This window comes from Furipterus horrens, unplaced genomic scaffold (genome assembly GCF_987537825.1).
Source record: "Furipterus horrens unplaced genomic scaffold, mFurHor1.1.pri manual_scaffold_10, whole genome shotgun sequence".
Taxonomy (NCBI): Eukaryota; Metazoa; Chordata; class Mammalia; order Chiroptera; family Furipteridae; genus Furipterus; species Furipterus horrens.
Genome location: NW_028327180.1, coordinates 99,516,836 through 99,655,552, shown reverse-complemented (window position 1 = coordinate 99,655,552; position 138,717 = coordinate 99,516,836). Strand labels below are relative to the sequence as shown.

General features: G+C 54.2%; 5 protein-coding genes across 5 annotated transcripts; 2 read left to right on the top strand and 3 right to left on the bottom strand.

Annotated features, from left to right (window-relative positions):
• Positions 1-20,775: 20,775 nt before the first annotated feature.
• Positions 20,776-33,115, bottom strand: TMEM130 (transmembrane protein 130). The gene is made up of 8 exons (XM_090289864.1): positions 32,813-33,115; positions 27,176-27,481; positions 25,747-25,906; positions 24,906-25,072; positions 24,594-24,678; positions 23,324-23,526; positions 21,450-21,562; positions 20,776-20,993 (listed from the first exon to the last, which is right to left on the bottom strand). Exons 1-8 carry the CDS (start codon positions 32,895-32,897, stop codon positions 20,844-20,846), a joined length of 1,269 nt encoding a protein of 422 aa, XP_090145990.1. The 5' UTR covers positions 32,898-33,115; the 3' UTR covers positions 20,776-20,843.
• Positions 33,116-38,040: 4,925 nt separating this feature from the next.
• ARL10 (ARF like GTPase 10) lies at positions 38,041-45,637 on the bottom strand. Its single transcript, XM_090288604.1, has 4 exons — positions 45,387-45,637; positions 44,636-44,837; positions 41,591-41,766; positions 38,041-39,997 (listed from the first exon to the last, which is right to left on the bottom strand). Exons 1-4 carry the CDS (start codon positions 45,567-45,569, stop codon positions 39,824-39,826), a joined length of 735 nt encoding a protein of 244 aa, XP_090144730.1. The 5' UTR covers positions 45,570-45,637; the 3' UTR covers positions 38,041-39,823.
• A 4,529-nt stretch (positions 45,638-50,166) lies between these two features.
• On the top strand, positions 50,167-60,036 carry KIAA1191 (KIAA1191 ortholog). Its single transcript, XM_090288603.1, has 7 exons — positions 50,167-50,283; positions 52,861-53,039; positions 55,520-55,646; positions 57,570-57,694; positions 59,193-59,299; positions 59,471-59,613; positions 59,707-60,036. The coding sequence occupies exons 1-7, from the start codon at positions 50,256-50,258 to the stop codon at positions 59,913-59,915; spliced, it is 918 nt and encodes a 305-aa protein (XP_090144729.1). The 5' UTR covers positions 50,167-50,255; the 3' UTR covers positions 59,916-60,036.
• Positions 60,037-61,197: 1,161 nt separating this feature from the next.
• On the bottom strand, positions 61,198-95,527 carry SIMC1 (SUMO interacting motifs containing 1). The gene is made up of 11 exons (XM_090288602.1): positions 95,345-95,527; positions 83,731-84,775; positions 83,276-83,688; positions 80,176-80,408; positions 79,340-79,409; positions 72,979-73,133; positions 69,010-69,162; positions 67,052-67,180; positions 65,383-65,539; positions 65,179-65,263; positions 61,198-61,878 (listed from the first exon to the last, which is right to left on the bottom strand). Exons 1-11 carry the CDS (start codon positions 95,471-95,473, stop codon positions 61,616-61,618), a joined length of 2,832 nt encoding a protein of 943 aa, XP_090144728.1. The 5' UTR covers positions 95,474-95,527; the 3' UTR covers positions 61,198-61,615.
• Positions 95,528-103,664: 8,137 nt separating this feature from the next.
• Positions 103,665-111,825, top strand: THOC3 (THO complex subunit 3). Its single transcript, XM_090289861.1, has 6 exons — positions 103,665-103,991; positions 104,503-104,659; positions 106,095-106,299; positions 107,733-107,894; positions 108,194-108,294; positions 111,551-111,825. Exons 1-6 carry the CDS (start codon positions 103,725-103,727, stop codon positions 111,712-111,714), a joined length of 1,056 nt encoding a protein of 351 aa, XP_090145987.1. The 5' UTR covers positions 103,665-103,724; the 3' UTR covers positions 111,715-111,825.
• The last annotated feature ends 26,892 nt before the right edge of the window (positions 111,826-138,717 follow it).

Below are 138,717 nucleotides of genomic sequence, written 5' to 3'. Positions count from 1 at the left end.
GGAAACCACCAGAAGGTAGGGGTGCGGCCCGGCTGGCACCCTGATCTTGGACTTCTAGCCCCCAGAGCTGAGATGATACATTCTGGCATTTCAGCCTCGTGGCCTGTGGTGTGATTAAGAGCGGCCCTGGGAAACTTAGTACAGTGGGAGCGTCTGTCACGCCGCCCCCAGCTGCGCTGGCCAGGTGCTGATCTGGGGTCCCCTCCCTGAATCGCGAACCCCACGCCTGCCCGTGAACCTGCCACGCTCTCCAGCGGGGTGATTTTCCTGCGGGAACCTTCCTTCTGCCTCCCCTTCAACCCTGTGAGCTACCAGGACCCTCCTTGTAAGGAGGGCGTCTTACCTCCTAATGTGGGGTGGTTACTCTGTCAAAATTGTTTGCTGTTGCTGGCAATGAAACGTTCCTGAATGCCAGAGCCCCAGAGCTACCCCTCGTAATGTAAGGCGAGTCTCCAGGCAGGGAGGGGGTGGAACCTCTCTGTGCTTCGGGGTTGCTCAGCATGGAACATCCTCCCTCTGGCCCCACCGCACACGCTACCAGCGGACCTAGACCATATGTGTGCGCTGGGGACGCTACAGTGAGGAAGGCAGCAGGAGAGGGGGTGCAGGAAGCAGCTTCCGTACAGCGGGGTGAGCGTCCTGTCAGGAAGTAGGGAAGCTTGCCCGGGGACACCGCAGCAGTCCGTCTGGGGTCCGCCGCTCAGGCGTGCCCCCCCGGGGCCACAGCAGCCTGGAACAGATGACGGCATGGACATTCAGCTCGTCCTGAGCACCAGCCCAGAATCCAGGGCTGAGGGCCGAAGGGGAAAGCGAGAGGGTCTTCTTGCTCCTCCTGCAGGGACTGTGTCTCCCCTCTGGCCCTCTCCCCAGCCCTCCCCCAGCCTCTCCCCTCCAGGTCTATCCAGGTCTGGGTTTTGGCAGGCCGAAATGCCCACGCACAGCGGTGCTCAGAGCAGACACTGCCCAGCCCCCTCGCAGACAGGCTCACGGGGCGGGAGTGAAGTCCACACTGCAGACCTGGCTCATCAAGCCCTCCTCTGGGCTCCCCTTCAGCCTTGGAGTCCGGGCCCCCAGGGGAGAGAAGGAGCCTGGGCCCCTGCGTGACTCTGTGGATCAGAGCACCCACGCAACTCACGTCAGCCTGTGGCATGAGCGAGAATAAACCTTTATGGTGGAAAGTCACTGCGATGCAGGTGCCTCTCGGGGAAGGGGGGCTTGGCTGGGAGGAGGCAGCTGGATCAAGGGCTTCCCATCAAGCAGAGGCCTCGGTCAAGGATGGAGAGGAAGGGGTCGGCAGCTGCTCCCTTATGTGGGCACTGGAAAACTCCCAGAACTCCTGGGCGCCCCAGCAGGGGTGGGGGTCCCACAGGTCGCGGCTGGGACAGAGGCATTCGGCAGAGCACAGCAAGGCAGAGGCATGGTCTGGCCTGCTCCTAGGTTTTGGTCCCCGTCCCAGGCTCCCCCTGCAGCCTGACCTCCCTGCTGAGGTTGTCCAGGCAAGAGGGGTGGGCCTCCCGGGCACCGCGTTCCAGGCTGGACCCCCGGACAGAGAGGGACAGGAGAGCTGCCCCGCCTCAGCATCCCGTCCCCTTTGGCTGTGAGCGCAGCTGGATGCGGTCTGGCTGGCTGTCACAGCCGTCATCTGCCCTGGCAACAAGCCAAGGAAGGCTGATACGCGAGTGCCATTGCCATGGAAACCATGAGTCAGGGCCACGCTCGGCAGAGCCAAACATGCCAGCGGCTCTCGGGGCTTCTTGCCTGCCAGCGGGAAAGGAGACACCTGGCACAAGGCAAGGCATCTCCTTGGGACTCATTAACAGGGTGGAGAGGGGTGATAGGGAAGGGTGGGTGAGGGAGCAGCGGGGAGGGAAGGAGAAGGGGGGAAGGACGGCGGAGGAGCAGTGCAGCCTAGGGACCAGCTTAGGCGGCCAGGCTCAGACCACGAGGGCCGCGGGGTCTCCCTCCTGCCAAGTAGCCAAATATGTCACTTCCTGGAAACACTAGAGGCCGAACTCCCAGGGGCCAGTGCTCCGGGTGGGGCCCCGCACGGCCGGCCTTTTGGCAGTGATGGGGAGAAGGGGAGGCTCTGGATCACGAGGTTCAGCCTGAGAGGCGCCCCAGAGCAGCTGCTCATTTCCTGGGGTGCAGGGAGGATCATGCAGTGGGTCCACGTGGGAGCCAGGAGGACAAGGGAAGGAGCACCCTTCCGAGCCCAGAGGCCTCTTCCCGCTCGCCACCATCTGGTGCACAAGGCAGGAGCCCTACACATGTCCTGGGCCCAGCGGGGGACAGCCCCACCCCCCAGGTCTGCCCCGGGCCCCCAAATTGTGCGGGCGAGTCAGCTGTCGGCCTCACAGCACATGGCCGGCCCAGGCCAACCTTGTCCCACATCCTGCAGGGTTCCCTTCTGTCCCGTGGTCCGGAGCCCGACCCGTCTGAGCATACACAGAGCCCACCCCAGGGCGTCTGCAGACCCGCACGCCCATAGGTGAGCTGTAGGGGAGGGCTCACCCTGGGTGGCGTTTCCCTCCTGTCCTTCCTGCCGAGGGCAGATGAGAGAGGGGCTGCAGGGTTTGAAAGAGGGAGAGCTGGGCTTTGAACCAAGGCCTTGGCAATTCCAGAACAGCATGGCCAGCCACTCTGCCGCTGAGCCCGGGCCGGGTGGCCGGGCCCCCTGCGAGTGCCACGCCCCTGACGTGGGGGAGGCTGCTGGAGGCTGTGCAGCCCCGCTGTGCGCAGGTCTGTGGGCACCCTGTGGGCAGAGTGGCCGAATGCCAGGGGGTTAACCCTCTGTCCTGAGCCTCAGAGTGGGGGAGGGGCGAGGGCAGTGGGAACTTCGGGGTGCTCCGACCCCTCCTGCAGGTTTGCTGGACAAGCAACAAAAAGTTTAAGTGACACAGTCGCACGGCCGGGAAGGAAAGCCGGGCTTCAGGGGCTGCGTCCGGGGACAGGGCCGGTTCCCCTTGCCCGTGAGCCGAAGGCCCAGACCGGAAGTCGCAACGTCGTCCTTAGAGCCGCTGTGTTCTCGCGAACCCCCCTTCCCCACCTCGTGCGCGTCCCGGCCAGACTGAGCGGCACTGTTGTCTCTCTGCGGATGCGGCGGGCGCGCAGGAAGAGCGCCTCCGAGATGAGATTACATCTCATACATGTTTAATGTACTGTTCTCGCCATTTAAAATGCGGCTCCGTTAAAATAGCAGGGAGGGGAAAACGGACGCTCAGGGCGCGGCGTGCGGAGAATAGATCACTAGTGAAATGAATAATATATTAACAGAGTAATGATGGTGCTCCTCATATTAATCGTATACATCACAGGATTCTCAGGCTGTCAGAGAAGTTTGTTTAAAAAAAAGAAAAAGGCGACTTCGAGTTTTCCAGACCGAGAAGCTGGAGGCCCCCGGGGCGTGGCGGCTGCATCGGTTATGAAACAGGTTTTCTGGACAAGCCAACAAGGCTGCCGGGGACCTGGGACTTCCCTGAGGTCGCAGTGATGTTGTAGGCAGGCTGCACCTCAGTACCAGCCTGCGTCCCTTACCAGCCACCTGTTGGCCCCAGGGTACGAGAAGAACGGTGACACGCGGTCCCCTGCCCCGTAGCCGGCGAGGCAGGAATGTATAGAGACTCCCGCAACGTGACACAGGCCGGGACAGAGGCTGCCCACGAAGTGCAGACAGCAGGCAGTAGGCCCCCACTGCAGACTGTGTCGGATGAGCGTCTGGTGCGTTGCTCTTTGCTTCCTGGCGCTCTAGCAAGAGAGAGGCGAAGTGCTAGAGACCAGGCACGATGGGCCAGGTGCGGGTGGGAGGGGCTTTTGGGCGGTCCACGCCGCCTGTATGCGAAGTTTCCACGCAAGACGGAGCACGGAGAACCCAGTCCTCAGAAAACATAAGCCAGGGTCAGGATTCATAGCGTTCGCCCTGGGGAAGAAATAAAGGTGAGGAACCGCCCCCAGCAGGACAAATTAGAAGTCAGGCGAGAACATCCCAGAAAAACTCCTCCCCACAACCTTGCAAACGCTCGCCCTCAGGACCCGGCCACCCGTGTTCCAGTTGCAGCCCCGTGGGGACCACCAGGGCCTGAGGTGGCCGTGCTGATGTCTGATTGTTCAGAGCATGGAGAAGAAAGGCCCCCCCACACCACCCCACCCCCGCCGCTCATGCGCGGAGCAGAAATCCTGGAGCGGACAGGGAGCCCTGGCCCCACCAGCTGTGATGCAGGCCCCATGTACTCAGCCGCAGCCACCCACGGGGGCCCTGGCCCAGCACCCCCAAGGCCTTACCTGCGCTTCTGCTCACAGCTGGTGGTCAGGTGCCAGGCGCGTTTTCCCGCTCGGGAGATGGGAGAAAGGAGGACCAGACGGTCAGGGATGTGCCCAAGGGGACACAGCTGCTGGGTCACCAGATCGTTGGCTGTTGAGCGCATCCTGACCATTCCTGGCCCGTCGGTGTTGGGCCCTGCCTGGTGACCAGACAGTGGGGTGTAAGCAGATGCAGAAGAGGACAGACTCAGTGCGCCGCCTGATGGGACCAGCCCCGGCCACGTCTGCCGGGCCAGGAGGGACGGCTGCCCAGGGAGCTGTGGCCCTGTCAGCCTGAGCCCAGGAACGGACACACAGCGAGCGGACTGTGCCCCACCTGCAGCCTGGAGCAGGGCGTCCTGCGAACTCTGGCTCCGGGCGCACAGCGGACCTGCAGGTTCCGGAGCAGGAGCATGAGCACGTACCACTGGGAGCCACCGGGCTCTGGGCTGGTTTACTGCACAGCGCTGCTGTGGCATTTTCGGGACAGGCCTCAAAACCCAGGCTCATCTCCGGTGGGCTCAACAACCTCCCATGGGGCCTGGCGAGAGGGGGGAGGCAGCTCACAAAAACCCACCAGCTCTTCCCAGCTTGGTCCCCTCCCACCGAAAGGTCTGACAAATCGTCTTTCTGCACAGAAGCCCCCCCTCCTGGCATGTCCTCCCCATGGCCACAGCCGGTACAGGGTCCTCACCATCAACACCTGAATCAAGTCTCCGGTCCAAGCCCCCTTCCCCACCAGGCCTTCGGAGGCCAGCAGCCAGGCGCAGCCATCAATACAGGAGTGTTGATTGGTGTGTCTGAGCTCTGGTAGGATCCGCAGCTCTGTGCACCGCCTCCCATCGTCCCCATGATCACTCCATGAAGTGTATCCAATTGCTTCCAGCCCCAGTGTTTGGAGTAGGACGGTGAGGCTCAGAGCAGTCAAGCAACCGGCCCAAAGTCACACAGCGGGTAAATGCCAAGGCTGCTTCTCCCACCCAAACGGGCCCAACTCCACACGAAGTGCTAGTCAACCCCCCCCCCTGTTGGCCCAACAGTTCCTCCCAAACAGCCAGACCTCCACTGCGGGACAGGGGGTAGGTCACCGAGCGCCATCCAGGGATCAGCCTCCGTTGCTCCGCCCGGGAGGTCAGCCCTCGGCAGCCCCGGCTGACGGCAGAGCAGGGCAAGCATGCTGAGTCAGGCCGGGGGCGAGGCTGGGCCAGGCGAGAACGTGAGCGGGTCCTGCAGGTGCCGGTGCTGAGCCTGCTGGCTGGGGACTCGGGGGCAGCGCGGCCCACCCACTCCTGAGCCACCCACCGTCCTAACAGCCCCCAGACGCCCTCTCGTCTGAGGTCGCCGGCAGGGCGTTGCTGCTGTGTCCTTGAACACAGTGTCCCCGGGTGTGCACAGCGGTGACGAGCCAGAGCCTACGGCTGCAGTCTTGCCTCCCACAGCCCCCACCTCCCAGGGTGGTGCTGGGAGGGTGCACAGGGCAGTCGCATGGGGGGCGGGGGGTTTATCCCCAGACCTGCCTCTGAGCAGATGCCTGGGGTGGGGCTCTGAGGTCCAGCCCTCGCCCTCTTGCCTTGCTGTGTCCTTCAGGCCTGCACCTTCCTTTCCAGGACAGTCTCCTCCAGGTGCCCGTCAAAGAGCATGGGGCCCAGTGGGGAACACAGGAGAAACTCAGGGCAAGCTTGTCAGACAGGATCAGCTCACCCAGACGCAGACTTGCTCCTGCCTCGCCCTCGGGGGGCCTGCGCCCCACTCCTCCTTGCTTGGTCGTCAACAGAAGCTGCTGTGGGTGCATAGCTGGGTCTCTGCTCAGGACGGGCTGGTCACAGGCACATGGGACAGCCTAGGCTGGGTCTCAGCTGGGAGAACCTTGCTCCAGGATGGGCCCAAAGGAATGAAGAAGGAGGGGGAGTGCTATCCTAGTCTCATAAATGGTACTCAGTTCTCAGCTGCTGCTGGACCCATTAAAAACCTAATTTCCACTCACGTATAACTTTATTGGGCTCCTCTGAGCTATTCATCAGACAGACCTGCTGGGAAAAGGGTAGATGGGGCTTTGCGACAATGTCTTCTGGTGGTAAGTGCGTCTGTGTGGATGGCTCTGCACGCAGATCTGCCTACAATGGGAACAAGCCTCCTCCAGCTGGCTGGGCCGATCGAGGTTACTGGTGAGATGCTGGGAGACCAGCTGTCCAGCCACCCAGCCCTGTGCATGGGCCTCGGGGTCTGCAGCGGGTCCCTGTCACATCTCTGGGAGCCGGGGTAAAATTTTCCATCCCGGGAAGCTACCAGCTGACTCTCTCGCGGCGCCCCCGCCCCCGGTCCCAGCTGCCCTGCCCTTCAGCCACGCGCCGGAGCCAATGTGTATTTTTGGAAACTGGTCCCTGGGTAGAGCCTGGAGAGTCTGGATAAGGGGTGGACAGGCCGCTGGAAAACTGTGACAGGTGGCCCGTGGGGCACAGGACTTGGCAGGTCGTGAAGAATGTGGAGGGAACAGAGGCGGGGCAGACTCGGGCAGAAGAGCTTCCGAGCGCCCAGCCCTGGAGGAGGGAGCAGCAGATCTCTGCCTTGGATCACAGTCCTCTGTGAGGCTGCGTGAAAACGGGGATCAGCGTGAGTCCCCCAGCTTTGCCATTCAACGGCCTGGAGCATGTTCCATAGCCTCTCTGGACCTTGGTCTCCTCATCTGGGACATGGAGGTCACCCGACACCCCCATGCTGCTGGGTCATGGTCAGGGTTAAAGCAGACGAACAGCACAAAGCATTTAGCACCCGGCCTGGCTCCTACAAGCCAGAGCTCACGTCAGTGTTAGTATTATTGTCCCAGTTGCACCCCTGGTGACACATGGCAGTAAGGGTGGCAGTTGCCTGTGGTCCTGATCCGAGCTCAGCTGAGGTGCAGAGCAGGGGTGTCAACTCTTCCAACTTTCTTCCGGACCCGAGAGGCTCCCGAGCACCTGTTGACCAGACACGCGGAGGGTGTGTTCCAGCCCCGCTGGGGGCGGGGCTTCATGTTTGTCTGCCCGTCCTGGGAAGAACGTCCAGACCACTAGCTGCTGTGGACCACACTTGCGATGTCACTAAAGAGATCAGAGGGAGACCCCACACAGCTGGAGACAATGTCCTGTGGGCTGTCGTGTGGGTTAAATGACTCGAATCAAAGAACCCGTGCGTGTGTATGTTATTTAGAACGTTTTCTTTGGGGTTGTGGCTGCCATCATGGAACAAAAGGGCAGCCAGCCTCCTTCCCAAGGGCAGACCCTGGCTATTCATGGGTGCTCCCCACATTGGTGGGGGTTACAGAAAGGGGTGAAACCCCAGGTGCTCCCTGCTCACCTCCTGAGCCCCCCTGCCTCCTCTCACACCCGACTGCAGGATGGGTGTTTCCAGCGTGAGAGGGCCTGGGTGACCCCTCCCACTCCCTCGTCCCCTGCTGCCCGCTGCGGTCCCCTTGTTGCGGTACAGAGAGTCCGAGGGAGCGGGTCGGGGATGCGGAGCAGGACCGGGAGCCTTGGGGGCTTGGGGCAGGCCCTGGGCATCATCAGCACAGGTTTTAATCAATGTAGGTTTTAATGGGCAGGGACTAGACAGTGAGGAGACAGGACAGAATTGACAGCAGTAATCCAGGGCGGATGGTGAGGACCTGGGCCAGGCGAGGAGCAGTAGAAGTGGGAAGAAGCAAGCAGATTCTGGATAAACCACACAGGTTGCCAAAGTGGTTGATGGACAAATAAATGTAGTATTTGAAAAAGAGAGCGCGGTCCAGGGCGATGCCAAGGTTTGGCCTGAAACCCCGGAGGGCAGAGTTGCCATCAGCTGAGGCGGGAAGGGTGGGAGGAGCAGTGTGTGGGGGCCCAAGCTGAAAAGAAACTAGAGGTTCACCCAAGTCCATTGGGAGCCCAGCTCAGGGGACAGGAAGAGGAGTGGCAGGCAGGGAGGCGGAGGTGGGAGATCCATGGGCCCTGCCCATCGCCCCTCTGCCTGCCGAGTGCCCCTTTTCAGGGAAGGCTGCCCAGCGCAGCCCCACAGGAAGGCCAGGGCCTCCCCGTCCTGCAGAAACCCTCGGGCAGCCTTCAGCCGGCTCCTCCTCACTGCCTGCAAATAGCACGGCCCGGAGCTTCTCAGATGGCCTCCCCTGAAAGGCTCTGTTGATGCCTGGCCTCGCTCCGCTCTTCTTGACGGGTGCCCTGTGCCCCGGCTCAGCCCCTCTCAGCCCTGAGCCTGCTTGGTCATTCTGCCCGAAGGTACAGCTGTCCTTGTAAAGATTCAGAATCTCTCCCCTTAAGAAACCAAGTATCTCCATCTGCCTGCTGGTGCCCCCCCCCCCCCCATCTCTCCCTCCTCATGCTCAGCATGGGGCTGGAGCTCTTTATAATTCATCAAAAAGGTCACACATAATGAGCTCAGCTCCTACTCTGCAGCAGGGGCTGTCAGCTCACCTTAGGGACACCACACCCCGGACAAGGTCCCTTAGATCTCGGCATCCTGAGGCTGGGGATGAATCACCTGTGAGTCAGGTGTCAGACTGAGCCAGTACTGCCTCCTCTTCCGGGGGACCGGCTGTGTGCGAGGGGTGCGAGGGGGCCGGGCTGGGGCGTTGAAAGATGCCATCTCACACAAGCCTCCTGACAGTGCTGGAAGGCAGGCACCCACAGACCCAACCTGCTGATGTGAAAACTGAGGCCCCCAGAGGTTTAGTATCTCCTCCCAAATCTTTCTGTGGGTGTCTACTAAAGAATCAACCTCAGCCAGAGAGATCTGGCCTTTGTCCTCGGCTCCTGGGAGATGACCTCTTAGCCCTTGGAATGTCCTGCCTGATAAGTGACTTTGTTTACCTGGGGCCTTGCCAGAAAGTCTTACATTGTGCTTAAGGTGGGGACCTTGGGCCATGTCATATCAACCTGACCTCCAGAGGGGCTGGGGGCTGGGGTTGACCATGTGGGCAATCAGCCATGTCTGTCATGGAGCTCCGGTGACGACCCTGGACACCCAGGCTCAGGGGACTTTCCTGACAAGCAGTACCCTGCGTCTTGCCACATGTCACTGCCAGGAGATGGTAGTGCTGTCTGTGGCTCCACTGGGAGGGGACAGCTGGAAGCTCTGCACGGGGACCCCTCCTGGGCTCGGCCCCATGGGTCTCTGCCCTGGGCTGACCTTAGTCTGTCTCCTTTGCTGCCATAAACCACGTCCGTGAGTGTGACACCTGTGCGTGGGCTCTGTGAGTCCTCTGGCTAACTACTGAACCTGAAGATGGTCTTGGGGATCCTCAGGTTGGCAATTGGTGTCAGAAATGACAGTGAACTCTGCCATTGGGGTCAGAGGTGAGGACTTGTCCCTGTCCCCTAATCAGTATCCTAGAGGGAGGTAACACGTTTCTGTCATTTTAAGCCTACAGCGTGTCGGGGTTCAGGCCTCAGCACCTCTGCCACTCACAGGTAGGAGTTTGTGGTCATTTCAAGGCCGGCCTGGGAAACCAATCAGGTCGTCTCCCGTCTGGAGGCATTTCTGCAGCAGAAGCTCTCTCCAGGATCAATTCCTCAAGAAAGGCCCCGCTCCAGGGGGGTCCAGACTTTCTCCGGCCAATAGTGACTGGCCTTTATTGTCATTCATTCGCTCAGCCCCTGTGAGGACCGCAAGAACATGCCTGGCAGCCCCCGACAGCCGCCGTCGGCAACCCACGGGTGCATTTGCCCCGAAGGAGGTTCCCTGTGTACCGGGACACTGCCCGAAGCTCACCCCTCCCGCGGACTGCGCCCAGCCGACCGGCCCGAAGCAGACTCATGGCTGGGCGCTCCGGACTCCGGGGCCATCTGTGGCCTGAAGGTTCCCCAGGAGGTTCAGTTCCTTCCAGAGACTCGGAGGGAAGAGCTATCCCATCAACCCCTCTGCCCCAGATTCCGGGGGGCGGGGGGGCTGCGGGGGTCTCTGCTGTTCCTTGGCTTCCGGCCGCTTTGCTCCGATCTCTCCTCCATGGTCACACGGCCGTTTTCCCTGTACATCTCTGGGTCCTCTCTTCTTCTAACAGGACATCAGTCACTGGATGTAGGGTCTGAGGTTTTTTGCCTGTGCCCAGGACACTCCCCTCGACCCCGCTTCCCTGCCCCCCAGGAGGGGCTCCGGCCCAGCCATTCCTGCCGGAGAGAGAAACGAGGCCGTTTGCTTCCAGCGTGCACGTACCCAGGAGGCTGTCATGTTCATGAAAATCCATGTCTGCAAGGCTCTTCCTCTCCCTGCCTCTCCGACACCCGAAATAAATGAAAGCGAGACATTCCTGGCAGGGTCTGCGGAGGAACTCCACGGCAGGAATGGAAATTGGCTGCGGCATCCAAGAAATCCTTGAATGGAAAGGGATTTCCAGGACAACACACCTCTAGGAACAGAAAGTGTCGGTGGCAAAGCTGGGGGCGTTGGAGGAGGGAAACCTGCCGCCGAGGGTGTCTGTGCGCGTCTGCTGATGGGCTCGCTGCGTGCACACCTGCGCAGGTGTGGTAGCCGCACAGGTGTGTGTGCATTCGGGTGAGTGTGGGGACTGACACCGCTGAAGTCACAGCGAAGGCTTTCTTCTGCTGTCTGCCTGTTGGCCAGCCTCTCCCCTCACCCCCGCGCCCACCAGCCCGCTGGAGTCACCGTGTCCTCTCACACTTCCACAAAGTCGGGCTTGGCCCCAGTCCAGGGCCTGGGAGGGACGCCAGCCTCGTGTCACTCCCTGGGGATCCTCTGCAGGCTGACGTGGCTGCAGGCCTGCCTGGCACCGAGTTCCGGCTTTTGCTGAATCCTCCATCTGTCCAGCGACGCGTCGCCCTGTGCCAGCCATCCCTTCCCCAGGTGCCACCCTCCCAGAGCTTCGGGGGCTCGCTGTGTGGGTGGCATTTTCCCGGCTCCATCACAGCCTCTGACGGCTTTAAACTGAAACAAGGCCACCTGGCCCAAGGCGGGCCATGGCCAGTTCTGCCTCTGGGAGCTGTCCTGGCCAAGGGGACCTCCCCTGCCCCTGTCCAGACCTGCCGAGGCTCCTCTGCCACCAGAATGGCCCATCTGGGGTTTGCTAAACAAAGACAGCCCCCCCTCACCCCACCCCACAGGAATTCTGCCAGGCCTTTAAGCTCGGGGCACGACTGACTGGGCCCTCTCCGGGCCCCGCTTGGGGGCCCCTCCCAGCCCTTCTCAAGGAAGTCCGTCGTTTGGTCTTTCTGGAAGCTCGGCCTGGAGAGGCCCGCCGGGGCATGCTCTGACCTTGAGCTTCAGCGCTGAGGTTCCAGGAGTGTGCGGGTGCTGGGCAACCTGACCTGAAGCCCTTCACCGTCCGAGGGAAACAGACCAGAGACAGCGTCCGCTTGCCCAAGCCCGGCCCTGACCTAGTCCCAGAGAATGGGGAGCCCGGGTCTCCCGCCCCTCTTGGCCTGAGAAGGGAAGGCGTGCGTTTTATAAGAGAAGGACCGTGCTTAACCACCAAGCAAATATCGTTCTAATAGTAGAATGCAAGCGGTGTGAATCGCCATTCAGTCCTGCATATTCCTTCCTTCCTTCACTGAATGTTATAGTGACGCTCGCCATACCCCAGTCCCAGGGCACTGGGCACCGAGTGACAAACCGAGTGGGTGTGGTGTGTGCCCTCATGGAGCGCGCCGTCTGCCTGGAAGGAAGCTGGAGCGTTTCATTGTGACAAACATGTCATTACTGGATGGAGAACAAAGGAGGGTGGTGGGGACCACGGTGGGGCTTGGGGAGCAGCAGCCTAGCAGTGAACTGATGTTTGCCCCTCGGCCCAGGGGAAGCAGCCGGCAGGGCCACACATCGCTTTTCACCTTCAATCAATGAAAATGAAAGAGAATCAAACATGCTCGGCACCAAAGCCACCCTGCCCTGGACAGCGCAAGGGCAGGACGCAGAGGACGTTCGTCACCTTGGGAAGCTCAGTCAGCCTGGCCGGACGCCAAGCCGTGTGCCGCGGCGTGGCAGCCATCAGCCACACGTGGCTGCCGAGCACTAGAAATGTGGTTGGTGCCGCCAAGGAACTGAATTGCAAATTAATTTTAGTTAAACGTTAAAAACGGATCTTTAATTCAGTCACTGGAAGGCTTTTCATCGTATCTGGAACCACACGAGTATGTGAATCTATTTTTCCAACTGTACATTTTATGAAATCTAAGTGCAGAGCGAGCGAAAATATGCTGCAGGAGGAAAATCCGTGCGGCAGATGGCGAAGGCGCGGCGTGAAGATGCGACGTGCGTCATCTCGTTACAGACCTCCCATCGCTTACATGTGCAGTGACAATAGTTTGTGGGACTGCGTTAAAGATATCATTACCATAATGTGGCCCGTTTCTCTTCATTTGTTACATGTGAACATTAGGACATTTTAAATGACATCCAGGGCTTGAATGGTTTTCTATGGGACAGCGTAGGACTAGGACTTAGAGGGGGCGGGGGAGGGATGGGCAGGGATCTGAGGGGTATATGTAGTGGGCAAGAGGGGGCTCAGTACAGAGTTTGATCTTGTTCCTGAATAATGGGGAGCCACAGCAGGTGTCCGAGCAGAGCAAGGACAGGGTCAGGTGTGTATGCGGGGGAAGGGTCCCTCTGGCGGCTTTGGGGAGAATGGGGCAGCGGGACCCTGGTCGGAAGGCCATGGTCATCGAGTTCACCGGACATGCTAGAGGCTTTGGTTAGCATGGCGGCTGCAGGGACACAGATAAGCTGGCTGTCTCCCCTTTGAGGGGCCAGTGTGGGTGTTTCACCCAAAACTTCTGCTTTTTCTCTCGTCAGCCACCCCCAGCTGTAGGGAGGACTGGAAAGTCCTTTTAACTGTGCTCCTGGTGGTCCAGAATGAAATGGGGACCACCTGCCTCAGGGACATGGGAAAGACAAAGGCTGGGTGAGCAACCAGCCCCCTGCATTGAGAGGACATGGGGGGGAAAAGACAGAAGCCTGGAGCAGAGCAAGGGGTCTGCGGGTTTCCGGAAGGACAGGCCGCCGCCCCGGCCCCAAGGCTGCTGAGCGCCAGGCCAGGTGAGAGCTGAACGCTGCAGGCAGCAGGCGGTGCCTGACAAATATTTACAGGAACACGAGGGCTTAGCCATGTGGACATGACCGATAACCTTGGGAAGAGCATTTCAGAGCTGCTGTGGGCCCGAAGCCAGGCTGCACGGAGCAGTGGGATGGGGGGGGAGGTGCGACCTGAGCGGGCGCACTTTCCAGAAGTTTGGGGGTGTGTGGGGGTGGGGCAGGCATGCAGGGGGGCTTTGGTGGCGGGGGTGGGGGGGTGGGGGATGTTCCCTTCGGCCCTGAGTCCCAGGACCCAGCATCATCATTATTATCTCCAACAGACAGATGGGAAGATTAAGGCTTCCAGAGCCGGAGCAACGACCCAGGTTTCCAGGGGCCCCGAGATGGGAGCAGGAGCAAGCCCTGGCCCCTTCCGCTGCCCACAGCCAGCGGCTCCACCGCCCTCCCCGCCCTGGCCCTCTCCCACCCCCTTCCCAGCACCCTGTTTGTCTTTAATGAGCCGGCTCTTTAATAATCGCAGTCGGCCTTTTATGAACTAAACAAACCAAAGCTGCAGGATTTTTTTTCTTTTTTAACAAAAGAACTCATTGAATAAACAATGGGTTTTTCTGGAACTATTTTTAAAGATGGAGCTGCAGGCCAGGCTGTGAGGAAAATCACAGAGAGCAGTCTCCTGAAGGTCACCCAGCACGAAGGGGACATCCAGAGCTGGTGGGCACCTCACGGGCCCCATGGGATGCACCCCAACAGGAGACAGAGGTTCTGGGTGCAACCTCTAAAACCCAGCTCCATCTTGCCCTGGGGCATCCAGGGTGGCATTTGCTCACAGCAGGGTGCCCTCCATCCTCCACAGCATCCCTAGCCTGGTCGCTCTGTGATCCGTAAGCCCCGGTCCCCTTGTCCGGGACCCTGCTGGCTTCTGCCACAGCCTGGGCTGCACGCTTTCCAAAAGGAGATGTCCTAGCTGGGCCCACCCCTCCCCGGCTCCACACATTTCTTCCCCTCCTGGCCCCCACTTCCGATGCCCAGAGATGACTCTTGATCAGCTTACTGCCACCCTGGACCCCGCCCCCACGGACACAGCTGCCTGTATTTAGGACGTATTCACCTACCCAGCAACCAAGAGTGCAGACCTGGTCCCTGTCCTCCAGGAACTCCAAGGCGGGGCCGGTGTCCTGGGAATATCCCCTCACCCAGTTCCCAACCACCTTCAAGGCGTTATCTGGGGGAAACTGGAGCTCAGAGGTCAGTGACTGCCTGTGACCGAGTGGGGACTCACACCTGGGGCTCTTTCTGCCTCTGCAGTTCCAGCCTTCCTTACACAGTGCAGGAGCTCCCTGTCCCACTAGAGATGTCTGGTTCAGGGAACTTGGAAGGTACTGGAAGTTCGTGTGAAGACATGCCTGGGAGGTGCAGTCCGCCGGATTTTTCATCAGCCCCAGTGAGGAAGGGTCACGCTAGCTTTGTGTGTCAGTAACCCAGCCCGTCTGGGCTTCCGTGTCCTCGGCTGTAGATGGGGTTGGCGATAGTACTGATAGCAGTGATGGTTAACATTTACTGGGTTCTAACTGTGGGGCACATCCCTAGGGGTACAGGGAAAGTGACACGTGCCCCAGGTCACAAAGCTTGTGAGGAGCCAAGCCCAGGCAGCCCTGCCTGGCTTACCTGGCTTACCTGGCAGGCTGTTGGGAGGATTCAGGAGTCGGGGAGACAGGGCTTGAACCCCCACTGCCGGCTCTCAACCGCGCTTTTGGGCTTCCCAGCTCCCATTCTTGGAGCCTGGGCGCCTCCTGGTGGTCAGGGCAGCCCCTGCAGTTCAGCTTCCATCCTCCTGGTCCCGCCCAGGACAGGTGGGCTGCTCCTGGGCCCTGAGGAGCAGGAGCCAGGACCCCAGAGCAGAGCCACGTGGGAGCCAACCAGCCAGGGAGTCAACTCCTAAAGTGCCACCCACCCCCGCTCTGTAGCCGTGGGCAAGCTGCATGGGCAGGAGAAGTCACTGAGCAATGAATCTGTTTTGTTTCTGCTGCATTTTCCCTTCCTGATTCCAAGAAGAGGACAGGCAGGCCTCCCTGTTCCTTTGCCTCCTGGTCTCTCTGTATCAGGTGATCATCATTTTCTGAGTCTTTGGGTGAGTGTTAAGGGGATGGCTCTGGGACAGCTGAGCTTGTCTGTGTTACTAGGAATCACCTGGTATTGTCTGCTTGGCAGCTGTGAACCCTGCCCAGAACCTAAGGCAGGTGGCCAGGCTTCTGGTATCATCTGCTCTGACCTTCTGAAACTTATATTGAGTCATTGGCAACCATCTCCACGTTGCTCTTTCAAGAGCATCAAATATGAACAAATCTGGACTCAGTAAGAGAGATTTTATTCAACAAGATTCTGGAAAAGAGGGCAGGAACTCTGGCAAGAGGGAGAACGTCCTAACCACCAGGTCTGCAAGCTTCTCGAGAGCAGCAGGCGCGGGAGGCTCTCCTCTATGGAAAGGCAACAGCGCGTGTCGCAGGAACCAGGGACGGGCAGTGGGTAAGAGGGTGTCACGAGGAGACAGATGAGCAGAGAGTGTTTCACCCCAAGGCCAACTTGTTCCAAATGGTCTGTCTGCTGGCCCCCCTGAGGGTGCAAGCTCGGGGGTCTGGAGGAAGAGGAGAAGCTTAACCCAAATTTGGTTAACAAGCGCTCTGTCCCCAATGACCACTGGAGACAAGCATTTCAGGTAACCATCTGTGAAAAGGAACGGGGACTTGCAATCAGCCCTTTTCTAGAATAAAAAGGTTCTTTTGAACCGTGTTTTCCAGGGGCATGGGGCCCCAGGTAACTCTGTTCTCCTGAGTGGGTGGAATCTGAAAATAGCAAGAATGTTCATGGTGTCTGAAGTGAGGTAGAAGTATAAGTAGACCACAGGTATTGACCTTTCTGGGAGAAGTGTGTACGTCACCGCAGGTAGAGCTGGCGGTGGTGGCCGTGATAAGGCACCTGCTGGGATATTTGCTGCTGTCTTTGCCCCCTGGTGCTCAGAATTCAAGAGCGTCTCCTAGCCTGGGGAAGCCTCGTGGCTTTCGGCCAGGAAAGCTGAACGCTCACCGCTGTGGTCTGGGCCGGAGTCAGGACTCTTGGCCTTTCCCGCACCAGGTCCCATGCTGGGCACTGGCCAGATTCCCGGCATGTTTTCCAGGCAGAACACGAAGGAGACGCTCCAGAGCAGCCTGAGCAACTGCCCTGACAGCTGGTGGCTGTTTCTGTGACTCTTGGCTCGATGTCAGTCACCCACCGGGTGGGAAGCCCCGAGGGCCAGACCTTGCTTTGTCGGTGGCTGCAACCCCAGCACTTGGCACAGTGACATTTGCTGAATGAAGGGTGAGCCCTGAGGGCAATGGGGGTGTGATCAGACCCTGTGGGTCCTGGCGAAGGGTGACTCCTCTTTGCACAGGGTGGGAGGTATACGTGGGAGTGGCTTCAATGCCAAACTGAGTCTGGACGTGGTGCTAAAGGTGATGGGGAGGTGCCGAGGGCTTTGAGAAGGAGAGTGAGCCGGTCCGACATCTGTTCAGGGTCACAGGCTGTGGTTTCTGTTTGAGAGAAGATGCAGCACCTGTCCCACCCGCATCCCACAGCAGCCTCCTCCAGGGTCCGGCTAGGGATGGCCCAGTGCCCAGCCAGATGCTCGCTGGGGACCTGGGAGTGAGGGGGCTGGTCTGAAACTACAGCCAGAATGGGCGCCTCTGAGTCTGGAAGGGGGGCCAGGCCCCCCAGTCTCCGCTCTGCGGCTGGGTTCCCCCCAGAAGAGCTTTTAGCGCCCCCTGCTGCCCGTTCCCGGAAGCACAGCCTTCCGCCCTCCCCTCCCCCACCGCCTGTTTGCTGAGCACAGTCTCCAAAATACTGACTCAGCACATGGCTCTCATGACTGCAAGGTGCCCAAGATGCTTGCCATCCACGTACTCTCTGTCCCTCTTCAGCGCCCACTGCTACCTCTGGGTAAGAGACTGCAGGGAGCATGGCTGGGCGGGGCTGCCACCTGCTGGTCACTGGGCACTGCAGGCAGGCGGCCTGTCGGGGGCCAGCGTCAGGTGTGCTGGACCAGATGCCCCGCCAGGAGCCCTGGGCCAGACGCCCCGCCAGGTGCGCTGGGCCAGATGCCCCGCCAGGTGCGCTGGATCAGATGTCCTGCCAGGTGCGCTGGGCCAGATGCCCTGGGGAGCAGCCTTTAGGGCCCCCGGGAGGACCCCTTCCTCTGGCCGGAAGAAAACAGACTCCCCAGTCGCCCCAGTTGGCCTCTAGGGAACAGCTACAGGGGCCTGGTAGCCTTTGGGGCACTGTAAGCCCCTCTCTAGTCGAACCAAGCCTTCAGGATAATGTTTTTAAAAGCGTAATGTAACATAATAGGGTCACAAAGGAAACCAATTATACTGAAATACGGATATCAAAGCGGCGATTCCAATATATCTGCTCAGTGAGCCGAGATTCCGCAGCAGGTAAACAGCAACAGTAATTTTGAAGACGCCATCAGCACAGATGATAGTGGGAGCAATTGGCAGCAATCAGAGTGTGATGTGGAAACGCTGGTGGTTTACCAGGGACAGAGTCGCAGCGGCTGCAAATGCCACCACCGGTCTTCGTACGTACAGTAGAAGAAAATGCCACGATGTCACTAAAAAGTTGCCGATTCTCCCATCCAAGTTTGTGAATTCTTCCCATGGACCCCTTGAGGGTTGGGCACCTCAGGTTAAGATCCCCTGGCCCTGACCCTGCCTGCTGACCCCAGCTTGCTTCTTCGGGCCCTGGCACACCCTCCACACCCAGCTGCCTCCCCACCCCCACGGGACCCTCTTATTCCCCCCCCCCCCCCAATGTGGACCAAGGCACCCTCCTCAGAAACCAGCCCGTGACTTCCTGCTCTGGTGATGCACAGGCATCAGAACTGCTCCAGGTCCTCCAGGAAGGGAAGAACAGCCCCACCCTGACAACAGCCCCTCTCTCCATGGTACAGGCAGGAAGACCTCTGTGTCCTGTCACCTGGACATTACCACACGACCCAGCCAGAGCTTCTAGGCCATTTGTCCTTCTGGACAATCTGGGCAAACATTGAGTCCTTTCTTTAGAATCTTTTTTTTCCCTCTCTTAAATTCTACACATGACATAGCGAAGACGTGAGTTATTCTTGGCAGAGGGGAACATTTTCTCACCCTCCGTCCCTTGATATTTAATGAGCACCTACTATGTGCCAGGCATTGTTCTAAGGGCTGAAACTAGAAATAATAGAGAGCAAAGGCCCTTCTTCTCAGCATTTTTAGTCTATGGACGGAGACAGGAGCAATAAATGAACTAGTAGAAGTAATGGTGTGTGAGAAGGTGATCAGTGCCTTTAGGAGTGGAGGGTGGGGGGTCCGGACAGAGGGAGTGCTGGGTCAGCCTCACTGAGCAGGTGACATCCAAGCAGAGGTGAAGAAGGGAGCCCCATCTCAACAAAATGAGTCGTAATGTCTTTGCTGATGAAGGGTCTTGCCTTCCATTTGTAAAACCTGCAACATTTGTGAGGTGCAGTCAAGCGGGGTGCAATAAAGCAATGAGTACCTGTCCAAGTCTGCCCCATGCCTCTGCCAGCTCTGGTGGCTGACAGCTGGCTGTCGCCTGGGGGAGTCGGGGTCAGAGGAAGGCTGCATGTGGCAGCGTCCGTCCCACGTGCCACCAACACTGAAGTCCTAGAAAGTTCCCTAAACTGCTTTGTTCATTCTCAGGAGGGTTTCCCAGAGTGGTACAGCGTGGGGCAGAGGCAGGGTGCATTCCCACACATGTCCTGCCTAGGTCACACCCACTGGGTGCTGGGTGCTGCGGGTGGTGGAAGAGAAAAACCCAAACCTCTTACAGAAGAAAAAGAGCTTAGGAAGGGTGCAGACCCACAGGTTTCGAGTCAAAGCGGGGTCCTGGGACCAGCAGCATCAGCGCGACTCTGGTTAGGAATGCAGGCTCTCGGGCCCCACCCCAGCTGTCCTGTGTGAGAACGTGCCATTGAACAAGAGGTCCCGTGATTTTCATGTGTGTCCACGTTTCAGAAGCCCTGCTGGAGACTGGGGGTTCTCACACTTCCAGGTGCACGGAACCCCGAGGGCTGGTGGGAACACAGGTGCAGCCCCCTCCACGGGTGCTGAGTCAGGTGTGGGGCAGGCAGGGCCCAAGGCTCTGCATTTTCAGCAAGTGCCCAGGCCTGGCCCATGTTCGCTCTCTGATCTAGTGTCAGACTTGGCTGCAAGACGCCTTCCTCAGGCCCTCGTCAGCGTCGGACTGGGCCGTGATGTGGCTGGAACAGCAGGTTGAGACTCGCTGCCCGAGTCCTGGGGCTCCGCCCTGTTCACTGCACCGGAGAACGCGCCAGGGACATCCTGCTGCGGCTGGGAGCCACTGAAACACCCGCGCGTGGGCAGGCGCTTGGCTACATGCAGAGCACACAGACTTTATTCAGCAGTTACGGCAGGACGTCACGAGAATGGGCTGCACAAAGTCTGAGAGCACACGATCACAGCCACTCAGGCCGGGCCCCCAGCCTGCCCCCACCAGAGAGGTCCGGGCTGCTCCCAGCACCCATGCACGGTTAGCTGGGACCTAACTGTCTCCTCTGCACCCATGCCCCCTCCACCTGCTCTGCCTGCCCCAGCCAGGGGCCGCAGGGGAGAGGGCCGGGCTTGGTTCCCCTGCCTCTTCCTTCTCAAGGCCTCCTGGGGGCAGTGGGGCACCTTCCACTCCCCAAGGTCCCCAGTCCCCATGAGCCTGCTCCTCTTTTGCTTCAAGGCCTTTTCCTCAGTGGGAGTGAACATGGTCTCAGTAAAAACAGGTGCTATTTATAGAGCACTATGCACTTACCAAGTATTAGCCCCGCTCCCACCCCGCCCCAGCAAGCAGACAGGGAACAAGGTGTCCTTAGGATGGGACCAGGTAGCCACAGGGACAGTGCACAAAGGGACAGACCAGGCCCAGGAGCTATGGGGGCCCAGTGGAGAAGGTCAGATTTTATCTTAGTTCTAATTCAGGGTACGCCCCAGCAACGGGCAGAACTGATACAGTGAAAACCATCTGAGATGTGTGTGACACACGTGTCTCCATGCGTGACCCTTCGCGATGCGTCCCTAACCGTTTGTGACCTTCCTCCCGGCTCTCTGACCTGGGCAGCGCTGCCCGGGCGAGGAAAGGTCAAACCCCAGGTAGACAGCAGATGTGCCAACAGGGGAGGGGAGGGGAGGGGAGGGGTGGGCTCACCTGGAGAGGGAGGGACCGTGTCAGAGTGTGGAGTCCCCCCACTTGGGGCCTCTTCAAAGGCGAATGGGGGTTGGGGGAGCTGACTGAGGGGGCTTGTGGCAGTGGCTGGGCTGTACAGAGGGACAGATGGCTGGGCGGTGGGACTGAGGGGGCTTGTGGCAATGGCTGGGCTGTACAGACGGATGGCTGGCCGGGGCGGATGGCCCCGCCCAGGTGGGCCCTCCTGTGGGGTGTCACGCGCCACCTTGCCCAAAGTGTCGAGGTGGCAGTTGGTTCAAGCTGAGCCGCGGGGCTGGCGCTCACACCGTGTAAGTCTTGACGGGCTTGTAGAGGGGCGGCAGCAGCCCGCGGTGCTCACGGACGACCTCCAGGTACTCAGACGGGGTCTCCAGCAGGAAGGGCCCACAGCACATCTGGCGGAACATGGCCCCAGTGGGCGGCTCCGGGTCCTTGTCAGACACGGGGGGAGAGTCAAAATCAGCCACCTATGCTGCACAAAACCCCGCTGGCCAGTCGCCCGCCCCCGGGAGCCCCGTAAGGTGGCCGTACAGCTTAGCTGCCTGGTGGCGGCGCGCACTAAAGCACCTTCCTGGTACCACGCGGCACAGCGCGGCGCCCTGGGCTTTTCTGCTCCCTGGGGCTCCCTCTTTCAGTCGCCCTCTCCCTTACCAGCTCATGGGCACAGCTGCCAGGCAAGGGGCGGGCACAGAAGGCAAGTCAAACAGAAGAAGCCATCCCAGCCATTCTCCCTGGTGTGTGGATGGCTCTCGGGTGCCTCGGCCCCAGCCCCAGGGCCTTGCGCTCGGATCCAGACCCCTGGCAAGCCCCCTGGCCTGGCCGCCCAGCCCTCTCCATCCCCATCCTCTCGGGGCCCAGGGGTCTGCCCCCCCTTCCGGAGCACCCACGTCCACCATGTCCTTCTGGTGAGTGGCGCTCCTCAGGGTCATGTACATGATGAAGGCCAGCATCATGGTGATAAGCGTGGCGCAGGGCAAAGCGAAGACGGCCGGCTGGATGCCTGTGGGGGAGAAAGGGCGAGGTCACGGGCCTGCGTGTTCGTGCCGAATGCCAGCTCTCCGGAGGTCGCGGTGGGGGTGGGGGGAGAGAACCCCACCAGAGCTTTTCCCTGTGTACAGGCCTCCCACTTGGGCGGCTTCTGAAGGCAAAGCTAGGATTTCACGAAGACCAAGTTGGCGAGCGCAAGGGTTTTAGAATAAATACGTCCACAAGTGTTGATAGTGACTTCCAACGGGTGTAGCCGAGGTCCCCACCCTGAGTGCGGGCTGGACTTAGGGACGTGCTCCTAGTTAACAGCATGTGACAGGGGTGACGGCATAGGACTTCCACGTCGAGGCCAGGAAAGACATCGCAGCTTGCTCCTTGCTCTCTCTCGGGTGACTTGCGCTGGGGAAGGGACGCCGTGCTGAGAGGGCACCCAAGCCCCCCTGTGACCTCTGCTGCAGCTCTTTGCCCCCTGGCAGCTCTGGGACCTCTCACTGGTCCTATTGTCAGGAAGCCACAGGGTGGAGCGGGAAGAGCCCAGGGTCTAAAGGTGGGTGGTCCTGGGTTCAAATCCCGGCTCTGACCAGGCTACCGGAGGCTAATGCTGACCCCAGAGCCTGCCGCGGGGATGCGACCAGGTGAGGCGTGGACATGACAGGTGCATGGCAGGTGACTAGCAGGTGTGTGTCCCCTCCACTCTCAGCCAGCTCAGCCCTTTTCCCTGGTGCCCACACATCAGAATCTGCCTGTCCCTCAAGGTCAGCCAGGGCCTGAAGTGAAGTGCAGCCTCCGTTCAAGGGCTCATAGGGACTGGGGACTGGAGGGGACGGCGCCAACCTTGGGGACAGGGCCACTGGGAGGGCGCTCCCTTTGGTACTATACAGGGGGCATCTGAAAGGCCACCCCAGAGAGTTTTTGGATGCAGCTTTCTATTCTACGTAAGGAGGCACTTTTCTTGGATCCAGAAGCGTCCCCTTGGAAACAAAGGGGCAAACCTAACGCGGCCACCAGCTACGGTGACTGTGAGCCAGCGGCTGGGGCTGGTTGGCCTCGGAGAAGAGGGTCCCAGGAGAACACGCCGGGCATCCCTATGCCCGAGAGGGACTGCACTGCGCACTTTCTGAGCCGCTCACACTCCCTGGGACCCCCCGCAGCCCTGGGAATCCCATAGTCACCCAGGGGCTGCTGGTCTGAGGGGTGGCAACCGTGCCGTGGGGGACAGAGGCCCTGCACTGTGTGAGGGAGACAAGGATTAATAGGGGTGCATTGTGATCACGGTGGCTCATTCCATGTGGGAGTGTTTGTGTGGGGACTTGTGTGGCATTGGTAACATGGAAGGGACATTGATGGCAATGGTGGTGGCAGCAAGAGAGCAGAGACGCTGGGGCGGCGCGGCGGTGGTGGCCTCGGCTCGTGGGGCTGGCAGAAGGGGTGTCACTGAGAAGGCCACGGGTGTAGGACCCCAGACTCTCCGCGGGTTCTGGGTGGTGCCGGGAGGACTGTCACCAGTGCGTGTGGGTGTGGCAGCAGCCGTGCCGGTCCGCGTGGCTGGTGGCGGCAGGTCAGCTGCTGTTGCTGAGGGGGTGGTGCTGGTGACATCTGGTCGGAGAAGGGGATGGGCTGTCGGTCAGTGGTGTCGGGTGGGGTCAGTAGGGTTAGTGATGATTCTAGTGCTGGTGGCTTGGGTGCTGGTGGCTGGGGCGGAGGGCCTGGTGGCGGGATTGGCTGGTGTCTGCTGTCTGCGTGGCTCTGAAGCAGACGGGGACGCGTCACTTACTGGAGGGCCACACCTGGACCCTGTGGTACTGATGTGTCTTGCTGATGACATTCTCAGCCCGGATGCTGAAGCAGTAGTCCCCAGGGTCCCTGAAGATGTGGGTCAAGTTGTATGCTGTGCTAGCCACTGACACCGGGTGACACTCCCCTTCCTCCAGCGGCAGGCACTCGGGCTTGAGGCGCCAGCACACAGTCAGCGGGGGGCTGCGGGGAGATGGGGGCGCACGTCAGACGTGGCTCAGCGAGGAGTGTGAGCATGAACCACGCCCGAGAAAGGCCAAGTGGCCACGAACTTCAGTGCCCTTCCCAGGACAGAACACCCAGCTGTCCTGGCCGCCACTGCACACCTTCCAGACTGGGGCAGAGAACAAGATGCAGAGGTGGGCCCAGACCCTGAGGGGACCGCAAGGCAGGGAGACAGACAGAGCCACACACAGACTGCGGGCTGCCCGATGACACACGCAGCGTGCTGGGCAAGCCTCCTGAGGGGGGTGGCAGCTGAGGAGGATCGGAAGGGGCACCTCAGCTTGCGATGCATTTAGAGGGGACACGGGCGTTCCGCGTCATCTGCCTGCCACAGCACAGGCTCAGGGCCGCCCGAGGAACGCCCCGTGGGATTCCCATCTCACACAGGGCCAGGCTCACGTGACATTCATATTCCTCGGTCTGGTCTGCCAGGCCTGCGAGGCCTCCCAGCCCCTCTCCGAGCATGAAGCGCCCACCTCCAAAGCCCCTGAAAGCTTAGAAGCCACTCCTTCCTCGGCCACTCTGCCCAGGCTCCGTCCCGCCCTGCTCCCCCTGGGTGCGTCCCCGTGGTGGGGGCGGGCGGGTGGTCGTCCCGTGCGAGGCCTTGCAGGGCTGGGCTGTGCTGCTGACCTCTGCCGCTCTGTCTGCCCTCACAGGGCACACCCCGGCCTCCCTGCAGCTCGTCGCCTATGACAGACTCAGCTTCATGCCATTCTTGCCGAGCGCCGGGCCACGTCCTACCCAAGAGGGCTTGCTGTCCAGAGGGCTGAAGAGCAGGCCCAGGTCACAGGAATGCCCCCTCGCTTGCCTTGATGCCCCGAAAGACCCGGGCCCCCTCCCCCGGACCCTGAGAACGGAGCTGTGCTCAGAGCGCTCCCACAGCAGACAAGGGGCTAGGAGGCATCGTTCTTCCAGGAGCCCCCAGATGCGGGGCTCCTCGGGGTCAGGAGCAGGCTCGGGGTCACCTGAGGGAGCAAGCAGGCAGGGCTATAGGCCACACACAGCGCACTCCGGGGTTCTCTTACCTCCCCAGGAAGTTCAAGGTCACTGTCATCTTTTGGAAGGTCTGAATGTGGGTCGGCCCCAAGACCTGGATGCCTCCAAGAGTTTCTGAAAGTCAGAGGACCCCATTAAACCTGGAGGCTAAGGACAGACGTCTCAGGACTCTCAGGGCCCGGGCTGTGGGACTACCCCCCGCACCAAAGCCAGGGGGCCGATGGGCTCCGGTGTTTCCTCCCTGTGCGACAGACAGACCCAGTCCGCTGCGCCCCTGACCAGAGGCCGATGTGGCCAGGTAACGAGAAGCACTCAACCGGCACCAGGACCCGGAGACCCACCCTGCAGCTTCAGCGAGGTGGAGAAGTCCCCCGTCTTCTGCACGACGCCTTCCCCGGCACCCCGTATCGTCTGTTCCCACTCCGCCACCACTCTGAGCTTCACGGTGAAGGTCCCGATGATGGAGTAGTTATAACAGACCACAGGGTGTTCAGTAACCATCTGGGTGCTGCCAAGGACAGGGAGGAGACAGATGACAGAAGAGACTCACGGGACTTCTTAGAGTCAAGGGGGGCTGTGCAGCGACACGCCCTGGCTACCAGTTCCTCGGGACCAAGCCTGCCATCCCAGCGGCAGCTCCCAAGTCTCGGCGTCCCTCGGGGCCAGACACTCCTCCGCTCAAAGAGGGTGCGTCGGAGCTCAGGGGCCACCAGCCAGCTCCTCAGGCTCATCAAAGGCTCAGTGACCTGTCACCACCCCCTGCCACCCCGTGGCACTTACAGGCTCAGCAGGTGGGACCAGAGGGGCTCAAGTGGGCGAGGGGTCTCCACTGCGTGACCTTGGGGTGTCTGTGAGCTGCCTGACGCCTGCAGTCTGGCTTGTGTGGAGAGGAGGAGGACAGAGGAACAAAGCCGGAGCAGGTGCCTCCAAAGTCAAACGGAGAAAAACCCTTCCCACCGTGACCTTCCCTAAAGGGCCGGCTGGTGCACCAGTGCTCTCTGCCAGGCTGCAGGCTCACCGCCGTCCCCATACCCCCCAAGCTTAGCGCAGAGCAGGCGCTCCAGGAATGTGTGGGGTGAGAGTGAGTGGGTGAAAGGGGGACAGCGCAGAGTGCCCCGCCTGGGAGGTCGGGGCCGTGGCCGCGCGCCGAGGCTTTGGGGCACTGTGGGGGCGAGGACGTACCCGTCTCCGAAGTCCCAGCTGTAGAGAAACGAGGCGGTCTTGAAGAAGTTGCTCGGGTCATGGAGGAGGAAGGAGACCGTAAGGACGGTCTTGGTAAGATAGGAGCTGGGCCAGGGCAGGGACGTGTTCTGGGTGACAGTGAGGTTCCCCACAACAGACTCTGGGGGAGAGAGACCAAGGGAGGGAAGGTCCACCAAGGTGTCCGGAGGGCGGAGCCAGGGGTGACGACAGGTGCCCGCAGGCAGAGCAGCCTCTCCCCTGCCTGACCTTCCGGCTGCCAGAGCCAGGGGGACGGGGAGAGGGGAGCCTGCAGGTCACTGTCCGCAGAGGCACGTGGCCCCAAAGGGATTGCGCCCGCTGTGCGGATACTGTGGGAGACCCACGCACGTGGGACAGGCATAGCCTCACACCTGCGCCCCTTCCGCCAGGGTCCGGGGCTTTCTGACACACAAGATGCCCAGAAGCAGAAGGAGATGCCCAGGCTTTGAAAGAAACTTCTGGGAGATATTTCAAAGGATTCGATGAGCCTTTAAAACAACGTGATCAGTTCTACGGACCCCATCTCCACCCCCAACATGCTGGGCTGGGTGGGGACCTCCGTCTGTGTCCTTCGCTAAAAAAAACGGAAGAGCTGGTATTTTTTCACCACAGAAGCGGAGAGTAAGGCCTGCCCGTCAGGCTCATGTGGAAAACGCTGCCAAGTACAACGAAAAGAAAAGAAACGTCCTATCACTCAAATACAACCGTTGACACTTTTGAAGAACTACAAAGTGTCGGAGTGTGTGTGTGTCTGTTTATCAAACACAGTTAATCAACTGGTTATAAAACTTGTCTTGCTTTTTAAAACTTTACAAGCATGAGTGTTCTCCTAGGACACGACAACGTCTATGAAAAAGGTCATTATTATTCATTATACAAATTACATCCATACACTTAATTGTTCCCCTTATGGTTGCAGACCGAGCTTGTTTATATTTTCTTCTGCTGTTACAAACGCCACTGCAACGGACACCTTTGCGCATGAGGCGTTACCCGAATGGAGGTTTATTTCCTGAAGACGAACTCTTATTTAAGAGACTGTGAACTCCAAGAGAGCAGGGACTTCTCAGAAGGAGAGAGGGGGCGGGGGAGAAAGAGAGAATGAGGATTGGATGGGCCGGAGAGTAAAACAATTGATACCTATCGATCAGCCCCGCTCCGATGGGCTATATTAGTTTATACCCCCAGGTGCGATATGTACTCTCAGTGACCATTTCAGCACAACCCTGTGGCAGAGGGGGTCACTATTTTCTGATCCTTTGTTAACTCAACGGATAACCGAGAAGGAACCAAGGGTCTAATTTGCGTGTCTGTGATTGCTCTTTGGGCTGGATGGTTTTCTCTGCACCCAGAGCCTGAAGGCAGGTGCACAGACAGGAGAGGCCCTCACCTGTGATGGAGAGGACCAGGAGGCTCCTCGCCATGGGCTGGCACGTCCAGCAGTCGGCGGCCGTGACCCAGACAGCGACGGGGAAGTCCCCAGGCGCGGTCCCCACAGCACGGACAGTGGAGCTGAAGGCCTCATCTGTCTTCCCCGTGAGCACCAGCGGGGCGTGGATCCAGTGGAAACGGTAGAAGTGGGTGTCGGCGGGCAGGACCAGGCTGCCGTTGTCCCTGGGCACCAGGCTCGCCGTGAGGGTCACCTCCGCCCCCGTGGTGGCAGGACTATCAGTGAGCAGGCGAAGTTCATACAGGCCTAGGAGCCCAAAAACAGACACTGCGTTTCAGGAGGGGATGTGGCAAGGAGCCCACCGCTACCCTCTGAGCTGGCTTCTGTTATTCTGTTTCATAGGGGGGAAACTGAGGCCCAGGCAGCTCAAGTGACTTGCCCAAGAGGCATATGGCCAGTTCATCGTTGTGCTGGGAGTCAAACCCAGGCCCAGCCGACTCCGACTCCCACGCCCTTCCCAGTGTCCTCGATTTATGTCACAAAGCCTGTGCATGGCGTGGGGCTGGCCTGCCTGGACTTAATCTCAGCTCTGATGGATGACTGTCCACCCGTGTCTCAGGAGGAACCGCGGCCGCCACTGCTGAGACGCCTTGACTTGTGAAGGTCCACTCTGATCTGAGCCAAGCCCCTTCCTTCTCTCTTGGTCTGAGTTTACACTTATAATGTGAGAGGTTCTAGATCTGGCCCTGCCCAGCGTGGCAGCCACCAGCCACCTGTGACCGAGGGTCACCACGTCGGACAGGAGGGACACAGAATATCTTCATTATCACAGAAGGTTCCGTCAGGCGGTGTTGTGCTCTGTGACCTCCGGCGTTCCTGCCGGGGCCAACGCTGGAACTTTGTGATTCCAGCTGGGCCGACTCCTCGGGGAACTTGACCTGAAATACCGGGGGTGCCGCTCTTACAGGGAACCCCGGCATTAGTCTTACAGGTTGCTAGTGGTGCACGGGGCCTTCAGCATATGAAAGGGAGGCATTTCAAATGGTGCTCCCCCCCCACCCCCGCAACCACCACATTGAAGGTAAGACTAGCTGCCACCCAAAAATAAAGTACAAAACAAAAAATAAAAATATTGTCTTAAAGCCCCAGCCAGTGTGGCTCAGTCGGGGTGCTAAGGAAGGCAGCCAACGGATGTTTCTCTCTCACGCGTGTTTCTTCCCCTCCCCTTCCCCCTCTCCTTCCCCTCGCTCTAAAATCAAAAGCAAAAATAAAATTGCCCTGACCAGCATGGCTCAGTGGGCGGGGCATCGTCCCGCAAAGGAAAAGGTGGCCGGTTCGATTCCCAGTCAGGGCACACGCCTGGGTTGCAGGTCTGGTCCCCAGCTGGGGCACGTTTGAAAGACAACTGACCGATGTTTCTCTCCCTCTCTTTCTCCTTCCCATCCCCTCTCTCTAAAAATAAATAAAATTTAAAGTACATATTTTATTAAAATTAAAATAATAAATAATAACTATTGTTACCAGATTTGGGCATTTTTTACCTTTTTTATTTTTTTACTCACTTGAGGACATCTTTTTTTTTTTTTTCTTTGCTTTTAAAGAGATAGAAAGAGGAAGAGAAAGAAACAATGATACAAAAGAGAAGCACAGAAGGTTGCCTCCTGTACATGCCCATACTGGGCTTCACATGTGCTCAGGCCAGGGAATGACCCCGCAACTCAGGTACGTGCCCTGACCGGGAATCGAACCCATGACCTTCAGTTACAGGCTGATGCTCCAACCACTAAGCCACACCGGCCAGGGCTCCTACTATTTCTTTTTTAAACCATGCTCTTCTGGGATTATACAGTCTATTGCTTTTTTCGATTCTGAATCATAAGCATTTTCCTAAGTCATTATTCTTCAGGTCATTATTCTGCTTTAGATAGCTGCATATTTTATCATATAAACAAGGTAAAATTTTTTGAATAAGGCTTGTTTCCATCATAAAATTCATACATAGGCATAAAGAATATAAAAGGTGTCCTATTATCCTACCTCCAAAGACAAATGTTGCTATCATGTTGCCATCTTCAGGTCTCTTTTTCATGCATAAAAACTTTTAATTTAGTTCTAATAACACTCTGCACAATTTTGAGTTATTTTATTTTCACAGGATAACGTATCAAATGTGTGTCCCTATCAAGAACACGACGGCTCGCTTGGTAACTGTTTCCTGTGATTTGTAACCTTCCTCTGCAGGTGAGATTCCTGAAGGGCCCGAGGTGCACCTGCTGCAGCGCACACCTGCGTGGGAGGGGGCGGCTGCCAGCTCGGGTCACTCTTCCCCGACTTCCCGGCCCCAGGCGCCCCCTCCAGGGCCTTCAAGTGCCTCCTAAATGCTAATGGAACCTGGTAACAGACCTACTCCCTGGGCGCTGCACCTGCTCTGAACAATTAATCAAAGTTAAGGACTCAACTTTAATTAACACTATAAATCCCATTCCTCAATTGCACTAGCCACATTTCAAGGGTTTAAGAGCCTTAAGTAGTTATTAACTATCCTTCTGGACAGCTTAGCTCCAGAACATTTCCTGGTATTGTTCTAGACCCTCTGGATTTCTCTCCTCCCCAAAACCTACCCTTCCCTTCACTCAGCACTCTTAGTTGGGGTCAGAGGATCCAACTGCCCCCAGACTCAATACCCAGGCCTCTGCCACCCTAGCTCCTCTTCTCTAGGGACGCTCACCTCCTCTGCATCACTGCTAACATCACTTAAGCCCTGTCTGGCCCTTGGCCTCCAGCCCTGCCCCACTCTGGGCCACCTCTCACAACAGGCTCCTTGCACAGGTTAAGCAGGTAACCCGATCCCTGCCAGTCTCAGGGTGAAGTGCAGATGCACATCTTGGCACACCCACGCTGTAGCTGGCCACTGTGACTCATGCAGCCCCCTCCATGCTGACCTTCCCAGCCTCAGGGCCTTTGCACATGCTTTCCCTGCTGCCCTTCTCCACCTATCTCTGCTCGGATATACTGTCTTCTGGGAGGCCTTTCCTGAACCCCTCACCTCCTTGGTGCTCTCTCCACAGCCTAAGCACACAGTTGTCCCTGCCCCACGTTGGGATAATGATTTTCTCATGTTCCCCACGGCACTGCAAGCTCTTTTGGGCAGCAGGCATCTCCATTCCCCTATGCCGAGCAAAGTGCTTAGCACATAGCAGGTGTTCAACACTGCTGCCACCGAGTGGCACCTGCAGAGAAGGGTCTGGCAGAGGGACCACCCCACCAAAGGTGTGGGACCCAGAAGTGCAGACGTGCTTCCTACCCTCAGGGAGCTCATGAGAGGCCTGCGGGACTCAGCAAAACTGGGAGGTGAGTGGGTGTGTCCTCAACTGTCCCCATTCGGCTTGTGGTAATGCCGCCTGTCCCCACTGCTGTGGCCTTTCCCCTCGCCCATGTCCCAGATGGGTTTCCCGATGCTGTGCAGAAGCTTCCCCAACAAGATAAGGTGTGTGTTTTACACTGAGGGACTGAGCCCGCTGAGCCCCCCGGGGTCACGCTACTGCCTGTGGCCACAGCGCAGATCAGCCCCACGAGGCTGAGTGCTATCCTCTCTCCCTCTGCTGGGAGGTGGCGTTAGGCCAGGCTGCACAGAAAAAAGTGCTCTGATAGGAGGCCACAACCTCCCTTCTCCCTCTTGCTCCTGCCCACCCCCAGGCAAGGGCCAGAGTGGGGCTGGCAGGTGGGGGGCACACTTGGCTGGCCACGTGGTAACGGCCACCTAGCATCTGCAGAGAGATGGGCGCATGTCAGCACAACGCGGATCTGTTGCCGGGGGACTGGGACCAGGAGGGGCTGCAGGCAGGCTCCGCTGGAAGGAGGGGTGTGGGGGGAGGGGGGCTGTGGCCGCAGCAGGTGTTATGGCAGATGCTGGCACAGCTCCTGGCAGACCCCTACCTGTCCAGACACAAGAAGCCTCCAAGGGCCCTTTTGCTTAAGCATTTTTTAAAGCAGTTGTTTCAGTTCCTGGGGGAAGCTGTCCCTCTTCCTGAGGGCCCTGGGAAGTGTCCAGGACATTCAGGCTGAAAGGGACCACGAAGGCTTTGCCACATGCGGCTCAAGGAACCCAGCCCGGGTCCCGTTACCCTACCCGTCCAGATCCATCTTTCTAAGTTTGAGAGCCCAAGTGACAGAGCAGTCAAGGCAGGGCGTAGGGGACACCACAGGGATGCCGCAGAGCCAGGGGCCAAAGTAAAAAGTGACATGACAACGGCCACGAAGCTGGACCCCCGGAGCAGCCCTGCAGCACAGCGTGTGGGGCCCTGAACATTCTAGAAAGTGGCTATAGCCGTCTTTGCACACTGCACATGTAGTCAGCCCCGAACCCTCCCCGGGGTGCCCCTGAAGTCTGGGTAATACAAACTGGAGTTAATGGTTCAGGACGGAACTTCTGACCTCAACCCCTGGGGTAGGAAGCAGGCCGTTCAGGATGACCCAGACCCAGGGAGGCGGCAAGGGCGTCTGAGCCTTTATTTCTCTCCTATGGGTGTCGCCCAGTCCCATTCCCAGCGCTTTTGACCATATCGTGGGTGTAATAGGCCAGGCTGGGAACCACACGTGACTTTTAAAGAATTCACTTTTTTTTTTTTTTTTTTTTTTGGTAATTTAGGCCACGGTGATCATTTCTGGACAGAGAAACCTAATGGACAAGAGACTCCGTTTCTACATGCATCTCTGGAGGTGGGCACGATTCCTGATCAAGCACAATCCCCACAAAATTCTCTTATTTCATCCCTGAGATACAAGCCCTCATCTTACCTTGTGGCTTTTACTACACAAAACTGCCCTCCTCTCTCTCCCATTCTTTTAAGGTGGGGAGCAGGTGGGGGAAATGAAATCGCTGGATAATATTTAACACACACCCCCTATTAGCTGTCCTCGTCCCAACTGTTCCCCAACAACTCTCCAATCTGGGTCCTTTTTTTGTCGCCAAAACGAGGCAGAAAAGTTGGTGCTGGCTTTCCAGAAATGGGGCAGTGGGGATGGTAGAATCGTAACCAGCAACTCGGGGTGGGACCCTGTGGTCCCTGCTCAGGGTCCATTTTGGAAATCATTCCCAGAGAGGAAATGGCAGACTGGCCTTCTGGGCTTTAGAATCGCATCCTCCCCGAAGCCAACACAAACGGGTTGGAAAGGCTTTCCAGATACAGCGACGTTTTAGAGCAAAAAAAGCTGTTCCGCGGGCGATCTGGCCACTCTCCGTGGGGGGCTGCGGCGTGATGACCAACCCCGCACACACCTGGTCTCCACGCACTGTCCGCCCCACCCCCATCAGCTGCGAGGTCCCTAAGAATCGGGATGAATTCTCGGGCTACCGCGCGCCCGGTTCCCAGGGCAGGGCCGACCTATAGATGGCAGCAGGAACCAAGGGGCGCGGGGAGCCCCCCTCAAGGGGCGAGGTGATTTCTGGGGACAGCGGTGAAGGGAGAGTAGAGGGCCTCGCGGCGGTGTCCCCTCCGCAGCGCGGTGCAGGGACTCCGGGAAGGTGGGAGGTGCGCGCAGGCGGCACGGCGCCAGCTCCACAGCCCAGGCTCCCGGCGAGGCCCCGGGTGCGCTGGGGCTTTGGGAGGGAGACGGCCCGCGGGCGCAGCGCCTTACCTGCGGCCACCACAGCTGGGGCCAAGGGCAGGAGGCAGGGGAGCCAGAGGATGCGGCTGACACGCGGCCAGATGGCTGGGGCCATGGCGGCTCCGGGAGCAGCAGGAGCTCCAAAGAACGTGGCTCGACTCGGCGGCGCCGGCCGCTCCTCTGGACGAAAGGAGCGGGCTGTGCGGGGAGATGCGCGCTCGGCACTCGCTCTTCCTAGCTCTGGGACACGGGGTTGCCACGCGCCGCCGCCTCTTACAGACAGCCGCACAGACCCCAGCCCACGTCAGCTGCTCAGCGCCTCCTCCCTGCGCCCCTTCCTCCCCTCCCCGCACCCTCCTCTTCTCCTCGGTCTTCCCCTCCGCTCCCCGGGCCGCGCTCCTCCAATCTGCTCCCCCTCCCGCGCCCCTCTCTCCCCACGTTTCTCCAGTTTGCGCCCTCTCCCCACACCCGCCTCACAGCCTCTGACTCAGCGTCCCCAGGGGCGCGCAGCACTGCCAAGTCTCGGGCAGGCCCCCTTGGGTTCCTCAGGTGCCTTCTCCGCTCATGACGCACACGGCTTAGAGGTGCATTTCTTGGTTCGAACAACGAAGCACCTACTGTGTGCCAGGCTCTGGACAACCGGCCTGGAAACACCTTCTTTTCCTCTAGAGAGAGGGGCTTGAGCGCAGGGATTGATGTTATTCCTCAGTTTACCCTCTCTGTGCCTGCTGTAAAAAAAATGTTCAGCCTTCCCCAACTTTGGACCTCCTACTTTTGGGGTTTGGTGGGTGGTGGTAGGAGCGGAGAGAACTTGGCTTGCAAGTGGGCCACTTCTTCCCCGGGGAGGGGGTGTTTTGGCCCATTTTATTTCTCCTAGGGAAGAAATAACTGGCACTAAATACATCCACTCACACTCCCAGCACTTCATTGTTGGAAACATGAAACGAGCAAGGAGCATGTTTCCTGAAAGGAGAGCTGGTGTTGCATTAATGCAAGATGTGAAATGCACCACCTGTCTGGGAAGGGATCACAGAAATTTTGGCGAGTTAACGCTGATGCGGAGTGGGGGTCGGAACTGTCAGGAACGGGCCGGACGTGGACCCAGGTCCTGGAATTCGTAGAGGTCCGCACTTTCAAGCTCTGTCCCCTAACATGGTCACCATGGGTTACAGGAACAGCTCACTATTCAGCTCCTTCCATAGATGGAGTCTGTAGGCGAGGCAATGACGGGGGTTGGGGGCGAGCGCCTGCGATGGTTTAAACGGTGTCTTAGGAGTCAGGGGTCCGAAAGACGCCGTGTCCCAGGCAACCGGAGAAAAATAGGGACGCTAAGCTCCGCCTTCCGATGAAGTCTTGAAAGACGCGAGGAAAGGAAAAAAAAAAAAAAAAACTTTATGAACGTTGTACGCAGGCGCAACTTCGCATTGCATCCTGGGAGTTGTAGTATTAGCACGGTATTGCTGCGGGAAGGACTACATTTCCCAAAAAGCCTGCCAAGCCATGCGCGCACCTACACGGGGTTTTAGGAGAGGGGCGGGGAGTTGAGTTACCTGCGCGGCGGTCCGCCGGCCGCCCAAGGCCAAGAGGAAGAAGTTCGGCTACAGTGTTAACCGGAAGCGTCTGGACCGGACTGCTCGCCGGCAGGCTGCCCCGGGGATCGAGGGGCGAGGGGGCGGGGCCCAGGCGGCCACGGGCCTCGGCCGGGACGGGGGCGAGGTGGCAATTCCTCTTCTCCCGTTCTTTGCCGGTTGCTCCCGCATCCGACCTGCCTGCGACCATGCTCATTAAGGCCATAGAAACAATATTAAAACAGAGGAGTAATTCTGCGGGAAGACGAATACTCTGGAACTCTCCGCTCATCCTTCCTCTTACCTGAGATTTCTAACAGTTCTGATTTGAATGGCCAGACGTTTGATACAGAATTCCTTGAGGTCCCGTCGTATCTCAGTGATTCTCGTAAGAATTACTGCCCTGGCTTGCATTTATAGAATTAAATACTTACTGCAGTCAAAGCTAATTTTTTCCTGTAAGCAGTTTTAGCACTTAACCCCAGATAAGAGTTGACCACCTTGTTTCTGAGCTATTTTTCTTCCTTCATAGATGAGAAATTGGGGCTGTCTGCCTAGCTATTTTAGAAGCAGAGCCATTACTGGCTCCACAGCTTGGCTTTTTCCCTCCAGTGGAACAGAGAAGTGCCTGGGTCCAGCCTTAGGCCCCGTTTCTCATTCGTTTAGACCTTCCCATTTCATGCATCAGTGTAACACTTCAAGAAGAGGGGTTCTCAGTTTTAGAGCTGGAAGGGAGGAGCCCTGTCCCTTCATTTCTGTCCCCAGGACCTGGCACTAAGAAAAGATGACATGTATGCTGCCTGCCTCTTACCCATCTGCACCCGCGTCCCCACCTATACCAACAGCTTTTGAGGTGTGGAATGTGAACCTCCTGGACGGGAAGTGGCTTGCCCATCTTCAGCAGAGCTAGGATTTGAACCTTTGCCTATCCAGCCCTCAAGGGGCTCTTCTCTCTTCTTCAGCTATGGCCCAGGATGAGAATTACTTTCAAGATACTCTGAAACAGATTCGGAATAAGATCAACATCTATAAGCATTTTCACCCAGCGGAGTGGCAAGCCTTCGCTGACTTTCTGCGGAAGAATAAGGTGGAGGTTGAGCGCCTGGTTTACACCTGGCCCAGGCCAAAGCCGCCTCCCGGACCCAAGAAGCTGGAGCCAGCGTTTAAGGCAAGGAGGGGTGCGTGGCTGCGGATGAGACCGGCCCGCCCCCATTCCCAGGGCCAGGCCTGCCGGACTTGGCTGACACGAGGAAGTGGTGCGTGTTCCACAGCAGGATCACAGGCAGGGTGTGGGTGAGCACTGGGCTTTTCTTAGTCTTGAACACTTCACCGTCAGCTATTAACACAAAACTTCTCCTCTTCCTAAGGGTTCCCCTACAAGCACCTGAAACGTCTCTTCTCACTGCTTTGGAAATGGCTTAGTGTTCTTACATAGATCACTTCACACAAAACGCTGTAAGGTGTGTGGTTTTATCCTCATCTTACAGGTAAGGAAACTGAGGCTTGAGGGGCACTGGGGTTTGGGGGATTGAAGTCAAGTCTCTCCAACAGCTAAGTCTAGGCTTTCGCTTGCTGTCCTCCACCTTGGCCCCTTGAAGGCAGCCCACCCGGCCCACCGTCTGGGCAGGCTGGTGGTCCCAGCCTAACCGGCCACAAGGTACGGCTAGTGCGGCCCTCGGGCGCTAGTCTGCAGCAGAGGTCCAGATGGCCTTCCGAATTTGGCTTGACTGTTGTCCTTCACATCCCAGATTCAGGCCGTTGACTAGGCTGGCCCAACCTTGTTTCTCTCCCCAGTTCAGGTGCCAATTCCCTTGCCCCCAGGCCATGCTAAGTGCCCTACAGCCTCCACGCCCCGGACTTCCTGTTAGCAATACCTGTCAGTCATAACTGCCTTCTGATCTGCTCCACGTCCCCTACTAGGTGGGGGCAGTGCAGGGGCCTGGCCTGGAAATGCCCACGGAGTGGCCTTCATTCTGACCTCGGCATGGAGGGTGGCAGGTGACGCCCTTGCTCCCACTCACGCACCTGGCTGACGCGGCCAGAGCCAAGGCGCGGGAGAAGGGTCTGGACACCCCCCAGGAGGCACTGAGACCAAAGCTGATGTTCGTGAACCACCCCACCCCCATGTGGGCAGAAGGGCCCGGGGCCTGGGCCTTGCTGTGGACACCTCAGATCACAGGGAGTGTCCCGGAACCACCCGCCGTAGCTGCCCCTCACTGGGACGAAGAGTGCCCACCACGCAGTCCTCAAAATCAGAATTCAACTGAAAGCGCTGTGGGCATTTATTGTGCAGTAGCCGGGGCCCTGCGGGGTGGGGTTAGCCGGGCGGGGGCGGGGCGGCGAGGCCCCTCTGCCTCCAGCTCTTTGACGGAAGCCTCCCCTTGTCCCTGGCGGGCCCATCTCCCGGCGGCAGGGCCCAGAGGCTGGGGTTCCCCGTCTCCGAGCTGCGCGGCAGCAGGCATGAGGGGCACCACGCTCGGCCGTCCTGGCTCCGAGGTCCGGGGTCCCGGGCAGCGGCACAGGCGCGTTTCTGCAGCTGGTGTGAATGCCTGAGTGGCTGCCAAACTGGCGTCGGAACAAAATGTTTTTCAAAGGCAAGTGGAAACGTTTTGTGGGGAATCTGGTGTTTCCTTCAGGCAGATAGGCCAGAATTAGCAGATTTCCATCAGCACCGCTGCGAGGACCGGGGCTGTGAAGGCTGACCCCAGCCCCTCCCCGTCTTGCCCTGGTTCCACTGCGCTGGCAGGGTCTGAGCACCGAGACACGCCCGAGGCTTGTCGGGTTGGCACGTCAGTCCTAGGTGGTGGTCCCGGCAACCTCAAAAGCCCTGCCCAGACAATTCATATGTCCTGGCTCTGGGCCAGGTTGGCATCTCTTCAAAGGGATGGCAACGGGTCAGAGAACATAACATCAGAAGCCTCGATTTCTTTTAAATAACTTAAGGACAGATGCCCCCGGGCCAGGGGAAGTGATCCAGGCACAAGTTCACAGGCAAGCAGAAGCAGAGGCCTCCCTCCCACACGAGGAGTGGGCCCTGCCTTCCTCTGCCATCTTACATACGGGCTGGGAGCTGTAGAGTCGGGGCAGCGGTGGGAACACAGGGTGACCCAGGCTAGCTCAGCAGCCTCGCTTTGAGGTGAACAGGTCCAGGTAATGCCTGGTTCCCAAAAGCAGTTACCTGGGCCCCCGGAAACAATGTCACACTCAGAAGCCACCGGTCGGAGCACCACAAGGCCAGGCAGCCAGCTGTTCTTAAGGCCGCTGTCCTTCTCTGCCCAGTGAGGTCCTGGAACCCGGAGCAGATGGGCTGACACTCTGCTGGGAGGACGGGCCAGCGTCCCCATCGGGAGCAGAGCTGTCAGCCGGGACGTGCTGAGGCAGGACGTCTGTATTCCGTGCAAGCACGAGGGGCCCGTGTGGCCTTGCAGCGCCCTCAGCAGTGAGTGTCTTCAGGTGCCACTGGGACCCATCAGTTCTCAGTGGGCTTTAAAAGTAGCTCAGCTGCATGTAGTTGAACTCTATTCCAGTTCACTTCCCCCTACTGGGGACTTTAAAAATTGTACTACACAGTGACAACAGACCAAAGGCAGATCTTAAGGAGGAGAAAAGGGTCCCCTCACCAATGCTGGTTCCTAAGGTAACTTGCAAGCACTGGAAACCAGGAAACCAGGTGGCGGGGGGTGGGGGGGTTCACAGGACACAGAAGTGGGGTTTCTCAGCCTTCCAACAGCAGAGTGAATAGCTGTCAGAAGAGTTTTAAAGGTTACACTAAAACCCAAGTCGTTCCTCAATTATTTAAAGGAAGAGCAGACAAGCCCCTTCTTAATGCATGAAGTTAGTCACAATTTCAAAGGCAGGGACTCTGGAAGCCCCGCAGCACCAGGGCAGAGGGGCTCGGTTCTCCCCCCACCTCCCCGCTCACACCAGCCACAGAGCCGAGGCAGAGGAAACGTGGGATGAAGCAAAGGCACAGAACCTCGGCTCCCAGTTAAGCAGCAAACTGAGGTGGGCGTCTGCTCTAGAAAGTCCGTTGTGGCTGTTGATTCATCAGCAGCGCCAACAAACAAGAGGCTCCTTTCAGAATGGCCTGCTCGAAAGGGAAGTGTCGATGCAGAGACAGGACGGCCCTGACCCCGGCTGGTCCCTGGGGGTGGGGGCGGGTGTCACGGAACGTGGGCTGGAGAGGACGCCAGGGATTCCATCCAGTGTGGCTGGGGCTGGGGCTGCGGCATCGGCAGTCTAGCAACGCTAAGCCATGGGCCCCAACTACCCCGTTGGCTGGTCTGCTAAGTCCCATTTCTTTCACTTGGGATTTCCATGATTGAACTTTCCTTTCCCAGAGCCATTTGTTACCCACAGAAGCGGTGTGACGTTCTGACGGAGTTACAGTGACGTATGTGAAGGGCGAGGGGAGCCACAGCTTTGTAGGGTTTTGACACAGGTAGCTTATCACTTTGTCATTCATGACTCTAGCGGTTTTCCTCTAAGATCTGCATTTTTCATGGTAATCACCTGGTGTTTTGATTACAGCACCTAGAAACAGACTAAATCTCTGGCTGTTCCTTTATAAATAAATAAGTAACCATGATGATGCAGTTCTAGGCCAACATCCGGTGCCCAGCTCTGGCGGACGGTTCGGCCTTCGTCCCGTCTGGGAGCGGGGACTCCTTTCTCCCCTACTTATGTAAACACCGGCACTGGCAGTTAACACAGGAGCGGCGGCTTCTGTCTCCAGATACGGGGGGGAGGGGAAGGGCTTTCAGTTTTCTGATTAGGGGTGAACACCACTTACTACAGTCCTGAGAGGCTGGTGGGCCAGGCCTTGGCTTGGGGAAGTAGGGAGGTTTCAGATCCTTGCTAGGATCTCTAGGTTTGTCCTCGCGCTTCTTACCTCCGTGGCTGGGAAATGCACCTTCCAGTTTGAAAAAAACCACAGAAATCACCTTCCTTTCAAATGAGGTCCTCAGGGCCAGAGGAAGAGACTGGTCAAGGCCAGGAGCCAGCTGGGCGGAGCTGGGGCTGGAAGACACTTGGAACCGAGAGCCAGCGGTCGCTGCGTCCTGCTGGAACTGCCTGTGTGCCTGTGGCGTGAAGCTGCCGGGAGCGCGCAGTCTAGGCCGGGAGCACTTCTGACACTTCTCACAGTCCTCAGCCACCGGGACCTGCAGGCAGGGGAGCACTGGGCCCACCGGGCAGCCCCGTGCAGGTCAGGAGGCGCCTTCACTGGTGGAAGCTGGACCCGCTTCCAGCCTGGGCACAGCCACTCTGCGCCGCGCTGTGCCCCCCGCCCCCACATACGCAGCCCCACGGCCACCTCACCAGGCACAGTTCTCGGCCTCGCCTGGGCCCTCAGGAGGGCAAGGAGGGAAGGGACCGGCTGCCACGTGGCTCCTACCCCAGGCCCAGACTGGTGATGACGGCAGAGTGGCAGAACCGGGGCTCCCGGGCTGGCGGGCGAGCAGGGGGTGCCAGCCTAGGAGAGGAGCTCCAAGAGCAGCCTCCAGATGTGCACGGTGCCGGGGTCTTCGAAGCCGGGCCCCACAGGGGCGACGCTGGCCCCCAAGAGGAAGACCTCCCGCTGGCTGTGGACGGCCTGCAGACCCAGCTCCTGCTGCAGCTCCGCCACGCTCATGGCCTCGCTCAGGTCCTGTGGAACAGCCGACAGTGTCCCCAACACCCAGCCTCGTCGTCCGGGAGGGAGACCCGAGCCACCTTGGGGAACCCCGGGCCCGACTTCCCAGAAGTGGCCTCTGGGCCCCTGGGCCTAAACTTTCCTCCTTTCTTTCCTCTGGACTCATCTCTTTCCATCCCACCATCAGCCACTGGGGCTAGAAGGAGCCCTTAGGTCATTCTCTCATACCTGGCAGAGCCATGGGCTCAGGGAAGGGGAAGTCACTTAGTCAAGGAAGCAGTGGTAAGGGGCAGAGCCAGGCTTCTAACTCAGGCTGCTGTGATACCCAGGCTTAAGGCCCATAGAGGGATCCTCGCTCAGTTTCCTCAGCTCAGCCGGAAATTTACAGCGGGGCCACTTCCAGACACGGGCCTTCCTCCCGCCTCCTAGACACCGGCTGAGGGAAGGGAGAGGCTCCAACACCCAGCTGGCAGGGTCCGTTTTAATTTCAGCCCTGGTCTAGGATTAAAATTATTCTTCTGGGGGCAATTCGTAGAATGCTGGGCAGTGTTGTCTCCTGTAGGTTCAAAATTGCTACAAAGTATAGTTCATATGTAAGATGATGATGTAACTCACTGTCCAAACTGGGGTGCTTCTGAGACTCAAAGTGGGCACTCTTAATTATGCTACAATAACAGGTGTAAATGACGACTGTCCTAGGCAGACCAGGACATACGGTCACCTACTTATGAATTCTAAGTCCCGATAGGCAGGGGGACTCTGAGGTCAAAGACGTAAGCCTCTCTCCAACCAGGCTGGAAACACGCCCCATGACTCTCAAGGACATGGGCACAGACCACAGGAGGGACTCCAGGACTCCGTACTATGGCGGTTCCACCTGGTATTGAGAGTGGCACTTGAGGTGCGTGATGTCTCTGGCACCCAGGAGAGGTATAGTATAGTGTAGTACCAGAAGCTCTGAGGACGGTCTGAGTTCAAGGCCCGCCTTTGCCACATACCAGCTGTACCTCTGAGCACTCGGGGACAGCAGCAAGGGTTACAGTGGGGTTTCTGTAGGCCATGATTGTCATGCTTAGCACTGTGCCTGCCCCACGGTGAGCAAGCACACGATAAAATCTAGTTGTCATTATATTCATTCTGTTCATTTCCCCTCACTTCTCCGCTTTAGCTCTTTGATCTAGAGCCAGAAGTCACAGGACACAGCAGAGTACCAAAGGCGCAGATATTGGAGTTAGATATGTATCCCAATTCCACTGTTTCCAAGGTGTACATCCTTGGGGAGATTACAAAACTCCTCTGAGCTTCAGATTCCCTGTCTGTAACATGAGACTAGTATTCTAGACCTTAGAGGGTCCATAGAAGCATATGAAATGTCATTCAAAATCACACCTGGCCTCTGGTGGATACTGAATCATTATTCTCGTATCTCCAGGATGGCGGGGAGGCAAAAGGGCCGGCAGACAGGATGGGGGTATGGGGTGCGGGAAGAGCACAGGCAGAAGGGGGGGCCAGATCTCCACCAAGTGCTCCATGCTGTGGACCGGGCCTGAGCCCCTCTCCAGGGCACCCGCCCCTGCCCGGGTACCTGTGATCAAGTCTGGCCCTCACCTGCTTGTTGGCCACGACGACGACAGGAAGGTCAGGGTCCTTGTCCAGCAGCTTGTGCAGCTCCTGCCGGGCCCAGGGCAGCCGCAGCCGGTCGGCCGAGTCCACCATGAACACCAGCACGTCCACCTCATTCACAAACTCCTTCCAGTAAAAGCGCAGGTTCCGGCTGCCACCAACTAGAGAGAGGCCAGGGGCGAGCTCAGAGCCTTCCTGGCCCCTCCCTACTCTGCGTCCAGCCTCCCAAGGCTTCAGTAACCGGGAACAAGGAGACCCCAGGCTCCGGAGCCGATCAGGCCTGGGTTGAGCTCTCGCTGGCAGCTGGGTCTCCCCGGCAAGTTGATACCCTCAAACATCGGTCTCTGCCCTGAACTGACCTAACAGCAAAACCCAAAGGTACATATGCAACGCTCTCTTCTGAGGGCTGGCGTACGGCAGGAGCCCAGGAGCAGGCCTTCCTCCTGGGCTGTGCGTCCCCACGCGTCTTCGGCAGCTGCGGTCAGAAGCCAGGACTCCTCGCCCTGCCCATGCCCAACACTCTCCCTTCAGTCTCGCCACTTTCTTCCCTGGAAACGCCACCCTCAATCCTACCACGTGGCTGCCCACAGACACCCCCAACATGGGTTGCCTTCCTGTCCCTCTGCACAGGCAATGGTCACCCTGCATCCTAGTGCTTCTGGTTATACTGCTAACCCTTGTGGACTCTAAGCTCTTTGAAAGTGAGAGCCCTTTACCTCTGGATCCCCCCAAAGCCCTCAGCACAATGCCTGGCACACAGCAGGCACTCAACAAGTATTTACTGGGTGCTTACTAGGTGCCAAGCGCTGACCTGGGTGCTGGAGATACAGAGGTGAGCCAGGCAGGCAGGGGCTCCCTCCGCCCTCAGGACACACACCGCAGGGACGCGGCCACACACTTCAGGAAGGAGGGACATAAAGCGGTGTGGGTGGCTGGGGGGGTGCATTGCTTAGGGGGTCTACGAAGGCCTCCGCAAGCAGGCTGCCTGTGAGCAGTCTGGGACGAGGAGACGGAACGAGCCGTGGAAGAGGCGGGGAGAAGGGCAGGCTGGACAGAGGGCGGCCATGCCTATCAAGGCTGGCCAGGGCTGAGCCCCACAGGGCCCGTCCAGTCACGGTGACGCAGTGGGGAGCCCCTTCAGGGTTTTTAGTGTCAGTGGGCTGACACTGGGGACAGAGGTGGAAGCAGGAAGACCAGCACGGAGGCTGTGACAGGACCGAGAGATGGCCGTGGCTGGGAGCGAGCAGGCAGTGGCGGAGGTGGGGAGAAGCGGACAGACCAGAGCCGCGGCAGGGGCGGGCAGAGCTGACAGGACCAGCTCATGGAATGGATATGGGGGTGGGGGAGGGGAGAGGCATCAGAGCCCCACAGCCCATCCTCAGCTGCGAGTCGGGCCCGACATGGTAGGAAACCCCAGCAAAGGGAGTGCTGTGGGAGGGCAGAGCCCCGGGGCCTGGGTCCAGGCCAAGTGACCCCTGGAGGGCTGCACTGTTACAAAGCAGACTCTCGGGTACCATGAAAACACCACAACCGCCCTCCCAGGGCTGGAGACGGGGGCACCCTCTTCCCGACAGAGTGGGCCTCCAGTGCAGAACCCCCCACCTGACCTTTCTGTGTTCCTGGCACAAAAGCGTGCTGACAAGACCGAATCGCAGGTGACTGCCAATGTTTGCCATATTCGGGGAGGAAAGATGTGGCCAGATCAGACCAATAGGCAGGGGCCTGCAGTCCGAGGGACTGGGCGCAGTCAGGCCGACAGGCAGGCCCTCTGGGTCCAACCCCCTAACTAGCAGCTAACCAAACCCACCCCGTCTTCGTGGTCTGAGTTCTTGGGCAGGAAGTATACCTGTCCCCCAACAAGTCTGTGGCTGGACGCAGGTGGCCAAGGACTGCCGCCCTCTCAGTTCCCTCTGCCACCCTCTCCCAGGGTCCCATGAAGCTTAACACCCAGGGCAGGGGGCTGTTCGGACCCTCTCCGACTGCTCGCTCAACAAGTTCTCCCAGGCACCTGCTTGGGGCTGGGCCCTCGGGGCCAGAGCTGGGTCAGACCCGTCTGGGTCCCAGAGGCCTCGTCAGGCACACACTGCAGCACAAGTGGAGCCCAGAGGAGCAGCCCTGCACCCAGCCCGGGGGTCGCATGAGGCTTCACAAGGAGGCCATGTTTGAGGTACATCTCGGATGAACAGTTTTAGTCTGTTGAGGGCAAATGGGCTTGCTAGGCTGAGGGGACAGTGCTTGACAAGGGCAGAAGACGAGAGAAAACTGCAGGCACCCTTCCGAAACAAGCAACGGGGCATGGTGCTTAACACCAGGAGTCAGACAGCTGCGGGGCCTCGAGGCTCCCCATGTATCAATGAGGGTGATCACTGTTTCCATTGCATGGAGTCGTTGGGAGGGTTTTATTAAAAACCATCATGCGCCACATTAATGACATTTCAAGTCAATATCATACCACGTGTATGGCAGTGGTCCCGTAAGATGATAATGGAGCTGGAAAATCCCCATCCCTGGGGACATCACAGTGCCATGTGTTACCACCGCCTACAGCAACCAGCACAGTAACGTGCTGCACAGGCTGGCAGCCCGGGGCCCACAGGCTACACCCCGCAGCCTGGCTGTGTACCACCTAGGTGCGTGTAAATGCACTCTGATATTCACACGAAGATAAGATCACCTGATGATGCATTTCCTAGAGGGTATCCCTGTCCTTACGTGACGGGCACAGGGCTGTGATACCTGCCTAGTGAATGGCATACAGGAAACCAGCTGTTAGTGTCTGTGCTGGGCATGGGGGCTTCGGCTGGAGAACCACGCTGGGGCGTCCTGCTCATGAAGGGAGCCCACGTCAGAATACAGGGTTGTTTTGTATCCTGAGCCCCAGAAGCTCAGGAAGGGTTTCATAGGGGGTCATGTTCTGTTTGGATATGCATTTTGGAGCCATCCCCAGGCAGAGAGCTCTGGCTTGGATCCAAGTCAGGTGATGGGGAGGCGGTTCTGCGTGCGGGGCGGGGGTGGGGGCGTTCTGCTCACTCTCAAGCAGGTCCACCTCGAAGTCCTTGGTGGGCAGCCGCACGGAGTTGAAGCCCCAGGTGGGAACGTGGCCTTCCAGCGGTGGCTTCCCGGAGAGCGCGCGCAGGAACGTGCTCTTCCCGGAGCCATCCAGCCCCAGCACCAGCACCTCGCGCTGCTCCAGCTCCTCCAGCGCCGGCTCTTCGTCCTCCTCGTCCTCGGGCTGCGGGGCACAGGTCGGGCTGCGGCCTCACCCTCCCGCCTTGCCCTTCCCGAGGGCAGACCGAGGGCAGACCCAAGGCACCTAGGCGCCCATCCCCGCCCTCCATCTGTGCGGCGCAGGCAGGCATGACCTGGGGCCACGGGGCCAGCGCGCCTCTGGAGTCCTGCGTCCCCAGCCTCGTTCTGCAGGCTTGCCCTTGAGTGAGCTCGGGCGGGCGCCTCCTGCCCACACCCCGGGGCCGCAGGACCACGCAGCCGGGAGCCACGCGCCCACCGAGAGGGCGGAGGGCCGCTCCCGACATCCCCCGGGCCGCGCTCCGAGCGCACAGCGCAGGCGCCGGCTGCACCGGGAGCGGCCCCCACGCCCCTCGCTAGGAAGCCGGAGTCCGGCGGCTGCGGCGGGCCCCCCACCCCACGCCAAACGCCCACCCGTTCCTCGGTGCCGGGGCTCAGGACGGTCCGGCTGCCCACCCGGGACCTGCGGGCGACAGCTCCACGCCCTGCACCCAGGCGCCTTCGTCGCTTGCGCCGACCCCGGCCCGACACTCACGTCCCACTCGTCCCACTCGGGGAGACGGACCGGCTCCACGCCCCACCAGGCCTCGCTGCGGTCCCAGCGCCGCTGCCGTCCGCGGCCGAAGTAGGCCTTCCAGAGGATGAAGAGCACCGAGCCGAGCACGGCCGCGGCGCCGCCCAGCGCCAGCACCAGGGGGCTCAGCGGCCGCGGCGCCATCAGGCCGGGTGCGGGGCGCGGGCGCACACGCGGAACCAGCCGGCGGGCCGAAGATGGCCCCGCTGCGACTGCTGCAGCCGCGCCCACCGGACCCCCACCCCTCCACCCCACTCCCACACTACAAGCCCCACAATGCACCGCCGCTGTCGGTGCGGGAGCGAGGGCTCGGGCTGGAGCGCAGGGACCTCCCGCCCCCCTTGGCAGGCGTGGCGCGAGCAGCTGTGCCTGGACGGGACCGGAGACGGCGATATCGGTGAAATCTACCGGGTCCTTGCCGTGCGCCAAGGGGGAGCTCGTGGATGTTCTCGGTTACCCCGTAAGACGGTGTCTCGCAGGAGGGCAAACCGAGGCCCCGGTCGCACCGTAGTGCGCCGGGACAGCCCGCGTTCAAACCTGAGCGCCGCTCCAGACCTCAGGGAGGAAACGGCGACGGTGACTTGTCTAATTGGTGATTGGGACTTTTTTTAGGTGCACTCAGGTGCACACTGGGGATTTACTTCAAGGCAAGAGAAATAACTCCCACATTGTTTTCAAATGCCCTCTTTATGAAAATTACTTATTGTCATAAACGAAGTTGACATAATTATCTGTTGTGCAGACATAACTGATTTTGATTATGCAGTTTTAAAAAAAAATTTGAGCCCATTATTTAAGTATTCAGAGACCATTTTTGGGCTCCCTGAAAAGCCCGTAGACGTTACATTCTGAGGTCCTGGGGGCTGGGACTTCATGTGAATTTTGGGGGACACAACCCGGCCCAACGCAGTCACAAACCGCGTCCCTGCGCATCCCGAACACCCAGCACAGTGCCTGACCAAAAGTGAGACCCTAGGACACGCTTCTGTCTAATCAACTGCTCCACACTAGCTGCGTGACGTTGGCCTGGTTCCTCTGTCCTCTGCGCCTTCGTTGCAGCATCTGTAATATCAAGTTGGATAGATTGGTTTCCAAGGACAGTCTTAGAGTTGACCCTAGAGCCCAGCATCTTTCATCTCTTCAGTGAGATCTTTCTTCCCGCCTCACCACTAGAGGGAGATGTTGCTTCCGTTATTTCTTCCTTCTGATTGTGCTTTCAATCTGCTGCCCCAGGGACCTAAACCGTGGAGAAGCCGAGGCCAAGGGCCGCCAGTAGCTATATGATCAGGTAGATAGATACCGCGCCCTGGGTCTGAATTTTAACTCTGCTGCTTCCTGGCTGAGGTACCTTTGCCAAGGTCCCCTTGAGAGTGTTAGTTTCCTCTGCTGCCCAGTAGACGATGGAAATGAACATTCCTGAGCGCTGCTAGGTGGAAAGCTTCATCTAGGATAATGAAAAAGGGGGCAGGCTTCCAAGTGAAGCTCCCAGAGCTGCAAATGCCCCTCTTGCTGCCTTCCCAGTGGCCAAGTTCTTGTCGGCCGATGGGTCATGAGAACACTGGCAGCTCTGTGTAGGGAATGGGCCTTTCTGAGGGCTTGACCTGCCCAGAGGGGGCAGATGTCCACAAGAAGGCAGGTGCCCCTCCCCCCATGAAGTAGACTGCAAGGTATGGGGCATCCAGGGTGGATGCAAGAGAGATCCCAGTCAATTCTAATTTTTGAGGCTCCACGTTTATTAGAAGTATGAAATGCCCAAGGAACTGCAGACAGACAATTCAGGGCCAAAGGCATTTAGAAAATTAGTGTCCTGGTAAGTGCATGTTATAAACTACATAAAAAGGCAACCAGATTCTCTGGTCAGCTGCACTCAGGGCCCCTTGACTGGTGTCTGCGCCCAGAAAAGAACCATACAGTCAGACCTCAAAGAAGAACTTCCCAAAGAGGCTGCTGCCCTTGGGGAAGTGGGGTAGTTGTGCATAGACCTAGAGTCAGGCTTGGCTAAGAACCAAAACCAGAGTCAGAAACAAAGCGCAGAAGAGGGGTGGAGGGGAACCTCTGTCGCCACAAGAGATGCACCCCAGGAGCTGGGAAAGACTGCCTGAACCCAAACAGCTCAGATGGTGCCCTTCTCGGGCCTTGTGGATCAGCCATGGCTGACTCCTCCTCTTCAAGCAACCTAGTTGCAAAAGGCTTTGAAGGCTTTAGATGAATAAGATCCCAAACTAAAATATATATATATATATGTACACACACACAATACCCATTTAAAGAAGAAAACCCCATAAGACTGTGAAGGTTCAGTTAATGGTTAGTATGCTCTTTGTGGAAAACAGTTTTCTCACATGGCTCCTATCGGCCTTGATCACGCTGTAGCTTCAGACAGCAGTACCACAAAAGTCAGGGATAAAGTTATTTTAGTCAGCGAGTCCGTAACTTCCAGGGAAGGCTGCAGTGTGGGGGGAGGTTGGGAGGGCTAAGAACAAGGCGATCCTGTCCTCTGGCTTACATAAGGGTGCAAAGTGCTGTTTCTTCCCCTTCTAACTGAGGTGTGATGTGCACTTTGTCTTTCTGATGGAGGAGGGCAAGGTGTCTGCTTCCACACAGGGTAAAAAATTATGGCATCTAGGATTTTAAAGGTTTCAAGTTGACGAAGTGATGCTTTTAACACACATACGCACAAATCCCACCGCAGTGCAGTTGCGCTATTCATAAGCTAGGTATAGACGCGCTCAGGCGCGGTGGCCTGGTAAAGGCACTGGAGTTTCAAGTTGCCTGGACAAAGTCTGTCCTGCCAGGAGACCTGGCAAGTGTCCGATGCTGAAATTTAAATGTGAGATCCACTCCCCAGCCCCGCCCCCGCCCTCCTCAGATGAACCTGGATGGCAAGCTCGAGACGTGGGGCAGTAACCTGTTGCTTTATCATATCTGTAAACCCTGTGGGGGGAAAAATAAGTCTTCCTTCAGGGCGTGACATCTCGGCTGGCATCTCTTCAAGCGTCGCTTTTGTTGGCGTAAAAGGGAAATAATGTTCGGACCACCTCGTCTAGGGGAGGCAGACGAAGTGTGCCCCCTGTTTCGGTTCTACTACTAGTATGAACCCTAACACAGCTCTTCCTGGAAGAGGGCCCCTGCTCATTTCTCCTCTTACTAGAAGAGCAGCAGAGGCCTTGGGGGCGGGGCGTCTTTCCGATCGTGGACTACAACTCCCAGCATGCCATGAGCGCCTTCCCGCACAGTCTCGCGTGACGTGGGCGGCTCCGGAGGCTTTATCACCGAGGCCGCTGAGCCCCCGGGCAGGTTACGCTCTCTGGTCGGTCTACGAACGTCCTAGGGTCGCGCTGACACAACGCCGGTCACGCCATGGCTTGGGTCCCCACTGCGCCGCGACCCTTCGGGAGACGTGGGCCCTCGGAACCTCTTTAGTGCCGGAGCTCGGGCTGCAGGCAGCTCCGCGGCGGCGGACCCGGTAAGGAGGCGGGCCGGGCCGGCCTGGCCCTCCAGGGGCCACATCCTCCGCTCGCCCAGCGGGGCGCGCTCCGGGCCCCTCCACCCAGGCTCCGGCCTGAGTCCTGCCCCTTCCCCAGGCTCCGGGGTCCCGCAGGGGGCCCCCGCTCCTCGCCCCGTCCGCTCACCTCGTCGGCCTCCTCCCTGCCCCGCCCTCGGGGAACCTGCGGCTGGCGCCGGGCCCCGACGCTAATCTCCCTAGTCCTTCGCTGCGCGCCGGTGGCGGAGGGGGTCGGGTCCGAGCCGGCCTTTCAGAGCCTGGTGACGCGCCCTGTGCCCCGAAGCTTGAGCTCTGCGGGGAGGCCCGGGGCCGGGAAGGGAATGCACCCGGATGGCAGTGCGCCCCGACCCGGAGGCTGGCCGACCGCGGGTCCCTGCGATGCGCCCTCCTGCGGGACGAGCTGGTGTGCCCTCTGAGCTCCATTAGAATGGAGGGGCCGTGGAGCCGGTTGAAAAGCAATTAACTCCGCTTTCTCGGGGCTTTGTTTGAACTCCCGTTAGATGAGGTTGAAGCTACCCAACCTGCAGATGGGCCACTTATCTGGGCCCCGGGACAAATCACTCATCTCCGGATCTTTAGTTTTATTTTCTTTTTTAAATCGGGGATAAATAATGCCTGCTTTGTAGGGTTCCTGCAAGGGTTAAAACACAAGCTAAGTGCCGTATAAAACCCTTGTAAACAGCCAGCGTTACCAAAAAATGCATTTACCCTCTAGCGACCCAGCCCCTTGCCGCGGGTCAGGTTATTTGGACCCTGAGCCCTAACTTACTCTAAAAAGTGGAAAACAAACGAACTGCTCATCCCTCTTGCAAGGCCAGGGGACACAGGAATGTGAGGGAGGCTGTGTGCAGACCCTGACCTGCTGTGCCATGCTGGTTGATGGTTTTCAGAACCTCTGGGATGGACGGACTCTTCCCGGGCAGCTTAGCTAATGGGCAGCAGCTGAACAACGTTCCTCATTAACATCTACCTGTCGGCGTAATCGTCGGGACATTTCACTCCGGTAAGGTGACCTTTGCACCAGGTCTGATGTCCTCGTCATAGCCCAGGTGTTAAGATCAGCTGCAGGTGTGGTGAGACCTTTGCTATTCTCTCTCCTTTTTTTTTTTTTGGCGTCCCCTGGCATGCCTCTCACCCATTGGCTCCGCTGTGTGTGCTTCAGCATTGTAAACAAGCCATAAACCTCTGTGTGTCTGTCAGAAGAACAGCGTTGGAGCTGTTCTTTGGTGTTCACTGTAAGAAAATGCTTTCTGTTATTTTTATTAGGTGGCAGGGACTCAGCTCTGAAATCTATATAGAAAAAGCGCCCGGATCCCAGTCTTTCAATGGCTTCGAGACAATCAGAAGTGCCTGGTAAACTCAGTTCTTTTTGGTAAACTCATGTCTTGCCCTTAACGCTGCTCTCCAGAAACCGCCTTTTCTGAACTGTATCTTGATGGTTAGATTGGCATCATTTAAATATCTTGTTAACCACCCAGCCTGGGTATGAACCCAAAACTTAACTGGAAAGCGAGTAGTCATTTCACTCCAGGGTATGACAAATGTTTCACTTTCCTAAGGTATTAAATAAGAATGCAGAGTCAGTTGGGTAGTTCTTGTAGCACATAGCAAAACTTTAAACTTTAAACTTTAAACTCACCCCCCTTTATGGGGGGTGGGGGGTGGATGGAATGGAGGGCCGGGCAAAAAGGCACCTGCTGGCTTTAAACGGAGCAAGCGGAGCTTCGTCATGAAATTCTCCCGGCAACATACAGTGAGTCCCGGGTCTCTGCGGAACGGTCGCTTCCGGATTCCTGCAGCCACTGATCCCGCCTTGGACTGTTGTAGCGCGGGGGGCAGTGATTTTAATCGATCCTGAATCGCTCCATTTCCGCTGATCAGTCCAGTACAGAGGACGGTGCCTGTCTCTCACGGCTGCTATGAAGATGAAACTCAAAATGTGTGAGACGCAAGTTCAGAGTTAGCGATGACCGTGCGTTCACTGCCCAGAAAATTTTGGGGTCCCTGTGTGTAGGACTATGTTTCTTAGTACATATGAGCTGACTTTATTGTTATTTTGGAGAGGCCTGTGGGGATGGCTCTTGAGAGGAGTCTGAAGACATTTCTGAAATTGCTCCCCCACGAAGTGGGGTAATGGGGTCCCCCCCCCGTGTCTCCCCGTGTTGATCCGTCTCTAGTCTCTGACCTCGGCAGTGTGTGTTCGGTTGCTTAGTTTGTCCTTCATTGCTGCTGTGATGAGCATGAGCTCTGCTGGATCCACCGACCACAGGGTTGCACCCCGGTGTTAAGGCTTCCTAGTGGGGGCAGCGTGGAGTGCTGCATGCGGAGTGAGCTCTGGCTTGGGTCTGTGTTCCAGTCCCCACCCACACCAGCTAGCTGGCGGCACTTAAACCCTGGGCCTCAGTTTCCTGAGCTGGAAACTGTGAAAGAGTTCTGTCTAATGAGAGTTAGGTAAGATGAGGGATGGAAGTGCTTGGCAAGGAAGGGGACTTGGTAATTATTAGTTCCTTTTTCTTTCTTTTCGTGTTTTTTTTTTTTTTTTTTTAAGATTTTGTTACTTATTATTAGAGGGGAAGGGAGGGAGAAGGAGGGAGAGAACATCAATGGGTGAGAGAAACATCAACTGGTTGCCTCCTGCGCACCCCCAACCAGGGACCTGGCCTGCAACCCAGGCATGTGCCCTGACTGGGAATTGAACCGGTGACATTTTGGTTGGCAGGCCGGTGCTCAATCCACTGAGCCACTCCAGCCAGGGCTATTATTTGCTTTTTCAATTGAGATCATTTACATATCATAAAAGTCACGCGTTTACAGTGAATGATTTAGTGGTTTTTAGTACTCACAAGGTGGCACAGCCATGACCGCTGCCTAGTTCCAGAACAGCTTCATCACCCCAAAGAAAAACCTCATGTCCATTCGCAATCACTCTTCCCGCCCACCCACTACGCCCACACCCCCCAGTCCTTGGCAACCACTAATCCTCTTTCTGTTTTTATGGATTTGTTAGTAATTATTATTGATGTTAATAGTAACAACAATGGGAGCTGCTTGGTCCCTTGCTATTTAAAACGAAGTATCTGCTGCTTTTGGACTTCCTGCCCCACAAGGTGATACCTTAGAGGGTGATTGTATGCTTTTAGCGTCAGGAAAATGCCCTGCTGGAGGCAGGACCTGGGCGTTTAGTTCTGCTGTAAACAAACGCAAGGCACTTTGCTCCCTGGCCTGGCAGAGCCGCCAGTGCCCTTGAAGCAGGGCACCTGTGTCACAGTGGGACGTTCCGCCTCTCAGGTCCGGGGGCGGACCAGCAGGACCAGCTGGCGGTGCCGCATCAGTCCCGCAGAGCCCTCGGAACGGGTGACAGAGCTGGCAGCCCAGTTTAGATAATTCTTGTTGTTGTGCTCCTGCTCGTGGGTGAGGGAGGGAAGGCAGGGGGTTTGCAGTCGGGCCCCAGCTGCCGCCTGTTGAGTGAACTCGGGCACATCTCTTCGCCGCTGGGCCCTAGATTCCTCAAACAAGACCGTCGTCCCTTCAGTCCTGTGAGAGTCAAGGGCACAGGCATGGCAGTGGGGGCAGGTGCTGCGGCAGAAGGGACACAGGCTTTGAGATCAGACAGGACCGACCGGCTTTTGGTTCCTTCCTGTGCTTTGAAGTTGTGTGGCCTCAGATCCTTTAAATTGAACTCCCAGTTTTTCTGAACCAGACCCGTGGATCGGGGCCGCTGAGTAGGTTGAGGGGAGACTCCAGGTGTCAGGCGTGAAGGCAGGGTCAGTGCTGCAGGGAACCCGCCCTTGACCGGAGGCGCTGATCTGGACCAGGCCACTCCTGCCGTGTCCCAGAGGGCGTGTTCAGAGCTTCCCTGCCCCCAGGCCCATGTGATGTGGTTGGGTGGTCAGTTGCTGAGCCCGTCCTGACAGGTGTCTCTGTTCTTAGCTCTTGAGCCCAGTGGCTCTCTAGGCAAGATGTCCCTGCCCATCGGGATGCACCGCCGGGCATTCAGCTATGATGATGCCCTGGAGGACCTCGCGCCCATGACTCCTCCTCCGTCGGACATGGGCAGCATCCCCTGGAAGCCAGTGATTCCAGAGCGCAAGTATCAGCACCTCGACAAGGTACCGGACCCGCTGGCTGCTCCCGGCCCGCCACGCCTCTCGTTCTCCCTCCGCTCCAGCAGCCGCCGTGGCTCCGGGGCCCAGAGTCTGGCTGCCACCAGTCCCTGTGTGTGTTCTGTGCCTCAGCTGCAGTTGGTGCGCCTTGTGTTCTTTGTAATTGAAACCAGAATGGCCTCGCCTTCTCCCTGGGATCCTTTTGCGCACCGCGCCCCCACCCTGTTTGCTGCAGCATTAAAGATGCAAGCTGGTCAGCCTGGCTCTGCACGCCCTGTGGCCTGTCTGCTGCCCCCAGGGACCCAGCCATGCAAGTGGCCTAAGGTTTCTTGCACTTCATAGGGTATTCGATGCCTTTAGGTCTTTGCTTCAGCTGCTGCATCACCTGCAATGTCTACACCCCCATCCTGTTCTCCCGCCCGCCCTCCTGGCAGGGGTACCCTTTAAGTCTGAGTGCAAACGTCTCCCCTGCGAGGGTTTTCCTCCTGATAAGACTATCACCTCTCCTTGGGCCCACCGCTGTCCCACAGGCCCCTGTCACCTGCCCTGTGTTACTTGATTGCCCTCCACTGGCTCTGGAGGGCAGGAGCCATGGCCGGTCTGTAGCCCAGCTGCAGTGTCAAGCAGAGGACTTGCATGAAGCAGATTTGAAGCAAACAAACAAAACCGTTTACCGCCTGACTGGGGGCGCAGTGGGCTGTGTCCTGGGCACAGGCTGTTCTTTCCCCGCCCCCCGGTGGTGCAGATGCCGCTCCCATGGGGAGCGCCGCCTCCTTCCCCAGCCCTGCTCCAACGGGCACACTCCGCGCCCGCTCTGGGCCCTCACGTGCAGTGCGGCTTCAGGGGTTCTCATGCGCTCATGGCAGACAAGCTACTGAAGCCCGTGCTCCCTGCCACGGGGACAGTGTCTCTGTCACCTCGGACTCTTGGCACTGTCCCCTGAGTAAGCCAGGCCTGCCAAGTTCAGATGAGGCCGTTTAATCTACAGCTACGATGTCACTGAACTTTGAGCTGCGTGACAGATCAGGGCCTGACTGGAAGTACACAGTGAGCCATTGCTTGACCAGACCTGGGTATGAATCCCCTCGTGGTCTGTGTATTAGCAATGACCTTGGGCACACAGCTCCGTCCCTGAGCGACAATGTCTCCACCCGGGAGATGGGACTGCTGTTGCCACGGAGGTCTCGTGCGGATTAAATAGAAGAGGGCTGACAGACCCGCCAGTATTAGGTGTGCAGCGGACCTTACGCCTCCTGCCCGGGCCCAGCTTTGGCCTGGTGGGGCTCTGTTTGACCCTTCCTTTCTGACGGGCCCTCCCTTAGGCTCGCAGAACAGGGAGGGCTTTTCTGCCCGCCTCCCCTCCCGCTCCAGGGGAAATTCCCTGTGCCTGTTTCCTACTGAAAGCTGGCGCCGTCAGCGGTAAGGAGTGGAGGGGACTGGCACTGCCAGGAGGGAAGGACGCGCAGCCGGCCTGCAGTGGCAGCGAGCAGACTCAGGGGACGGGAGCGGAAGAGCAGCAGGGCCGCTGCGGGGCCCCTGCCCTCTCACGGGTGAGGGCTGCTGCCTGCTTGCCAAGGCAGAGAATGGGCTGGCCCTTGCTCTCGCGCCCCTGCTGGGACAGCTGGCCGTGGGGGACAGCTGCTCTGGCGGGGAAGCTCAGCGTGACTCATTGCCTGTGTTCTGCCATGTGTCCGGACTCTGGCACCTCCCACGTAAGGAAGCAGAGGTTCGAGTTTTACTCCAAAGTCACAGCCGAGACTACAAGGCCTGCTGTGTAACAGGGACACAGCATTTCGGCACGTCTGTGCCCCTCCTTTCTGACCGCCTTTATCATTCCTTCAGAGAAGCAGACGACAAAGGAGAAACCCAGCTCTCTCCTCGCTGCTCGTCCTGAGCATGGCGTTGGGTCCAAGTGCCAGAGGGTGACGAGCCCTCAGCTCTCAGGTTCAAGATGAGGCCCTACATAGAGCTTTCTGGTTTAAAAGACCGTTCCTCGCACCTTTAGAGCTGCGGTCCGCATAGTGTGGTTTTGGGGACCAGCAGCATCGGCATCACTTGGGAATTTGTTAGAAGAATAAATTCTTGAGCCCCAGCCCAGGCCCACTGAATCAGCTCCGGGGTGGGGCGGGCCATCTGTCTGACGCGCCCCCCAGGGCCCCTGGTGCTCAGAAGGTCTGAGGGCTGCTGAGCGGGCGCAGTGCTGAGCCGGGCAAAGCCGGTGCGGTGCCCGGTACCTGGTCAGGGCTCAGCAGCGGGTCCTGCTTCCGACTGTTGGACGGACATCGGCCGGGACCTGGGAGGCTCAGCTTCAAAGTCTGGCTTTCCTGCGTCCATAAAGTCAGGCTCCACTTGTGTCTTTCCCCGATGTAGCTGTGGGTGATACGCGTCCATCCGGGTGCAGGCGGCAACCCTCTCCCTTCAAGGGCTTCCTTACGTATCAGGGCGACCCCCTGCCTGCTCAAGTGCCTCCTTGCCTCTCCGCACAGGTGGAGGAAGGAGAGGCCGGTGTCTCCTCCTCGGCCGTGACCCTGTCATCGGCCACTGACAGTGTGGACAAGGTCCCTGTGGTGAAGGCTAAAGCCACCCGCGTCATCATGAATTCTCTGATCACAAGTAAGCGCTCTGCGGCCTCCTCGTGGAGGGGAATGAGCGGGAAGGGTGTGTGGCGTTTGGCAGGCCCGCGGCCTCAGCCTGTCCTGACCGTGCCTGGCAGGTGCCCCCTTGGCTGCCGGTCGCCAGTGACGCGCCGTTGAGGTGCAGACTTGCCCGACGCGGGGCATCCCCGCTGATAGCGGCGCATTCCTGCCGCTTGCGAATGCGGTCCTGTTTGCCCACACCCGTCGGTGCGGCCTGCGGCAGGGGATGTACGGATCGGGGCTGTTTCCTCGTAAGTGAGATGGAGCCTGGCCGGCAGCGAGAGGGGTCAGGTGGCCGGGGGCTGCTGCCGGGGAAGGGGCCACTCGGAGGCGTCCCCACCTGTCCTGTGTTCCTACTGCTGCTTCCTTCTTCTTCTTCTTTCTTCCTCCTCCTCCTCCTCCTTCCTCTTCCTTCTTCCTCTCCTTCCTCTTCTTTCTTCCTCTCCTTCCTCCTCTTCTTCCATCTTGTCTTTCTTCCTCCTTCTTCCTCTTCCTCCTCCTCTCTCCTGTTTCTTCCTCCTCCTCCTTCTTAATTAAATGGCTCAAAGCTTTTCCCCTTTCTGGACGTTGCTGCCTGAAGCTGCTTTATTCTTTAGCGTGTGTGCTTTGTGGACCTAACGAGACTGGAAACAGGAGCACTTGCATTTTTTTGGAAACCTTGGTTCTGCTGTGGGAAGTTAACAATTAATCGTTAGGTACACAGCTCGGCTTCTCAGCAGGGCCTCTGCCAGGACAGGGCACGTAGAGGTTCTCCTTGTTGGCTCAGTTTTGAAGGTGGAAGTCCTTGTTTATCTGCTCTGGGAGAGGATCCATTTATCCAGCCTGTTCTGGGTAACTCGCCCAAGAACCAAAAGTCCAAACCCTTCTTGGACTTCCTCTCACTCACGTGTAAACCCACCATGTGAACCAGCAACCACTGCTTGGGTCTTGTAAGCCTGAGAATGTTCTGGCCACGTCAGAAAGAAAGCTCTTAGTCCTGTGCTTCCTTCTTTATTGAAAGGGCACTTCCCCAGCAGTCCAGAACGTTCTGACACCCAGAGGTTCCACTGTCGCTCAGATCCTTGGCTTATCCGCTCCCACTGGCGTACACAGTTGTGCGTAATTCCAGACAGGACAGTCAGACCTTCTTTTCAGCCTCCTTGCATGTTGTTGCTACAGTCTTACGGTTTTAAAAATAGCTGCCTTTAAAATCCCGGTATTGGTGTGCTGCAGTGCATTAAATCCTTTCCCTCCTTTTAAATTTTCAGGTAGCTGCCAGACAGGAGAGCATCTTTACACACTTTTTTCCCTGAGCTTCTGCTTCTGATAGGAATACAATAGTTCCTTCAGAGGGGCATGACTGGGGCAGGAAAGACACCAGGGACCTCGGCCTTTGGTCCACAGCTGCCCAGTCCTGGGTGTGGGGCTGTCCTGGGTGGTGTGTGTACAGCGGAAGCACAGAGGCCAGTCGCCAGGCACTCCGCGGCGTAGCTGACTTACTGACTGCCTGACCCTGAGCCGTCGTCCGCTGTGCCAGGCACCGTGAGAGGCGCTTCCACACCCGAGGAGTGTCGGCTCGGTAGGCCTTGGCTGGTTCAAGGCACGTTCTCTGTGGTGCCTTGGTGCCGTCTGGCCAAAATGTGGCCCGCCTCTCTCTGGTGAAGGTCTCCGCGTCGCGTGTCCAAACCCAAGGAGGATGCCACGGTGTGCAGACAGGAGGACGGTGGGGAGCTCCCCCGAGAGCTCTCTGCCTCGGTGTGCGGGAAGCTCGCCTGCGGTCAGAGACCCGCGTGCGGGTCCAGGATGACTGCGGGTTGGGGGGAACCCGCCACCGGGGGTGGTGTGGTCTCTGGCTGCCGGGTTGTCCTCGCCTGGTTTGTGACGGGCGCGGGGGTGGGCCTGTCGTCTCCTGTGTTCCCAGAGCAGACCCAGGAGAGCATTCAGCGGTTTGAGCAGCAGGCGGGGCTGAGAGACGCTGGCTACACGCCCCACAGGGGCCTCACCACCGAGGAGACCAAGTACCTTCGCGTGGCCGAGGCGCTGCACGTAAGCTCATTTCTCGGGGGCTGGGAAGGAAGACGCGCCCCTCACTCATCGCTTGGGGTGTGGCTGCGGGGTAGCCCTAAGCTCAGCTGGGCGGGGGCTGCGGGGGGTGATGCGGGGAGGCACGGGCGAGCATTTGGAGCTGCGTCCGTCCCCCCAGTCCCTGTGGGTTCTCTCCTCCGTCTGCAGAGGTGGGGCGTCCGGTCAGGAGGGCGGGAGGAGCCCCTGCGCTGTCCACGCTACCCTGGCGGGCACGTCACGGGCAGGGAACCCCGTGGGTCACCTGGGGCACCAGCGTCTGCGCACTGAGCGGCAGGAGGCCCAGGCAGCCTCGACAGAGGTCACACTGGCTGGAATGTCATGCTCTAAGAGGGTTGATTTTTTAAAAATTAAAAGCAAATGTAGAATTGGAATGTTTTTGCTTTTTTTCCCAAAATTGGAATGAATGAGACTGGTTTTTGGTAAGGTTAATGATGACCGAATAGTTGTATGAATAAAACAATTTCAAACGACTTTGGCTCAGGGGCTGCCACCTTGTAGACCGTGGGGGTCATGGCGTTTCGTAGTGAGCATCCCAGGGGACGTCTGCACACTCAGAGTGACAGCCGCTGCTGTGGGCGGTCAGGGCAGGGCTGCAGCCAGTTTAAGCTCAGACAGGACAGGCGCTTCCGGAGGGGGGCTGTCGGCCTGTGGCCCCGAGGCCCTCCCAGGAGAGGGGTCGGTCAGAGGTCCAGGTGAGCAGCTCACCCGCATGGCGGTGGCATCGGCCTGGGGCCGCTTCCTGCGTCGCGGCCACAGGGGCAGCACATGCGGCCGGCTGAGACGCCCACTGTGTCCGTGGGCACGGGGCGAGTCGGAGCAGATGCAGCCAGGGTCAGTGTTTGGGATGGGGCTGGTGCTCAGCACTGGCGCACTGGACATGGAGCGCGGAGACAGGCAGGGAGCCTCGCTCTGGAGGAGCGGGGGGGCAGATCGCCTCTCCCAGCAGACGCCAGTCTGTGTGTTAGAGTTCACAGCGCGGGGGGCACCCAGCATGATGGCTGTGGGAGGGAAGGGGGGAGAACGGGGCAGGCCCCACAGACCGAGTGGACAGCCGCAGGGCGCAGCCTGCCCCCCGAGTCGTGGCGTGGAGAGGCTGGCAGCGGAGGGTTGTCCGTGGCTGGAGAGGCAGCGCGGGAAGAGCTCCAGGCCGTGCTTCGGGGGCCCGGGGGCCCAGAGGCCTGCGGCTTGAGTTCTGGCTCCTCCACGCACTGGCTGGGTGAGGTGGGGAAATTGAAAGCCCTAGTGTGGTATTTGGCACAGAAACGTTCAAGACGTGTTGTAGAATTAGCACCTTTTTTAAAAAGATGGAGCTCTGTTTAGTCTGGCAAAATCAAGGGCGTACCTGTTCTCTGACCCAGAATTATCCACCTGTCACTGTTTTCCTTCTGCTGGGAGTCGGTGTGCGCCGGGTGTCTCTGCCCAGCTTCGCTGAGGGCTCTCTTCTCTCCCACCCGAACAGACACTGACGCTGCAGAGCGGAGAGGGGACGAGGGAGGAGAGGCAGGCGGCCTCGGCCCAGTCCACGCCCAGCAGCACCCCCAGCTCGTCCCCCAGGCAGAAGCCGAGGTGAGCCTGCTCGGGACCCTCGCCGGCGGCAGTGTGCGCACAGAGCCGGGGCTGAAGCCTGTGCTTCCAGAGCGGGAAGGGGGGGGCCGGTGGCTCCCAGGCTTTTCGTGGGGGACACTGCTGGAGGGCAGGGAAGGGAGGTATTAGGCTGTCTCATTCTTTCTCTGCCAGGGGCTGGTTCTCTTCGGGCTCCTCCGCCGCCTTACCTGGCCCGAGCCTTAGCACCATGGACTCTGGGAGCAGGGGTAAAGACGGAAACCCGGCCGAGAAGTGGAGCCTCTTTGGACCAAGGCCCCTCCAGAAGTCTGACTCGGGTAAGGCAGCTCCCTCAGAAGCGAATGTGGCGTGTATTGGGGGCTGCCTTTCGATTTTGAAATGAAATCGTTTGCTCTGGTTTGCTTCTGTAGGAGGCTTTGCCACCCAGCCGTACAGAGGCGCCCAGAAGCCTTCCCCGATGGAGCTGATCCGCGTGCAGGCCACCCGGAGGGCCGAAGACCCGGCAGCCTTCAAGCCGCCCAAGATGGACGTCCCAGCGGTGGAAGGGAAGCAGCAGCTGCCACGTGCCCATAACCTCAAACCCCGTGACTTGAATGTGCTCACACCCACCGGCTTCTAGAGCTTTCTCTTCCAGCAACTCTGGCTGGAGGGTGCCTTGCACCCACTCCCGTTACCCTGGCTCTGACCTAGGAAGGGTTTGGGTTGTTGTTGGTTTTTTCTTCTTAAACCTCTTAAACCAAGGCTGGAACTGGAGACGTTGGTGTTTGAGAAGCATTAGTGCGCACCTGTCCTCGTGTGGAAGAAGCCATCACGCACTGCCTTCATTCAGTCAGACTCTAACCTCAGCAGTGGTGTATGGGGGCCTCGTCGCCTGTCTGTGCGTCATCTCCCTGGACAGGAGCTCAGCCGTCGCTTACACGGCAGGTCGCGTCTGTGTGGCTCCTCGGCCGCGGTCCACGTGAGCTGCTCACTGGCTGGCCCTGCCCTCTCGGCTGCTGGGGCCGTGCGCCCCCGCCTGCAAGGGGGGTGGCCTGCAGGCCGTTTGGGGTCTGGACACGAAGGGAAGCCAGACTTGGCCGGGACCCTCCTGCTGTGCCCGGAGCCCGCGCGGCGGTTCTGCTGGGCACTGCCGCCCCTTCACACCCTTCCTGCACTTTGAAGGGGGTTAGGTCAGCTCCAGTCTGGTGGGGCGCGCGCTGGGGAGAAAACCCAGCCTCCCGTGCTGGTGCGTAAACGGGCGTTAGGCTTCTGTGAAGGGAAGACGGTGGTAACTGTACGTAGGTGACAGCCCGGACATTGTGTGAAACCAGTGTCACGAGGGCCCGCAACGTTTTCTAAGAGACGGGAGGATGAAGAGGTTTTCTGTATGTCATTCCCCCCCCAGTGAGCCTCCTACCTGTGTAAGCACAGAGCTCCCCGACAGAAGGACCCAGGACACGCCCCTGTCATTTCTCCCCGCTGAGGACACGTGTGGTCGTTGTCCTCAGCCCCGTCTCAGACTCCTCCCTGCTGCTCTTGCTTCGGAAGGATCGTGTCTACACGGCCAGCTGGGCTGACCTTTCCATGGAGAGGCCCTGGGGTCTCAGCTGACGAGAACAATTAATTTATTTGTGTCTTCTGTTATGCTTGGATCTCTTCCTTGTTCGGACAATAAAAATCTGTACTACTTTCTCAAGCGTGGGTGACTGCCTTCTTTGTCCTGTGAGGGATAACCACTGCGTTCTGCCTACTCGGCCATGGCGCCTACGCAGGAGACTCGGGATTTTGAAAAATGATTGCCTTTTTATTGTATCCTTTTAACATGTTTGTAACACACTCATCCTCTCGTTTCTGGGCTCCCATCCTCTGCCTCGTTACGTTAGCTCTTGGTAGCCTGGTCGCCAAGTCAAATCTACAGGCAATACAACGTTGATGGTTGGGTTCCACTGGGCAGAAACACGGCTTTCTCTTTAGAAATGGGCGCCAGTACCTTGAGCAACGTAACATGGATGTTTAGGGTTTGTTCAGAGGGATTTTTTTCACATCTTGAATTGAAATGTTAAACACATAAGTGCATATAGTATTACCTGTTATAAAAAGTATAGATAAATAATTTATCAAAAAATATATACACCTTGTATATTTAAGCCGTATTTGAGAATAGGCTAGGATAGGATTATCAAAAAATATTTACTAAAGAGTTAGAAAGTTATACCCTACAGGTAAATAAGGTCGGTTTGGTCCTCTAAGATGCTTAACTACTTCTCATACTTTCAGAACTTCCAGGAGTGGGAGCTCGAGTCCAGGAGGTATTCTCGGTGCTCGGCGTGCAGCAGGACCTCAAGGGGCGCCCCAGGGCTGGGCTGGGGGCTCGGCGTCGGGGTTCAGGTCCGCAGCGTAGAAGAGCAGGAGCTTCAGCAGGTGCACTTTGTCCTGCAGCTGCGGGACCAGGGGCTCCCCCAGCATCTGGACCAGGCGGCAGCGGAAGGCCTCGATCTGCCGCTCCACGTCCACCGCCGTGATGTCATCGCCCTGCTGGGGCTTGGGCTTAATCCTTTTGATTATGAGGTCCTTTCGATCGATCACCGAACTCCGGAGATGCTCTGCAAGAGAGAAGGTCAGTTGAACGGAACTGCTTTCTATTCCCTCTTGACTTAAGACAGTGAAGCCCCATTTTACTTGGCAGAGTCTGGGTGAGGACCTGCTGACTCGTTCCTGGGGTACAAGTCAGAGGCCAGGTGGACGTTTGGGCGAATTCTATTTCCCAAAGGTCCATTGTTCCTGGTTCTCTCTGGTCCTCAGGTTTGTCGTATTTTAAAAAAATTTGTATTCCGTTTTCATTTTTTCCCTTTATTGGTTTAAACAATGAAATTATATTTAAATTAATATAATCACTTGAAAAATATTCATATGAAGTTTGAATATCTTCAGGAAGATTATTTTCCTAAGTATGAAAGAATAGCAAAGAAATCTTGTACTTAGTTTACTGTGATACTGGTTTATCATAGTTTTATGTTTAAGTGAAACCATTTTGTATATATTATAGGGTAGACCAAATGAGTAGAAACACTTGGGTTCATTTGGGGCTGTGGGATTGCTGCTTTTAGCCACAGAGAGTGGGAGTTCAGCAGACCCCCCAGCATCCATGTCTCAGAGGGCTGCTCTGCTCTCTCTGGAAATGTTTGTAAACTGTGAAGCTTCAGGATCTGCTTCTCCCCAAGGCCAAGGGTCGATATGAAAGTAATTTAACCATGTACTGTATAGGGAGTTTAGAAAAGTGGGGTTGGGCATTCCTTAGATCCACTTTTCTGCGCTTGCCCAGTGATTCCACAGAAAAGCAATTCCCCCCAGTGTTTTCACCGTGCACAGACTTTGGCAACAGGCCTAAGTTTGAATCCTGGCTCTGTGTTTACTTTTCTGTGAGCCTTTGTTTTTCCGCAGGTCCGTGACTTCCACAAGGTCAGGGCTGTGAACTTTCTCCTCTTCCTTCCTCTCCCCTCCACCTGCAGAGGCTTCCCGACCTCGGCCGCTCTTCCCTGACCCCGGAGCCCAGCAGCTCGGGCTCACCGCCACGTGCCCTCAGCAACGTCTTCCCTCCGAGATGGCTAAGGGGTCCTCAAAGTAAAACGCCCACTGGCAAGGACACCGGCCATTTCAGGGTGCCACTCAGCTGTGTTCTTTGTAGGACTCTATTTTCAAACTCCTGTTGCTAATTTTTTTCTCTCCTTAACTGTTGGTCTCCACAGAAGATAGGAAGGATGTCAGTGATGAAATAGCATTGGAACACCGCCCATTTATTCACTATGGGGACAGGGCAAACGTAGTTTCCAATTGTGAGGACATGAGTTTATGACTGTATCATTATTTATTACTGTATTGGTGTTACCACTGTAAACCTACTGTTGCCCACCCCTGATACTGATCGGAGGCCTTTCTTTCCCTCACTCGAAGCATAAGAACATTCTCTAATAAACCCAGATCCCATGTCCACATTAAGTCACTACTGCCCACGACCCAGGCATATTTCCTGGGAAGCAAAACAGAAATGAACCAGAACTGTTAAAGGTGGATTTTAAGGAAAAACAAGCTGCTTTAATACTAAACTTTCTGCTAGATCTTTAAAAGAAGTAATTACCTAAGCTCAGTGAGGCCAAGCACACACGGAATTTGCCTTTGGGGCTTTGTTCTAAGGAGGGTGTTAAAAATGCCCAAACGACCCAGCCACGCGTGGCCTGGACAGGGCACTCTGTTTAGCTCCGCGGACTTCAGACATAGAGGAGACCCTGGTAGCCGCCCCTGTCTAGGCAAACAGGCGGGCCTTTTCCCTCACACCGTTTGCACGCAGCCTTGGCAGGTGAAGCAGGACCAACCCCAACTCCGTAGAAGGAAGGAACTGCGTCTGGAGACCAAGTTCGCTGCCCACGCAGAGTCAGCGCTGGGGTTGGTTTGAAACTCTGACCTTCTGTCTTAAACCCAGTGGTTTTTTAACAGAATGTCTCTCCAACGGCTTCCTCAGTTCTAGGCCTGAGAGGGTGTCACTGCTGAGCTAAAATCAACCTCAACAGGACCGCGGCAGCTAAAATTTATAGACACGCGTGTCCTGCTTCCCGTTTGCGAATCAGTTGCGACCCTGCCTCTCCACCCCTCAGTGCTTTGGTGTGGATTTCCTGAGACCAGGGTGTTTAGTTTCATAAGCCAGGACAATTAACAAAAAGAGGAAATTTAATATTAGCGCAATCCTATAACTGATGTGAATTTTACCAGTTGTCCCAATACTGTGCTCTCTAGCTTCCCTGTTTCTGGTTCAGGCTCCCACCTAGGACCTAGTTTTGCATTTAATATTCAGGTGCTTTAGTTCCTTTCTAAAATGGAGCAGTTTCTTGATCCTCCTTTGTTTTTAAGAAATTGGCACTTTTGGCCCCGGCTGCTGTGGCTCAGTGGATTGAGCGCCGGCCTGCGAACCAAAGGGTCGCCGGTTTGATTCCCGGCCAGGGCACGTGCCTGGGTTGCAGGCCAGGCCCCCAGTTGGGGGCGCACAAGAAGCAACCAGTCGATGCATCTCACACATCAATGTTTCCCTCCTTCTCTTCCTCCCTCCTTACCCCTCTCTAAAGATAAATACGTAATCTTAAAAAACAAAGTTGGCATTTTTGAAGAGAACAGGTCAATTATTCTGTAAAAGGTTCCTCAAAATGGGTTTGTCCAACCTTCCTTGTGATTAAATTCAGGTCCCGGATTTCTGGCAAGAATACTGCGGCCGTGCTGAGGTGCCCCCTCGGCGTCACATCGGGAGGAACCCCAGCTTCCTTCTGCCGTTCCTACCTTTCCTCTCTGGGACTAGCAACCCCAGCGGTTTTCCCGAGGACCTCGCCCATCCCTGGCTCATAAACCATTCCCCTCCGAAGCAGCCATTGCGCCGTGACCCTTGTCGGCATTTGCCTCCTGCTGACCCCCGGCCTCACCTGAGACGCGCGCAGAGCCGCTGTGACGGGCTTCAGGGCGTCCTCCACCTTCCGCAGGACGCGCGCTCTCACCGGGTCGCCGACGGGCTCGGGGCCGGCGCCACACTGGTGGGTGCCCAGACGCCCACAGTCGGTGAGCAGGCCACCAACGTGGCAGCAATGGGCGGGCGCGATGCCAGGGCTGGGCCGCTCATTGCCGAGCACGTCCCGTGTTATGACGACTTGCTTCCGTGTCACGCGCATGATGACCGTGCGTTACATAGTATCACGGGGACAGCTGACTTCTCCCGTTTCACGGCGGTGGTTCTAGCGACGTCAGCCCTTGTTTCTCACCACCAAGGGACAATGCTCACTGATTAGAGTCCCCACGTGACTCTGACCGATAATACTGTCCCCTGTGAGACTCCCGCACCCCCTTACTGGTGAAGAGACGCTTCTCACCTCTCAGGACATGTTGATAGCTGGACAACAGGAACTGCAGGTGCTCCACCAGCTCGTCCCACATCTGCCACTGGGTCTTGTCTGACTGTGGAGATGGGAAGAGCACTTGCTAATAAATGCCTTCCCCGGTGGGCGGCCCCCTGCTGTCTGCTGTCTGCTGGGCTGTGACGCCCCGGGGGCCGGGCTGAAGCGGGAGGCAGGTACCTGGCACTTGAGCAGCGACGTGGAGTTGTTCAGGAAGTAGAGGGCCTGGGCCAGGGACAGCGGCAGGCGGGTGGGCGTCTTGCAGCTGTGCAGGAAGATGATCTCCAGCACCTTGCAGCGGAGCAGGTGGCTCTCCATGGTGGTGAAGAACATGGCTCTGCGTGGGGGGGGGGGGGGGTCACAGCATCCATTTCCCAGAACACGCGCCACGGTTACTGCTCAGCGCGCCTGCCACCTGCCCCAAAGCGGGCGGCGACCAAGCCTGGGGCCGGGGCAGGCCCAGGTGTCCTCACAGACTAACCACTGCTGGAAGGGGGAAGTGTCTGATTTGGAAAAGACCATGTGGGACACGTCAAAAGGAATTACTTCATTCCGTGACTAAGAGAGTTAATACCGAGAGCAAATATTTCTCAATGTTCACGATGGGCTAGAAACTGTTTGGCTCAGCAAAGGGCATTAAGACAAAGGATCTTCTAGTGTAATTTGGGTGGTTGCCAATTTGCCCTTGCTGAGAGAGTTTTAAAGCAGGGCCAGGTTTTATTGAAATTACTTTTGCCTATATTAAGTCTACATTTGTTTATGGCTACGCATTCCTTAGATTGCACACCCCTTGCCGGAACCCACGAGTGAGTGCTCGGAGAGCCCGGAGGGCCGGACCCACGCGAAGCGCTCCGGAAAGGTGGCAGAGCAGACCCAGCGCAGGCCCACGCCTCCTTTCCCACCATGCCAGCGCACGGCCTCCTTGGAACAATGAACGTGGGGTGCAGAAATCCCGGGTTCAAGGTTGGATTCTGAGTCTGATTAGCTGCGTCACCCTGGGCTAGTTAGTCCCTACCTCCGGTATTTTTCTCATTTGTTAGTTCCATGGGAATGTGAGACAGGGTGACAGTGACTGGCACACTGCAGGGACCCAGTGGATATCTGTCTTCACCTTAGCAGGGCGTTTTAATTAAAGCTTCATCACAGTAATATTCAGTGTGACACCTTCTGATAGGAGCCAGAGCTACGGAAGACAACTCGGCTGCCGGCTGGGAGCGCAGGGGCTGCGGACAAGCAGCAGACAGGACGCCGAGGGAGGTACTTTCTCCAAGGGTCCCCACTGGGCCTGGCTCTCAGAGTCACTTCCTGTTCAGGAACTCATATCCGTTCCAGTTTATTTCTCTTCCTCTCTATTCTAAACTTACTGGTTCAAAGAAGGAATCACTAGCTCCAGCCAAGAGCTCCAGTTCTTTGTCCCCTTCACCCATTCTCACTATCTGGGCTCTTTCTAGAGGCCTGGCCCTGTTCGGTTGTGGGTCATCTCTGGGACCGGGCATGCCTGCTCATTCATCCCTCAAGCCTTCGGGACATCTATGCCAGGCGGAGAGTCAGGGAAGAAGGCTGTGCTTAACAGGCGAACCTTGGAGAATCAGTACGGTTGGTCGCCAAACGGACCAAGTAGGAACATTGAGGCTCCATTTAAGGTATCCCACCTCTCTCCCCCAAACCATGCCTTAGTTGCAAACAATAGCAATTCATTGAGAACTTTTTCCCTTCACGGGTTATAAAAACAGGACCTATCCTTCCACCTCTTCCTCCCACCCCCTGCCCCCAACTTAACTACTGTTCAAAATTTTCTTTCAAAAGCATGCTCCCGGAATAGAAAAACAAGCATTGAGCTGAGACTGACCTCTGGCTCCTCTCTGGAATGTCCAGCACGAACCCGAACATCATCTCGGCGATTTTGTTGGAGCTGCAGGTGGGGGTCCTGTCCACCTCCACGGCAATGGACAGCATGCGCTGCAGCTGGCACACGACCCTGCTCCGGAGCAGAACACAGGTGAGCGGGAGGGCTGGGCGGGTCGCCCTGCTGGCCGGGAGGAGGGCCCGCCAGGGGCCTTCAGGGCCTTGTGGAGCCCATGGCAGGTGAGGGAGAGCTACCTAAGCCATCAGCGGACGCTTCCACCTGACAGATCCACCTACCTGCCCCCTCGGCCAGATCGTACTATCTAACCTCGCAGAGCCTGGCTGAGCTGCAAAAGCAAGCTGCTTTTAAATTCCAGGGTAGAAACATACAGTCGTAAGGGTCTAGGGCACTTTGAGGATCATCTAACCTATAGACTTCTTGGTCGTAGAGATGAACAAACAGGTCCAGCATGACTAACATGCATTTGAGTTCCTTTGATACAGGGGAAAACACAGGCGTGGGTAAAAGTAGGTTTGCAGTCACAAAACAGAGTTCATTCTTGTAACATTATTCGTCTGTGAATGACTGCGTTATGTCCTTCTCCATGCGAACAGCTGTGAACCTACCTTTGCCCACCCTCGTAGATACTTACCATACAGTTTTCTCCTGTTACTGGTTCCTTTACACAAATCTCTTACTAAGTTCGGCCTCAGAACCTCAGCGGGTGGAACGTGATGCTCTCTCCCATGAGGCCTTGTCGGGCTGCTGCGGCAGAGGGGTCTGGGCAGCCCCTCCAAACACGCACTATTACTGTGGTGGACACGGCCGCCGGTCACGCACGGCGTGGGCCGGGGGTGGGCCTCAGATCCTGGGTCTGCAGCGACAGCTGTCCAGCTTTTGACAAATGACTAACACTGCCTGTTTCAAAGGGTTGTGAGCGCTCTGGGAGCGAGTAGGCAGACGGGCACGCATTCATGTAAAGGGTGGTGCCTGTTATTGTTGTTAAGACCGCAACAGACCTTTCATTTTTGCTAGTATTTACTTACAATAAACTTATTGTTGTTATTTTTTGTATGAGATTCGCTTCCATTGAAGGAATTGTGTCTGCCTCTGTCTTGGATCTGGGATAACCCTACTTTAGGGCCTCCCCCAATCTGCCCGAGTAAATGCTTCATTGTTCCAAAACATCTTCCCTTTCGAAGCAAGTCTGTCTCTTGAATTAGTTAAAAAGCAGAGGCCTTATATGAAAATCAGCTTGGTGCAACAAGATCATAGTATAGCCTTGTGAACTTAGGCATAGACACTGTGTTTCACATGTTAAGTGTGACTCATTTTTAACAATTGACACAGGATCCTGGGTTGCCTGTGTAAGGGTAGCTCCAGCCCCTAAAAGTTTCGCATCTCTCAAAAACTGCCCAGACGACTCTCCACCCCATAACGGGAATGCCAGGAATCTCTTTCCAGTGCTGTCTGAGGCAATGGGACGGCCTGGCCTGAGCCGTCGGCACTACGGGCTGGTGGGGGTGGCAGGTGGAACAGCCAGACCCCTCCCAGCACTGGAGGAGAGAGACGCAGGTCCGTGGGACCAGGCGCTGCAGGGGCGCCCACTGCCCTCCCCTCCTCCTCTCTGGCCGCGGGCGCCGAGTGGGGGTAAGGTAGGGGGCTGTAAGTGTGCTGTCTCCTGGCGTCTAGGCAGGGGAAGGCCGTGTCTCTGTGCTTTGTCTCATTGCAGGTGGTGCACGTGTGTTCACTTAGGGGGGTGCTGTCCGTCTAGGGGGAAGCATCTGCCCTCATTCTACCTTTGGGATTAGAGATTTAGGCTTTGGTCAAACAAGGCAGTCTTTAGCAGGAATCATTCTGTTACTGGGCTCGTGAACTTGGGGGGGCTGCTCTAAGGGAGTGGGGCTGTCTCTACAGCAGTCCGCCCCGGCAGCCCCAGGAAAGACAGCGTCCGCCCTTACACCTGCGTGGTGTTCTTCGCCAGGGTAGGCTGGGGAGAAGAGCGGCCGCCGCCGGCCTTCGGGACGCCTGCTCCTGAAGAGGCGTGGCTCTCACTGGGGGGCTGAGTTAATCCGCCTTCGGTCACCGCTCTGACCAACCACTTGATCACATCCCTGCGTGGGAAAAAGGTAAGAAAAGGTTAGACTTCTGTCTTACTGTGTGGTGCCCAGAACTGCAGCCTTAACCTGGGCTCCGACACCCCTGGGTCTCCCGGTGGCATCAGAGGGCCCGCTGGCTCTGTGCGCTGTGTAGGGAAGCCCACTGGAAGCCACCCATTCACCTGCAGGAGGGCCACGAAAGGAACGAAAATAACGACGTTTCCCCTGAGTCAGTGTCATGGAAAGGCACCCCCGAGGTTAAAGGGCACTGCCTGTGGCTTCCTGAGCAGGAGCACCCCTCGCCTGCCCAGGTGGTAAGCTGGGCTGAGTGGCCACAGAAGTCCTTGCTGGCTGTCACTCACCTGGTGACGTCTGTGGCTGCTAATGACCCCGGTCTCCGTGCATGCAGGGGAGGCGCAGTTTGCACAGGCACAGCTGACAGTCAGGGAGGTGAAAACACCCCGCGGAGTCAAACTTGCTTTCGACAAGCACTTGGGTAACCCAGGGAACAATGGCAGACTGAATACGCACACCTAATTTTGTTCCTCCCTAAAATCCCACTAGTAAATATGACAGTGCATAACTTTAAAAAAATCCATAAGGAAGGGGAGGAAAAGAGAGGAGACAACAATCATGAAGTTTTGGAAAAATGGAAGGAAAACGAAGTATATTTACAGAATAGAATATTACGTAGTAGTGAAAAAGGATAAGCTACAGTTGTAGGTAACTATGGACAAATCTTAGTACTTGGTAATATTAAGTGAAAAATAAAAGACTTTTGTATAATAGATTACATACAGCATGATATCTTTTTATTACAACTAAAGGAACTAAAATAAAAATATATACTTTATAGGAACACATGCAGATGCAATAAAGCCACATAAAAAGAAAAGGGAATGATGAACATTCAGGAGGCCAGTTACTTGGGTGCAGAAGGAGCCAGAGGAGGTGAAGTGCGACAGATGAGTCGTTAGATGTAGGGAATTGTCTGGGTCCCGCCTTTGATCTGGGGGGTGGCTGAGAGATGCTGATGACAAAATCAAAAGTAACCAATTAACTAAGTAAATAAGGCACGTGAGTCATGTTTTAAGGATAATGTTTAAATGGCAAAGGGATACATTTTAACTAACTTAGCAGAATTGAGAAAGCTGAATTCTAAGCCAGCAGTAGGCAAGAGCAACCCTATTTAATACTGCTTACCTAAGAACTGAAAAAAATTGTTTCGATAAGCCCTGCAAATGGCAGTGCAAGGTTCTCTGAAGTGAGGGCGGGAAGGGTAAATTAAAATAAGTGTGATGGCTTGTACGATGTTTAAGAAAGTCTCAGCCCCTAGATCTTCTTCCCCCACCCCGAGGACTACAGGCTGCCTCTGTGGAGCGGTAAAATGGAGGGCCTCCGGAACAGGGCACCTGGCCCAGCGGGGTGGCGGAGGCACTGAAGCAAAGCCAGGGCACTACGTGAACACACGCATGCTGAACGCAGAGACCCTTGCCACCTGCCTGCACCCGTCTTCCAAAGCCCTGGCGTCCCGGTCTTTACCCTCCACGTAGGGGACTGGAGGTCTTCTGTGGAAAACGCGTCTAGTCCAAGAGGAAAGACTAAAGACAGCAGACGAGGTACTAAGAAATGTGCAGCCCATTCCACGTGCAGGAAAGATCAGAAATGACAAGCTCCCCCCACCCCCAAAAAAGAAAGAAAGAAATGACAAGTCCTCCCCTGCATTCAGAGCTTCCGTCAGCTTCTGAGTCTGTCACCCTTAAACATGGATGGACTTCCAAGGTTTACCAGACACCTATGGAAATATTCTAACATGAGAGGGAAAGATCAAAAGAGCCCAAACTACCCACTCCCCAGAAGAAACGCAACTTGGCAAAAACAGACATTATGTGGAGAATAAACAAAAACAAAAGCTATCATTAGTATCATCAAAGGTGGGCACAGATGTGAATCCATGAAAGGACTACAGAATATTATTTATTAATTTAAAAAGGGACACTTAAATAAGTGAAAGAGGTCTTGGCAATTAAAAACATGATAGCAGAAATAGCCCTTGTCTAGGCGTGAAGGGCATGTTTCTAGACTGTAATGGCCCATAAGTGGATGAATGGAGACCTACAGAAAGCACGCTGGGCAAAGAGAAGATTCTATAAACTTCCAGATTCTATAAAGATCAAGGCACAGAAAAGGAATCAGTAATCACAGTAGCTTGTGACTTCTTCACAGCGACTCCGGGAGCCAGAAGGCAAAGGAAGGTTTCCTTGGACGTTCCGGAGGAGAGTTGTTTCTGACTTAAATGTCTACACTCCGTTACCAATCAATGTGTGGGAAGATAAAGATAATTTCAGACATACAAAATCTCAAAAGTTTTACCTCCCACATAACTTTCTACGAAGCCACTGGGGACTAACCCATCAAAACAAGGCAGTAAACCAAGAAGGAGAAGATGCAGGGCCAATAAGCAAACGAGGGCTGACACCGGGAGCAGGCGGAGGGGGTTCCCCACTGCAGACAAGGGCAGTTCCGGCTGAAGGAGGCCCAAGGGCTTCGCCGCAGCTGTTCAAGAAGAAGAAACTGGCAAGGCCGCCCGTGCAAAGGAACACGTGTGGGGAGACTCGCGCCAGCAGGAGAGAAGGGGAGACTCTCTGCCGACAGCACAGAGAATACAAGGAAACGAAAACTAAGGCCATGACCAACTCCAGGGAAAACGAACAGGTATGAGTGAGGGGAAAAGTTCTAGTTTAGTGCTTAGCTCAATGCTGAGCAGCAGACATAGCCACGGTGATAGAGCGAATACTGACCGACACAGAAGTGTGACGTAGCTGGATTAATGATATGAGGGCTGGAAATCTATATATGGGGGCAGGTGGGGAGCAAAAAGGGCTACATCCCCGTCTTCCATGTGGGAAGTCGATAGGTAACAGCTGGTGATGAACCGTCAAGAATTAGCAACACAGCCGGCTATTTAGCCACACGGAAGACAACGTCCCAAGACTCGCTTAACGGAGCGGGCTGACAGTGCGTAGCCCTGCGGGAGAGGGAAGTGCAGGCGAGGGGAGCTGCGGACGGAGTATTTCCTACCTCGTAGAGCTAGTCCACGCTTTGTAGGAACAGGTAAAAGGAAAAGAAAACCCCCCACGAAGGATCATCTGCCGCCTGACTTACCATCTCTCTTTAAACCCTTATCTGTGAAGAATAACTGATGTGCAATAAATGGCGTTTCTGTGTCATGAGTTTTGATAAGCACACGTATACATCCGTCTCCCACTTGGATTAAAGGACAGTGGGTCTTCCCACCTGGAACGGGACCTGGCTTGCATTTCAAGGCCACAGATGCCTGTTTTTAAAGCCAAGAATCCCACCTTGTATCAGGAGAGGCTCACCTCAGGGCAGGTGGGCATGAAGGTGACCGACGGCTCGGCCTGAGGGGCATCTGCCTCCCACTGCCCCCTCAGTCCAGCGCCCCCACTCAGCTCAGCGGCAGAACAGCCCGCTGTTACTCTCACTCAGACGGTTATTTGCTCATTGAAAACCCAGCCACGCTATCCTGTGCCCTTTGGAGAGTCTCTGCTCAGTGATTTTCTAACCCTAGACCCACTGACACGCGTTAAGGTTTCTCTTAGGTCCCATGAGGTTGTCTGGACAAGTGACAAAGACCGAAAGAAGTCTGATGGCCACGAGAGAGCACACGCAAACCCTGGGCCCGGCACACGCCTGGCGCAGTCTACTTTAGGTCTGTGGCTTCAGTGAGTACCCGTCACACTGTCCCGCTCCGGACTGCCGCATCTGCCCAGTGTCTCCGGGCCCTCCCGGGGCTCGGGGGGCGGTTACCTGACATTGTGGGGCTGCCTGTCACAGGACAGCACCGCGTTTGCGATGGCCGGCTGCAGGTGCTGCCGCTGCTTCCTCAGCGTCTGCTGGAAGTCGTCCTCCAGGGTCTGCACCACGTAGCGCAGAAACAGGACCCGCCCGGGCAGACGCTGTCCCTGCAGGAGGAAGGACGAGAGCGTGTCCTCAGTCAGGGGACCGTGAGCGCGCGCCGGGCTCTCCTAAACACTGCGTCCACAGGAAGGCCGCGCGTCTCTCCCTGGAAGGGGACAGCAGTCCAGGTCGTTACAAAAGGGGGTGAACAGGTGCCTCCTGCCGCCTGGTGGCTCCGGACCACAGGCTGCTGATGTGCAGAGGCAGCCACAGGAAATCAGTCTTGCTCTCTCACTGAAGGCGCCTGCTTCAGAGCAAACCCTGAACTGTGGCCATCAGAACAGAGGCGGCACCTGGCCCCGAAATGGCCCTGCGGAGCCCTGCGTCAGGCCCGCCCGCCACTGAGCTGCCCGTGGCGGGGAGCCGGAGCCCAGCCCCCATGTGTAAGTGGCCCCCGAGCTGGGCTTTCTGCTCCGGTGAAACGGGCCTCCCTGATGAAGCCCGGCCGAGGCGGGCAGAGCGTGTGGGCTTCGGGGGCGCACAGCCCCCATTGATTGACTTTTGTGTGTTCGAAACCCTTATTTAATGTGCGCTTCCTGAATCTCCGCGGCCCGGTGGTGAGTGTGGCCATGATTCTAACCAACGCCAACTCAGGTCCCTGGCACTCAGCAGGCGGGCGGGCGCAACTGGGTCGTTTTTACTGGGAGACAAGGGCTGGCATCCAGGCCAGGGGCTCAGGCTTTGAAACCTCAAAAACCAAGAGGGCACCAGAGGGTAGGCGTATTTTCTAGAAACAGAAACTTGGAATAGGGTTAGGGTTTGGTCAGCAGGAAACACCCCTTATTTAACTAAGCATCTACCATTCCTTTCATTTTTGGGGGGAAAACTGGGATGGGATACCTTTGTCTTCTAAATTTTGTTTCTAATCTTTATTGATACGATTATTAAAAACTCAAGTACATGGGCTAGGTTTATGAAGAAAAGTCTCCCAGTGTCACCTGTCTCCACAACCACGGGTGCCCTCCAGGACCCCACGGGGAGTAACTTTTTACCTCTTTCTTCTTCAGGTTACCCTAAACATCTCTAAACAAATATGCTCTTATCACTATTTTATTTTTAAGGTTTTATTTATTTATTTTTAGAGAGAGGGGAAGGAAGGAAGAGAGAAAGGAGAGAAACATGCGCCCCTACAGGGGGACTGGGTCTGCAACCCAAGCACCTGCCCTGACCGGAAACCCACCCCGAGAACCTCTGGTTTGCGGAACGGCGCCCGACCAACGGGGCCACGACGCGTGGGGTGAGTACAGTCCCGGGGCTCCCAGGCGGTCTCCCATCCAAGTGCTGACCAGGCCCAGCCCTGCTCAGCTTCAAGGTCAGGGGCGTGTGGCTGTAGACACTTACTGCCATTTCTTCAGCCACTTTAGACGATGCCACTGGTTCCTGCTCTGCTAGGTAAGGGTGACCCACTTATGGCACCTCCCACTTCTCTTCCTAAAGTACCGTCTGCGGGTCTGTCCCATCAGCTGCAAATGACGCCTTTTGTCCTTCCAAGTTCTAGGATAAGGACGCTATGACCGCCCTGCTGGTCTCAGAGACACCCTCTCCTTTCATCTCCCAGCCTTTATTTTCTACTTGTCTAGTTTCCATCATTAAAACCAATAAAATCGCCTCCCATACTTCGTATAAAGCTGATTCTAAACATGATTAACTAACTAGTGTTTACAGTGCGAGGGCCATGCTAACATGATTTACTACCCTGGAGATCCATATAGCATACTAAGAAAATCATTCGTCCCTTACGAAGATATTTTCTTAAAGCTTCTTTCTTAGCCTCTTTACATTGCTTGCAAGTATCACTTCTTTCACCTCCTCAAGGATGGTGTTGAATTTTGAGAATACCCTTCTTTCCCCAAATTTTAAAAATCAACTTGATTGACAAAGCATAAAGTTCACCCATTTTAAATGCACAACTCAATGATCTGTTGTGACAGTTTGCCGACAGTCACCGTAACCATAACCACCTCCCCTGTCTGTCTGTTAACAGGCAGTTCCCACCCCCACCTCCCACCCAGGCAACGCACCCACTCTGGCCTTCTGACCTGCCTTTCTGGACTGTGCTGACAGAATTATATAGTAAGTGGCCTTGTGTGTGTGTGGCTTTCTTTTCCCTGGCTGACTGTTTTCGAGTCTGTCCCTGACATAGCACAGACAGATAGATAGCTCCTTCCTGACCGAGTGGTATTCCTGTGTATGGATGGAGCACGTTCTGTTTATCAGTTCACCACTGAGAGACACTTGGGTTGTTTCCGCTTTGGGGCTATTATGAATCATGCTGCTGTGAACATTCACATGTGAGTCTTTGGCCAACAGAGGTTTTCATTTTTCTTGGGTCAGTATCTGGAAGAATAGCTGGGTCACAGGATATGTTTATATTAAGTTCTTTAAAGAAACTGCCAAATTGTCTTCCAAGGCGGCTGTCCCATTTCTATTCTCACCAGCAATGCATGAGACTTCTGTCTGTATATGCTTGCCGACATTTGTTGTCCACTTTCTTTTTAAAACATTTTTAATTGTGGTAAAAAATGAACACAGAAGTGAGCATCTTCCCCAGGAGCAAGTACACAGCTCAGCAGTGGTACGCATACTGACATAACTGTGCAGCGGATCTTCAGAACCTTTCCATCTTGCAAACTGAAACCGCACGCACTGAACAGTCAGTCCCCCTCCTCCCTGCGCCTGGTCGGCAGCCTTCCGTTGGCTGCTTCTGGGAATCCGACTGCGGCAGGTACCTCGGGCTAAGTCAGATCACCTACTGCTCGTCTGTCAGCGATGGGCTTGTTTCACGTGGTATAATGCCCTCGTTCTCCTGCCGTCCTTCTTACAGCATGGGGAGGGCTTCCCTGCTACTGAAGGCAGAATTAATACCCCCTATGTGGAGGGACCGCGTTTTGTCCAGCCTGTGAGCTGCGGACGGGCACCTGGGCTGCTCCTGCCTCTGAGCTACTGTGTGCAGCGCCGCTGTGTACAAGGGCGTGCAGCCGCCTTACCATGCTTTCAAGTCTGGGCATGTACACCCAGAAGTGGGATGGATGTAATTCTCTTTTTAAGTTTTTGGAGGGACTACCAGACAGTCTTCCAGAGTGGCTGCACCATTTTACAGTTCTAACCACAGGGGACAAGGATTCTAATTTCTCCACATCCTTGCTACTTAACTTTCTGTTAAATAGCGTTTCACATGCTGGTCGGCCATTTGCAGATCGTCTTTAGAAAAAATGTCTATTCAAGTCCTCTGCCCTTTCAGAAATCAGTCTGGCTTGTTGTTGAGTTGCAGTTCTTTATATATTACAAATACTAACCCCTTTTCAGATACGTGATTTTAAAATATTCTCTTCTGTTCCATAGAATGCCTTTTCACTCTCGTGTCCTTTGCTGCAGTTGTTAACTTTGATGTAGTCCCATTTGCCTATATTTGCTTTTTTTTTTGCCTGTGCCTTTGGTGTCTTTTAAGAAAAATCAATGCCCAATCCAATGTCATGAAGCTTTCCCCCGTGTTTTCTCCTGAGAGTTTGTTTCATAGTTTTGGATCTTATGTTTAGGCCTTTGCTCCATTTTGTATATGGTGTTGGGAAAGTCTAACTTCATTCTTTTGCATGTGGTTATTTTTTCCAACATTTGTGGAAGAGACTATCCTTTCCCCATTGAATGGTCTGAGCGTCCTTGATGAACATCACCTAATATACTCATAAAGTTTTATTTTGGGTTCTCTATTCCATTCCATGTCTCCCTCTGTAAAAGCACTGCACTGTTTGGTCACTATATGTCTGTAATAAGTCTTAAAATCAAGAAGTCTGAGTAGTCCAACTTTGTTCTTCTTTTGCAAGATTGTTTTAGCTATTCTGGGTCCTTTGAGATTGCATATAAATTTGAGGACGGATTTTCTATTTCTGCAGGAAAAAAATGCTATTAGGATTTTGAAAGGGATTGCCTTGACTCTGTGGATTGCTTTGGGTAGTACTGACTTCTTAACAATACTTAGTCTTCCAATCCATGAACATGAGAAGTCTCACCATTTACTTATGTCTTCTTTATTTTCTTTCAGCAATGTTTTATAGTTTCTGGAGTACAAATTGTTCACCTCCTGGGTTAGGTTTACACTTCAGTATTTTATTGTTTTTCAGGTTATTGTTAATGGAATTATTTTCTTAATATTTGTTACAGATTGTTAGTAAATAGAAATACAACTGATTTTTTGCATGATTTTCTGTATGGAATCTTTAGGGTTTTCTATGCGTAAGATTGTGCCCTCTGTGAACAGAGGTAATTTTTACTTCTTCTTTTCCCATTTGGATGCCTTTTATTTCCTTCCCTTGCCTAACTGCTTTGGCTAGAACAGCCAGTACGTAAAGGATATGAAAGCAGACATCCTTGCCTTGTTCCTGATCTTAGAGGAAAAGTTTTCAGGATTTCACCGCTGACTTTGATGTTCACTGTAGGGTTTCCACACGGGGCTTTTGTGAGTTCGTGTTCTCTTCTTACTTTGTTGAGTTTCTATCATGAAAGGGCGTTGAATCTTGTCCAATGCTTTCCTGCCTCAGTCGAGATGACCGCGTGGTCTTGTCCTTCCCTCTGTTAATGTGGTGTGTTACAGGGACTGGTTCTGGTCTGCTGAACCATCCGAATAGTCCTGGACGCATCTCATGTGGCCGTGGGGGGTGATCTTTACCATGTGCTGCTGAGCTTGGTTTGCTAGGATTTTGCTGAGGATTTTTGCATAATGTTCATAAAGGATATTGGTCTTTGGTTTTCTTGTTGTCTCTTAGTCTAGCTTTGGTATCAAAGTGATGCTGGCTTCATAGACTAAAGATACTTTGTATAACATCTAGCTTATAAAATCCACTGAGACTTAATTATGGCCTGATATATGGCCTGTCCTGGCATAGGTCCCATATGCACTGAGAAGAGCGTGTGTACTGCTGCTGAGTGGAATGCCCAGCACGTAACTGTCAGACCCGTTGGTTTATTGTGTTGCTTACGTCTTCCTCGCTCCCCCGTCCGTCTGGTCGTTCTACCCTTCACTGAGAGCGGGGCGTTAAAGTCTCCAGCTATTACTGTAAAACTGGCTGTTTCTGCCTTTGATTCTGTCAGCTTCTGCTTCATATTTTGATGATCTGTCATTAAGTGCATAAATGTTTATAACTGCTTTTTTTTAAGTCTCACACGAGGGCATGTTTATTAATTTTAGAGAGAGGAAAGGGGGAGATGGAGGGAGGGCGTTGGGGGAGAGAGAGAGAGAGAGAGAGAGAGAGAGAGAGACACAGTGCCTCCTGTATCTGCCCCAACCAAGGACCAAACCTGCAGCCTAGGTGTGTGCCCTGACCGAGGCCTGAGTCCACAGCCTTGCGGAGCGTATGGGGTGACTTTGCAATCAACAAGCCACCCGGCCAGGGCTGCTCCCTCAATCTTTGGATGTATACCTTCAAGTCACCTACTAAAGAAATGGGGCGTAAGGATACTTTTTAGGTTCCTATATGTCTGGAAATGTCTATATTCTACCCTCACGCTTGACTAATACTTTGGCTGAGCACAGAATTCTACGTTGAAAATAGTCTGTTCCATCCAAGTGCTTTGGGGCGAGCAGGCAGAGAGATGGCAAGTTCGGGTCAGAGTGGGGAAGAACTAGTTTCCAGAGCACCAGCTCCCCTGGTTGCCTTCATTCATGACAAATGGCTCATTAAGTTTCTTAGACAAGGAACCCTTAGGTAACCCGAGGACTGAACTTTCTGTACCAGGATGGGGAGGCAGTCAGTTCCATCTACAGACTTCCCCCACATTTACAGCCCGGACTGGACGCTAACCTCTTACGTCCTGGGGCTCTGAGTCCCAAACCTGTCTGTCTTAGAGGACAGATCTCCTCCGCCAGGCTGCAGCCCCTCCCACGTGCATTCTGGCCGCAGGCTTCCCCTGCCTCCCCTCCTCAGTCGCCACTCTTACCATTTCCTTTAGATCTTCCTGTCCCTGTCGGACCTGATGTCCTTCCCCTTAGTTTCATTGCCACCGACTGATAACTCCGCCCTCATTTATGGGACCTCAGGGAGAGGGGGAGGGGCATGGAGCCACTCCTGAGCATACCATCCCAATAGGGACTTTTTGATGGGGATGGGATCGTAAGGAGAAAACAATGGCTAAGACTTTACCATCAGATTTGCTGTGACTTTTGTTTCCGGTTAAAACTTCCCCTGCAAAAGGCACACGCTCGTAATTGTTAGGTTACCTCTTCCTCCATGACGTAAGTGAGCAGCTTCCAGTCCCACTCCACTGTCTTGGCATTAGCAGGATGTAGCCTGGAAGTGAAGTGGCAGGACATTAGCGGAGTGTGGAGGGAAGGGCGATGGGATCTGGAAGAGGGTAGAGGCAAGGAGCCTCCTGACCCTGAGTGCTCCCGCCCCCCTCTGATACAATGCCCTGTCATCTGAGGGCAGTGGCACTTTGTGTTGGTTTTTCTCTCGCATCCTTTTCTTTAGGGGAGGCAACAGGAACCCAACGTTGCCTTGAAATCTACTCTTTATTAGCCGGTGTACTGGCTTCACCTACCAGGACCCTGAAAGGAAGCCTAGGAAGCACGTAAGTGAGCCGTGACACTGTCCGTCAGTCACGGTCACTGGTTCACGTGTGGGCTCCCGGGTCATGTTCTGCCAGCTAGGCCTACAAGACTCCGTTTCAGAACCCTTGTGCCATTACAGAGAAAGCAGCCTCGCCCTCCCGCTCAGAGCGCCATGGAAGGCTCAGAAGCCAGAGGCCTGCAGAAGCCTGCCACGGGAGGTCTGGGAATAGAAGCAAAGCAGGGCTGAGAAATGGACCCTTGTAAGCACTTTGGGACTGAATTAAGTCATGTCTTTCCCTGGGTTTCTAGTAACATGAGTCGTTAAATTCTCTTTTACTAGCCGTTAAAGCCAATTTGGCCTGGGTTCCCTGTGACCTGGGACCCGGATGGCCCTGATCATACTAAGTCACGCTCTCTAACGGGTGGTCAGATAGCGCCTGGGCAGGAGAAAGCTACGCCCCGAGTCCGGGCTCCCCAGGAGGCCTGCCAGCGTCTACGTCTCATACTGTTGGATCTTCATGAGCAGCATGTAGGCCTCCCTGAGTACATCCACAGTCTCCGAGCCGCTGAGCAGGATTTTCTGGATGATGTGAGCCACGATCTCCCTGGGCGGGTAGTGCTGAGGCGACACAAAGTCCATCAGGAACTGCACGGTCCCCAGGGGGAAGTTCTCTTCTATGGTGTTCGTCACCATTCTTAGTCTTCGGTGAGGGATGGGTTCTAATTTTTGACCCTTGCTCTGTAGAGATAAAAAGAAATAAATTAGGGTGGGTTTCGACAGACATAAGAACAAAGAGGTTCTGGGACAGGCTGAAGACAGCTGAGTTTTCCATGCATCTGAAATATCCATGATTGAAAAAGAGAGAGACTGGAAAGCCTTGTCCTAAAACCTTGCAATGACATGGGAAAATGCTTATATTACGTTTAAAAATAGGAATTCAGTGTTCTACATATAACATGATTTTATCTGTGCTAAAATATAGCATAGAAAGAGAAGTGCAAAGGAGCAAAGAGCTAGCCTAAGCTGATTTTGGAGTAAGGGTGATAAGATATTTTAGGAGTAGTTATACTAGTGTATCAGATACTGAAGTAAATAGAGGAAGAAATATATTTAAAATATGTTTTAAAGTTAGAAGAATCCCTTTTTTTTGTTTGTTTTTTTGTTTTTTGTTTTTAGTTGATAGTAAATATTAAGTTGCTTTCCCCCCCAAAAAGTATGTATATAAAGTCTGGGAGAGAAAATGAGAAAAGTGGTTTTCTGTTATCTGGGTGGTGAAATTATAGATGATTTTTCCTGTATATGCTCTTTTGTATTTTTCAATTTTTCCATAAGAGACATATATTACTTTCATTATCAGGAAAAAACAAGCTTTAAAAGTTTAATATAAACATAATAACAGCAATAACTATAAAACAGTTTTTGGCCATCTAACTCCTCCTCACTGAACTCTCACGACAACCTTAAGACATACATCCCATCATTACGCCTGCTTTATAGATAAGGACGCAGATTTAGAGAGTAAGCATTTGCCAAGCAACAAGCGGCTGGCATGTATCAGTGGTATCAGGCCAGAGTTATCCTGTGAACTCATACTCTGTAAACAACAAAGCCAACAATAATATATGTTTTTTGTGGGGATTTTTAAAACATTTTCTTTAGTTAGTTTTAGAGAGAGGGGAAGGGAGGGAGAAATAGGGAGAGAAACATCTATGTGCAAGAGATACATGGGTCAGTTGCCTCTCGCACGCCCCCAACTGGGGACCCGGCCTGCAACCCAGGCCTGTGCTCTGACTGGGAATCAAACCAGTGACCTTTCGGTTCACAGGCCAGCGCTCAATCCACTGAGCCACAGCAGCCAGGAAAATGCATATGTTTTTGTTAAAAATGTTTAAGAGCATACATATAAAAAGGCAATGGGGAAGGAAATACTCCAGATTATTAACAATGATAAATGCTGAGTGATAGCACCGTGGGCAATTGGTTTTTACAGTTTACATTTTAAATGTTTTATATTAAGCAAGCATTATTTTTAAAATTTGAGAATAGGTATTAACTTTAAAACACCAGCCAAAGATCTGACAGCTTACAGGTCACAATAAAACAGTGACGGCTGGAGTTGCCCTAGTGAGCTTTCCTCTGCTCTCAGATCCCCCGAGGGCACCCCCTGATCTCACTGATTAGAGACCAGTATCAAAGGCTGCAAGGAATGAAGAGCCGGAGGGAGAGGGGGAGGTGACTTTCACTTGTGATGCGTTTTGTCCTGAACCTGTGTTATTCATTTCCTGCCTACAAATACGGACATCTACAAGCATAAAGTGTATTAATTTTTCAATGCCTGTATTCTTAAAGGGAATGAATTCTTATAGAGCATATTTCTAGCTCCTGAAAGGTGGTTTTGTACTTTATGTGTTTGCCTTAAAGTCAAGTAACTACGCTGTTGGCATTATGACTTATTTTAGAGCTACACAGAGAGACTCAGAGGAGTTCAGGCCAATGGCTGTAAGTGACAGCGCAGGGACTGGCTAAGTAGTCTTCTGGGGAAAATTATCTAGAAAGTGTACTTACTAGAGGCCCCAAAGAAATCACCGGGTAGACGGGAGAGATGTACGGCTGTATCCTAGGTGGCTGAGGTAAGAAGGTAAGACACAAAGGTGGAAACCCCCTTGTCTAGCCTAACTGCCACCTTATAACCCCAGCTACGTGTGCACAGGAGGGGGCCACGGTCTCCCCGCCTGCGGCTCCGGATGCCTTTTCTAGTTCTGCAGCAGCGTGAGAACACCACAGCCCTGACTGCGGGCACGCTTGGTAATGCACAGACGTGTCGCCAACCCGAGGCGAAGCCAGGGGCAAAAGAGGGCACGGGCAAGGGGTTGGGAGAGCCATGCAGCAGAAGACGGACACGTTGGAAGATGTGACAATCAGAACGAGAGAGAACAGTCCGCGCCCTAAGGCCCGTCGAGGCGGGTGCCTGGCCTGCCCAGCGGGCCCCCAGACGGCCCCAGCAAGGAGAACGCGCCTTGGGACTCCGTGGGCTCCTTCACGCCCGCCCCCTAATGTGGGGAATGTGCTTATGGGTCATGGGAAAATGGGTTATCATTTTTTTTGTTACGCGTCTCATTTAGTTCAATGAGGACCAATGGGAAGTAGCACCCCACTGAAATCTGAAAATTGCATTTCCTCCCCAAATGTCACGGGACCGATCGCGGAGGCCTGGAAGTGTCAGGAGCGTCGTTACTACTTCTGTGATAGGGAAGCTGTACTGAGGGCGGCCTGAAGGGAGACCCGGGAATTGAAGGGCCGGACCTCACAGGCACTTGACCTAGGAGATCTCATGGGAGGGCCTTGGGAGGTGGGCTCTGGCCTCCACCCTGCAGACAGGAGGGCTAAGGCTCAGAAAGGTGTCCGTCTGTCTGCAGGGCCGGTGTTTAAGGACGGGGCTGCAACCGGAGCCCAGGCCTGAGCAGACCCCGAATGGTTCCACAGGTCAGGGGAGAGAAAACTGCCAAGTTCATCTGAGCATGTTCTCTCATGCTTCTGGCACACTAACTTCATGCCGGGCCTGCACAGGGGACACCTGATCCCCACGGGAGGGGGGCTGGGCTCACCTCTCTCACGTCTTTGTCGGGTATTAGCGTCTGGAAGAAGAGGTGGTGCACCGGGGGCCGCAGGAAGTACTTCAGTCTGTGCAGGCACGGCCTGCTGTGTGGCACCCCGGGCGTTGGCGCCGGCACGGGGGCAGCCCCAGGGCTGGCAGCCCTGGACAGCGATGGCACCTTTCTGGTGGGAGTTTCTGGGACAGAGAGCCAAGGGACTTTCCCGAAGGACGTCCCGGACTGCGGAGACTGCGGGCTCAGGGAACAGCGTGGAGAGGAGGGAGCGGAGGTGTCCATCGGACTGTCCTGGTTCTGCACGTCCTTTGCAGGAGACTCAGGCCTGTCTCCTGACAAATGTGGAATGTCTCCAGGTGAACACAGCACGTCTGCTACGGGTGAGAGTTTGCCAGGTGACCGTGGTGTGCCTCTTGGTAACTGTGGTGCACCTCCTGGTGACGGCGACGTGCCTCTTGGTGACTGCGGTGCATCTCTGGGTGAGAGCGGCATGCCTCTGGGTGACTGTGACGTGTCTCTAGGTGACTGCAGCATGACCTTTGGTGACAGTGGTGCATCTCTTGGTGACTGTGGCCCATCTCGCAATAAGTGTGACACGTCTCCTGATGACTGTGGCACATCCGTTGATGGTGGCATGTCTCCCAGTGACTTTGGCATGTCTTGCAGATGTGCCGTATCTTGCGGATATAACATGAGCTGAGGTGGGCCCGGCACACCTTGAGGTAGGCCCAGGGAGTATTGGGGTGGGCAGAGTGCGTCCTGAGGTGGCCTTGGTGAGTGCTGAGGATGGCATGATGGGTCCTGAGGTGGGCACGGCATGTTCTGAGGGCATGGCACTTCTTGGGGCAGGTTAGGGAAAGCCTGTAGTTGGCACTGCACGGTCTGTGACGGGCACGACAAGGCTCGAGGTGGGCATGAGGAGGCCCGTGGTGGACACAGTGAGTCTCGCTGCAGGTGTGGCAAGGCTTGCAGCAGGCACGGCAAGGCCTGCGGTGGGCAAGGTACATCTTGCTGTGGCCATGGCAGGGGCGCCCTTTGATTGCTGCTGCCGCCGTTAGTGCTTACTGGGGACAGGGAGGGGACACCTGAAGACAGCTGCTGGCTGGCCAGGAAGCCGAGGTCATCTTTGAATGTGGCTGAGCTACAGTTCGGCTCTGCCGCATAAAGCGAGTCCCCACTGATGGACGCAGGGGCTTGGGGGCCCTCAAATGTGGTTTCTTCCAAAAGGTCCACATCCACAGGATCGCTGTTAATGATTCTCCGTGCGGCCGGCCACGGGCTTCTGTCCGCCCGCCCTCCCGTCACCTCTTTGCTGGACAGGCCGGCACACGTTTGGAGGTGGGCTGACTCCTTCTGGGAAGGGACAACAGGCTCCAGAGTCAAGTCCAAAGTGGCAATCGGTCTGGTCTCCTCCTCGCTGCCAGTCAGGTCAATCACGCAGATCCCGCTGCGGTCCTTCGGCCGCGGTCTGGTTTCTCTCGTCAAGTCAATGAAGTCCTGTGGAGGGTCGCGAGAAGACAAGGGTCAGGTAGGGAGTCTCGGCTTTACCTCACAGCGACTTACCTTTGGCTCGGAAAAGTGAATACACGGGGTAACCTGTAGCAGGAGATGCAGGAAAAGAGGGGCTAACGTCAGGGAACCCAGTGTGCACTGAGAACATGCTGAGAGCCTTCACGCGTCTAGTTCCCCCAGCGACCCTGCCAGGGAGGCACTCCCAGCTCCGCGGCCCAGTCGGGGAGATGAGGCTGAGGGACACTGGGTTGTTTCCCTAAGGGTTATAGAGCCACGGAGCAGAGACAGACATGCAAAGCCAGGTCTGCTCGCTCCTTCCGTTGCCGGGGCCTAGGGATGTACAACTCCATTCAGGGTGCAGTTGGCCTGCAGCCAGCTGTGGGGGTTAAGACCACACAGGGTCATAAATGGGCCTCAGGATGCCAGCCAGAGGGCCTGTGATCAGCCTCCCATGCGCCTGGCGTAACACGGCTCTCCCTTCCGGGTGTCTTTGCACCTGGCTGGGTATCTTGCCACTGGCAGGTCGTGTACCCCTTGCTGGGATACCGCAGCCGCCACGCTGTTTCTTAATAGATGGGATGGTCGCCACTGTCAGTGGCACCGAAGCAGGGCACAGGGTCCTGGGTGGTCACTGAGAAGCGGGCATGCACCTCACCCTGGAGCAGGGACTGCTTGGGGAAACAGATACCCCCTCCTAGAAGCAGCCATACAGCACTACAGTGATCCCTCATTTGTCACGGCTGTTACGTTCTAGACCCCCCGCAACAGGCGAAAATCCACGAAGTAGGAACCTTACATTTACTTTAGCATTTATATATATTTTAAGGCTTTATAAACCCTTCCCACACACTTATAAACCGTTCCCAGTCCCTTATTAACCTTTCCCACTCCCTCATGAACCTTTTCCACACTTTTATAAACACTACTTACGTTCTTAAACATGTTCTACAGTCTGAAACCTACGTAACTTTAACAACATACATACACAGTACCACAAAATCCTGCGATATAGCAAAAAATCCACGATAAATAATTAAATATAATATTTTTTAAAATCCCGTGATACAGTGAGGCCGCGATAAGTGAACCGCGATATAGAGAGGGACTCCTGTATTGCTTTTGGTGGTTCTCTGCTGCTAGATGGACTCAGCATAAATAGCTGCAAGAAAATTCATCTCCTCTTCCATCACCAGCGTCTTAGTGCAACGTTACCGTGTCTCTCCCACTTAAAACCCACCACGTGGACTCCAGGCTGAAGGACAAAGGCCTTAGTAAGACACATAAGGTCCTTCACAGTAAGGCCTGCACTTAGCCTCTCCCTTTCTACTGTCCCTCCTCATACGATCGAATCACACAGAACTACCACAGATCCCCAGATGCGCCAGATGGAGGTGCTGCTACTGGCATCTAGTGGGAGAGACCAGAGTGTTGCTAAACATCCCATAGTGCACATGACAGCCTCTCACAACAAAGAATTATTGGCCCTCCCCTGGCCAGTGTGGCTCAGTTGGTTGGAGCATTGTCCAGTAAACCAAAAGGTTGTGGGTTCGATTCCCAGTCAAGGCACAGGCCTAGGGCTGCTGGTTCGGTCCTAGGTTGGGGCACATATGAGAGGCAACTGACTGATGTTTATCCCCTCCCCGTCCCTCCCTTCCCTTCTCTCTGAAATGAATAAGCATGTCCTCAGGTGAAGATAAAAAAAAAAAGAAAAAGAATTATTGGCTCAAAGAAACCCTGATCTACTATAATCTTTGACAAAATTATTCTAAAGTTCATTTGGAGGAATAAATGGGCAAAATAGCTGAGAAATCTTGGAGTAGAAAAAAGGACAGATAATTGCGCTATGAGATACCAAAAAATATTATCAAACCACAAAAGCAAAACAGTAAAGTTCAGGCACTGAGACTAGACAAATCAATGGAACATAAAAGAAAACCCAGAAATAGATATAAGCATATAAAAAAATGTGTTTCAAATAAGTGAAGAAAAGATAATTATTTAAGAAATGATTCCCAGATAATTGATTAATATCATATTGATTAACTGTATTTTATAGTATATTTTATTATGTTTTTACAGTAGTCCCAATTTCTTTTCCCTTTGCTCCCCTCTGCCCAGTACCCCCTTCCCTCCAGCAATCCCACCCCCCTTAGTTCATGTCCATGGGTCGTGCATATAAGTTCTTTGGCTTCACCCTTTCCTATATTATTCTTAACTTCCCCCTGTCCGTTTTGTACCAACCGATTATGCTTCTTAGTCCCTGCACCTTTTCCCCATTTCTCCCCCTTCCCCCTCCCAGCTGATAACCTCCAAGTGATTCCCATACCTATGATTCTGTTCCTGTTCTGGTTTGCTTAGTTGGATTTTGTTCTTATTTTTTAGTTTCAGTTGTTGATAGTTGTGAGTTTGTTGTCATTTTAATGTACATAGTTTTGATCCTCTTTTTCTTAAATAAACCCCTTTTAACATTTCACAAAATAAGAGCTTGATGATGATGAACTCCTTTAGCGTTACCTTGTCTGGGAAGCACTCTATTTGCCCTTCCATTCTAAATGATAGCTTTGCTGGATAGAGTAATCTTGGTTGAAGGTCCTTGCTTTTCATTACACTGAATACTTCCTGCCAGGCCCTTCTTGCCTGCAGAGTTTCTTTTGAGAAATCAGCTGATAGTCTTATAGGCACCCCTTTGTAGGGAACTCTCTGCTTTTCTCTTGCTGCTTTTAAGATTCTTTATCTTTAACCTTTGGTATTTTAATTATGATGTGTCTTGGTGTATCCTCTTTGGGACCAGCTTGTTTGGGACTCTCTGTGCTTCCTGGACTTGTATGTCCATTTCCTTCACCAAATTTGGGTAGTTTTCCTTCATTATTTTTTCACATAAGCTTTCAATTTCTTGTTCTTCCTCTTCTCCATCTGGCACCCCTATGATTCAGATGTTGGCACGTTTAAAGTTGTACCAGAGGGTCCTAAACCTTTCCTCACTTTTTTTCAGTTCTTGTTTCCTCATTCTGTACTTGTTGACTGTTTATTTCTTCCTTATATTCCAAATCGTTGATTAGAACCCTGGTTTCCTTCCCTTCACCATTGGTCTTGTGTGTACTTTCCTTCATTTCACTTAGCTTAGTCTTAACTTCTTCCCATCTGTGTTTGCCTTACTTAAGTATATCTGTCAGGTCCGTGAGCATCTTTATCACTAATGTTTTGAACTCTGCATCTGTTAGGTTGGCTATCTCCTCATCACTTAGTTGTCCCACTGCAACCTTGATCCGTTCCCCCTTTTGGGCCATACTTCTCTATCTCCTCAACTTGACAGGCTCCTGTGTTTGCCTCTGTGTCTTAGGTAGAGCTGTCACACTTGTTACGTTGTAAGTGGTGGAGCCTTAGGTATTCGTCAGTACAGGGCAACCATTTCACCACGTTGTGGTGCTGTATGTGGGGAGGGGTCTAAGAGGGAACAATGCGCTTGCTCAGCACTCGCCCCTTTTCCAGGCACTTCTCCCACTTCCATATGGGACTGGTTCTCCTCTAACTGTCGTCCTGGTCGTCGTTCCCAGAGTGGGTGGGTCTGCGGACATTCTAGGACCATGGGGGTCCTCTAAACAAACGGACTCCGCTGAGAGACCAGCAGTTTCTTCCTCTGCCCCAACCCCCACTGGTTTGCACAGTCAGAAGCAATGAGGATTTATTTTCCCTGGTGCTGGGACCGTGAGCTGTGCAGTCTGATCTGGTGCTGCAGGCGCTCCCCAGGTGACCCTCCCGACTTTTTAAAACGTGTGACTGTACTTTCCGCTGGCCTGCTGCTGCCGCCGCTGCTGCTGCCACCACACCACGTCCTCTCCACCCAGGCATGGCCCCTCCTACCTGTCTGGATGAGTATTTCTTCTTTATATCTTTGCTTCTTGGACTCCCATGCAGCTAGGTTTTCTGGAGCTTCTGGTTGTCTCTAGTTTTAAGATAGCTGTATTCCCTCTTGGTGGTGGAGGGAGACGCAGCGTGTCTACCTATGCCTCCATCTTGGCTGGAAGTCTAACAGTATACTTTCTAATTATCCAGAACATTTTCCCCATACTGTACATCTACAATCAGGATGCATTTTATACTTATTGTGTATATTTCATGTGGTAGTTCCTTTTTTCATGAAAAGCTGTTCTTAAATTGACAACAGATCTTTGATTCAGTGCTGTCTTAGAAATAAGGCAATACAGTATGGTAAATGTTGGCATACTTCATGCCATATAATAAAACATTTCAGATGAATTAAAGAACTAAGTGTTAAAATGAAATGGGAAAAGAACAGGAAAATAAAATCAGGACATGAAAGATTTTTCTAAACATAAAGTGAAGAAAAAAGATGCATACACAAAAATGTTAAGATTTATTAATTAAAATACCACACACTATCGATTTCTAAATTTAGTGTAATCCCAGTTTTCAAAACACAGGTTATTTGGAAGTTGACAAAATTATTTTTAAAGTTTTATTTTATTTTCATTCGAGAGAGGGGGAAGAGAGAAAGAGAAAGATCGATGTGAGAGAGAAACATCCATCAGTTGCCTCTGGCCTACTCCCTAACTGGAAATCAAACCCACAACCCAGGCACATTCTGTGACCAGGAATTGAACTGGCGACCTTTTGGTTCCAGGACGAGCTCCAACCATGCCACACCAGCCAGGCACGACAAAATTATTTTAAAGTCTTTTGAAAGAGTAACATGCAACACTAACTAGAAAAATTCTAAAAGAGAAGAGCAATGAAGTGTTTCCTCTACTTTTTATTAAAACAGCATGGACCAAGGTCGGAACAGAAAGTCCACAAATAGACACACAAAAATACATACAACTTTACCATTTAATAAAGGTACTATTTCAAACCACTGGGTAAAAAGGATAAATAATTCAATAAATGATGTTGGGACGATTAGCTAACCATATGGCAAAGAAAATACTAGATTACCATTTTATCCCCTTTTTGAAACTAATTCCAGGTAGGTTAATGAATTAATTAAATGTAAAGAATATTTTTATAACCTTAGGAGTGAGGAAAGCCTCTCTGAGCATGACAACAAGGACAGAAATCAAATAATGGAAAGGTGACAGCGCTGGTTGGTATGGCTCAGTGGATTGAGCACCGGCCTGCGCACCAAAGGGTCTCTGGTTCGATGCCCAGTCAGGGCACAGGCCTGGGTTGCAGGCCAGGTCCCCAGTTGGGGGCACACAAGAGGCAACCACACATTGATGTTTCTCTTCCTCTCTTTCTCCCTCCCTTCCCCTCTCTCTAAAAATAATTAAATAAAATCTTTAAAGAAAAGAAAAAGAGTGACGGAATTGACTACTTAAAAATTTGTAATTGCTGTAAAGAAAACCAAGAGAAATCAAAAGTCGGGGGGAAATGTAACACGTGTGATGCAGGGGCTGTATTAGTTTTTTAGTACAAACTACTACAGACTGGTTGGCTTAAAACAACAGTAATCTGTTTGCTCAGTTCTTGAAGTTTAAAAGTCCAAAATCAAGGTGTCTGCAAGCCCATGCTCTCAAAGGCTCACTGGGAGAGTCTGTTCTGTGCCTTCTGTTAGCTTCTGGTGCCGCCAGCACCCCTGAATTGGCAGCTGCGGCCCCATCATGGCTTCCGTCATCCCATGGTGTCCTTCCTCTGTCTTCGCGCTGTCTTATAAGGGCACCAGTCACCTTGGATTAAGGGCCCACCCTACTCCATATGACTTCATCTTCACTGATCACATCTGCAACGACCCTATTTGACACTATTTCCAAATAAGGTCACAGTGAGAGTTAGGACTTCAACATATCTTTTCTGGAGGACCCAGTTCAACCCATAATGAGTCTGACACATAAGTGATATTTACTACTAGTAAGAAAAATAACACCCCAACAGGACAGTAACAGGCAATTCACACGTACATAGACACACACACATATACATATCTGTCTCCAATAAACATGTAACAAGATGTCCACCTCTGTGACCTGCTGAGCATGCTCTCTGACCCCCAGCCTCCCTAGCTGCTCCTCTGCCCCTTGCCTTCACCTGGGCTAGGTCCCGAAGCCCTAGGGCTGGGCCTTGGATGTTCTCGTAGCCTCTCGGCTGAGGTGACCAGGAAGACTTCCTCTGGCCTCCACACTCAGGACAGGCACCACACCTGGCGTCTCCCGCCGGCTAGCCCACAGGCATCTTGCATACGGCACCTTCAAAACAGCAGTCCTGAGCGCCTTTCCTCCAACTCTGTTCCTCCCCAGGTCTCCTCCCTTTGCACGAATGACCCCAGTTGCTCGGGCCCACACCTGGACGCCGCTCTTTGACTCCTCCCTTTCCCTCATCACCCGCATCCAAGCCATCAGGACCTGTTGGTTTTACTTCCTAAACACCTGCCGCATCCCCCGTCTCCAAGCCTGCGCTGCCGCGGCCGCCTAAGCTTCAGTCAGCCATGCCTGGGCCACCGCAGACACCTCATAGACTGAACCCCCCGACTGCACGTGTGTCCCCTTGCAACAGTAAGGTAAGTGCCGCTGGCTTGTTTAGGACAGCACCGGTTTTAACCTGTTGCTTGACAACCTGTCCAGTTAGCACCCCCTTTCGTTTGCGCAAGGACCCCTGTTCGGATGATAAATTATACAGATACCTTATGTTATAGTAGTTTCGTCTCATGATAGCTAGAGTCACCTTTTAAAAAGGTAAATCAGATCATGTCATTCCTCTACTTAAAATCCTTCAAAAATGTCTCATTACATAGAATAAGATCCGAATTCCTTATGTGGTCCGCAAGGTCCCGTGTAACCTAGCCCGCCTTCTTCTCCTCTTTCCTGACTCCGTCCTTCATTCAGTCCGTTCCAGCCCCGCTGGCCTTTCCATTCCTCCAAGAAGTCCTGAGCATTCCCACTTCTCATACTTTAGTTTTGCCGCTCCCTTTGCTCCTACTTATTCTCCTAGACCTTCTCATAACAAATCTGTTCCGTCGTCGGGGCCTCAGCTCAAATATTAACTCTTCAGAGAGGAATTCTTTGAAAACACAGTCAATGCGCCCAACCCCACCCACCCACGTTACTCCCTCTTACATTGCTCCCTTATTTGTGTGTGGCTCGTCTTTCCCCATGAGAACGCAGGTCCGTTGTTACCTTGTTCACCTCCGGGCCCCAGAGTCAGAGCATATGTACTTTCAGTAAATACAGTCAGAGCATTTATTTTCAGTAAATAAGTATTTACTGAAAAAATGAATCGCAACCAAAGAAAATAATCAAACCCGTGATAGCTCACACAATCTGGCTATCAAATCAGCAAAGATGAAAAGAATGAAAAGGCTTTATTTTCCTTCCTAACACTGTAAATCACCAGCTGTTACCCTTATGTGGTTAACTGTTTGGCTCTCACTGACTCCAATGACACCTCTCTGAGGGCAGGGACCTGGTCTTGTTCACATCTGTAACCTCAGCACCTATAAGAGCCTGGTGTTCAACCATGATTTACTGAATAAGTTGACAGTATTTAGGGGTGGGGTAGCTAGGTAGTAAAGAAAGGGGAATGATCAGGCTATAACTGATGCACAATTTCTGTAGGGAATTTGGCAATATATGTCAGAGGTCCTCAATGCAGACATACTTTTTAACTCAGCAACCTCACACCTGAGAGGATCTTATCTTAACTGAACAAATGAACAAGTGTACAAAGATTATTTATGAGGGAATTCCTCAGTGGGTTATTTATAATAGAGAAAATTTAATAACAACCAGTATGATAGATTATAGATTATAAATCTATACAATGAAATACACTAAAAATATTGGCAAAGACATGTATTTATTAGTGTGGAAAGATATAAAAAGTACATTAACAGAAAAAGGCAAGCTAACAAATCACATATGTAGCAAGACTTCACTTGCAAAAACATGTATTGGGGGACACGTGGGTATGTATGAGCGTACATGCATATTAACAGATAAAAATTCAGACAGACATCAAAATGTTGACATTCATTGTCTCTGGATAGTGAGATTAAGGGCAATTTTAATTTTCTTCTTTATATACATTTCTAAAGTTTTTTGTAGTAGGTCAACCAGAATTAATCGACTGTATGTACATGTTCTGCGTGGGAAAGAAAAAAGCAATAAAGATGATCAAAAACACAAACACACTTCATCAACTTAGCGAAGACTTAAGCCCAGGTTAAGGACCAGGAGTTCAGGAATATTACCTCTACTATTGGAGACAGCTTTCTGATTTTCTGAATCCAAGCAGGTTGCTTCCCCTCAGTCAGTATTACAAAAAAGAAAAAAAAAATTATATAAATTTCATTGCCTGCCAAGCTCATGGTCAGGCCTGGCTGAGAAACAACTCAGAGTGTAGCAAAAGTTCTCATTTGTGCTGGGCATTACAAACCTAACCGTCCCGCAAGGTCGGCATTAATGTTCCCAAGATCAAAGGCTAAGAGAGGCGACAGAGCTGTCCAGAGCCCGCACAGCTGGTCTGCTGAGGTCTGATTTACTGAGGTCTCTCTGCCTCCAGGGCCTTCAGGGAAGGAGCCAGACAAAGGCGCTGCGGCTTTACAGCCCTGCAAGGCTCTCAGAGCCTTTGATCTTTTATCTCAGGTATTCTACTGCCCGTATCTAGTTGGCAAGAGAGATGAAAGGAGAAAAGCTTGGAATTTTTTAGAAAGCTGTAGTACAATATCTTAGAGATAGTTTACTCTCTGGAACTTGTCCTTCATTTCTCTTCAGCTCAAAAGGCCCAAGGGCAAAATGCCTGTCTGGGTGGTCACGGGCTGGGGGGCACTTAGAGAGCGCATCCCCCCGTGTGTGAAGGGCCACGGGAGACACAACAGGCTGCCATCTGGGCGCTGGAAGGAGGGAGCTGGACAAAGACGAAGGAAGAGAAGCAACACTTGGGATGGAAGGAAGTGGGTAGGGAGGACCGAGTTCGAGGGGGACTGGGTGAAGGGACGCTAGGAAAGAGAAGGAACCTGGAGGAAGGGCAGCTCGGTACTTTTCCCTTCCCCCCCTTTCCTCGCCGTATCTTTTCCTTGGTGTTCGCAGTCACTCTTAGGCCTTCGGAGCTTTCTCTTTGGGTAATGACCAAATCTCTGCCTTCTGTCTGTTCTTGGAGATCCGTTTCTCTGGGTGGGCCTCATCCCTGGAAGGTTCCCATCAGCACCTGCAATCCAGTGGGTCCGGAAGGACTGCAGCATCCCTTCCACACCAAGCCTGCGCCTGCTCTTGAACTCGCTCCCCTTCCCAACGTCCACCTGGACCGCGCTCTCCTCCCCATTCCTTCAATCATTATTTCACCCAACAAATACTTCCTGTGGACCGGTCATGTCCCACACGCTGCCACAGTGCCGGGGACGTCCATCCACCTACCAAGCTGGATCGCTTCCACCTTGAAACGCTCCTGTTGGTGTAGCATCTAAATTCTTCACTGAGATTCACTGGGAACCCCCTGGTGCTTGAACCCTGGCAACGCGCCCCTCTGCGTTAACCGGTTTTGCAGGTCCTTCGCTCTCTAGTGACCATTATAGCTGGGACCCAGAGGGGGCTCCCATGGAGGCTTAGAGACCCAGCTGGCTGGGCAGGCGTTTGAAGGAGCATTTGCATATGGAGAAAGGTGGTCTCCTTCCTCTGTGGTGCAGACCCGGGCGGTAACCGGAGCGCGCGCGTCCTTCTGTTTCTGTGGGGCCGCTGCGGGAGGCCGCCCGGCTGTTCTAAGTCCCACGCTGAGTCTCTGAGCGAAAGCCCGTCCGCTTCCCGCCCCTTGAGTGCTCAGTGGCCACGTGTTGAAAACATCACCGTCCACGGGAGGGACCACGGACGTCGTGTTCTCCATTGTGTCCCCGGCCCCCCTAACACATCTGGCCCCTGGTAGGGGCCCAATAAACACGAGCGGAGGATTCTAGAAAGGCGGGGAGCGTAGATGTAGTCACCGCTTCGGGAAGAGGGACAAAGACGACGGTGCCGGGGAGAAGGAAAGAGGGCCGGCTGCCTCCCTGCCTGTTCCCTTAGAGCGCCGTCCCTGTTTGCCGAGCGGCGCCGATCGCCCTCCTGCGCGACTCCAAACCCGGCCCTCGCCGGCTGCCAGGCCCTGGAGCGCCGCCACCGCCGCCCAGGCCCGCAGCGCCCTCCCCGCCCCCCGCCGCGGCTCCCGTTACCTCCCTGCACACGCATCTGCGGCCGCCACGGGCCAAGCGATTACACGCTCCCGCGTGCCGACCTCGAGGTCGGAGGCCCCCCCCAGGCCCCCCCGAACCCCAGCGCCCCTCCCCGCCGCCCCGCCGCGGCTCCGAGGGAGCCCAGCGCCCGGCCTGCGGCGGCCGCCCGCTGTGGGACGTGGCGCATGTGCTCGGCCGCCCCTCCTCGGCCGCCGGCCGCTGGGCATTGAACGCGGACCCCGGAGGCCATCCCCGCCCGGGCCTGCCGCGCTCCGCGGGGCCGGAGCGGCCCGAAAAGCGGCGGGGCGGGGACCGGCTGCAGCAGGGGGCGCCAGCGGGCGGCCCCGGGGACGGCGGGCCGGGCGACGGTCGCTGAGCGGCGCGGCCGCGGCGGCTGGCTCACTCACCACGGTCCGGCGGGGCAGCGCGCCGGAGGTCCGGGACAGGGCCCGGCGCAGCCTCCGCGCTCGGCCCGAGCGGGTCCCCTCCGAGCTCTCGGAGCCGCTGTCGTCCGAGATCACGATGAAGTCCTCCATGGCTGCCGGCCCGGGCCGACCCAGCGAGCGGGCGGCTGGTGACCCCTGCCGCTGCGGCGGTGACTTCGGTTCCTGAGGCCGCGGTGGGGACTACTCGGGCCATCACCCGCCGGCCCCGCCCCTTCCCGCCCAAGTCCCGCCCCCAACCCCGCCCCTCTCCGTCCCTAACCCGCTCCGAGCCCCGCCCTCTCTCGGGCCCCGCCCCCGAGTCAGGGGCTGCTGGCAGCTGGGTCAAGGCCATGATCTCTGTGCTTGGTGCTGGCACTCACTGCCTTATCGAAGAGAAGAAAAAAAAGGAAAAATCAGTTTCAGCCGGTTTGGGCCGGTGTTGAGGGCGGGGGTCAGAGACTGCGGATTCGAGGGCCTCCCCAGCTGCCTCCGACTGACCCAGTCGTGACGCGAGCTGTGAACAGGACTGGGACTAATCCGGCCTCACTGGCTGAGCCCGGCGGGTCCCTCCGGGCTGGGGAGCCTGGGCCCGGCCGAGACGGGGGACTGTGTGGTGGGAAAGAGGCCCCACTTCTAGGTGCACGTGTGCAAGTGCATCTGTAAGAAAAATTCCTACAAGTGTAATTACAACGTCAAAGGCGACGTTTTCCTGGTTGTTTCAATAAACGAGGACAAATTATTCTACTAAATTGTACCAATTTGCAGTTTCACCAACGATCCATGTCACTCGGAGATTTAAACTGAGATTTAGAGACTTGTTCAGTGGGTGGTAGGATCAGAAACAAACAAAAAAAATGCACAAAGAGAAGCCATGCGGTAGAAGACGCTATAAATAATTAGCTGTTATGAATGGGGAAGGTTATAAAGATGAAAAAAGATATACCCAGTGGAGGGAGTAGTGGCAGGTTGTTGGTTGTAAGGCAGGATCATTAAAATCAAGATAGAATCTGTTACAATAAATGGGGGGGGTATCAACAAATTCCTGCCTCTCCAGCTCCAGCAACTAGGTGAAGTGTTAATACTAACAGATCCTAATGCAAATATGTTTGTTAGAAGGGGAATCGGTTCCTAAAGAGACCGTAATCAGGTGGTCTCTAACCCTGTCTCCTGCTGTGAGTCTCAAACTTTAGTGAGCATCAGAATCACAGAGGAGGCTGGTTAAAACACAGATTTCCAGGCTCCATTTCTAGAGCTTCTTAAGGTGTGGCCCCAAAATTTGCATTTCTAACAAGTTTCCGGCTAATGTTTTTACGGCTCTCAGGGACCACACTGAAAACTAGTGGTTTGGCCCTGACTGGTGCGGCTCAGTTGGTTGGAAGGAGTCGTCCTGCAAATCAAAAGGTTGAGGGTTCGATTCCCCACCGGGGCACATACCTAGGTTGTGGATGGATCCTTGGTGGGGGCACGTGTGAAAGGCAACCAATCAGATGTTTCTTTCTCATGTTGATGTTTCTCTTTCTATCTCTATCCCTTCCCCTCTCTCTAAAATCAATAACATGTCCTTTACTGAGGACACAATAAAGAAAGAAGGAAGGAAGGGAGGGAGGGAGGGAGGGAGGGAGGCAGGAAGGAAAAACCAGTGGTCTGGTGGACAGGGAGTTTATGGCCAATAGATTTCCCATGTTCTGGCCGACTGGCTGAAATCATTCTTGTGGTGAATCTACACCACTCTTACCACTTCTTTTTAGTCTTTTTAGTTGACAACTGCTCCCTCTTAAATCTTGATGTTCTGCAGAGTTCTGTCATAGGCCATCTTCATGCACTTCTCCCTACACAATATCAGCTATTTCCATGACTTTAATGCCCATTTCTATGCCGAATGACTCCAGCCCAGCGCTGTCCTCAAAGCTCCAGAAGTGTATATTTATATTTGCATGTCTATTGAATCTCATAGGCATCTCCAGTTGAAGAGATCTAAAACTGAACTCAGCCCCCTGTCCCCCCTACCAAAAAAGCCCGCTTCTCCTTCTGTGTCCCCTGTCTCAGCGAATGGTGGTACCACCAGCCAGCAATTGCTCAAGTGAGAAATCTTATCAGTATGCTTTATTTTTATCTTTTTCTCATCAACAAGTTCTGTCTATTTTACCTCCTAAATACTTCTGGTACTCATCTACTTCTTTTTGCTTCTGCTGTTATGATTCTAGCTAAGCCAAGATCATCTCTGACCCAGCCTACAGTAACAGTCTCCTAGCCAGTCTTCCTGAACCTCTCCTGGCCCCCTTTCAGTTTGCCCGCCACACTCAGCCAAAGTGATCTTTAAGAACGTATGTAATCAAGCCCCCTTCAGTGGCTATGGAATAACACTATGTTTTAGCTGCTCAGGCTACCATAACAAAAATATCATAAACTGTTGGCTTAAACAACAGAAATTTATTTTCTCACAGATCAAGGTGCTGGCCAATTTGGTTCCTGGTGAAGACGCTTTTCTTGAGTTACAGATTTCTCACTATATCCTCACATGACCTTTCCCCAGTAGATAGATGGAGGGGGGGGGGGGGAGAGAATCTTGTCCTCTTCTAAAAAGGCCACTAATCCCATCATGAGGGCCCCATCCTCACATCATAATGTAACCTTAATTGCCTCCCAAACTCCCTATGTCCAAATACCTTGGGAGTCAGAGCTTTAACATATGATTGTGGGGGGGGGGGGGACGAACATAGCATGCTATGAGTTTCTAAATATAAAAGCAAATACATATGTATTTTTGTTGATTACATAAATAAATGCTATATTTACATGCAGTAAATATATGATATGTTTATATATAATAAGTATATGATTTAACAGTAACTAAATTTTACCTTAAAGAAATGGAAAGAATTTTGAACTCTTATGATATGCATGCTGTAGTGTTGAGGGGTGAGATGTACTGATGTCTGCGAGGTACTTTGAAATGCATCAAAAATAAGATGGATAAATGTATAGATGGATAGATATAAAGCAAATATAACAAAATGTTAACATTCTCAAATCTCTGTGGTAGTTATATGGGTGTTCACTTTTAAGTTTTAGGTATATTTGAGTTTTTTCATATTATGTTGAAAAAACTTAAGAAAGTAAGTTACGATCTCAATGCATTTTTTAAAAAAGTTTTAAAAAAGGAGTGAGAAGATTATAATGAATGCTGTGTGCCCATCATCCAGCTTCAAGAATTGTCCATCTGTTCTACTTATATTACCAGCCCCTCTTTCAACTCTGCCTTCCTGAGTTATTTGAAAGTAAAACCTCGACATCACGATGTTTATTCTGTAGATATTGTAGTTTGTGTGTTTAAAAGATATCTTCCTATTCTCCGGGTGCCGGTGAGCGTGGCTCCAACAGCTCTTACTAGAGGGGGTGGTAATGTCCTGCCCTCCCTCTCTCCTTGGGTCTGGTTCCTCCCAAACAGGGGCGAGGAGGAGGGGGAAGAACGTTCCCTGCAACCCTGTTCTCTTTCTGCTCGTTGGTGCTCCTTCAGTAACCGTGTCCCCAGTGGGTCAGGAGCCCAGATGCCAGCCTTCTCACCATTACTTTCTGGGGTCTCCCCTGTGCACTCCCTAACCTGGGAGAGGTCAGCCTTAACCCCTTTCTCCTGGAGATCCCCACCCAGTTCCTGCCAGGGGCAATCATTTGTTGTTGGGGGGGTCGCTGCCTTGTGGGGGTGGGGTTCTTGGGGAAGCTTTATGCCTCCACGCTGTCCGGTCTCTCCAGCTGACTCACAGAGGGAGCGTTTCCACGCACGATTCAAGGAAGAGGGGTGTGCAGGCAGCTCCCATCGTGGTGGTCCTCTCTCGGCACCAACTGGCTCTCCCCTCCTTTCCCCAGGATCTCCTCATTCGCCTCACCTCCCCCCATGAAGCTGGCAATCACGGTTCTACTCCCTGTTTCCATGAGTTCCATGCTTTTAGATTCCACGTGTAAGTAAGATGATAGAGTATTTATCTTCCTCTGTATGAATTACTGCTCTCAGCGTCATGTCCACAAGTTCTATCCACGTTGCTGCAAATGGTAGAATTTCCTTCTTTTTTATGGCTGAATAATATCTGTGTGTGCTTTTCATGTCTTCTTCCTAGACTTACTTCCTTCAGATCACACACTAACCCCATGTAAACTGGGAGCCTAACACGCGTGTTTATTCACCCAATGAATACCGAGTGCCTGCTGGGTGTTAGACGCCGGTTAGGGGCTGAGGACGGAGCGGGCCGGACAGCCAGAGCTCTGCGGCAAAGGGGGTACCCCTCGTTTGTGAACGAAGGAAACAAACCCTAATCCCTTACTTTCTTTTTTAAAGTAATTTTTAATGGAACATTTACACGTGAAAAAATTGTATGTGAAAATACGGATTAAAACCGCAATGAGCTACCATTTTGCACCCACTGGGACGGCTATTATTTTAAAAAACAGAAAACAAGTGTCCCCGATGACGTGGAGGAATTGGAACCCTCGTGCATTGCTGGTGGGAATGTAAGGCGTGGCTGCTGTGGAGAACAGTCTGGGAGGTCCTCGAAAGGTTAGACATGGAATTATGATAGGGTCCAGCAATTCTGCTCCCAGGCATTTGCCCCAGAGCATTGAAAGCAAGGACACAAAGACACCTACCCATCAATCTTCACGGTGACATTATTCATCACAGCCGGAAGCAACCTGTGTCCACAGCAGGTGAGCGCGCAGGTAAAATACGGTCTCCCTGCACCGTGGAATTCTCTTCGGCCTTAAAAAGGAAAGACGTTTAGACGTGGGCTACAACGTGGAGGAAACTTGAGGACGTTGTCCTGAGTGAAATAAGCCAGGCACGAGAGGACACATTTTGCATGATCCCACTGATACGACGTACCTACAACAGGCAAACTCACAGACAGGAAACAGAATAGAGGTGATCAGGGACTGGAGGGAGGGGGGGGTGGGGAGTTACTTCATGGACAGAATGTCTGTTTGGGAAGATGAAAAGTTCTAGAAATAGGCAGCGGTGCTGCTTGTACGCTATTGTCACTGTTCTAATGCCACTGAAACTGTACACTTAAAATGGTTACAGCAGCAACTTCTATGTATGTTTTACCGCAATAAAAACATGCGACTATTTTCCTTTTATTAACAAATTAAAACATTACAGACCAGGTCAAAGGGACCTTTGACCACCTTTTCCGTCCTGATTTCAATTCCCCCTCTTCAGTGCTTCCATGTTTATTACTCTGGAGTTTTTCTGTATACTTACCGGTATTCATATGTACTTATCAAAATGACGTATTCTTTGTTTTATCCAAAGGGTAATTCTGCTTTAGTAGAGAGATTTGAAACTGTCATTCACAGTGAAAGTGTTCTAAGTAATAACAGGTTTCCTGCCTTATGAAATGGGGATTTTTCTGGGGGAGTATACATCTTTAGAAGGGTTTTCTCTTTCGTTTTCTCTTTTTCATTATATGGCAACGTGGTGCCTGCGGCTCCGCTGTTGTTTATGCTAACGGGAGCCAGCTCAGGTTTCTCCCCCACACTAGGGAACACTCTGTCCCCCCAGCTGGGTTCCAGGCGGCATCTCCCAGTTCCAGGTCACTCCTGGCTTTTCTGGACTGTTTTAAGAGGGAGCCTCTCCATGTACACAATTCTTTTCACTGTTCCCTCCCAGCTTCTGGTTTGCTGAGATATCAAGTAGATGTCAAAGTCTTTGTAAAGATTTTGCTTTATTCTCGACATTCCTCATTTTGAGAAAATGAAGCGATTCAGAATGGTTGCAGGGCCAAATGTGTAACCACGTCACACTTTGATAGCATCTTTGCAGACATTTCTGAATGGTCAGTACTCAGAGGTACAATTGTGTACATAATTTTATGTAAGTCTACTGTACATATTGCACTGCAATTGGCTTTCTGAAATTAAGAAATGTGCCTTTACAGTTTTCTGTGTCAGTGAATAAAGATTTATATGATCTATTTTGTCTATTTTATTGGCTCATAATAAATTCTTAAAATAGTATGACATTTGCTCTTCTTCTCTTATAGAAAAGCACAAAGAAGCAAAACAAAAGAGTACATTAAATTCTCCCATCCCTGATGTCTTACAATGAGCAGTTTGTAAAGTTAAAAGAAGCATATCTATGAGATTAGAATATTATACTGCAAAAAACTACAAAATAAAAAGTGAAAGTTGAAAGCCACCCTCCCTTTCCTAGCTCTTCCCAAGGCTAAATATCTAAATAAATGGGGTTTCTTGTGAATTCTTCAAAACATATAAGATTACTAACCCTGTTAGTCAACCCTAATCCCACTTCCCCCAATAGGCAACCGCTATTCTGCTTTTTATTGAAACTGGTGGTTTTAGCTGTCAGGTAAGGCAGCTATAGCAGGTCTGAGGGAACAGAAACCCATCAACTAAAGCTTTTAAATAAATCACAACAAAATTACTGTGGCTGTTACGGTGAGCCTTTCCTGATTGTTTATTCTGTACCAGTCACTGTGAGAAGCATAGCGCGTTCTAACATTTCTGTTTACAGAATACCGAAAAAGAACACAGGGGAAAATGAAATAGAAAACACATGTAACGTGTACAAATACAAAATTAATCCAGAAATAATCTTCATAAGAGGGAGGTTTCCGATACCAAGAAACAGAAAGTGGACTGTGGAGTCAGTGACATCTGAATTCTAATCTTTGCTCTGTCCCACACCAGCCACGTGACCTGCAGCAGAACATTTTACCTCTTTGTTCTTCAGTTTCCTTATCTGGGACTGGGAGATAGGTATCTTCAGTGTAAGTAGGTGAAAAAATGTGCTGGCATAGGAAAAAGACTCCTGAAAATGAAAGTTAAGGAGGGAAAACTAGACACCAAGTAGTCTCTGACTCCAAGATTTTAGCGACTTCCTTGGTATTCTTTGGAGTCTGAAAAAGTTTGAAGTCTCCAAGAACTTCTGGTTGTAGCGGGGTAGGGAAGGGAATTGGGGAAAGAAAGGGGTTCATCTCCTGAGGCCCTTCTTAGAGCTTTATGTGTGGATTCACGTATATCTTATGACATCTCCCTATGCTGCTGGGAGAAATGTTGATTGTTAGAACCTCTTCATAGGTGTTTTGGCAATGCATATTCAACTAAAAAGGCGCATAGATGCACAGTGAAGTTTGTATAGCGATATTCAGTGCAGCATCGTTCTATAAGCGAGTCCATGTCCACGAAGGGGTTCAGTTGAGTAATCGGTTGAATATGGATGTGTAAGTGATTATACATCCATATCATTAAATACGGCATCCATTCAGAATGAGACCTCTGCATATATGATAAGAAGTGATTTCTTACATGTGTATATCATAGAAAGCAAGACATGTAAGGAACGGTACCATTCTGGGGGAGGGGGCGGGAAAAATATACGTATACCTGTCTACCTCGCCCAAGGTGTGTATTTGTTCTTACACGATTTCTGGGAGGCCCACAGTAACTTAATATTTTTCTGAGGGGGAATTTGGGGACACGTGAGGGAGGGAAACTTACTTTTCACTCTATTTTTTGTAATTTTTACCTTTGTAACCAAGTGTGTGCGTTACCTTTAAAATTTTTTGTTTTTAAGCTTTTTTATTTTGAGATAGTTGTAAACTCACACACACACAGAATAGTTTTTAAACAAGTTTTCTGCCACCTTCTCACCACCCTAAACTCCCCTAGCCCACAGCTGTTCTTGAGCGCCTTGGAGGTCGCGGAGAGCTCACCACAGGCTTCTTCAGCTCGAAGCTGCTGCACCTGTGGATCAGACAGGTGCGTGAAGGACGGGGAATAAGGACATTTACTCTTTCACTCTGTATCTTCTGTATTTTTGCATATATAATCATGTGCACATGGTATCTTTTAAAATGAAGACATTTAATTCTAAAAAACGCCCAGACCCCTTCTCAACACCCCCTCCCCGCCGATCCCCTAGCTCTTTACTGGGGACGAGCTCCCGAGCTGGTCATTCATTCTCTATCCAGAGGTCAAGGGCCTTCCGCTTTAAGGGAGGGGGGCTGAGGAATGAGCCGCAGCCCTAGAAAACGGTATTTTACTGATGGGGAACTGAGATTTAGAGAGAGAGCGTTGGTGTCCGTCTTTGATTAAACAGGGGTACAAATATATCTACCAAGCAGTAGGTAAGGGGGTAACAGGAACCCTAAAAACCTCAGCGCCGTTAACTTTTCGGCACGTTCAAAGCGGATTCAAAGCGGGCGCGCGCTGCACGGCGGGATTTGTAGTCCTGTTTCCGAGGGGCCGCAGTGCGGCTGCGCGGGGGACACGCCTCTTTCCCACGCATGCGTGCGCGCGGCGGCGGCAGGACTGAGTGGGCGGAAGCGGCGGCGTCCGTGGGGGTCTCGGCATGGCGGTGCCCGCGGCGGCCCTGGGGCCCTCGGCGCTCGGCCAGAGCGGCCCCGGCTCCATGGCCCACTGGTGCTCCATGAGCAGCGGCCCGACACGCTACGTGCTCGGCATGCAGGAGCTGTTCCGGGGCCACAGCAAGACGCGCGAGTTCCCGGCGCACAGCGCCAAGGTGCACTCGGTGGCGTGGAGCTGCGACGGGCGTCGTCTGGCCTCCGGGTCCTTCGACAAGACGGCCAGCGTCTTCTTGCTGGAGAAGGACCGGCTGGTGAGCTGCCAGGGCCCGGCCCGGGCCGTGGATGAGCGGGGCGCGTGGGGCGGGAATGAGGGGCGCGCGGGTGTCGGGGGACGGCGCCGGCGCGGTGAGGGGCGAGCAGGGGAGTGCGGGAGGCGTAGGAGAAAGGAGGGTGGGGGTGCGCGCGGGTGGCGGCGAGGGGGTGATGGGGGAGCGGGAGGGAGGCTTTGTGGGGGGGCAGGGGCAGGGGCTGCGGCCGGGGGGCCCCTCGTGGGAGTGAGCGGCTGCGGTGGGGACTGGGGTGGCGGAGCGAGGGTGATGGGGGAGCCGGGGGAGGCTTTGTGTGGGGGGCAGGGGCGTGCGGACGCAGGGAGCAGGGGCTCGGGAAGCGTTCGCGGGCAGGCGCGTGGGTGCCGGCCTCGCTCCGGTTCCCTGAGCTTTGGCCGGTCCCAGGTGCCTCGGCGAACGGGCCGAATGAGGTTAAGGCGTTCCAGGTGAGGCCGGTCCCGGGCGTGAACTCACACCTGGCTCTTGTTCTTTCCAGGTCAAAGAAAACAATTATCGTGGACACGGGGACAGCGTGGACCAGCTTTGCTGGCATCCGAGTAACCCTGACCTCTTCGTCACCGCGTCTGGAGACAAGACCATTCGCATCTGGGACGTGAGGACCACCAAGTGCATCGCCACCGTGAACACGAAAGGTGACGTCACAGAGAGGGCAGTGGGAAGACCGGCTGCTTATATTCGCTCAGCGGGCGTTTTCCAAATGGCCTCTCTGTCCCTGGCCTGGCGTTAGTTATGGGACGTCCCGAGCCCCAGGGACGTCACCGTGTAGTGCAGGGAGAGAGACACGTCTGCGTTAGAAAAACCAAAACCAAACAAAACGCCACACCTAGCAGCATATGATACGGCTCATCTTATCGGGGCGATGTCTGTAAGGTAGAGACCCAGGATGGAAATGCTTAGGGCTGCATGGGGGAGACCCTTAGGACAGCCACAGGAGGCTGGTCCGTGGTCAGGGTGCGGCGGGAGGGGACGGCGACTTTAGGAGGGAATGCCAAGGCGCGGAGAATTTGGGAAACCGCTCATAGGCTGGAGGCGCTGAAGGCTGGGTGGTCTCGGCGGGCCGGGAGAAGTGGACCTGAAAGTCGGGAAATGCACGTATAGACTGTTCTTCACCAGGCATTGTCCTGGAAGGGTAATGTACCGTATTTTATTGATGAAGATGTCACTGATTGATTATAAGATGCACCAATATTTTAAGTCCCATTAGGAAAGGAAATAAAGCTTCCAGATAACCACGTACACTAAAAACTTTAAAATGCCTTTGATGCATTTTAAGATACAACCTAGGTAATGTGAAAAATAATCTGCATCTTAGAATTGGTAAAGTTGATGAAATTTTTAACTGATGTGTTCATTGTGAGCCACTGGACTTTGTTCATAAGGTTTGTACCTATTGGAGGTGGGAGATGGGTGGAGCTGGGAGGGGTTATGAGGGGGATGCATGGTGATGGAAAAAACACAATGAAAACAGAACAAACCGCAGACCTGTAAGTGGGATGATGCGCCAGGTATACAACTGGTGATGCATGAGGGATTTCTGGGTATGTGGGTGAACATCAAAAACTGCTATTTATATGTTTTGATGTCTGTTAGAAAAAAAGCACCTGCTCATTGAATTTATTGCTGAATTTATTGAAGTAAAAACATTTTTTAGAGTCCGTTTTAAGAAAACGCTTCAATAAGGAAAGGCATAGCTGCTACGTGGACAGGGTGGAAATTATGCACGTGGCGTGCGAATGACTGGGGTTTGGGAAACGCTGGTGTAAGAGGAGGAGGCGCCTGGGGCCAAATCCAGGGGCCCTGCTGCTCCAGGCTGTGACAGCCTGGCTCCTGTCTTCATCTGTGAAATGGGGGTCGTGAATTGCTAATACCCAGAGTGTTGTGAGCCCAGTGGGGGAATTTGCAGGTGACTGCACCTGACTCAGTTGCTGGTACTTAGGTGCTGATTGCCTTCCCCGAGGACCTTAATGAATGGGCTCTGGAGATAACGCGGGGCTCCTTCTAGGATACCAGACTTCTGGAGGGTTCCGGGTGAACAGATTGTCTTACTGATGATATCTGGTTTTCTAGGCGAGAACATTAACATCTGCTGGAGTCCCGATGGCCAGACCATTGCCGTGGGCAACAAGGATGATGTGGTGACCTTCATTGATGCCAAGACACACCGTTCAAAGGCGGAGGAGCAGTTCAAGTTTGAGGTCAATGAGATCTCCTGGAACAATGACAATAACATGTTCTTCCTGACAAATGGCAACGGTTGTATCAACATCCTCAGGTGAGGGGGTTGCAGCTTAAGGAACTGTGCTGTCTGCAACAGCGGGTGGTTATAGAGTTAAGTTAGGTGTGTCTGTCCTGAAGGAGCTTCAAGAATAACGAGTAATAAAGAATCCCGACCTCTGTTGAGCACCTTGGAGCCAGGCAGCTTATATTTTGCGGGGGCCTCACAGAAATTCTTGGAGGATTGATGGTGTGTTTATCATCTGAGAGATAAGGATCTGGATTCAGAGTCACTAGTCAACTGGTGAGCACTGGGACGGGGTACCCCTTGAATTATGGCTAGTTTGTACCCTTAAAGTCTCAGCTTGGATATCGCATTCCCTCTGGGGACGTCATCCTTACATCTGCCACCCCAAGGGTGGAGCCTTACTTTATGTACTTCGTTTCAGAAGCATTTCTCATTTTATATGGTAATTTCAGGTTTCCTTGTCTGTATCCTCCAGTAGCCTTAAATTCCAGGAGGATAGGATTGTGTTTAACTTGTTACTGTTGAATCCCTAGAGCCTGGCTTAGTGCCTGTTACATATAGTACGGATTTCAGTAGGTAGTTGCTCTTTAAATGAGTGAATTCGTGGAATTGAGATCCAGGTGTTTCTGGTTCTGCTCCTTTTACTGTCCTGGGCAAGCAGAGCAGGGCAGAGTGCGGTAGCTTTCACGTTACAGAGGCCGGGAGGCTGCTGCGGAATCCCAAGGAGGGAGACGTGCGGTGAGGGTTGCAGGAGGCAGCTTCTGAGTTGGACCTTGGATGCTTTTTACACCTGCTTTCCCCCTTCTTCCTCTATTAAAACAGTAGTTAATACTCTGTTGTCAGTGTGTAGAGCCATTCCATATTGTACCTTCATTTTTAACCATGTGTAGTTTCTGCAGGAAACCATGTGACGCGCATCACCGGCACCAGGCTGACACGTGTGTAGTCATTTTGATCACCAAAGCTCATTCTCTGTTAGGTTCCTCAGGGTCGGTTCCTGGGAACACTATTCCCTGTGTTCATACTTGCCATAACTTACAAACTTAGAAGATTTATAGATGCTTTATTAAATTGTGCTTATTATTTGAACTCTTTATAATTGATAGTTTTGCTAAATATAAAAATCCTTGATTTATATTTTCTTGCTTGTGTATCTTAAATGTCATATAATATTTTCTTTTGACATAAAGTGTTACTTTATATCAAAAGGTTGAATGATAATCTAATTTTTTTCTTTAAATCCAGTAATTTTGCTACTATGTCATGTGTGGGTTTATATTCTGCGATGGTTGATGTGCCATTTCAATATGTTGTTTGCAATCTGTATTTCAGGGAAGCTTTCTTGGAGTACAGTCTGGGTATTTGTTGTGTTGGGTTTGGCTTTCTCCCGCAGGGCCTCCTGTTGCCGTTTCAGCGCCGCGGCCCCCTTCCCGCAGGCTGAGCGCTGTCTGTCTGTCCCGCAGCTACCCCGAGCTGAAGCCCGTGCAGTCCATCAACGCGCACCCCTCGAACTGCATCTGCATCAAGTTCGACCCCACGGGGAAGTACTTTGCCACGGGAAGCGCAGATGCGCTGGTCAGCCTCTGGGATGTGGATGAGCTAGTGTGTGTGCGGTGCTTTTCCAGGTCAGCTGCTTGGCCAGCGCTTTCCTTGCTGGATAATTTTATTTCATTTTGGGTGAAATTGTGCCTCCTTAAGTTATTTAAATGTTTTTTTTTTTTAAAAAATTACAGCTGATATTCATTATATTAGTTTCAGGTGTACAGCATAGTGATTAGACACATAACTTATTAAGTGACCCCCTGATGAGCCTCGGACCCCCCTGACCCCGTAAATAGCTGTACAGTGTTATTGACAGTGTTCCCTGTGCTGTGCCTGACACCCCGGTACTATTCGAAGGTCTCCTTTGTCTGCCCTGTTATAGGCTGGACTGGCCTGTGAGGACCCTCAGTTTCAGCCATGATGGCAAAATGCTGGCGTCGGCGTCAGAGGATCATTTCATCGACATTGCTGAAGTAGAAACAGGTAACTAAACCCTCGGCGCCTTAACGAGAGCCTTCTGGCTTTCCCCCCGGCCAGCAGGGCTCTGCCACGTGTTTTCGTTTCTGCACGTGGTGATGTCATCAGCATTCGCTAGAGGAACTTGTCTCCTTCAGACAGGTTTATTAGGGCTTACAGTCGGGTGCTGAGGGGGCACAGGGTTAGGGAAGGCAGGGCCAGGTGTGAAGGGAAGTGACTTAGGAAAACATTGTGCATTTTATTAACTTTTAAGGCTTTCGTTGTCATGGAAAATTTAAAATACAGGAAGTAGGAGGAAGAAGAGAATGTCATCTGCAGTCCCATCATTTGACTGCTACCTCTTCTTAGCATCATGGTGTATTTCTTTCTACCTTTCAACTATATGTGAATATATATATATATATTTGTAATTAAAGGAATTATCAAAGTGGATGTGAGTTGCTCTAAAAACAACAAAACAGAACTTACAAATAAAAAAAATAGAGTATTTTACAAAATATTTTCCTCAGTTTTTTTAATTTTTATTTTTTCTTTTTTATTGAATTTATTGGGGTGACATTGGTTAATACCTCAGTTTTATTTTTTTAATATAGCTGTGTTATTGGAAATCCATGATATTTTAGTAAAATAGTTCAAACTATATAGAAAACTTGAAAAAAACTTGAAGTTCCACAATTTAAAGAGTGCCACAGCTGGTAACATTGCGTGGGGCGTGGTCCCGCCCCCGGACACGCAGGTCCTATGAGGCCGGGACGCCCCCGTTACCCCGCGGCCACCCGCCTCACCTGCAGAGGGCTACAGCTTCCTGGGTGGTGGCTGCGGGGCTTTCCGCCACGCTGAGTGGGATCAGAATTTCATTCTGTGTGTGTTTCGTTCTCTAGCCCGTTAGTGGCTCCTCACTTCTGCATTGTTATGAGTAGCTCTGTGAGGAGTGTCCTCTGTGCACCTCACTTTACTTACGTGGTCACCCACTCTTGCTGAGTCTGCTGTGTTTGCGTTTCGTGGGGGACCGAACCGCCTTGCAGGGAGATCACTGCACTTTGCTCTGAGCCCCAGTGTCTGTGTGCGCGCGTGTTTTTTCCGTGCCATCCTGTGCACGCTGCTTTTAGTTTTCTACCTAACATATGTGAAATATGATTTATTCACATGTACTGTTCCAGCAGTGTATTAAATGTGGCTGTATTCCTTTTTCTAAATAGTTTAACAAATACTTTTTTGAGATTACTTTTCAAATTTGATTTTTATTTACATTTGACACACAGTATTATTTAGACAAATACTTGTAAGATGTTGGGTTTTAAACAAAAGTTTTCTCTATAACCAAGGTTAAAAATTAAAAGCAAGATGATTCTCAAAGTAAAGCACAGTTGTTTACAACATTTTAATACACAAATGGGAAATGGTCTAAGTTCTCATTATGGAGGATGGGTGAAATTAGGTGTGATACACGCATATCACATGGTGCCGAGGGAAAGGCAGCGCTGTGTGCTGAGGGAGCACAGCAGGTGCCCGCGTGCGTGTGGCGTGTGACCATTTAGGTAAGGAAACTATTGGAATTGGTCGGGAAACATTTAGAAGAACTTAGATCAGACTTGTAAGATTAGGGGAAGACTTACATGGGGAAAAAGAATACATTTAAATAATCAGTTATTGCTGAAACCAGCTAAACAAAATCAAAAATTCAGTTTCTTAGTCACCCTGGGCACCTTTCGGGGTCTCGGGAGCCCCCTGTGGTCCCTGGGAACTGTGTTGGGTGGTGCACATACAGGACAGTTCTGTCACAGGAGTGTGTGTTGTATGCTGCTGCTTCTACCCTTGGCCTGTTTGAATTTTATGCAGTAAAGCATGTATTTGCGTATTTGTAAAATAAGAGTAATACACGCTCATTACAGAATATTTGGACAATGTTAACAAATACAAAGGAGAAATTAACAGGCACTCATAGGTTCATAATTTAGAGATAATCATTGCTAACATTTTAGTATGTTTCCTTCTGGTCTGTCTTCTCCTACATAGTATATGTTTTTTTCTGTTGTTGGAATCAGATATAATTTTGTATTTACATATTTTAATGGTTAAATGTAAAACAGTAAGAATTTAAAGTTTATTCCTGATAGCATGTATAATAGAACCCCACTTTAATACAGTCCACGTAATTTTCAGCTTCTCAGACACACGCACGCCCACTGCCTAAGTCTGTTGGAACCTGGATGGTCTGGAATAGTAGCGTCAGCCTCACAGTCCGCATTCAGAGATTCAACTTCCTAATAAACTAAGAAGGTGTTGAAGTTGCTTGCGAAACATTTGAGGCTTCTTCATGCCTGCTCTGGTTTTCTTGAACGATATGCATTTCTTTTTCAATCTCGTATCAAGTGGCATGGAGCTCAGGCCCTAGCGGCAGCCGTCTCTCAGACCATTCCTCATGTCTCTGTAACTGAGGACTTTGCTCAGACGGAGCCAGGCGGCCACATCCGAGCAGGAAGAGTGGGCAGCTGTCCCATGAGCAGAACGTCTCTCTGTCTCTGTCCCCTCCCTCCCTCTCTTTCTCTTTGCCTACACTCACATGCACGTATATAGATATATACAAAACACGTTTATTGAAATAGAATTCACATGCCATAGTTGGCCAGTTTGAAGCATATAATAGAGGGTATTCTGCATTTTTGAATGAACACCACACTGTAAATGTTTTACTACATTGGTCTTAATCCGAAAGTTGAAAACCTATTAAGCAGGACGAGAGGGATAACAGCCCTCGAAAATCGTGTTTAATTTCAACAAGGGGGAGGAGTAAACTGGGGGGAAGCGCGTGGAGTAGAAGGTACTGAAGTGTAGTCGCCGTGTGGCTTCGGAAACCTGCCCTCACAGTTGGCCCCGTGCCTCCCTGAGGGGTGACTCGCCTGCCCGGTCACTCACTTCCTTATAGGACGGGGTTTAAGAGTCACTGCTGCTCTTGCTGGGTGGCGGGCAGCCTTGGTTGTAAGGGCGCTCTGCAGACATCAGCTGCTGCTCACTGTTCCCCAGGGACGGGGCCCCGGGATCAGAGCGCAGCTCCCGAGTTAGCCCTTCTGCGTTCACATCCTGCTCTGTCCCCCCTGGCCTGTGACCGCCCTGCGCCTCAGTGTTCTCCGAAGTGGGGTGTGACTGTATCTGTCTCGGGGGCTGCTAAGTGGATTAAATGAGTTAATGCAGCTAAATACTTAATGAGTGTGGTCTCTCATTACTAATGTATTGATTGCTTTCTCTATATTGATTTTTGTAGGAGACAAGCTATGGGAGGTGCAGTGTGAGTCCCCGACCTTCACTGTGGCTTGGCACCCCAAAAGGCCTCTGCTGGCCTTTGCCTGTGACGACAAAGATGGCAAATATGACAGTAGTCGGGAAGCGGGGACTGTGAAGCTGTTTGGGCTTCCCAATGACTCCTGACTCGGAGGGCCTGCCTCCGTATGAGTAGGTCGGTCCGTCTCCTGGAGCCGGGGCGCACCTGCAGTGTCTGTAAATTGCTATGAATTATAAAAGTCTTTTCCAGGCTGCCCATTGCAGTTGCCTCCGTGCTTGCTATGTTAGCTGTTTCTTTCTCCCCTCACACGAGGGCGCTGCAGTGTGGGTGAGGCTTCCGGCGGGCCTTGGCCCGGGGGGTCTGCGCCCCGGCGTGGGCAGGGGGTGGGCTCCGTCGGACGTGCTGCTGCTCGGGCGACACCTGGTCTGGAGGGGGGCGAGGAGGGGTGAGCTGGGGTGGAGACTCAGTTTTTTAATTAAATGTGATTTTGAGAATGAATAAAAATGACTTTTTCATTTTGAGAGTTCTAGGGCTTTTAAAATTACGGTATTATTATGTTACTGCAGAGGGCTGTTGCAATTTTTTATTTAAAAAAATGTCAAATAACATTTAACGGGCGTAATTCTGTTATTTAATATCCTAACCCCAGAGCTCTGAGATGCGGGGACAGAATATGAAGTGCATGGGTGACGGCGGCCCTTTAAGTCGGCAGGTGTCTGTCTGTCTGGACGTGGATGCGTCCCTGGCCTTGTTCTTTCGAGTAATGATGAACATTGGGAAAAGTAGAGAAATAGAAATAAGAACGATGAAATCAGGATAAGAAGTATATAATTAGAATAGGAAGTCAAGACTGGGGAAATCAAAATAGAACTGTGCAAAGAATAAGAAGCTAAACTGAATGATTGAACTAAAATCTTGACTGCGCTCCCTGGTGGCCAAGTGAAGGCGGGGACCAGTCAGCTCATTCTTAGTAGAAGGAAAAGCTTATGCAGCTCCTCGCAGCGAGCAGAGCTTCTGTTACCTCGTACCCCCAAAAGAAATGGTCATAGGGGGTTCTTAGGAGTAATGTCTTGGTTTTCATTGTATTTTAATGTATTTCAGCATGAAAAATAGGGCTACACTTCAGGAAGCGAGGTTTGTAGAACATTTTGGAAAAAGCAGGAAACCAAAAAGAAGAATCATTCCTAGCACCACGAGTTGCTATTAGCATTTCAGCGCATCCCCTCGCAGTTTTCCTGTGCTCGTTATACACAAAAGCATGTTGAGCTTTAGAAACATCTTGTGGACAAATCAGGTGTGACAAGATAAATCACGCAAGGTGCTCTGCACCACGCTGGGCTGTGTAAACAGTAAGTCTTAGCAGACGTTTTTAGTTACTGGCTGTTCCTCTGTGTCTGGTACTGTGATGAGCACTGTGCAGCAGCTGTCACTCAAGTTTTGTGACGCCTTCTGAGGCTGGGTGTTACCCTTTCCCCCTCAGGGAGTGTGGGTCACTCACTGGGACTCAGTAAGGACAGTGTTCAGATCCAGGTGCCTTTTGTCGCAATGGCTGTTCTGTTCTCATTTTTTTCCCCTTTTACGGAAGAGCGAGCAGCGGCTCTGAGCGGTTGACGCTTGGCCTGGGTTCGTGCCCGATCGATTGAGCCCCCAGAACAGCCTCTGCCTTCGCCTTCTCTGAAAAGTGGTCTTTTCAGTGGCAAAGCTGCACACGCCCTCGTTGTCAGAAGGTCCGTGATCATGTCACTGCGAGTAAACCCTGGCGCGCTGTTCCTCGTCTCTGCAATTACTGGGCGTTGTTGTGGCTGGTGCCATGTTTCTCTGTACGTACCCCCTTGGCCCTGGGACCAGACGCTAAGGGTCTGGTTTAGGTCCTTTATGTTTGATCGGTTCTCCTCTTCCACCTGTGTGGCAAGTCATGACCCATGCTACCTGTCACTTAGGCCACATTTTTTGCCTTCAACCAGTGGGCCACCTGTAGCAACAGGGAGACACGTCTGGGAAGAAAGAACTCTGGCTTTTGGTAGCCTCCACCGCTTGTCATGGTCTTGCTGACATTTCGGTTTTGGCTTCAGAGTCCTGGGAGGGGGCGCCTTTCTGGAGAAGTGACATGATGTGTGCCAGACCTGGGGACCCCTGTGGTTTGAGTGAGATGTCTAGTTTCGAGCAGGAAGGGTGCCATGCAGGAGCACGTGGCCATTTATTATTCGGTAAGTAGGGATGGTCCAGACACCAGCAGATCAGAAGCGGGTGGGGAGGCCAGCCCTGATCTAGGCTTTGGTTGGCAGGGAAAGTCACCTGTGCCGTGCCAGCAACCCGTCGCTGTGTTGACTAGAATTTCAAGTCAGGCTAAGAAATAGGTAGTTAGGATTATGTCATGTCTTTTGCTGAGATTCTGGGTTCTCTGTGGCGTGAGACCCAGGGAAAGAGAAAACCTGCCAAATGGTAAGTCTGCGTGAGGTGTGTGCATGCGCCCTGAGAATTGTTCCCTTCGCGCGCTCCTGTCAAGGTCGGGCAGGGGGATGTGGTTCCTGGCAGAATGTCTTGGGGGGGCCGGCGCAGGGCACCCTGCGCAGAGGCTGGGGGGCCCGGGGGCAGGCCCTGCTCACCACGCCGGGCGCCTGGTGTGTGCGGCACTGGAAGGCGACTCGGAAAGAGGCCGGTTCTAGGCGCTCCCAGAGCACAGTGGTGTGCGCTGCGCCTGTGAGGGCCGGCTGCCGTGGGGCTGTGGGCGGGTTCCATTTAGAACGGCCAGAATGGCGTGGGAACCATCTTAGTCTCTCTCCTGCGTCAAAGATGTAAAGTACGCGCTCAGGGTTTTAGTCACGAAAGGGACCGTGGAACGTCTACCTTCTAGAGAAGGAAGCCAGCCTAGAGACGGAATTAAAAGGTAAGCCCTGTCTTTCGGAGGGGAGCAGGGATCTGCACACAGAAGTGCACTGCACACCCAACACGCCTGTGTGTAGGGACGGTCTGGCCGCCTGTGTGGTGGGGCCGAGGCCGGCTTCGAACTTGAGCGGAACTGGCATTGGACTCCAGCTCCGGCAGCGACTGATCTGACCCACCTTCCTCACCACAAAGGGGGCACGATGAGTCCTCTGTCGGGTCGTTAGGAGAACCAAACGAGATGAAGTGCCTGTGACGTGTCTGCCGCAGCCCCTGACATGTTTAATGCATCACTGCCCCTAGAGGAGGAGCAGCTTCTGATGAGCCCACGGCCTGGCCACGGGGACCTGCCATCAGTCCGTCGGCGTTCTCGGCTCTACGTGCCGGAGCTGCGGGAGCCACGTTCATCATTGCAGGAAGGGGTGCTGTGACGGGAGCAGACTTGCCAGCACACCCTGGGCCTGGCGCAGGTCAGGGACGACGGGGTCTGCCTTCTGCTGCCGTCTGGGCCTGGGAGGGATACGTGCGCGTGAGCAGTGGAGCATAAGCCAACTGCCTGCCAGCCGCGGAGACGGGAGTCGGGGAGGGGCAGGGTCTTGTTGGTGAGGTTGCTGGCAGCGGGTGGGGAGGAGGGGGCCCCAGTGCAGGTCTGGGATGCAGAGGACGTGAATATAGGGCAGAGGGCTTATGACAAGGGGTGCTGCAGCCCGGAGCAAAGCTGGGGCGGCAGCAGTGTCCTGGGCTGTGCTCAGGTGGAGCAGGAGATGGGGTTGGGGATGGGGAGGGAGGGTGTCACACTCTGGGAGCTCTGCACGGGTTGGCAGTACTGTCTGGGGAGCGGGGAACAGTAGGGTAGACCTTGGTTCAACTCCTTGGTCTGCCACCACTGACCGGGAGACTGGCCAAATCATTTCACTTCGGTGAGCTGCGCTCGGCTTATTTTTATGATGCTCATAATAACAGTACAGCCTGTGAGGGTGAAGTGAGCTGATAGACGTCAGACGCTGGTGGACTGTGGATGTGCCGTGAATAGCCATTACGGTGCGGGTGTTACTACCATTTCCGTGTGCAGGACAGACCTGCTTACCTTACGAGGCTTCCATTGCCCCCTAAGCCGGTCTCATTTTGCACAACAAGGGGGGGATGGGGTGGAATTTGTAGGAAATGAGTATTGACGTGTACTGTTCACTGACCACTTGCCGAGCCGAGGCTCTGTATTTTCGTGTAGGGACACGGGATTGAGAAGTAGCCATCCACTCGTTACCAGCAGTTTATGTGTTTGAGGTTGTTGCCGACAGGGAAGCACCGGCTCTTGGACCTCGAGCACCCAGCACTGCAGTCTTTCACCCCTTTGGAGAAGCAGGCAGAGTGTGAAAACAAGCCCCTGGCCAGCGGAGTCACGGCAGCAAAGCCACTGGGTGCCACTTGCCCCAGCTGGAGTGCCATCGAGGATCGCTAGGCCTGCCCTGGATTTGCCAAGAATAGGTTGCTAAACGTATCTTGTTTCCTTTTCCTTTCTTCACAGGGGCTAGGACACAGGTCAGGCGGTGGCACACACACGTCAGGGAATCTGTCTGCAGATTTCAGGAGGTCTTGAGGACCAGAGGAGAACTGGGTTGGGCACTAGTCAACTTGGAGAAAGGTCACTCCTGAAGTGGACCTCGCCCTGGAGTTCCCTGAAGGCGATCAGGCCTGTGATGATTTATTGGGCACTTATGATGGGCAGCCTCTCTTTGGCGGTGGCTGAGTGCTGTGCTCAGCCCGTGGTGGGGCCGAGGCCCTCTGCCCTCTCTGTAGAAAGTGTCTGTGCTTCCCCTGAGTGCTGGGCACTGTAATGGGGGAGAAGCAGACTCGACCTTGGACCCATTGTATAAGTGAAAGCTGAGGTTGGGGACCCTCCCTGGGGACAAAGGGTCCGTGCATTAGTTTGAAGTCCCTGTTTTTCCAGAAAAATCCCAACTGTTTAGGTTTGGCCTGGCCCAGACGTGGCTTATCAGTCACAGAGGTGTGAAGGTTGGGAGTCTTAGAGGGTTGTTAACCATCAACATGGGGGTTGGTCTAGTGCTTTCTGGGAAAAAAATGCTGATGGGCAAGACAGGTAAAGCCCTCACTTAATCCTCGGTGACCCACAGGTAGGTGGCGTAACCCCCAACTCCGAGGGTGTGAAGCAGGCCTAGAGGGGGGCGTTCCTTGCCCCAGTGATACAGGTGGAGGGGTTCTGAGGTGGGGGAGCGGGATCTCAGCCTCTGGGTGCAGTTCCAAAGCCCGGGCTGCACACCAGGACGGCCGCACCCCAGCCCTTCTCCCCTGGCGTGTCTCGCCTCCGCCTGGTGGAGGACCACTGCCCTCGTCCTGCTTGCTCTGGGGGCGGCCGAAGGTCAGGCGGTGTCGCAGAAGCGGCCCAGGAGGGCCCAGGAGTGTGGAGGAAGAAGGCTTCCTTGAAGGAGGCGTTTGAGCTGGTCCTGGAAGGGCGGGCAGGAATCGGCCAGGCAGCCCTTGGAGGAGACCGCAGGCAGAGGGCCAGTCTAGGCCCAGGCGGGAGACACGGGCTGTCCTGTGCTGGTGCGGCTGGCGGGGAGCCGGGGCCGAGGCGGGCAGCAGCGGACCGGCTCTCCTTGAACAGCGCTTGCGTGGAGCGGGGTGCACCCACCCAAGCTTTGGCCTCTTCTGCCTTGCCTGTCCTGGTCTAACCTGGCCCTCCTCTGGGTGTGGTTGCCTGAGGGTGGCCTCTGGGCTTTGCCCTGTCTAAGCTCCTGCCCCATGATTATTAATTAGGGTCACAGAGAAGATCAAGCAGCCTTTTTGGGTGGAATCCGCTGGACCTTGGCCTGGTGGCTCCATTAGGTACAGAACCTACACGGGAAGCCTATGTGCATTCAGCCATCAGAGCCCAAGGCGTGGGGCCCTTCCCAGCTTCCTAACCAGTTTGGCCCCATGCGGCTTGGGGACCCTGGGGCAGTGGTGTCAGGTGGTCCCAGGCTCTTAGCTGCGCCTTGCCACTTGCTGGCTGCGGGAACCTAGGCAGGTCGCATCCCCTCTGAGCTCCAGGCTCCCTGCTCCGGGCAGTCTGATTTCCCCACAGGCCAGGAGTGATGTCCTGTGTGCTCAGTGCTGGGGGGAGCGCACCGCACCTCCTGCTTCCCTGGGTTTAAGGGGGCGGTGACAGAAGTGGGGCTGGGGAGGGAGACTGGGCGTCTGTGAAGGGCCTGCCCCTGTGCTGAGGAGTGAGAACTAAGGCCTGTGGGCGAGGACTTCAGGGCTTCAGGCGGTTCGGAGCTGCGTTTAGGCAGACCACCTCGGGGGCCGTGGCGACCTGCTTCAGGGCGGGGGTGCTCAAAGCATCAGGGTGCACTGCAGAGCTGCGCACGCGGGGGCCCGAGTCCCCTGGAGGGCCTTTGCAAGCACGCACCGCTCAGTCCCACCCCAGACGCCCAGAGCTTGTTCCTACCCTGTAGTGGGTGGTGGTGGTGCAGGGTTTGGGGGGTCTGACAGATTCCTAGGGCGTGCTGCTGCTGTGAGGGATAGGGGCCCGGCCCAGGGCGCTGCGGAGTTGAAACTTGAGGTCTCAGTAGCTAGCCATGCGGCCTCGGCCGAGCGCTCTGCCCTGTGCAGGCCCCCAGGTGCCCATCTGTAAATGAGGCCCTGCCCCACCCCGAAGACGGTTGCAGGAGTCCGTCAGTGCTTAGCGCAGGGCCGGCAGCCAGCGTTCAGCAGCTGTTTTGGGACGTTTATTAACACCAGTGGGACTGCGCGCTGGAGCTGGAGGAGGGGCTGAACTAGGCCCGTGGCGGAGGGGTGGGCGGAGGGGATCTGGTCACACACACACCCCCCACCCCACCCTGCAAACCCCGCGGTGCCGCGCCTGGTGCTGGGGTGAAAACCTGCCCGCTGGTCCCTTTGTGGCCACTAGAGGGCAGCAGAGCCAAGGCCGCGCCGGGGAGGCTGCCCGCCCGGAGGTGGGAGCTGGTCTGCGCGTTTGGCTCTCATTCCAGCTCGGAGGCCTCATTGTGTTTGCATTGCACCGCCCCCTCCCGCTTTGTTCGTGTAGTGGCCGACGTTTTTGGAAAACACTTCGCATCGCAGGGCACCAGTGAGTTCCTGCTCGCCCTGTGGCCCGGGATTAGCCATGGCTGAAGCGCCCCGCTTTCGGGCAGCTGTGTTCACCTCTCAAGGGCACGGGCAGCGCAGGACTCGGGGGCTGCGCCCTGCGCGCCGCGGAGCCTAGTCTGAGCCCCCGGGGCGCTTCTGCACATTCAGAACTCGGGCCTGTTCCGTCTTGCGTTTCTCCCCCGCTCCTCGGCCCGCGCCGGCTCCTTTTGATTCTGTGGGCGGAGAAACAGAGGGAATTCCAAACCCTTAGGGCGTTTTGAAGGCTGGCTGGGAGCAGGGCTTTTTAGGGGCTCGGTAAACAGCATTGGTTGAATCGTTTCAGAGCGGTGCAGAGGCTCTCTCAAGGCCAGAGAGTGTGGTGAGGGCAGAGGAAAACCTGGAAGCACATTTTAAATATTCAGTGGTGTGCCTCGTGCCAAGCCCTGCATGTGGATGAGCTGCTTTATCCCATAAAAACAACAAAGGCTCCCGTGGCGGCAGCTGCACTTACTGACTTGTTTGGGCCGGGTCCTGTGCTAGGTGATGGTTACATATTGGCCCTTCCAACGCTAATGATTGCCCTGTGGTATTAATTAATCCTGAAGTAATCGAGACTCAGAGGGGCTACTACAGCATACACAGGGCCACAGAATGGTGCCGTTAGAAGTTCAAACCCGTGTGCCTCACTCCAGAATCCAAGCTTTTGGTCAGTTCTGCTTTGAGCCCCCCCCCCCCCCCTCTTTCCAGGAGTGGGGTAGGATGGGCAAGAAGAAGGCCAGGCTTATTATCAGACAGCCTAGTAAGTACTCCTGATCCCCTCGGCGGGCCAGCTAAGAGCATGGATTTGGAACTGGACTGCCTGGATTGAAATCCTGCTCGGCCACTTACCATGTCCTTGACCTCGGGCAACTTCTCTGATGTCTGAGCCTTCTTCTCCTCATTTGTAAAACGCGGGGTCATAGCAGTAGCTGCCTCGCTAGTTTGCTAGGAGGGTTAAATGGGTTAATACAGGTAAAGTGCTTAGATCAATGCCTGGCACCAAGGGATAACTCAGCAAGTGTTAGCTCTTATTATCGTCATTATTTTCATTTTTAAAAGACTTTATTTTAGAGAGAGAGGAAGGGAAGGAGAAAGGGAGAGAAACATCAATGTGTAAGAGGTGCATCTATCCGTTGCCTCTCACACGCCCCCAGCTGGGGACCCGGCCTGCCACCCAGGCATGTGCCCTGACTGGGAATCAAATCGGTGACCCTTTGGTTTGCAGGCCGGCACTCAGTCCACTGAGCCCCACCAGCCAGGGCTGTCATCATTATTTTTAACCATTGTGCTGTGTTCATCTCTGTAATCTCAGTGCCTGACATACACTAGGGGTTGGCGAATGTTTATTGAATGAAATGAGCCTTTGGATTCAGATAATGTTTTCTGAGCTCTGGGGGTGCCAGGTGCTGGATTGATATAGAAATGACTGCATTTCAGACCCCGTGCTCAGGACTCGCGGGTGCAGCAGGAGAGCTCAGGCATAGTGCAGCTGCTCATTCCTGCACGAGGCAGAAACACCCCACAGAGGCCCTGACATGGGTGAGAGCACTTTTGGAGTGGGGCAGGGCTGTGGGCCCATTGCAGAGGAGAGCGCCTTGGAATTAGACCTTGAAAAATGGGTGGAGAAGGAAGGAGAGGTGGGCTGGGACAGAGATTCAGCTTTCCTGGGCCCAGCATCTCTCTAACTTCACAAATGGTCACTGAGTCACGCTGGATTTTTTTTTTTTTTCCAGTCAACAGATATCAGGCGCGGTGAGTCAGGCACTGAGACGCAGTGGTGGCTTTGACCCAATCCCTGCCCTCAAGTGACCCGTGTTCAGTGGGATAACAGCCAAGACTCAAGTGACGGTAACTCGCTGTGGTGAGGAGGCAGCATTGTCTTGGGGCCTCTTAGGTGCAGGGCAGAGATGCGTGACTCGGGCTGGTTTAAGTAGAAAGGAAATTCACTGGCTCGTATACCTGGAATATATTCAGGCATGGCTGGACCCAGTGTCTCAAAATAGGCCCTTAGGAAATTGTCACTCTCCATCTCTCGTACCTGTCTTTCTCTGTGTGGGCTCCACTCTCCGGCAGCCTGTCCCTTATACGGTGTCCCAGGTGACCCCCCGCATCCCTGGCTTCCGTCTCACTGGCTCAGATATCCCAGTAGGGATGCCTCTTTCTCCACGGTTTCCTCCGTGTCGGCGGGCGGAGCCTCACTAGGCATCTTTGGTCATATGTGTTCACTGTGGCCGGGGGGTCATCTGCCCGCCCTGCAAAAGGTAGGCAGAGAGCAGGGTGTATCCTTTCTGCCCCAGTCACACGACTGAAATGGCAGGTGGGGGGGGGGTGCGATTCACCTAAGAGAACGCGATGCTGTCATGAGAGGAAGGAAGAATAGATGTTTAGGCAAGGGCCACAGATGTCCACTCTAACTACCATGTGGGAGCAGAATAATTCGACAGTAAAGAGCCCTGGCGTGGGACTCCAGTTCTCAGGCATGGAATCTCGGTTCCATCATGGTGTGACCCTTTCACCTCTCAGTCTGCGTCCCGGTGTCCCCATCTACAAAGTAGGAGGGATGGCCCAGCCTGGGAGGCCTGGACCAGTGAGCGAGCGCATTGCAAAGGGATCAGGCAAGGCCCGGCAGGAGTCACTGCAGTTTGGTGTGGCGTGAAGTCCCGGCTCTGGATTGTTGTGACGTGACCAGCTCAGGGCTGTTGTCCACAGACAAGCAGCCCAAGTCCCCTGGGCTCACCTCCTCAGTCTGCCACTTACTGGCTGCATGTCCTCCGTGCTGAAGTGCGGACCATCATCCCTGCCCCCCAGGGGTGCTGGGAGGTGTGACGAGGGGACCTGTAGGCGGTGCCTGGCACACGTCCGCCTGTGACTAATGACAGATGTGTTCTCAGTACAGTCATTACTCCAAGAGCCCGCCAAGATCCAGATGTAGCTCCAGCAGGACAGACGTGCTCTGTGAACAAACAGCAGTTGGGGAGAAGGGTGCATTTGGCCAGCTGCCAAGGGCCCTGGGAAGGCTGTGTGTGTCCTGGCCCTTCCCTCCTTTTTGTCAGCTTGGGGTGGGTACCGCCTCACAGAGGTTCAGGTTTCACTCTAATCCCCCCTCAGGCTCTGCCATCAGCACGCCTTTCATTCCCACCTGAGGCTTTCAGCCAGGCAGTTTGAACAGGACGTCCTCTGGAGTGTGCTCACTCTTCTCCCCGTCATTGGCAGAGAGCTGGGATCAGCTTTGCATTAGGACAAGTTGTAAGTAGACACATACTAGCTCAAATGGGGCCCCGTCCCCAACCTTATCTTAGATTTGGGCTGCTTCAAATCAGGGAGCAGAATCCCACTTGTAAAGAAGTCATTAGTTTTTGCCGACCCATTTTACGGACGAGGGCACTGAAGATGTCTGGTTAGGTTTCGCATGTTCATGTAGATGTCTTGAGCATACAGAGGTCTCTGACTCTCAGGCCAAACTTTTACCACAGTGACATGGTCCTTCAACCATGTACTCACTCTCCCTCAGCAACATATACGGACTGCCTGTTACTGCGTTCTAGACTCTACCCTAGGCACTGTGACAACAATCGAATAAGAAACAGTCTCTGCCTTTGGAGTGTTTACGATACATCATCCATCTATCCATCCATCCATCCATCCATCCATTTATCCATCCATCCATCCATCCGTCCATCCATCCATCCATCCATTTATCCATCCGTCCATCCATCCATCCATCCATCCATCCATCCATCCATCCATCCATCCATCTATCCATCCATCCATCCATCCATCCATCTATCCATCCATCCATCCATCCATCCATCCATCCATCCATCCATCCATCCATCCATTTATCCATCCGTCCATCCATCCATCCATTCGTTCATCCATCCATCCATCCATCCATCCATCCATCCATACATACATACATACATCTATTTATCCATCCATCCATCCATCCATCATCTGTTCATCCTTCCATCATTTTAGGCACACGACCTGAGTTCCGGGAATTCTGGTATCGTTCTAGCAAGCCCCATTAGATCTGCTGCCCCTCAGTAACTGCTGCTGTTAGTAACTGCCTGTGTCCTTCAAGGATATCTTAGCCCCTCAGCAAGAACTTAGTAACTTTTCCGTGTTGGTGAGCCTCTCTGTTCTCAGAGCCAACTCCCCAAAGCCACCTTCAGAGAATCCCTTCCACTCCCTCCCCGCTTACCTCCTTTGAAAGCCCCCGCCTTCCTTTTGTTCGCTGCTGACACCTCAGGGTCACAGCCTGCAGTCCCTGGCTGGCCAAATAAATCCTTTTTAAGCCCATGGCCTGCTCTGTCATTTCTCCTCTCACTCTCTCTGGACCTAACACGTCCGTCTGCTTCTCTCCACCTCTTCGTGAACACAGCCGCCGCTGCTTCTCTCCGTTCCCCTAGTCTTCAGTGTGGGTACAAGGCCCCAAGTCCCGGGCTGGCGCAGGGGTCCTCGTCAGGAACCACCAGCCCTGGCTCTTCAGGCTCCCGCATCTGCTGGGGCGGGGGCAGGGCAAAGACAGGGAAGGCTGCCTCGCAGGTGCCCACGAAGTTCAGGCTGGACACAGAGGGGAACTTGCACTTCTGCCTAGGACGTCTGAGAGGGCTCCGTTCTGCACATAGAGCTGCAGCTGGGGTTGGAGTTTCCATTGGGGGAGAGATAGGGGCAAAGGGGAGAACGCCTGGTGGCTCTGGGAGGGAGAGAAGTCCTGTTCGACCTGATGACCCCTACAAGGCTGGCTAGTGAGGACAGGGTGTCCAAGGCTCCTTTTGCAGGACCTTGAATGCCATACCCAGGGCCAGAATGTCGCCTAGGCACTCGGGAACCATGTTGGGGTTTTCGGCAGGAAGTAATTTAGGTCAGTGGACATTCTAGAAGAATCACCCCAGGCAGGTGGGTCACGGGAGAGACGGGAGAACAGGAGTGTTGAAAGCTTGTTCGAAGGTGGGGTTGTAGAGGCGGCTGAGACTCCGTGCCCTTCCCCACTCCCCGGCCTCGTGTGATCGTCCCCGCTCCTCTTCCTCCTCTGAGTGAGAACGAGGGGGGAATCGAATAATGAAGCCGTGAGGAGGTGAGGTGTTAGGGAGACAGCTTGCCGGGGTGGGCAGCACAGATGACTGGGGGTGGGAGGGGGGTGGTGGCAGGCGAGTGTGCAGAGCTGAGCTCTGAGCTCTGGGGGGGCTCAGCCGGGGCCTGCGGAGCGGTGGGCGGGGGCTTTGGTGGGTGCTCTCTGCGATGAAGGTGACACAGCCCTCCCTTCGCCACGGGAGGCTTTAAAACATTCTTGGAGAATTTCTTTCAAGTAAGATTCTTTTTAGACTTCTTAAAGTGTGGACTGGAATCGAGTGTAACGGTTATCGTTTATTAAGTGCCCATTGTGTGCCATCAGTTTCATGTCACCTCTGCTTTCTGATGCCCACGTGACAGGTGAGGCAGCCGGGTCTGGGGGAGGTGGCCGCTCACTCAAGCACCTTCTGCTTTGATATTTATTTTAACAGAGAGCGCGGTGCGTGGGAGCCGGAGCCCGCTCGGACAGAACTCACCTGAGGCTTCTGTTCTGTTCCGTTTTCAGGACTTGCTCTTCAGGGTGGCAAATGGGGAGCAGGAGGGCATGGTCGGGTAGAGGGCTGGGACGGGGAGAACGGGATGAAGGCACACACCTCCCAGCCACCGTGCCTGGTACCTGTCGTCGAGAGGGCTCCTGCTGTCTTGTCCGCCCGACAGGGGCTGCACAGCCGGCACCGTCCCTGGCAGGGGCGGGCGTCTGACCCTCGCTGGGCCAGGCACGTAGTCCATCGCCCTGGCCACAGGGACAGGGCCGGGCGTGCGCCTGTGACCCGAACCAGGCCAGGCACATCCTTTCCTGGGATGTTTGAAGACTGCAGCTGACAACCCTGCTTGCCCCTGAACCTATCAGTGACCACCTGACGTTCGTCACCTCGTGGGGACATTGGCTTGAAAGAATTAAACAGACCTGCAGATGGAAGCAAAGGAGAAAAGGGCATTTCCTTCCCCTTCCCAAAGCCCCGATTTCAGTTTAGAGAGAGACAGCGCTCTGGAAGTATGGACCCTGCCCAGCCCTCACCCCACAGGGGCCGCGTGGCCTGGGCAGGCCCCTCGCTGCAGAAGCCGCCAGGGTGGGCAGCACCGGAGCCAGCCCGGCCAGGATGCAGGAAGGGCTTTTACGAGAGGCTGGGACCCAGCTTCTCTTTCCTGTTGGGTGAGAGGAAGTGCGTAGCTTCCAGGTGAGCGTCCAGCACGTAGGCCGCTCGGGATGAGGAACAGTCATGGGGGGCGCGTGCGCAGGACTCCGGGTCTGGCGGGGGGTGAGTTCTTCCCTGATGCCAACCCTGCCTGGGGACCCTCCAGACCCGGGAGCCACACATCTCTGTGGATCTCTGGTCTGTTTAACCGAGGGTTCCCTATGGTTCCTTCTTTTTTATTTTTCTTGCAATTTATTAGTTGTAGAAATGAGATCATTTGCCTGTGGGGTTTTTTATAGTCTGGACTTTGTGGATTGGACGCCGCTCAACATGTTCCTTTGTGCTTTAGTTTGTTAGCCAGCGTGAGGTGTGATTGGTTACAGTAAACTGCACCAGTTTAGGGCTACACCTGTATTAGCCGTGACATATTTGTACACCCATGGGATCATTCCAACAGTCGAAGTAGTGCACATATCCACTGCCCCCACGTGTGTGCCCTTGACGTTAGAGTCCCTCCCTCATGGAGGTCACCTCCTCTCAGGCAAACACCAGTCTGGTCTGTGTCACCATAATTTAGCTTGCAGATCCTAGAGCTGTCAATCATAGATAGAATCATAGAGTATGTATGGCTTCTTTCACAAAGCATAACTATTTTGAGACTCATGCATGTTGTTGAGTATAGAAATAGCTCGTTTTTAAATGGCTGAATAGCATGCCGTTAAATGGGTGTATCACAATTTATTTGGTGACGGTCATTTGCATAGTTTCCAGTTTTGCGCCGTTACACGCAAAGCTGCTACGAACATTTGTGTACAGGTCTTTGTATTTTTCATAGACATATTTATTTATTTTTCTCTTCTCATAGGTGAACACCTACAAGTAGAACGGCTGGATCAAGAGCCGTGATGCTGGCAACTGGGATGTGTCGAGGTAAGTGCAGGTTGAACCCCAGCAGCGTGGGAGTCCCCGTTCCTCCTCACCACCACCAGCCCCGGTCAAGGTCAGTCTTTTTACGTTATTTCGTTCTGATGGAGGTGCAGCGGCGTTGCACTGTGGTTTTCATGAGCACCCTCTAATAACTAACGACTGAGGATGTAGAGTGTCTATTTCATGTGCTTATTGGCCATCTGTGTATCGTTGGTGAAGAGTCTGTTCATGTGTGTTTTGCCGGTTTTCAAAACTTGGGTGGTTTTCTTATTGTGAAGTTCCGGCAGTGCTTTGTTTATTCTGGACGTTAAGTGCTTTATCAGATATATGCCTCACAAATGTTTCTTTGCTCTATGTGCCTGATTGTTTTATTTTCTTAAAAGTGTGTTTCAAAGAGCGGGAGAGTTTACTTTTGGCGAAGTCCCGTTTATTGGTACGTTCTTTTATGGAGCATGCTTTCATCGTCAGATCTAAGAAGTCTTTGTGGAACTCACGGCTACAAAGGTCTTTTCCTGTGTTTTTTTCTAGGTGTTTTGTAGTTTTAGGCTTATGTTTAGATTCATGATCCACTTTTGAATTGATGTTTGTAGATGGTGACAGGTGTGGCTCCCGTTTGTTTTTCTGCCGATGTTACCCAATTGTTCGAGGACCGTTTGTTGAGAAGGTTATATTTCTCCGTTAAACCCGTATATGTGTGGGTCAATTTCCTGACTCCGTTGGGTCCCACGTGCCTGTGTGGCTACTTTGATGCTGACACCACACCGTCTTGATTAGTGCAGCTTCATATAATTCCTGAAATCAGAGGTCTTCCCGGATTTCACATGTCGAAGCCCTATCAGCCCCGCCAGTACAGTGCTCCCCACTTATCTGGGGTTTCACGTGGTTTCAGTTACTCGCAGTCAAACACGGTCTGAAAATTCTGGAAAGAAATAATGCATTTTAAGCTGTGCACTGTCCTGAGCAGCGTGATGAACGCTCACACCATCCTGCTCTGTCTCCCCCCGACCCCCCCGTGACTCATTCCTCTGTCCAGCGCGTGCGTGCTGTGTGCACGGCCCTCCTGTTAGTTACCCAGGGGCCGCCCTGGTTATCACGTGGGTCGTGCTGTTGCAGCGGCCCTGAAGCGCATGCGCAGTGGTACTGGCAATCCGGGCCTGCCGAAAGGAAGCCGAGAAGTGTTTCCTTTCAATGAAAGGTGAACGTTCTCGACTTAATAAGGTAAGAAAAAGAATCATCTGCTGAGGTTGCTAAGATCTATGGGAAGGATGAATCTTCTACCCTTGACATGGTGAAGAAGGAAGGAAATGTGTGCCGGGGTTGCTGTCCCACCTAATCCACAAAGGTCATGGCCACAGCGGTGGTGAGTGCTGATTTAAGGTGCAAAAGCCATTCAGCTTCATCATAGGTACGTATGTACGTATGTGTGTATGTATGTAAGGGAAAAACATGGCATATATAGGATCTGGTACTCTCCTTGGTGTCAGGTGTCTATTGGGGGTCTTGGAATGGGTTCCCTGCAGATACAGGGGGGACTACTGTACCTTAGGATGGGACTGTATTTGGAGATAGGGCTTTAAAGAGGTAAGTGAGGTAAACTAATGTGATACTGGTGGGCCCCCATCCCATATGACTGGTGTCCTTGAAGAAGAGGAAATGAGGACAGCAGGTATGATAGACACCAGACACCCGTGCACGCAGCGGGAACACCTCACAGAGGGCACAGTGCGGTGGCCGTCTGCAAGCCCACAGGAGAGGCCCAGAAGAAACCACACCTGCTGAGAACTTGATCTTGGCCTTTTAGCCTCCAGAACTGTGAGGACATAGATCTCTGTGCTTAAGCCACGCAGTCTGTGGCACTTTGTCATGGTGGCCTGATGAACTAATACAGAGGGGCCGTTGGTCTCTCAGCTTCCTCCTTCCACAGCAGGAGTATCGGTGTCGTTCGTGCAGGTCCATGCTTGCTTCTATAACAAATATCCCCCAGATATATAATGGGTCAAGTAAAGTCAAAGTTTGTTTTTGTTCAAAACACATGTTTCTGAATGGTTGGCATTTCTCCTTCAGTTGGCGATACAGGGACTCAGGGTCCGTCATTTTGTGGGTGCCCCACATTTCAAAGCTTGACCTCCAACATGCTCATCTGCTTCAGGCCCCAGAAGAGGGAGAACATGGAGGAGGATGCGGGAAGGGCTTTGCGGGCAGTCCTGGAAGTGACGTGCATCACTTATCTTCATATTCCTTGCCCAGAACTCAGTTACTAGGCCACATAGAACTCCTGGGGAAATGTGTGACCAGCAGGAAGCAGACCAAGTTTGGGGAAAGCCAAGGAGTTTTTGCTGTAGATAAGTCACAGAGGATGACCCTCCCCCCATCATTTTATTCCAGTCAGATAGGATACTCTAAATAACTTCTTTATTTATTCCGCATTTCAGATGTGATTACCTGGCTCCAACGTTTTTAAGAAAGCTGCCTTTGGTTCTGTAGCTTCTCAGAGACTGTTCAGAACCAAAGCAACCAAAACCACTTTTGTCTGACTTCTTTTATTCTTGGGTCAGGTGGTTTCTAGTCATGGACTAAGCTCTATGAGGGCTTACTTAGCAAGTCACCCCGTGGGGAAGGAATTTCACGTTCCATTTCAGAGTTGCAGAAATAGACGAGACAGAGTCACGCAGCCGCACACGGTGGAGTCCCGATTCTGAACACGGGGTGTTTGACTCAGCGTCTTTGTGCCAGGATGACATTGCAGCGGCTCTCGCTGTAAACAAGTGGGAGCCGGTGTAAGAGGTTCTCATCTAGCTCCACCTAACAGGAACTTCTTGTCGGGTCTCAATGCCGTGTCTTACTGGCTTTGTGGTTTTAGATGAGTTTCTTTGCCTGTAGGAGCCTCTCTTTTCTCACCTATAATATGGGCTAAACAGGGTGGTAGTGCGGATGGGCTTTCTACAGCGCTCCAAGAATGTAGACTATGGGACCTGGCTTCCCCGCCTATTGGTTCCAGGCTGGAGATGGGCAAGTCCGGCTGGCCTCTCCGGGGAGGTCAGAATCCAGTGGCGAGAGGAGCCTACTCCACAGGAAAGCGGTGTTCTAATAGGACTCGGCATAATGCGGTTTGACCCGCGTTATTCGTGAACTTGTTAGGCTGGGGTCTGCGGAGGGCTTTCTGTAGCTGAAATTGGAACAGGAAAGCAAGTGGCGGCCCTTGGAAGGGGGTGCCTTGGGAGATGTTTCCAGGGTGTTAGTGTGTCCTGAAGGCTTGCACGGTTTCATCCGATGCGTTCTGTTCCATGAGCGATGATCCCGTTTTCCTGGTGGGGTGACCAAGGCTCACAGAAAACAAGGGCCTGAGAGCCACCCAAGCTGACCTGGGACCCAGGTCTCAGGAGTCCGCTTCTACTCGGCCCTCCCGGTGACTCAGGTCGGGAAGGGAGTGCGGGGGCTCATGGTGAATAAGGCTCAGACGTTCACGTTGAGCTCGTGGCTCTTCCATCCGCCCTGTCACTCGGTCTCATTAGCCCCACTTTGGAGAAGTGACTGCTGCTCACAGGGCCCTCAGCCCAGAAGCTCAGGAAAGGTGACAAGTGTCCGTGAGCGCCTTGCAGTCACCTGCAAAGTGTTTTCTGTTCGCACTTCTGTCCGTTTCTCAGGGTAAAGGGCCTTGACACTTCCGACAGATGCTCCAAGGTCAATGATTCCCAAACGATAAAGGGCCACTAATTTAAGCTGAGGTCTTTCCGGCTCCAAAGCCTGTTGGTACTTATTAATCCTACTCTTCAGCAGGCACTCTGTGCCGGGCCAGCACTCACACCGAGGAGCTCCCTCACCTGGCTGATTCCAACGGTCCGATAAATGCTGTTATTAGCAGGGCCACCTACGGGCTGTGGGAGCACAGAGCGGGGGTGACCGGCCCTGTCCCAGAGAGAGGAAGGGTCTGCATAGGACTTCAGTGAAGAGGGGACACTTGGCATAGGGTCCTGAGGAATGAGTAGACGTTTGCCATGCGGATAAAAAAGAGATGCAATAGGGTATTCTGGAAGCACGTTCTACAGAGTCTCCTAGGCAGGGAGTTACTACTTTTTAGAAGTTAAGTATACTTTGCTATTTTGCATTAGTTCTGTGGGATAAACAGAGGTAGCAAACCCCAGGGTTCAGGCAGGTGAGTGAGGCCAGCTGACTCGGTAGGGACTTGGGGGACCTGCACAATAAGAGCCTCTCTAAAGGGGGCTATTGAGTGTGGCTTTGCAGGAGTGTGGGTTCGATGCGGGTAGAACATTTTACCCTCCTTAGCGTATAATTCAGTGCGTTTTGACCGAAAATAAATACAGTGTGTAATCATCACCACAACCAAAATGTAAGATAGTCCTGTCACCTCCCAAATGTCTCCATTGGTAGTCAACCCTCTTCCCTACCTTCGTGCCTTAGAAACTACCGATATGTTCTGTCCCTCTCATTTTGCCTCTGCAAAAAGGTCATACAAGTATAATCCTGACACGCTGCGCTTTTAGCCTGGCTTCTTTCAGTTAGCCCGCTGCGTTTAAATTACATCTCTGTGTATCATTCATTCCCTTCATTGCTGAGTAGGGTCTCATTGGATGGACGTATCACTGTTTGCTTATTCATTCCCGAATTGAAGGCCATGAGGACCATTTTCCAGTGTTTGGTGTTTATAAATAAAATCACCGTAAACATTTATCTGTCGGTTTTTGTTTAAATATGAGCTTTTGTTTCCCTGGGGTAAATATGGAGAAGTGAGCTTGCTGAGTCACGTGGTAAGGGTACGTTTAACTTGATAAGAAACTGCCGCATTGTTTCCCACAGCGACCATTTGTACCTTTTGTATCCCCACCAGGACTGCATCAGAGTTCCTTACTGTCTCTGTCAGCACTTGGTATGGGCAGTATTTTTTTAGACGGCCCGTCACGAAGCTGCGGAACTTATTTCACTGTGGCTTTAACTTGTACTTCCTAGTGACTAATGATGTCGAGCATCTTTTCATGGGCTTATTAGTTACCTGTGTATCTTCTTCGGTGAAGTGTCTATTCACATATTTTGCCCATCACAGTTTTTGTTTGTTTCTTATTATTAAGTTTTGAGGGTTCCTCTTCGGTAACAGCTTATTGAAATGTAGTTTTCCTGCCATAAACGTGCTCCTTTGAAGTGCACGGTTCATGGTTTTTAGTGTATCCAGGGTTCTGTAGCCACCGCCACCTTCGATGTTAAGATGTTTTCATCACCTCAGAAAGAAACCTCATACCCTTTCTCTGTCATACCCCGACCGCCCTGCCCCACGCAACCGCTCATCTGCTTCCTGTCTCTGTGGATTTGCCTGTTGGAAACATTTCATATAAATGGGATCACATAATCTGTGGCTTTGAAGACTTGAGGTTCTTTCTGTGGTCTGGATGCAAATTGTTCTGTGTTAGGAATATGGTTAGGAATATGTTCTGCCAAGCATGAGGTCTTTTTATTGTTTTAACTGTCTTTTAAGGAGCGTAAGTTCTTCATTTCGACAACATCCAGTTGATCAGCTTTTTCTTCTATGGGCCCGTCTTTTAAGGTTGTGGCTAAGACGTGAGTAAGTCTTTGCCTAGATTTTTCTTCTATGTTTTCCTGTAGAGCTTTTTTTTTCCTAAAGTGAGATCAGAAATTTGTTTTTCATGTAAAATATTTCAATTTGTGTTTTAAAATAAAACCTATCTGTGGACTAGGAAAGGACCACAGGCTGCCAGTTTTCATACTATATTATACGCAAAATTACTTATATTTGGCTGTTTTTGATCTGTTAACACAGGAGTTTCTTATGTTTCAATTTAATGCTCCTCGCAGGCTGTTTAAATTATAGGCGACGGCTGTGTCAGATATGGCACACCTTGGTCTGCTGCTTTACTTTTTAACTTTTATTTCTTTGGCCAAGTTTCTCGCCTTTGCTAAGCTGAGAAAACTGAGGCCTGGTGAGGGGGAAGCATCTTACCTGAGGACACGCAGCCCTTCGGGGCGTGGACTGCAGGACTCCAAGGTCACCGGGCGCTGGGTTGTCCAGAGCAGAGGCCTCACAGACAGTATACTTGAGCTTCCCATTTTCACTGTGTTTAAGCATTTAAACGTTGCGATAAAGGCACCAAGCCCCCCGATATGCGCGCGTGCCGGACAGGAGCGCCCCGGAGACGGGCGGCAGGGTGTCTGTGAGGCCCGCCACCCCGTCTGTGTGCAGGCGCGGCGCTGGGCTTCCTCCCCCGTCTCTGTGTGTGTGATGGAGGGGGGCGCTGGAACTGCAAAGCCAGGTGCTAAATGCCACTGGCGTCTCCCACTCCGGTTCCTGGGAACCTGGGACTGCCTTGATATTTACACTTCCAGAAAGGATGAGGCTGCGAAAAGGCAGCGGCGCGGCTGAAGCAGGGCTGCGTCTGCCGTCCGTAATGCCGCCTTTTTTCTGATGCGTTAAGACTGCCTCCTGGTCCTTGGCGACCGACCTCGGGATCAGTAAATGTCACAGAGTGTGTGGCGGAGGCCTGGTGGACGGAGACAGCATTTGCTGCGTCCCTCGCATTTGAACTGAGGCGGGCAGTGGCTGCGGAGGGCTGGTGGGTGGTGTGGGCAGAAGTGTGCGTGCGAGACTGGTGGGAGGGTGAGCCCCTGGCTGGGGGGGCTGGGGGGGATGTCTGCCGGGACGGGCTCCCAGACCTGCACTGAACGGTGACACCGGCAAGGAACAAACCTTGGCGTGTGAAGCCACTGGGATGCTGGGGTTTATTATCATCAGCACAGCAAATCCTGATCTATCCCGACTAACGCAGGGTCACACAAATACAGTTTCTAACAAAGCAGGGCTCTTATCTCTTCTGCGCTGGGTCCCCTGTATTATTTATGGACAAGTAGGACGTTCTGCGGCTCTAAAAGATATCAAAATCAGGGATCAAGTTTAAGGTCGGAATCCTACAGATGAGGAGCTCAAGGGTCGGAGGGGAGCAGTGACTCCTCCAGGGTCACATGGACGAGGCCGAGCTGGAATGCACTTACAGGGGCAGCTGTCGTTTTAGCCCCCGCCCCCCCCTTTTTAAAGTGATGGTAGTTGAAGTTTCCCATCCTTGTACTGAGGCCATCCCCTTGAGGCGAGACTCATGCTAGTCTTTCCCCCGGGGCCTCGCTAATCTGTGTCATCTGTCCCTCAGACCTCAGCGATGCTCTCGATGAGGGAAACATGACCCAGCTTGACCAACAAAAACTAATCCCTGGGTTTTTTTTTTTTTTTTTTTTTTTTTACTGGAGCTCCTGGAAAGTAGTCACTCTTCATGGGTTGCTGGACCAATAGGATATAAGTCCCACGCTGCAGAGGGTCATCTGAGTTCATCTAGGTTGGGACTGACGCTAACACAGGGGACAGCAGAGCTGAAGGACGGAGACATGCCTGAGGATGTTGTTTGAGCCCTGGATCCAGCGGTGCCCGAAGCCTGAGTTTTTGACACGGAGCCAACACAATTTTTTTTTCATTTGTTTATGCCAGTTTTGATTGATTTTCTGTCACTTGCATCTGAAATGACTCTGACTTAAACTGTTTGGGGATTTTTTTTTTTTTTTTTTTTAATTTTTTTTTTTAGCTCACAGGAATTACTGTAACTTTCTGTTTTACTGGTAAGGAAATGGGGACCCAGCCCATTTGTAATCAGGTGCTTCAAGTCTCTCAAGATTCCAGGCTGGGTGGCTCTCTGGTCTCGGGAACATCCCACGTGGGGACTCCAGGTCGACTCCAGCGCCTGCCTGGGTGTGGACATGCTTTACCCTGTTACGCAAAGGGAACACCATACCCACCCCGGAGGAGGTGCTGAAGTGCCGTTGGAATGAAACAGAGAGAGAACATTCCTTAAAAAATCGCATACAAAGCGTATGACGAGGCAGTTTGCAGGAAAAGAAATCCAGATGGGAGACGCAGCTGAGAGGTGCCCACCCTCACTAAACGTTAAGAGATACAAATAAAAATGAGACGTGGTTTTTCGCCCCTGCGTTCGTCCGAGAGCTAAAGGTTGTCAGGCCCCTGCGGCTGGGGACATAGGCCCTTCCGTGAGCTGGTGGCAGGACTGTAAGGCGACGGCCTTCCTGCAGGGTGATCGGCCAACGCCTGTTAAATGCAAGACTGCACCAGCCTCTTGGCCCCTGCTTGAAACTGATGCTGCGGACCAGCTCCCAATAAATATGCAAACAAAAGACCGTCCCGTACGGCGTTATTTGAAACAGCAAAAACTGGGAACGTGTGCCCACCCAGAAGGGACCGTGTAAATGAGTCACCGTACCTCCACCCTGGGGAGTGCGTTTCAGCTGCTGGGAAGGAGGCGGCTCTGGCTGCGCGGGCGCAGAAAGGTGTCCAGGGCGTAGGTGCCGCGTCGGTGGGGGCAGCAGGGCGTGTGCCACGAGGCTGTTTGTGGCAAAACAGAAATGAAATCTTACCAACGCGAAGGTGACGTGCAGTGGGGAGGCCGGGCCGGGCGGGCGGCGCCCTTTGATTTCCCCCTTATTAACTATTCTTTGCAATTTGATTTGTAAGATTATGAACACATACTACCTTGCAGTTTTTTTTCTACTCATTTGCGGGGAGGTGTGGCATCTCCCAGGTCCCTTCTCCATCTGCCTGGAAGAGCAGGAATGTCCCCCTAGCCGGTAGTTATTGTATTTGGGAGGACGGGAGAAGAAACAAGTGGGAAGGCTGGTGGGCGCTGGCTGCTGCTTTGGCCGCATGTACGGGGCCACCCTTCTTGGGGTTCCTCTCTCTGTGTCCTCGGCTCCAGGCCTCAGGCCTCCTGAGACCCCAGTGAAGCTGATGAAGACCGTTGGGGGTACCCTGGACCTGATTCTTCCAAGTCTGGGTCCTGCTCCCCAGGGCTCCAGGGAACAAGGCCCTGGGTCCCCCAGGGCTGGCCCCCTACCTTCTGGCACCCCTTGGACTAGGCCTGTGTGGCAGCCACCCCAACACTCATTAGGCAAGAGGCGTCCATAGGCAAATATTTGTCCCTGCACAGCTGCAGGCCGAGCGGAGGCCACGGATGCTGGGCTGAGTCCTGTTTACCCAGAGCCGAGCCAGGCGGGCGCCGCCTGTTTGCTGAGCTGTGTTCCTGGCCTGGCTCAGATGCCCGGGAGGAGGATGGGCAGCAAAGGGCAGGGCGGACGGGGAGTTGGGGGGGTGCCTCCCTGGCAGCAAAGCCCTGCACGGGCCTTAGTGTGGAGTCCTGACTCTTGTCCCCAGGGTCCTGGGAGACCAGCCTTCCTCCTCCCTGTTGGCTGTGGGGGGTGGGGTGGGGGAGCCCTTTCCCCCTCTGCCCTGTGCTCATTCTCAGGTCTCCCCGACCACGTCCCACGCCAGAGGAGGGAGGTGCCCCGGGAGCTGTTGCCATGGCGCCACAGCTCACGGGAGTCACGTCCCCGTGTCCTCGCCCTTTCCTGGCTGGTGTTTGTCTGCTCCGTCAGACACTGGAAGGGCAGGGGCAGGCGGTTCTGCTCCCCCTGTTTCCCCAGCGTCTCCCATGAGGCCTAGCGTCTAGTCGGTGCTTGCCAAGTGTTAGCCGGGCAGAGGGAGCCGCGTGGGCAAAGGCGTGGGTTGGGTGAGGGGTTGAGAGGACGGGCAGGGAACGGCTCGAGGGTCGTGCGGGGGTCGGGACCCTGAAAGGCCTTGAATGCTGTGCCCATGAGCTTGGTTTTATCTGGTCAGAAACGGGGAATTGTTGGAAGGTAAAGGAAATGCAAATAGCAAGACCATCACCGAGAAAAGGAGTTGAACAGTCTAAATTATGAAGTTCCTACAATGGCTTGCCAGGCCCTCTGTCACCTACTGTCCCCACTGCACCCCCGTTCCTATCAGTCTCCCCTTGTTTTCCTGAATACCAAAGGTGCACTGCAGCCCCAGGGCCTTTGCACTTGCTGTTTCCTCGGTCCAGAAGGCTTTCCTCTTGGATGTCAAGATGTATCTCCCGGCTTGGTTTAAATCTCAGCCTCCCGCGTCACCTTACCAGAGAGACCCTCCATGACACCGTGGACAAAAGAGCCTCGTTTCCCAGCGCCCTCATCCTGCTTTGCTTCCCTTGGTACGATTTGTACCTGTCTGTTGCCTGTCTCCGCTACAGGGGTGTCAGCTCCAGCAAGGCAGGGACGTCATCTCTTTCATTCCCTGCTGTACCCTCTCAGCCGAGAACATGTGCCTTTGGGCTCTGTGAATGCTGTTGAGTGAATGGACTAACGAGTAACGTGAAGCCAGCCCCCAGGGCCTGCAACGAGGCCGACCACTGCTCCCATGGGCCCGGCCCTCTCCTGTTTCCAAAGCCCACGTGCAGCCATGAGCTTCTTCGATATGGGCATCAGCCAGGTGGGGAGCACAGGACAGGGATTATCATCCACCTTAACACGTGATTATCTAGGGCAAAAAAAAATTGTGATCACATGGGCAGACACCGGAATGAAATGCCTGAAGGCTCGCGACTCCCACAAATCAGGTTTTAAAAGTTGACGCGCAGGACCCATGGAGCCGAGGACAGAGTCTGCGTCCTGAGGCGGCCTCCCTCACGTCCACGCCCCCCTCGGCTGTTCTCCTCTGTGACGTGGAACACACCGAGCCCCTTCTCTGAGGTGCGGCTTCTCCTGCTGCAAGATGGGGCGGGGGTGCCCCAGAGCAGGTGGACTGCGGGGGCGTTCGAACACGGGCGTCTCCTGTGCCGCCCCGTCTCCGGCGCGTCCTTTGTGGCAGCGGCTTCGGACCCCACTGAGCAGAGCTGCAGGCTTTGCTCCACCTGTTGCTGTGGCGGGCGTGACAGCCGGGCGTGGTGACAATAGCCACCAGTCATGGAGGGCTGGGCCCTGCTGCGTCAGCTCACCCGGTCCCCGCTGCAGCCCAGGCAGGGGCCGCCCGCTGTCTCATTTCGCAGATGAGGCTGAGCCGATTGCCCAAGGCCACACAGCCCGTGAATGGAGAGGTCAGAACTGGAAGCCAGGCTGTCAGATCTGCGAGCTTTAAACGCTCTGCACCGTAGTCGGATTTTTGTTCCTGTTTTATAAATGATGAACATGAGACTCAGAGCGGCCCATGCCTTGCCCCAGGCACCTGTGGGCCCAGCCGTGGTGATGCAAAGCCAGGCCTTCCGACTCCTGCCCTGTGCTGCCTCTAGCCCTCCCCTGTGCACCCTGGGCGATGTCTACGTGGCTCATTGCCCCTGGCCGGGGAGGGCCAGCAGCTGAGGACGGAGCTGCCGCTAGCTTCTGCCCTGCAGCCAGCTGGAGGCTTAAAGACAGGCAGAAACCGCTGGGGAGCAAAGGTTCCTAGGTCTGCGTGGGAACCATCTTCTCTCCCTTCCTCTTCCTTCCCCTCCCCTCCCCTCCCCCGGCCTCCCTCCGAGAGCTCTGTGCCAATTAATCAACACACAGCCAAGGCTCCAGCTGGGACCAAGTGGGCCCAACTCATTAGTGCAGAGTGACGTGAATATCCCCCCAAACGTTGAGACAGATGCCGTGATGCAGGGCTGGCTCGGAAGCCGCTGTGGACGGAAGGACTGTGGTAAGAGGCAGGGGGAGCAGAGCAGGCGTGGAGGGAGGGCCAGGCCTTGTCTCCAGGGCGCCCCGCCGCCGGAAGAGAGGAGCAAGGCAGCTCTGACTCGGGCAGGGCCTGTGCTCCTGTGCCTCCCGACTCTTCCTCCTGCCTGCTCAGGAGGCCTCTGTGGCCTGTGGCCCAGGAACCCAGGGACTGTAACACCCTTCTGGCCATGGGTCATTGTGACTACGGGCCAGCAGGAGAGGCAGGCTGGGCCCCAGCTGCAGCTCCTGTCACCGCTGATGGAGTGGCCTTCCGCAAACTGCTCCATCTCTGGGTCCTGTCTCTTCATCCCACCTGGAGGGTCATAACTGCGGCCTTTTGGGGTGGCGGTGCTGAGACCGCGGATGTGACCCGCTGTGTGGACTGTGACCCCGAGGGAGGGGGATAGAACAGTCATCTTCTCCTTTCCCGTCTCCTCACGGTCCCTTCCCCAGGAGCGCTAGACAGGAGTGTCACCTGTGGGGACCGTGGGAACCAAACCGGTCCTTACAGGGAGCCTTAGAAATAGTTCTGCTGGCTTCCTATGCTGTTCAGGCCTTCACTCACCCAGTCACCCACCCGCCCGCCCACTCACCCACCCACCCACCCACTCACCCGCCCACTCGCTCACCCGCACATGACTGAGCACCTCCCACACGCGCGCTGACTAGGCACCGGGGACACACAGGTGAAAGGGACGTGATGCCCCCGTGGAGGGGCTCCTGGTCCAGTGGGGAGACCGGGGAGGGGGAGACTCGCTGTCCTGCAGGGTAAGGAGGGCACTGACTCCAGGGACTCTGCGGCCTGGGTTCCCCCCAGATACTCTGACTTCAAACCCCCCGTCTCACTGTCCTCACCGGCACATTGCTGATCTCCGCCACTTTTATTTTTTAACTTAGACAGTGTGGCCAGTACACCTGCAGTCCTTTGGTGCTGTGGCGTGGTGGCCCCCAGGACAGTCTGGATTATGCAGTGGCAATGGGTACCCCAAACCCTGGTGGCTCAGGTGACATCCTCTGTCTGGAGGACATTTGTCATCAGGAGAAGAGCCTTACAAAGGACAGGACATGGAGCGTTCCCTGTAGTTTGAGGAGTTCCTAGGTGGCCAGGGGGCAGAACAGTGGGGACATAATTTATTTATTTATTGTTATTTTTAGTATGCTTTATTGATTAGGCTGTTACAGTTGTCCCAATTTCTTTTCCCTTTGTTCCCCTCCACTCAGTGACCCATGTCCCTCCAGTTGTCCCCCCGCTTAGTCCATGTCCATTGGTTGTGCGTATAGTTCTTCCCAACATCTTCCTGTCCACTCCCTCCTGCTGTGCTTCTTAGTTCCTGCACCATCTCCCTCCCTTTCTCCCTTCCCCCTCCCCATTGACTTCCTCCCAAAATGTTCCCCATACCTATAATTCTTTTCCCACTCTCGTTGCCTACTTAGTCTGCCTTCGTTTCGGTTCCCTAG

Bases quoted from the DNA above. Each gene is read 5' to 3' on its own strand.
- SIMC1 (XM_090288602.1), bottom strand. From the start codon at position 95,473: ATGGAGGACTTCATCGTGATCTCGGACGACAGCGGCTCCGAGAGCTCG. The intron at 69,163-72,978 runs GTAACCGCCCCC...TTTCCCACGCAG, and splicing joins AGGCAGCCCCACAATGTCAG to GGATGTGATCAAGTGGTTGG. The intron at 67,181-69,009 runs GTAAGGGCGGAC...GCTCCGGAGCAG, and splicing joins GCGAAGAACACCACGCAGGT to GGTCGTGTGCCAGCTGCAGC.
- ARL10 (XM_090288604.1), bottom strand. From the start codon at position 45,569: ATGGCGCCGCGGCCGCTGAGCCCCCTGGTGCTGGCGCTGGGCGGCGCC. The intron at 44,838-45,386 runs GTGAGTGTCGGG...TGTGCCCCGCAG, and splicing joins CCGAGTGGGACGAGTGGGAC to CCCGAGGACGAGGAGGACGA. The intron at 41,767-44,635 runs GTGAGCAGAACG...GCCTCTCTCTAG, and splicing joins CGAGGTGGACCTGCTTGAGA to TTGGTGGCAGCCGGAACCTG.
- TMEM130 (XM_090289864.1), bottom strand. From the start codon at position 32,897: ATGGCCCCAGCCATCTGGCCGCGTGTCAGCCGCATCCTCTGGCTCCCC. The intron at 27,482-32,812 runs GTAAGGCGCTGC...TTGGGCTCCTAG, and splicing joins CCCAGCTGTGGTGGCCGCAG to GCCTGTATGAACTTCGCCTG. The intron at 21,563-23,323 runs GTAAGTGACGCG...TCTCCCCCACAG, and splicing joins GGTCCAGGTGTGGCCCTCCA to GCATCCAGCCGGCCGTCTTC.
- KIAA1191 (XM_090288603.1), top strand. From the start codon at position 50,256: ATGGCTTCGAGACAATCAGAAGTGCCTG. The intron at 53,040-55,519 runs GTACCGGACCCG...CTCTCCGCACAG, and splicing joins AGTATCAGCACCTCGACAAG to GTGGAGGAAGGAGAGGCCGG. The intron at 55,647-57,569 runs GTAAGCGCTCTG...CTGTGTTCCCAG, and splicing joins CATGAATTCTCTGATCACAA to AGCAGACCCAGGAGAGCATT.
- THOC3 (XM_090289861.1), top strand. From the start codon at position 103,725: ATGGCGGTGCCCGCGGCGGCCCTGGGGCCCTCGGCGCTCGGCCAGAGC. The intron at 107,895-108,193 runs GTCAGCTGCTTG...GCCCTGTTATAG, and splicing joins TGTGTGCGGTGCTTTTCCAG to GCTGGACTGGCCTGTGAGGA. The intron at 108,295-111,550 runs GTAACTAAACCC...TGATTTTTGTAG, and splicing joins CATTGCTGAAGTAGAAACAG to GAGACAAGCTATGGGAGGTG.